Here is a 127,166-nt window from a genome sequence, read left to right on the forward strand (position 1 = left end):
TCCAGGCTGGTCTTGAACTGCTGGGCTTAAGCAGTTCTCCTGCCTTGGACTCCCAAAGTGTCCGAGGGATTACAGTCATGACTACAGGTGTCAGCCACCACACCCGCAAGACACTTTTTACACTCTGGCTCCAAGGGTTTGTTTTTGTTTGTTTGTTGAGATGGAGTCTCACTCTGTTGCCCAGGCTGGAGTGCAGTGGGGTGTTCTCAGCACACTGCAACCTCCACCTCTTGGGTTCAAGCAGTTCTCCTGCCTTAGCCTCCCAAGTAGCCGGGATTACAGGTGCATGCCACCACACCCAGCTAATGTTGTTTTTTTTTGTTTTTTGAGATGGAATTTTGCTCTTGTTGCCCAGGCTGGAGTGCAGTGGCACAATCTCAGTTCACTGCAACCTCTGTCTCCCGGGTTCAAGTGATTCTCCTGCCTCAACCTCCCGAGTAGCTGGGATTACAGGGAAAAATTAGCTGCCACCACGCCTAGCTAATTTTTTGTATTTTTAGTAGAGACGGGGTTTCTCTTTGTTGGCTAGGCTTGTCTGGAACTCTCGACCTCAGGTGATCCGCCTGCCTCGGCCTCCCAAAGTGCTGGGATTGCAGGCATGAGCCACCACGCCTGGCCTGATTTTTGTATTTTTAGTAGAGATGGGGTTTCACCATGTTGCCCAGGCTGGTCTGGAAGTCCTGACCTCAGGTGATCTACCCGCCTTGGCCTCCCAAAATGTTGAGATTACAGGCGTGAGCCACTGTGCCAGGCCTTTTTTTTTTTTTTTTTTTTTTTTGAGATGGAGCCTCACTCTGTCACCCAGGCTGGAATGCCATGGGGCGTTCTCAGCTCACTGCAGCCTCCACCTCTCAGGTTCAAGCAATTCTGCCTCAGCCTCCTGGGTAGCTAGGATTACAGGTGTACACCACCGCGGCCAGCTAATTTATTGTTTTTATTTTCTTTTTTTTTTTTGAGATGGAGTCTGGCTCTGTTGCCCAGGCTGGAGTGCAGTTGCACAATCTCCACTTACTGCAAGCTCCGCCTCCTGGGTTCACGCCATTCTCCTGCCTCAGCCTCCCGAGTAGCTGGGACTACAGGTGTCCGCCACCATGCCCAGCTAATTTTTTGTATTTTTAGTAGAGACGGGGTTTCACCGTGTTAGCCAGGATGGTCTTGATCTCCTGATCTGGTGATCCGCCCACCTCGGCCTCCCAAAGTGCTGGAATTACTGGTGTGAGCCACCATGCCCAGCCTTTTTGTTTGTTCTGAGGCAGAGTCTTGCCCTGTCACTCAGGGTGGATTGCAGTGGTAAGTTCACAGCTCACTGTAGCCTGGACCTCCCAGGCTCAGGTGATCCTGCCACCTCAGCCTCCCGAGTAGCTGAGACTACAGGAGTGAACCACCATGCCCGGCTAATTTTTAAAATTTTTTGTAGATAAGGGGCTTTGTTGCTGAGGCCGGTCTGGAACTCCTGGACTCAAGTGATCCTCCTGCATGGGCCTCCCAAAGTGCTGAGATTACAGATGTGAGCTACCATGCCCAGCCTTGAGCCTGAGGGGTTAAGCCATGTTGGCTATCAGTTTCCCTGTTGGAGGAGTCCTTTCCAGGCTGTGCTTCAGGGCTGTGTTTTTGGCCTCCATGATAGCATGTGTGGAGGATAGCCACGACTGGTACCAACTTTGGGGCCCTCACTGCAGGCCATGCAAATCTGCTGGCATTCCCTGTGGGCTTCAGCAGACACATGAGAATCTTTCTGTGTGCCAGTCTGGAAGGAGTGACATCGTCTTCCCGATCACTCTCCTGCCTCAGGCTAGGATCTCTGTCTGCTCTGTCTGCTTTGCTGAGATGGTAGAACAGGGTTGTGACTTCGAAGGTTTGAGAAAGCTGACATCATCCTCCATGAAAACTCCTGTTGTTTGGACTCTGGGTTTGATGTGGAACTCTTCTGCCTGAGGCCTTTGTTTGGAGGTGGAAGCCCTGGTTCAGGACTGCCTTGCCCCTTTCTGAGAGAGCCAGGCTCAGAGGAGTGCTCTCACTGATGTAGTCTGTTTGTTTTTGTCTCCAGGCCCAAGTTGTCACTAGAAGTCCTGACTCTGGAGAGGCCTCCAAATCTGGTCAGTCCAATTCCACCACCTATCAGCTGCTGACCTAGAGCAAGTTGGAGTTGGCTAACCTTGCTGAATCTCCTTTTGGTCATCTCTAACAAGGGGGTTGACTCACAGGGTGTGGTTACAAACAAGCGCACATAAGCTCTTTGTACATTTCTGTGCCTAATATGCATTAGTGAAAATGAAGTGTTCACAGCCAGACACTGTTATTTTGAGTTTTGTTCTTGGAAACACTTAAAATTGGAAGATAAAAATGGAGTTTTTCTGTTGTCTAATGGGATCTCCTGGGTCAGAGGTTTTAACCTGGGATCTATGGCTGAACAGTTGAAAATTATTCACAAGGCTGGGGCATCTCTACCTCTGTGCAAATGTGTTGGGAGAGGGCCACAGTTGCTGAGACATTCTTAGAGAGTCTTTGCATTCACAGAGACCTAAGGGTCAGTGAAGGCTGGTGTTCAGTGGGTGAGAGGTCATCAGAGTCTTTTCTGCTTCTCAAGGGGCCTGGCCTTAGTCAGCCTGCGGACTGTTGGGGTGAAGCAGGAGATGGTGTGGTCAGCAGCCCTCTCACAAGAGCTGTAGGAGAAGCTGTCATGATGGTCAGTCCCCAGTCTAATGTGAGGCTGCCTCTGAGCCCGGGCTTTTTTGTTTCTTTCCAGCCTGTTACTTGCACAGTGAATGTGTTAGAAACAAGATCAGAGCTTGCTGACTATTCTGGGGAACATCTTCCAGCCTGGCCTGGACCCCTCCCTCATGTTGCATGGGGATAGGATGGGGGCTCTGCACTCTTGCTTCTGTTTTTGGACTCAAGAGTGTTGCCTCCCGTGGGAAGGATGGGGATCGCAGGAGGGGACTTTCCTGTGTACAAAACACGGTGAGCAGGCTCTTAGTAGGTTCTGTTGTGTCTGTATGTAGCTGGATCGAGGTAGGAGGGAATGGCTAGGGAGATGGGGATGAGGGTGGATAGCCACCTGTGGAGCTTAGGGAGTTTGGCCTTTAAGCCAAAAGCAAGGGTGTTGTAGGGGAGGAGCATGGTCAGCTTTGTGGTTTAGAGCTCAGGGATGCAGAGTTAGCAGAAAAAAGAGACGGGCCTTGACCAGAGGACCCAGTGTCAGCACTGAAGTACCAGATGAACTTAGGGCAAGACCCAGCGACATCACTGGATGACAGTGGATTCTGACTATGTGGCTGTTGTGATCGCCACTTGGAAATAAACACAAGACAGTGAAGCAGGCCTCCATCCACATAGTTTTGAAGGTTACTTCTTATTTTCTGGGAGCCCCTGATCTGTCTTATTCCTCAGAGAGCTTACTCTTCCCCACTCTTCTCTGCCCTACCAGGCCAAAGGGTCTTCCTCTTCCTTTATCCCTCCACTCCATTTCCTTCTACCACTACTTTAGTCAAGGAGTTTTTGTATCAGAAAGTTATCACAGGCCGGGTATGGTGGCGCACGCCTGTAATCCCAGCACTTTGGGAGGCCAAACTGGGCGGATCACTTGAGCTCAGGAGTTTGAGACCAGCCTGAGCAATATGGCGAAGCCCGGTCTCTACAGAAAACACAAAAAGCAGCCAGACATGGTGGTGCTTGCCTGGAGTCTCAGCTCCTTGGGAGGTTGAAGTGAGAGGATTGCTTGAGTCCTGGAGGTCGAGGCTACAGGGAGATGAGATGGCATCACTGTACCCTGACCTGAGGGACAGAGTGAGACCCTTTTCATGCCCTGAGACATTTGCTGGTGCTGTTTCTTCTGGTTGGCATACCCTTTCTGAGGACTGCCCAACTTTGCTGTGAGCCAAGGGTAGAAGGAGACATGGCCCTTATCCATTCCTCCAGCTTTTCCCCTACCCTCAGAGCTCTTAGGCACTGGGTATGGCACCTTGGAAGCTGCAGCAGGGTCAGGGCACATTGAGTGACTAAGCATAGCAAGTACCAGGGTGGACGGGACAGAAATGCCAGAGGCGGGAGCTGTGCTCTGCCTTAGGTCCTCTAAGTTTGTGTGTGAGTACAGCCAGCGTCTGACCCCTTGGAAATGTGACCGAGACCACAGCAAAGACTAGATGATGTCCTGTGCTTTCCCCACTTGTTGATTTCTTTCTTGGCAGAGTGTGAACTAGGACACACCTTGCGTTCCTGTGTGGCAGGCATGACTGGATCCAAGCTTTCTCCCCTGCTTGCTTTAGATTTTCCTGGACATTTCTTAGTCATCCCAGCACTGAGCTTCTATTTTTAGTGCCACTACCTCCTAGGGGACCTAAAATAAAGCTGGCTTAGCTTCCTGGTCCCTCATTGGCTTGAGTGTTGGTCACAGAGTGGAGGATTGGCTGCGTTGTCACTCCCTACACGATTCCTCCCCGTTGGCTCCTCTGGCTTTGGGTGAGGTCACAGGGACTGGAGTGAGCTAGCACTTACCATGTTGAGCTGAGGGCTTTATCATTTTCCCTTAGAGAAGCTTCACAACCACCGACACTGTCAGGTTGCCATCCCCATCTTATAGTGGAGGATGCAAGGGCAGTGACTTGCATCAGATCCTACCACTGCGAATGCTTGTCTGCTGAGGTGGAACCCACCTCCTCACTGCTTTCGTTCAGAGTCCTATTATCAGGACAGAGGGGGTGGGCTCCTCTACAGTTGGGGCCATCCACAGAACAACACGTGGGTCTGCAGTCAGGGGATCCGCAGCAAGATGTGGGCTTCCCTATTTGGAAGGGGCCTAGCAAAGCCCAGGCGGCTCTCCCATCTGGGGCTTGGGTTTTCCATCCAGTATCCTTACAGCCATGGTCTCTAGTTGGGAGGGGGCCTCCCCTCCCTCTCAGAGACCCAAGAGAGACAGCTCCTTAGGGTAAAAGCAATGCTGGGATGAGGGGATATGAAGCGATGACACGCTTCCCTTCACAGCCTCCATCCCCGCTTCCCACAACCCTCAGCTTTCCCTCTGATCCTTGAACTCATGTCCCCAGCTCTGAAGTGGGTGAGAGTCATTCCCATCAATGAAGAAATATCCTAGAAAGGGCCAGGTCAGGTATCACCTGGCCTCGGGGAAGTAAACTGCCCCCATGAGACTAAGGGATCACTTGCTGTTTTTGGCAGAAGAGGGGCCTTGGCTGGGCACAGTGGCTCACGCCTGTAACCCCAGAACTTTGGGAGGCCAAGGCGGGTGGATCACCTGCAGTCTGGAGTTCGAGACTAGCCTGGCCAACATGGTGAAATCCCATTTCTACTAAAAATACAAATTAGCTGGGTGTGTTGGCGGGCGCCTGTAATCCCAGCTACTCCGGAGGCTGAGACAAGAGAATCACTTGAGCCTGGGGAGCGGAGGTTGCAGTGAGCCAAGATCACACCATTGCACTCCAGCCTGGGCAACAAGAGTGAAACTCTGTCTCAAAAAAAAAAAAAAGAGAAGAAGAGGGGCCTTGAGAATCTCCCCGCATCTTCACTAGGTCTTCTTCCATCTGTCAGCATAGCCCTGGGACAGTGTTGGGGGCCTGAGGGCTGTAGTACAAAATAGTACACACACACAGGTATCAGTTGTTCTTGGCTGTAAAGTGGGAAGAATAGCAATAACTCTGACCTTATAGGTTGTTGAGAGGATTACATGGAAAGATACTGGAGGAGTGCTTAACTCCTCCCATAAGGCCCCTCCCCTTACTGGGCTTTCAAGGGCCTGCTCTGACCTTTCTTTGTTGTAGGTCCACCCTTAGCACCCCTCCTGTGTGCTCCACGACCCTATCATCTATGTGTCTCATCAACCAAGAACTCAAAGGAAAGGCTGGGTCTGGTCTACCTCTGGGCTCCCAGCACTGGTCTGGCTTCGGAGGGGTCTCCTGCCAGTTCCCCAGGGCCTGTCCGTGTTCTCTGAGAGAACAGATCTCAGCAAAGGACTCTAGGAAGGCCAGTGAGGGGTGGGGGTCAGTGGCTGGTCACCTACTCTCGTGGTACCAATGCTTCCCTCCTGGTCTCATTGGTCTTGCAGGTCTCCGTGAGGCCGGGTGACGCTCCAGAATGGGAGACAAACCAATTTGGGAGCAGATTGGATCCAGCTTCATTCAACATTACTACCAGTTATTTGATAATGATAGAACCCAACTAGGCGCAATTTACGTAAGTTTCCAGCTCTAGGGCCAGAATAGGACCCCAGGGGATCAATTTGGATGTTGGGCCAGTGTGTCCAGTTCATAAGTTCTGGCAGCCCTATCTGGACTGGCTACACCTCTGTATCTGAGCTTTTGTCCATGGGACAGGGGTCTGAGGCTTGGCCCAAGTAATTACCTGGTCTAGACTTTTCCTTTTGGCAACTTCCACAAGAGTGAGAATCCTGCTATTCTGGGCAGGGTGTTCTGGGCTTGCCATTCCATGTGGCCAGCACTTGTCATGGCACATGGTTTTGGATTGGGCAGCAACAGGCAAAGGTTAGGGCTCATGGTGCCCTCTGGAGGCAGCAGCCATGAGCATCCTCAGTGCAAAGCTGAGCTCTCCTGGAGGCCTGGGGTCCAGCTTCCTTTTGGATCCAAAACTCCTGAATGCTCATGGAAAACAAATGAGATTAGCCCAGGGAGGCTGATGGGTCATTTCACAAACCCTTCTATGCAGGCATTGCTGGCTGCTCTTTTTTTTTTTTTTTTTTGAGATGGAGTCTTGCTCTTTCTCCAGGCTGGAGTGCAATGGCTCGATCTCAGCTCACTGCAACCTCCTCCTCCTGGGTTCAAGTGATTCTCCTGCCTCAGCCTCCCGAGTAGCTGGGATTACAGGCGCCTGCCACCATGGCCAGTTAATTTTTTGTATTTTTAGTAGAGATGAGGTTTCACCATGTTGGCCAGGCTGGTCTCGAACTCCTGACCTCGTGATCCACCCACCTTGGCCTCCCAAAGTGCAGGGATTACAGGCGTGAGCCACCGTGCCCGGCGTTTGCTGCTCTTTTAACGATGTTCATATACACCAAGAACTAATTGTACTTGACTCTACCTGAGAGTCAGTCACAAAAATGTGATTGATCAGGCAGGTGAGCCCAGGATGGGGGTGATAGGAGTAATCCAGGCACAGTCTCAGAGCCTGATTGGGCTGACTGTCCACAGTCTTCTGTGTCTGTCTCCAAAAAGCGTCCATTCATAAATTTTGGAAAAAATAAAGAAATCTTAATAGTGGAAGACCAATTCCAGCACAGATATTTGATTGTCATTATCATAGTAGAGTTTTTTTTTTTTTTTTTTTTTTGAGACAGAGTCTCTGTCACCAAAGCTGGTGTGCAGTGGGGTGATCTCAGCTCACTGCAACTTCTGCCTCCTGGGTTCAAGCGATTCCTGTGCCTAGCCTCAGGAGTAGGTGAGGCTACAGGCATGCACCACCAAGCCTGACTAATTTTGTTTTTTTTTCCTCGAGATGCAATCTCACTCTGTCACCCAGGCTGGAGTGCAGTGGCGCAATCTTGGCTCACTGCAATGTCCATCTCCTGGGTTCAAGCTATTCTCCTGTCTCAGCCTCCCAAGTATCTGGGACTATAGACACGTGTCACCACACCTGGCTAATTTTTGTATTTTTTAGTAGAGATGGGGTTTCACCATGTTGGCCAGGCTGGTCTTAAACTCCTGACCTCAGGTGATTCGCCCGCCTCAGCTTCCCAAAGTGCTGGGATTACAGGCATAAGCCACTGCGCCCGGCTACGCCTAATTTTTGTATTTTTAGTGGAGGTGACATTTCACCACGTTGGCTAGGCTGGTCTCCAACTCCTGACCTCAGGTGATCTGCCTGCCTTGGCTTCCCAAAGTGCTGGGATTACAGGTGTGAGTTACCATGCCCAGCATAGAGTTTTTGAAAACTTGAAGTCATCTGACCTGAGATCCTGACACTTGTGCCTCATTATCGCTGTCTCTTTTTTTTTTTTTTTTTTTTTTGAGATGGAGTCTCACTCTGTCACCTAGACTGGAGTGCATTCATGTGATCTTGGCTCACTGCATCCTCTGCCTCCCAGGTTCAAGCAGTTCTCATGCCTCAGCCTCCCAAGTAGCTGGGGTTACAGGTGCGCACCACCATGCCCAGCTAATTTTTGTATTTTTAGAAGAGACGGGGTTTCACCATGTTGGCCAGGCTGGTCTGGAACACCTGACTTCAAGTGATCTACCCACCTTGGCCTCCCAAAGTGCTGGGATTACAGGTGTGAGCCACTGCATCTGGCCTCATTATCTCTTAAAGCAGGCCTGAGCCAGAGAAGAGACTTAGCAAGGTCCTAAAAGAACAATTTATATTTATTATTTCATAATACTCAGCACATTACCCCTTTGAAGGTTAGGAAACCAAGACTCAGAGAAATAACTTACTAATGTCACAGCTAGTAAGCAGCAGAGGCCCTTTTGAGTTCTGCCCTTGAAGGCTGTGGAAGGGAAGATTTGAGGTGAACTAAGCTACGTGGGTTACATGTGAGATTTTGCTTCTTGGTAGTAGGGAGGGTCCCAGACTAGGCCTTGGAAGGCCCTGTCAGCCTCTATCTCTCCCTGACCCCATGGGTATCCAGAAGGCTAGCTAAAAGTCCATAATGGAACTCAGCCTGGGCCCTGGAGGGTGATGAATGTGGAATTTTTCCAAGTTATTTCTGATGACTTTTTTTTTTTGAGATGGAGTCTCACTGTGTCACCCAGGCTGGAGTGCAGTGGTGCGATTTCGGCTCACTACAACCTCCGCCTCCTGGGTTCAAGCAATTCTCCTGCCTCAGCCTCCTAAGTAGCTGGGATTACAGGTGTGCGCCACCATGCCCGGATAATTTTTGTATTTTTAGTAGAGCTGGGGTTTCACCATGTTGGTCAGGCTGGTCTCAATGTCCTGACCTTGTGATCCTCCCGCCTTGGCTTCCCAAAGTTCTGGGATTACAGGCGTGAGCCACCGTGCCTGGCCACATTTCTGATGACCTTTTGGGACGGACACTGACTGACCACACAGCAGGATGGCTGAGCTCAGGCCAATATAGCCCTCCTGGGCCTATGCATATCAGAGGCCATATGACTTCTTAAATACAAATGGGAAGTATATTTTATTAAATAGTCTTTCAGAGCCTGGGCCCATGGGTCAATGGGGTATAATTGAAGATGTTGGTAGTGTAATGTTTGGGGGCTCTACTCAGTCTCCCTCTTTAGACAGGGAAACTGAAGTGTGGCCACACTTCTCCAAGCAAGGCCCTTTTCAGAGTCTTTCCAGGGCCTTAGAGATACTTGTACTCTGAGGCCCCAACCCTGGGGTTTCCTGTGCCTTTTTCAGATTGACGCATCATGCCTTACGTGGGAAGGACAACAGTTCCAGGGGAAAGCTGCCATTGTGGAGAAGTTGTCTGTAAGTAGGGATGAAAGCCAGGGTGCAGGTGGCTCCTTTCCCAACCCTTCTGGCCTTGCTTCTCCCACCTCCCACTCTCTCTCTTGTAGAGCCTTCCGTTCCAGAAAATCCAGCACAGCATCACCGCGCAGGACCATCAGCCCACTCCAGATAGCTGCATCATCAGCATGGTTGTGGGCCAGCTTAAGGTAATGGTGCTGCCACAGTGGTAGGGAGGGGTGGGCAGGCAGAGGAGAGTCTTGTACCCCTGCTTTCCCTGTGGATGTGACCTGCTTATCTAGGGACACCCAGACAAAGTGACTGTCTGGAGCTGTGTAGTTCAGTATGCTAGCCATTAGCCACATGTAGGTGGCAATTTTTAAGTTACATTAATTAAGATTAAATAAAACGTACTTCTTCGGTTGTACTAGCCATATAGAACATTTTTGTGACTGCAGAAAGTCCTATTGGCAGACACTGGTCTAGAGCCTTTATCTGGAAAAGGGAGAAGTATAGGAGCAGGATGGGACTGGGGTGCCAAGCCACTAGGCTCCCACTCTGCCCTATGGTCAAGGTGGACAGGCCAGCCGGGTGTGGAGGGGCAGTCCACTACTGCAGCCCTTGCTACCACTCCTCAGGCTGGCTGCTGGCTCCTCACCTGCTGAGCAACGCAGATTCCTGGAACTCCTATTTCTTTTTTTTTTTTTTGAGACGGAGTCTCGCTCTTGTTGCTTAGGCTGGAATGCGGTGGCACAATCTCAGCTCACTACACTTCTGCCTCCCGAGTTCAAGCAATTCTCCAGCCTCAGCTTCCCAAGTAGCTGGGATTACAGCTGCCCGCCACCACGCCCAGCTAATTTTTTGTATTTTTAGTAGAGACAGGGTTTCACCATGTTGGCCAGGCTGGTCTTGAACTCCTGACCTCAGGTGATCCACCTGCCTTGGCCTCCCAAAGTGCTGGGATTATAGGCGTGAGCCACCTATTTCTCTTTGCATTTTTCTCTCTCCTTTTCAAGACCTGTTATTCTCAGAGACTTCCTGTGGTCCCTCAGACCCCGCAAGAACTCTCCAAGGACCTGTTGTGCTTCAGCATATTAAAGTCAGATTCTGGGCTAGGCGCAGTGGCTCACGCCTGTAATCCCAGCACTTTGGGAGGCCGAGGCAGGTAGATTACCTGAGGCCAGGAGTTTGAGACCAGCCTGACCAACATGGAGAAACCCTGTCTCTACTAAAAATACAAAATCAGCCAGGCATGGTGGCACATGCCTGTAATCCCATCTACTTGGGAGGCTGGAACCCGGGAGGCAGAGGTTGCGGTGAGCTGAGATTGCACCATTGCACTCTAGCCTGGGCAACAAGAGTGAAACTCTGTCTCTAAATAAATAAATAAATAAAGCCAGATTCTGTTTACAAAAACACCCTTCTTCCCAAAAATAGCAGGACAAATTGGCTGCCCCTCGGCCTGGGCTTGTGTCTTACAATAACATGGTCACATACTCTCTCTCTCTAGGCTAGCCAGGACAGGGCTTCCTGAGTCCAGAGTGGGTGTGTAGGTGGTCCTGTGGGCCTCTGCAGTGGACGCAGAGGCACCTGCTTTCTGGCCTGGACTTTCCCGTCAGTTTCTCTTACCTGTCCAGGATATCCCGCTCAGTGCCTGTGCCTGAAGAGGCACAGAATTCAGGAGGTCTCTGTAGGGAGCTCATTGTTCACTTTCTCAGGCAAAGGTAGTAAACACTGCTCCTTCCCACCAGCTTCAGGTTCTTCCTGGTGATTCTGTCCAATTTGGAGCTCCCAAACAACTGATTTGCCTCCTTGATGATGATAATTCCCAGAAAGCAGGTGATGTTAGAGACAGTGCTGGTTAGCTAGGCTCCTATTTCAACTAGGTCTCATCCTAGTTTTCTGCAGTTTGGCTGCAGGTTTCTTGCCTTTTTTTTTTTCATCTCAAATACTGTTTATTACACGACAGGAAACATCATTGGATGGTGAACCTATGTTTTCAAGATTGTTTGCAGTTTTTTTGATACTCTAAGTTACTTGGTAAATACTATGGGATTCGTTTCAAAATTGTGATCACTTGTGTCTAGAGATATGTGCTTGGAGGCAGGTACGTCCTCTGCTCTTTGCTATAGCTAAGGGTGAATTATTGTGCAGTTTAAGCACACATAGCAGTAGGCGTGGCTGATTGTTGGCCTACATGTGCCCAGGGCATTGTTTCATACATTACATCAATTCACATTCACAAGTACCCCTTGGCTACACTGGGATTTGAGTTCAGGACAGTAGAGCCTGATCCTAAAGTCCACATTTTTTTGCCCTGTTCTCCTGCCACTGAATTCCCTTCCTGTTTCTTGATCCCCTTACTGAATCCTCTTTTCTCTCCTCACAGGCGGATGAAGACCCCATCATGGGGTTCCACCAGATGTTCCTATTAAAGAACATCAACGATGCTTGGGTTTGCACCAATGACATGTTCAGGCTCGCCCTGCACAACTTTGGCTGACCTCCTCTCAGCTAGGCACTCACGCTGTTTCCTCCTCCCTCCTCTTCCCAATACTATTCTCACTCCTCCAGATGCTCCAAATATCATGCACAAATGAGCAGGGCCGCGGTGGGAGTGGGCGCAGTGCGCTGCTGCCACCGAGGTGTTGTGCATGATGTTTGGACGCTAGACTAGTTGCATCTGACGGGAGAAGTTTGTGTTGTACCAGCGCATGCCTTGGAAAGACTTAAGTAATGCAAAAGGTTGTCCTTTTTTTTTTTTTTTTTTTTTTAATCTACTGACAAGTTGCTCTAGTAACCCAAAGAAGTGAAGGAGAAAGCAGCTGCCTCACCGCCCAGACATTGATTTGTTCAGATGTTTCAATGCCTCATGATACAATAAAACCACAAAAATTTTCTTAACAGTTTAAATTGTTTTAATTAGTTTACTAGTTGGCTGGGCATCAGAAGCTACCCGGACCCATTATCTCTCTCATGTCTCACCCTCCCACTTCTGCCCCAACTCTGAATACCTGTTGCAGGGAGAAACTGCTGAAGCAGCACTCCCAGCTAGCCTCTCAGAAGCCCTGTAGGGCAGTTCTCTCCCACTCCGCAGGGCGACTGGTCTTTGGAATGCAGGCAGGAAGAGCTCAGGTCTGGCCTGAAGCTTCTCTCACTGAAGCCTGTGCAGTCAGTTCTGATACCTCCTGTGACTTCTGCTCTGGGTAGGTTCAGGGCCCTAGTAGCCGGAGAGATGATCCTGAATCCTGTTGAAGCTGGAGAGGCCTTGGCAAAATGGCCCATCACGTTCAGGCCCTCCAGGCTGAGTTGTCAGCAGTATCAAGGGAGGGGCCTGCTCTATCCCCAGAAGGATCAGGATCATATCCAGGATGCCCCCACATACACCAAGCCAGGCAGAGGGCAGCTCAGCTCCTGCCCCATCTGCTTTGGATATCATTACCCAAAGGCAGGTAACCCGAAGAGCCAGCCTCCACTGCCCACAGAGCCAGGCCCAGTTGGGTTGGAGTATAGGTCAGGAGCTGCAGTCTGTGAGGGACTCATACTTGAGGAGTCCTCACCCCTCAGACTGCTGCAGGACATTGCCAGACCTCTCTCTACTTCCTTCCTCAGCATACAGACTTCATGCTATCTTCAAATTCCAGGGAGTCTTAGCTATTAGGGCAGTTTCTGCTTCTCCATTTTGGGGACAAAGGCCTTGCCCAGTACAAATCTAGCCCCTCGTCCCACAGACTTCTGGATGGTATAAACCTAGTGGCAACGTAGCAACCATAGGCTAGAACCAAACCCAAGATTTGGGTCAGTGCCCTGTTAAGGGTTTTAGGATTGGTAAGGACACCACAGCTAAATCTGACTGTAAAAGGATACCCTTCCCCCGTCCCACTACGGGTGGAGGCTAAGGACCTCCTCAGATCCCACAGATTGCCTGGTGACATTGGGCACAGGGCTGGATGGTGTGTTGTTTGAGAGGACAGCATGCTCAGGAGATTTCAGTGGGAATGATCTCTAGGCTGATGTGTATTTGGGGAAGTGGGGGTGGGGAAGAGGTAGGTGCGTGCTGCCTCAAACCACCTTGTGTAAAATCTGCAATACCGCTTCTTCCATGTACCTGTGCCTGAACTGTCTGCAATAAAGAAGAATTTGTAAACTGTGGTTTCTTTCTTCCAACCTGAGGGTGCCACGTGGGACAAGGGGATGCCGGGGCACAGTAGGGGACAATGACTGATCATTGTAGTGGGATCATCTCCCCTGCTCTTGCAATTCCTGAGTTTTATGACCTCGAGGGAGCTTCAGGCCTTGAGTTATACCGACCCATTCCCAAAGGGAACCTGAGGCACCTGCCAATTCAGCATATTCTGGGGGTCTGAGGGACCTTAGCATGGGCGGCTGAGTTGACCCCGTCCTAGGACCATCGGAGTCCATGTTCTGGGAGTGGGCAGGGACCTGGCGGCTTCTGAGTCGAGTAGGGCTTTGGGTGGCCCAGTGCGTGCACGCTTACTTCAGCCCCGTGGGACTTCCCTGACCTCGCGGGCACAGGGGCGGGGCCGCCGAGGGGGACGGGCTGCGGGAGGGGTTTAGGCTTCCGCCCCCAGCCCGGAACCTTTCTTCTCCGGCCCTGGCAGGTTCCGGGAGCCTCGGCTCGTGGGTGCCGGAAGTGGAGGCGGTTGGTGTGGTTGGCGGGGCTCAGGGACGCTGCGCGGGCGGCGGTTTGCGAACTGCGGGTGGACTGTGTAGTGACCGGCGTCCAGCTGTCTCGCCCCGTGGCGGGTGGGCGAGGGTGCGTGGTGCGCGGCGGCGGCGGAACGAACGCGGTGCGGGCTTGGCGCCCGCCGCTGGGCCCATGGCCTCCTGCGCGAGCATCGACATCGAGGACGCCACGCAGCATCTGCGGGACATCCTCAAGCTGGACCGGCCCGCGGGCGGTGAGCGGGGGTTGCGGGGGTGGGCCCCAGGCGAGCTGACAAAAGGGCGGCGCGCGTCTGAACCGCCCTTGGGGTCCACAGCTCCCTTAGGACTGGCTCTGGATCCTCCCGGCGGGTAAGGGTGGACGGGGATTGACTGTGCCCCTCGAAGGGCGCAGACCCCTGAGTGTGACCCCTCCCTATCCTGTCCTCAGGCTGTTCTGCCTTGTCCTTCAGCGTCTTGGTTGAAGGTGAAGCCCCTTCTCTGAATCCGCTGGAGCCCTCTGGTTTCCTGGCCCCGAGGTCTCTAGTGTTCCTGGGACTGGCCTAGCTCCTCTTCCCTTTTGCCATGGTTCAGAGGCCTGGTCTGGGCTCCGTATGTGGAATTCTGGGCCCAGACTTAAGCGCGATGCTGAAGAGCCGCCGGTCCCCCTCCATAACTTGCCCTTCTCTCTGGAATAAAGACTCCAGGCCTCCCGTTCTGAAACTGATTTCCAGGAGGAAGGTGTCCAGTCCAAATTCCGTGTTCTTTCTGGGATGAAGGCAAATCACAGACCGCACCACCCTGACTGAATTATGCTACAAATATCTGCAAGCCTTAATTTGTTCCCATTCATTCATATTTCGCTTTGGCTCTTAATGATACCTCAGAACTAGTCTTGCCCCCAAAGATTCCCCAAGACACAGCTAACAGGGTTGTAATATACTGTTGTCATTGAAAGAAAGGAGTGTCTCGATACTGTGATGGGCATGGGAAGGGTGGAGGCTGGTGAGTGCAGAGTGCAGGTCTGAGAGGGGAGACTGGGCTAGGTCTTGTAATGTGAACAGGGGCTTGGGTGTCAGGAAAGGCACCCAAGGCACCTATGTAGAAGCCACCTATTAGGAAGAGGAATAGCACGTGTGCAGGCACTAGTTTACTGACAGGTTTAGGGATCTCTGAAGTGGCCGATGATGATGGTGTGGGCGTACAGTGGAGAATTGATGTTTCCTCAGATCTTGTTCTTACACCTGCTGGGAGGCCCAGACTGGCTGCTTCTGGAAGCAGGCACTGGTGCTCACTAGAGGTGGATTCAACTAACCCCTACTTTCAGAAAATCCATCTGCTGCCTGAGACCACTCGGCCCTTTGTCACAGGCCTGGAGTGTGTGCCCTCTTTACTCATGAGTTGGGCGTGGACCTCTCCTGCTGCTCAGCTGCTTTGTAGACTAGACTCCGCAGAGATTTGGTAGAGCCTGGCATGGCCAACCATGTACAGCCTGGGCCTGCTTTTTGGTTGTCCTCATGGTACCCTTCATGGAAGGGAGAGTTGTCAGCTTGTCCCTGAGCAGCTAAAGTGGCTCTGATCCGAATGAAGTGGCCTGGAGGCTCTCCTTATAACTCCTTTGTTTATTGATTGGCACTTGATTCCCTTGTTTGCCAAGCAGCTCTTTCTTGTCTCCTCTCACTGGACGACCAGGTCAGAACTCAGACTATTGAGGACTGGGCGCAGTGGCTCACGCCTGTAATCCCAGCACTTTGGGAGGCTGAGGTGGGTGGATTGCTTGAGGCCAGGTTCGAGACCAGCCTGGCCAACATGGTTTCTTAACATGGTGAAACCTCGTCTCTACTAAAAATATAAAAATTAGGTGAGCTGTAATCCCAGCTACTTGGGAGGCTGATGCAGGAGAATCCCTTGAACCCAGGGGGTAGAGGTTGCAGTGAGCCGAGATTGCACCAAAATAATTCAAAGACTGTTGTGACTGGAAACTTGCTATGTTCTGAATGTGGAGCCCTAGGCTCCTTGCCACCTGGGGATTTTGGAAATGGTGTCTGAGCCTATGAGAGTGTTTGAAACCCAGCCAGTTGCAAAGAACTGAAATGCTGTCTTTCCTTACTCCACACGCTGCCCCATAGTTTTTCTCCTTTTGGTCCAGCTCTTTTATGTCCCTGCCTTCTGTGTTGCCCAAGATAGCTTCTTCTGAGCCATTTCTGTGTGGGGCAGCCCCTTCCACATCTTACCAGTGCCCTTCCATGCCTTAGGAGCCCATCTTCTCTCCAAACTCTGACACTACATTGGTCTAGGCCTTGATCTCTCTCACCCAGATTCTCAACCATTCTGCATGCTATCTTAGAGTAATCATCCCACTGGCTGGAACTGACCACGTCACCTTCCCTTTTGAAACTCTTTATGGTTCTCATGGCCCACAGGGAGAGTCTGAGTGCCACAGCATCATACCTGATGCCTCTGTAGCTTTGTTTTCCCTCCATCCTTCCTGTGTTTGTGTGTTCTGGTCACACTAACTGCTGTATAAAGTCTTTCCTGACCCCTCCTATGCCCTCACTCAGAGTCCACAGAGTTCTTCTGTAGTGACCCAGACCTGAGTATTCACTGCCCTCAAAGGGTCCTTGATGGCTTGTACCCCTCCCCCAGGTAGAAGAGCCTCATGCTCATCCTTGATCCTGCCTACATCAGTGTTTATGGAACGAGAGATGAACACAGGGCCCTCCTCCTCATGGACATGCTTTGCTCAGTTGAATGTTCCTAGAGCACCTCATAGTTCTTGAAGGAAACTCTGAAAGGGGAGAGGCTTGTGGGCAGGTCGAGCAACCTTATCAGAGTGACCCTCTTTGTCCCCAGGCCCCAGTGCAGAAAGCCCACGGCCATCCAGTGCCTACAATGGGGACCTCAATGGACTTCTGGTCCCAGACCCGCTCTGCTCAGGTGATGGTACCTCAACAAACAAGACTGGCCTTCGGACCATGCCACCCATTAACCTGCAAGAGAAGCAGGTCATGTGAGTACCTAGGAGACGACAATAGTGGCGATGGTGTATTTGGGGTGTCTGCTAGCTGAAGGCATGAGCTGGAGAGTGAGCGGGGTCAGCAGCCTCTGCTGCTTCCTCTCTAGATGACCTGGGGTGGAGCTTGAGCTTGCACTAGGATGAGAGGCAAGGACAAGCTCAAGGGTTTGGCCTGGATACCTGGTTTAGAATGAAAGTAGGCTCATTCCCAAGGAAGGAGGTGAGCAAGCGGGCTGTGGGTCTGGGGCCAGTGGACCAGGCAAAGCTGACATTGGACTAGATACCTTCACCAGTCTGGCTATGTCCTCGTTTCCTCCCAACCCTGCCCATTGAGCCTTTGGGTGAACAAGAGACAAAGTTTTTGCACTCTTCCCCACAGCTGTCTCTCAGGAGATGATAGCTCCACCTGCATTGGAATTTTGGCCAAGGAGGTGGAGATTGTGGCCAGCAGTGACTCTAGCATTTCAAGCAAGGCCCGGGGAAGCAACAAGGTAGGTACTAGGATGCTGTGGCATATGTAATATATGGGGGCACACCCAGCCTTTCCAGTCTCCCTCATGCTGCCAGTTCCTATGGGGACCACCTTGACACTTTCCCAGTTTCAGGAAGCCAGGGCTGGGTGCCAAGCCTCTGTGGGAGTCTGGCTCCAGGAGGTAACAGTGGGTAGCTGGACTTGCATCTGTGTCCTCTCCCATCCCCAGGGATGTTGGGGGCCACCTAGGCTCTGGGGAAGTTCCATGACTTTTCTCACCCTGGATTCTCAGGTGAAAATTCAGCCTGTCGCCAAGTATGACTGGGAGCAGAAGTACTACTATGGCAACCTGATTGCTGTGTCTAACTCCTTCTTGGCCTATGCCATTCGGGGTGAGTAAAGACAGTGAGGAGGAAGGAATGTTCTGCTGGATGTCCCACAGAGCCAGTTCCAACATCAGGCCACTCAGGCCTTAGGGGTACAATGGAAGGTTTGTCCATGCTGCCTCTTGGGGAGCTGGGTGGGAAAACCAAGCTTGAGACTATGGTGGTGGCAGGGAGACAGGCAGGGGCAGCGCTTCTCTGTTACTGCCTGAGCCTGGATACGTATTCATGGTCCACTGCTCTCCTGATTCCAGCTGCCAACAATGGCTCTGCCATGGTGCGGGTGATCAGTGTCAGCACTTCGGAGCGGACCTTGCTCAAGGGCTTCACAGGCAGTGTGGCTGATCTGGCTTTCGCGCACCTCAACTCTCCACAGCTGGCCTGCCTGGATGAGGCAGGCAACCTGTTCGTGTGGCGCTTGGCTCTGGTTAATGGCAAAATTCAGTATCCATTCCTTCCTGTGGGTGGTGGGACTGAAGAAGGGTGGGCAGAGCTGGGGTGTCACGCCTCTTCATTCACCTATCTAGCCCTTAACACCCTGCTCAGAGAAGAGATCTTGGTCCATATTCGGCAGCCAGAGGGCACGCCACTGAACCACTTTCGCAGGATCATCTGGTGCCCCTTCATCCCTGAGGAGAGCGAGGACTGCTGTGAAGAGAGCAGCCCTACAGTGGCCCTGCTGCATGAAGACCGGGTGAGGGGGCTGACATGAAGAGGCGCCGGAGAAGCCATAGTATGGGGTTGGGCTGCACACTCACCTCCCTGTGCCTTCCAGGCTGAGGTGTGGGACCTGGACATGCTCCGCTCCAGCCACAGTACCTGGCCTGTGGATGTCAGCCAGATCAAGCAGGGCTTCATTGTGGTAAAAGGTCATAGCACGGTAAGCCTGTGACTGCCTGCCTCCCCTGCCCTCCCCTCTTCCTCATATCCATCGTCTGTTCCCTATATCCACAGCTGCCCGGGCAGCTTTACTAGCATTCTGCCCATGGGGACTCTGAGCTCAAAGTGGCCCTCACCTGTGCAGCTTTCTCCTTACCTAGCAGCACCCTGCAGGTCTGGCCTTCTCTAGGAACCCTGTTCATTTAGTCAGTCACACAAGCATGCCAGTCCCACCGTGAGTCAGCCCAGCTCATTACCATCCTCACTTGGGAGGGGCTCGTTCTCACCTCTAGTCAGCAAAGCTTTTTGGGTTCTTTCTAGTGCCTCAGTGAAGGAGCCCTCTCACCTGATGGGACTGTGCTGGCTACTGCGAGCCATGATGGCTATGTCAAGTTCTGGCAGATCTACATTGAGGGGCAAGATGAGCCAAGGTAAGGTAGGGCCTCAGGGACCAGGATCCTCCCAAGGTAGCCCACCCGACCACTCACTCAGGCCCCTCATCTGCCTACCTGCAGGTGTCTGCACGAGTGGAAGCCTCATGATGGGCGGCCCCTCTCCTGCCTCCTGTTCTGTGACAACCATAAGAAACAAGACCCTGAGTGAGTGAGTGGGCAGCCTAGTGGGTGGTGGGCTGGACCATGGCTCCCAGCAGGGGGCCCAGCCAGTCACTCAGTGCCTTGTTGCCTTGCAGTGTCCCTTTCTGGAGGTTCCTTATTACTGGTGCTGACCAGAACCGAGAGTTAAAGATGTGGTGTACAGTATCCTGGACCTGCCTGCAGACTATTCGGTAAGCAGTGTCTGGAAGGCTGGGGGACTGGGCAGGGGTGGCAGGGTTGGGAATGTGGCTTCCTTCAGTTCTCAGGCTCATTCACTCTGCTTTGTGGCTCTCTAGCTTCTCCCCAGATATCTTCAGCTCAGTGAGTGTGCCCCCTAGCCTCAAGGTTTGCTTGGACCTCTCAGCAGAATACCTGATTCTCAGCGATGTGCAACGGAAGGTAGGCTGCCATGGGGTACCCTGGGCAGAGTTGGGATTATAGAGGAAGGCCGGGGAGCAGGTGGCGCATCACAGCCCTTAGCCTCTGAGCTTAGCTAGGAACGTTCTGCCTGTGCAGGTCCTCTATGTGATGGAGCTGCTGCAAAACCAGGAGGAGGGCCATGCCTGCTTCAGCTCCATCTCGGAGTTCCTGCTCACCCACCCTGTGCTGAGCTTCGGTATCCAGGTTGTGAGTCGCTGCCGGCTACGGCACACTGAGGTGCTGCCTGCCGAAGAGGAAAATGACAGCCTGGGTGCTGGTGAGCTGCCTCAGGGTCAGAGCTATGTGTCCATATATCTAGGGGGTTGTGGAGGCACAGAGAGGGCCAGGGGCTTCATCATCCACGCTGTCCTTTCAGATGGTACCCATGGAGCCGGTGCCATGGAGTCTGCGGCCGGTGTGCTCATCAAGCTCTTTTGTGTGCATACTAAGTGAGTGAGTGGGGAGGCCCACCAGTGTCCTGTCTGTGTCTATCTCCACTCTACTGACCCTCGCCCTTGGAGCACTTTATTCTCCCCCTTCTTTTCCTGCAGGGCACTGCAAGATGTGCAGATCCGCTTCCAGCCACAGCTGAACCCTGATGTGGTGGCCCCACTGCCCACCCACACTGCTCACGAGGACTTTAGTGAGTAGGGCGTGAGAGGGAGGTAGGGTAAGTTGGACTGACCAGGGTCTGAGATCTAACTCAAATGGCAACTTGCCCTGCAGCATTTGGAGAGTCTCGGCCCGAACTGGGCTCCGAGGGCCTGGGGTCAGCTGCTCACGGCTCCCAGCCTGACCTCCGACGAATCGTGGAGCTGCCTGCACCCGCCGACTTCCTCAGTCTGAGCAGTGAGACCAAGCCCAAGTTGATGACACCTGACGCCTTCATGACACCTAGCGCCTCCTTGCAGCAGGTACTCTCCCAGGGTAGGGGGACCTGGGAATGCCTCAGCCACAGGCCACAGGTCTTATTTCCTGCATCTCCCCAGATCACTGCCTCTCCCAGCAGCAGCAGCAGCGGTAGCAGCAGCAGCAGCAGCAGTAGCAGCAGCTCCCTTACAGCTGTGTCTGCCATGAGCAGCACCTCAGCTGTGGACCCCTCCTTGACCAGGTGAGGCAAGGGTCAGAGATGGAGGATGGCAGGGGCTGGTACCAGATGATACCAAGCTCTGGCTGCTGACACCTCAGCCTTCCCCGACCAGGCCACCTGAGGAGCTGACCTTGAGCCCCAAGCTGCAGCTGGATGGCAGCCTGACAATGAGCAGCAGTGGCAGCCTTCAGGCAAGCCCGCGCGGCCTCCTTCCTGGCCTGCTCCCAGCCCCAGCTGACAAACTGACTCCCAAGGGGCCGGGCCAGGTGTGTGAATGGGTGTGTGTGTGAAGTGTGGGGAGCAGGTGGGCGGCAGCAGGGAAGGTGGGTGGTGGGCTCCTCCCGGCTCCCTGCTGCTGATCCTGCTCTACTCGACGTGGTCCATGTTTCCCTGAGGTCATTTCACCCTCCTGTGTTTCCTGGTGGGTGTCTCCTCAGCCTCCCTGTCCCCACCTCCTCTTCTTGGCTGTGGCCTCATTTTTGACCTGTATCCCCACTTCCCTGCTGCCCCGTCTCTCATTACTACTAATACTAATGCCTCGTCTCTGTGCCCCCATCTCTGCCTCACTTCCTGTCACTTAAGCCCCCATCTTTGGCCCACCTCAGGTGCCTACTGCCGCCTCTGCACTGTCCCTGGAACTGCAGGAAGTGGAGCCCCTGGGGCTACCCCAAGCCTCCCCTAGCCGCACCCGTTCCCCTGATGTCATCTCCTCAGCTTCTACTGCCCTGTCCCAGGACATCCCTGAGATTGCGTCTGAGGCCCTGTCCCGTGGTTTTGGCTCCTCTGCACCAGAGGGCCTTGAGCCAGACAGTATGGCTTCAGCTGCCTCGGCACTGCACCTGCTGTCCCCACGGCCCCGGCCAGGGCCTGAGCTCGGCCCCCAGCTTGGCCTTGATGGAGGTCCTGGGGATGGAGATCGGCATAGTACCCCCTCCCTCCTGGAGGCAGCCTTGACCCAGGAGGCCTCAACTCCTGATAGTCAGGTTTGGCCCACAGCACCTGACATTACTCGTGAGACCTGCAGCACCCTGGCAGAAAGGTGAGGAGCTTGGGAGGGGAAAAGTGTGCTAGCAGCGGGGGGCTTCAGATAGATTCATCCATTGCTGATTTGGCCTGTCCTCCCAGCCCCAGGAATGGCCTTCAGGAAAAGCACAAGAGCCTAGCCTTCCACCGACCACCATATCACCTGCTGCAGCAACGTGACAGCCAGGATGCCAGTGCTGAGCAAAGGTGGGAGCCACTCTACACCATTGCCCTCATGGGGGGATGGGCAGCAAGTGGGCAGGGGCTTACTCCTCTTTCCCCTTCCCACAGTGACCATGATGATGAGGTGGCCAGCCTTGCCTCTGCTTCAGGAGGCTTTGGCACCAAAGTTCCTGCTCCACGGCTGCCTGCCAAGGACTGGAAGACCAAGGGATCCCCTCGAACCTCACCCAAGCTCAGGAGGAAAAGCAAGAAGGATGATGGGTAGGGAGGAATCCTAGGGAGGGAGAGGGTGGTCTCCAGGCTGCCTGACGTAGCCTGAGGTGCTTCTCGCCTATGGCAGGGATGCAGCCATGGGATCCCGGCTCACAGAGCACCAGGTAAGTGAATGAGCCCACTTTGTACTTGTGGAACTTCACCCTGCAGGGGTGGAGAAGGGCTCTGGGCCATTCCCTGGTCTGGTGTGTGGGGATGGGTGGGGCAGGCATCATGTGACTGTCAGTGCTACTGACAGGTGGCAGAGCCCCCTGAGGACTGGCCAGCACTAATTTGGCAACAGCAGAGAGAGCTGGCAGAGCTGCGGCACAGCCAAGAAGAGCTGCTGCAGCGTCTGTGTACCCAACTCGAAGGCCTGCAGAGCACAGTCACAGGCCACGTAGAACGTGCCCTTGAGACCCGGCACGAGCAGGAACGTATCCTTGAGGCTGGTAGCACAACATGGCATAGGGACAGGGGCAGCATTCTTGGCCTGGGAAGGAGTACACGACCTGCTCCAGGCCTGTTCCTTAGCTACGGCTCAGAGCGGCGGCTGGAGCGAGCACTGGCTGAGGGGCAGCAGCGGGGAGGGCAGCTGCAGGAGCAGCTGACACAACAGTTGTCCCAAGCACTGTCTTCAGCTGTAGCTGGGCGTCTAGAGCGCAGCATACGGGATGAGATCAAGAAGACAGTCCCTCCATGTGAGTTTTGCATGCCGACTCCCTTTGGGTGGTTCAGGTGGGAGTGGGGTACCTGTCAAGCTTCTTCTCATGGCTCCACCTCACCCTCTTCCCCTCTCCCAGGTGTCTCAAGGAGTCTGGAGCCTATGGCAGGCCAACTGAGCAACTCAGTGGCTACCAAGCTCACAGCTGTGGAGGGCAGCATGAAAGAGAACATCTCCAAGCTGCTCAAGTCCAAGGTGCTATAGGGCCCAAGATGTGGGTGGAGGTGGTGGTTCCTGGGCCTAGTCAGGCCAGGCTGGGCTCAGGCTTTCAACTTGGCCCCTCCCTCTAACCCCAGAACTTGACTGATGCCATCGCCCGAGCAGCTGCAGACACATTACAGGGGCCGATGCAGGCTGCCTACCGGGAAGCCTTCCAGAGTGTGGTGCTGCCGGCCTTTGAGAAGAGCTGCCAGGCCATGTTCCAGCAAATCAATGATAGCTTCCGGCTGGGGACACAGGAATGTGAGTGGGGTCATATGGTCCAAGGTGGGAGGGGTTATCCTTTTTCCTACTGTTCCTCTTACAGTCCCTGTGGACACCCCTCAGACTTGCAGCAGCTAGAAAGCCACATGAAGAGCCGGAAGGCACGGGAACAGGAGGCCAGGGAGCCTGTGCTAGCCCAGCTGCGGGGCCTGGTCAGCACACTGCAGAGTGCCACTGAGCAGATGGCAGCCACCGTGGCCAGCAGTGTTCGGGCTGAGGTGCAGCACCAGCTGCATGTGGCTGTGGGCAGGTGTGTGGGCAGAGTACTGGGGAAGGTGGTGGGCTTGAGAAAGGCCAGACTAGGCTCCCTGTCCACTTCACCTCACTCACTTCCCTTTGCAGCCTGCAGGAGTCCATTTTAGCACAGGTACAGCGCATCGTTAAGGGTGAGGTGAGTGTGGCGCTCAAGGAGCAGCAGGCCGCCGTCACCTCCAGCATCATGCAGGCCATGCGCTCAGCTGCTGGCACACCTGTCCCTTCTGCCCACCTTGACTGCCAGGCCCAGCAAGCCCATATCCTGCAGCTGCTGCAGCAAGGCCACCTCAATCAGGCCTTCCAGCAGGTACGATAGGCATAAGGCCCTGGTAAGGGTCATGTGTCTCTTGACAAGGCCCACACACCATACATTCTACTCCACCCACCACCTTTGCACCTTCTGGCCCCAGCAGAGTGTTCTTGGTTCCCTTTGGCCTCCAGGCCATTGTCCCTGCTGCTTCCTCTTCCTGGACCCCTTTCTTCCCACCTAGCCCACTTGCTTTACAACTACCCTTCTCAGGAACGATTTCCTAATCCCCTAGGATAACTACACAGCCCTACGGGGCTCTCTCTCAGTCCCTCTGGAGCTCTCACTAGCCCACCCTGTGGTCATCCTCCCCCAGGCCACACAGTTCAGACAAGCAGACATTCCATCCTGATATTTGCTATAAACACTGCTGTTTTTTTCTCCTCCAGGCGCTGACAGCTGCTGACCTGAACCTGGTGCTGTATGTATGTGAAACTGTGGACCCAGCCCAGGTTTTTGGGCAGCCACCCTGCCCACTCTCCCAGCCTGTGCTCCTTTCCCTCATCCAGCAGCTGGCATCTGACCTTGGCACTCGAACTGACCTCAAGCTCAGGTAAGTGGGGGCAGCCAGGGATGGGGAGATGAGCTGGGGAGTGGGGCAGTGGGAGGGAGCAGTTTGAAGCTGACACCCACTTCTGCCTGAATCCTCTCCCTAATTTTCTCCACCAATCCTTTCTGCCTTCACCCAGAAGGTTCCCTCTGGGCCTCGGTGCCACCAGGGGGCGCTCCCATCTGCTGGCACCCACCTGTAGCCTGTCCTTTCCCCCCCATCCCCAGCTACCTGGAAGAGGCCGTGATGCACCTGGACCACAGTGACCCCATCACTCGGGACCACATGGGCTCCGTTATGGCCCAGGTGCGCCAAAAGCTTTTTCAGTTCCTGCAGGCTGAGCCACACAACTCACTTGGCAAAGCAGCCCGGCGTCTCAGCCTCATGCTGCATGGCCTCGTGACCCCCAGCCTCCCTTAGCTGCTAAGCCTGCCTTGCCCAGGGGTGAGATGGCACTGAAGGCCAGCAGACAGGCCTAGGCCGAGGCAGGGTCATGGCTGGCCTTTACCTGCTCAGGCCCCCATCTCTGGGGTGTTTGGGGGTCAGGGAGCAGGGAGCACTGGCCGTGGTCTACAGGGTGTGGTAGTCAGAAGGTTTAGGCTGGGCCCAGGGCAGGTATTGTGCCTGCTTGGGTTCTGCCATGCCTGGAGCATGACCCTGAGATCGTGACACCACTTGAGTGGAATTTTCCATGTTCCTTTTTACCTCTAATTTGGATCTTTTTGTTTTTGAAAAACATTGAGAAATTCAATTAAATGCTTTTGGAATAAAATGGAGTATGTGTGTGCTTTTGGTTCGTCTTTGATGTGACTCTCCTAACTGCCGTCTGGTCGTTCTCTGCCCATCTCTTCCCCGTGGAGCTCTGTCGAGGCCAACCCAGCCAAGGGGCCGGGTTACCCACTCATCTGCTCCAACTGCCTTCCCAGATCTCCCTTCTCCCTCCTTCTATGGGGGTGAGGGTCCAGGAACCTGCCCAGCACCAGCCTGTGCTCCTGGGAATTTCTGCTCTCTGAGGTCTTCTCGCTCTTTTTCCCATCTCGGTGTTGGAGGCGGAGCCGCCGGGTGGGTTCGGAGCCCCACCCCCAGCTCCCATCCAATCACCGTCCCTCCCTCCGGGGGCTGGGCGGACGGGCTGCACTCCAAGCAGCTAGCTCCCGCACTAGGCTCGCAGCCAGGGATGATGTGCTGCTGCCGCCACCGCTGCTGCTGCCGGCAACCACCCCATGCCCTGAGGCCGTTGCTGTTGCTGCCCCTCGGTGAGTGCGGGCGTCCCGGGCCCGGGCCACACCCCCTTCTCGTCCAGCCAGGCCAGGCTGGGCATAGGATGTGTGGGAACGCTGGGTGCCAGGGTGGAGAAGAGTTGTAAGGGCTCCAGGAAGGTGTGCTGGTGACTTCAGGACAGAAAGTGAGAGGCACAAACAGCCCCAGTTACGGGGGAAGGACTCCAAAATTTGCATCCCCTCTTATGATAAAGGGAGACATGCCAATGGCAGGACTTACAGACCAGTCATAGGATCCCTAAGTCCTTTCTGAGGGTCTGGCCTGGATCCCAATACCTCTGCATCCTGCCTCGTCTCTCCAAAAATATCTATCTTTAGAGAGAGTTCGGAGGGCCAAGCAAAGCTTGTCTAAACCGCAGAGAGATGCACCTGTTCCTGGTCTGGGGCTTCTGGACCTCCCTCCCCTCCACCCTGTCCTGACTCCTTACGTGGACCCTTCTCACCTGCGGCCCCAGAAGCTCAGAGGAAGAGCTGACTTGGGGGACACAATACCCCCTCCCCCTGTACAAATCCCAGTCTGGGTCCTACCTTGAAGGGGGCCTGGGTAGGTAATCCCCAGACTTGCCCTTTAGTTCCCTGGGGCACCCTTTTTCCGCTGAGTCACATCCCCAGAGTGCTCCCAGGTAAACAAGCCCCTGGGGGCTGGGGGATGGGCCTGGCTCATCCTATCTACCATTCCTCCCCCACCCCACCCCTGCCCCACTTCTAGTCCTTTTACCTCCCCTGGCAGCAGCTGCAGCGGGCCCAAACCGATGTGACACCATATACCAGGGCTTCGCCGAGTGTCTCATCCGCTTGGGGGACGGCATGGGCCGCGGAGGCGAGCTGGAGACCATCTGCAGGTACCGGCGGGTGTGAGGCAGTGGCCCAACCTGTGCCACCATTGGGGACTGAACCTTTTATTTCCCAAGCTAAAGTCTCCTTGCCTCACCTAATCCCCCTAATCCCACTCCCTTAACAGGTCTTGGAATGACTTCCATGCCTGTGTCTCTCGGGTCCTGTCGGGCTGTCCGGAGGAGGCAGCTGCAGTGTGGGAATCACTACAGCAAGAAGCTCGTCAGGCCCCCCATCCGAATAACTTGCACACTCTGTGCGGTGCCCCAGTGCATGTTCAGGAGCGCGGCACAGGCTCCGAAACCAACCAGGAGACGCTGCGGGCTACAGCGCCTGGACTCCCCATGGCCCCCGTGCCCCCACTGCTGGCGGCTGCTCTGGCTCTGGCCTACCTCCTGAGGCCTCTGACCTAGCCTATTGGGTCAGGTAGCAGCGCCTGTACCTCCAGCCCTGCTCTGGCAGTGATTGTCCAGGCTCTGCAGAGCGCAGCAGGGCTTTTCATTAAAGGTATTTATATTTGTAGTAAGCTCCTTCCTTTTTCCTGGCTGTGGCCTTGCTTGCGGCTGGGGCCAGGGACTCCTAGAAACTGATCCTTTGCTTGGATGGAATGGGCGGGGCTGAGGGCCACCACAGGGGACTCAATCTTCTTCCTTACAAACACTCATTTCCCAGTGGCAGCGCAAAGCTTTCCATTTCATGCAGGTCCCAAGAGCTCCTCCAGTGGAGACTGGAGATCTGCCAGAATGCACAGTCTTCCTCTGTCTTCCTGTGCTGGCTGAGGTCGGGAGGGTGGGGTCTCAGCCCTGCACTCTTAGCACTGCCTGCCCCTTCTATCCTGGCCCCTGGGGGCCAGGTGAGCTGGTAAAGTGCCCTTGATCTCAGCTCCACCCCCTCCCCAGCCTCTGGGCTCCTGACCATTTCACCTCCTCCTCTCTCTGCCTGTCACCTCAGCCTTCAAGGCACAGCACAGACTATGTGCTCAGTCCCTTCCTTTGGGTTTCTGGTCTATCTGAGGGAGGCCTGTTCTAGAAGGTGGGGAGCCTCTGTTGAAGTCCACATTCAGTCCCCTGATGTGACCTGAAGTGGCAAAAACTGGAGTCACCATAAGGGTTCCTCTGGCCTCTGCTCTCCACAAGCTTGTTCTTTGAGAAGAGGTAGGCAGTGTGTAGTCAAAACAATTGCAGAAGGCTTTCTGGAAGCCGTGGAACGAGAGCATGTGGTGTGCGAGGAGCCCCTCTTCATACCGGTGAAAAGGAAGAGCAAAATCAGCTAGGCAGGAGGAATCTGAGGAAGGAGGAAGCCTTCTGGGGGTAGGACCCTCTTCTGGTCAGCCTTCTTCTACCACCGCCAGGATCCTATTCCAAGCCATTACCCCATGGTTTACAAAAGCACTGCCATAGTCTCCTCATTGACTTCTATTAGCACTCCCTCCACTTTATTCTTTACTTTCTTTTTTTTTTTTTTTTCTTGTCACCCAGGCTGGAATGCAGTGGTACAATCTCGGCTCACTGCAACCTCTGCCTCCTGGGTTCAAGCAATTCTCCTGCCTCAGCCTCCCTAGTAGCTGGGATTACAGGTGCCCGCCACCATGCCCGACTAATTTTATATTTTTAGTAGAGATGGGTTTTGCCATGTTGGCCAGGCTGGTCTCAAACTCCTGACCTCAGGTGATCCGACCCCTGTGGCCTTCCAAAGTGCTGGGATTGCAGGTGTGAGCCACCATGTTTGGCCTTATTCTTTACTTTCTTTTTTTTTTTTTTTTTTTTTGAGATGGAGTCTCACTCAGTCGCCCAGGCTAGAGAGAGTGCAATGGCGCGATCTCCGCTCACTGCAAGCTCCGCCTCCCGGGTTCACACCATTCTCCTGCCTCAGCCTTCCAAGTAGCTGGGACTACAGGTGCCCGCCACCACGCCTGGCTAATTTTTTTTGTATTTTTAGTAGAGACGGGGTTTCACTGTGTTAGCAAGGATGGTCTCGATCCCCTGACCTCGTGATCCACCCGCCTCGGCCTCCCAAAGTGTTGGGATTACAGGCGTGAGCCATTGTTCCCGGCCTATTCTTACTTTCTAAATTGAAAAACTCAGCCGGGCACAGTGGCTCACTCTTTCTGTATCACCTCCTCTAGGAACTATTCCCTAACCCTGATTACAAGCTGAATCAGAAGGCTCCTCTAGGTCCACACAACTCCTGGATTCCCTTCTGCCTCAGTACTGATAGCACTAGCTTGTTATTGTCTAGGTACAGGTCAGAATTCCCCATTGTGGATTCCCCAAGGGCAGGAAGTCCTTTTTGTCAGAATCCTCGTTGTGTCTCTAGCATCCAACCTAGGGCTGGATATAAAGGGTGCACTTGTGGGAGGGTGTGGAATGAAAGATAGAACTCTTAAGTCCAGCATGGGTAGTGCTACAGTAAGCAAGAGCTTGGACTGAGAATGACCCCACTGTGGAGGTGTGTCATCTTGGGGTGGCACCTTTACCCTGGGCATACTGCCGGGAAGGATAGTGCTGGGGCTGTATACCCCAGAAGTCTTCCAGAGCTGGTCTTGGATGGCTAGGAGCAGAGGCCTGGCTGTTCTGGCCAGCCGTCAGGGAGATTACCATCCTCCTGCTGTGACCTACTTTTCCCCTGGTTTTTGCTCTCTAAGTCCCTACTCTTCCATGGAATAGAGTGGGGCTTGGGGATGGGGGAAAGAATCTGCTCTCTGGCTAGGGGCTTAAGGGCTTTGTGTGTTTTATCCTAGAGCTGGAGGAGAGGGGTGGGCTGATAGCCAAGCTGGCTGGGCCCTGGGCACGGCTGCCCAGGCCAGAGCATCATGGTGATGGTGTTTCTCACATTTGCAGCACTGTGGACAAGGAGTACCTTATTGTTCTGAGAGAGCCTGGGGGATAGATGTCCTGAGCCCAGTCCCCTCTGCATTAATATATCTCTTCACCTAAGGACCTCCCTCCTGCTCTTCTCCAGAGCCCAGACCAGCACATAGTAAGGGTTCAATAAATATTTGTTAATTAATGCGCTGAATGTCTGTAAAACAGGAGTGTTGTGTAGATTTCTGAGTGCCATCAACCCAGGAATTCATATTACTTTTAACCCTCACAACAATTCTGTAAGATCAGGATTATGACCCCCCCTTATATTTTATTTTATTTTTTGAGACAAGGTCTCATTCTGTCACTCAGGCTAGAGTGCAGTAACCCAGTCCTGGCTCACTGCAGCCTTGACCTCCTGGGCTCAAGCGATTCTCCAGCCTCAGCCTCTTGTGTAGCTAGGACTATAGGTCTGTGCTACTAAACCCAGCTAATTTTATATTTTTGCAGAGACAGGATCTCATTATGTCACCCAGGCTGGTTTCGAACTCTTGACCTCAAATGATCCTCCTCCCTCAGCCACCCAAAGTGTTGAGATTACAAGCACAGAGCTATCCTCATTATATAGCTAAGAAAAATGAGGCTTATGGGCCGGGCATGGTGGCTCATGCCTGTAACCCCTGCACTTTGGGAGGCCGAGGCAGGTGGATCACCTGAGGTCGGGAGTTTGAGACCAGCCTGACCAACATGGAGAAACCCTGTCTGTACTAAAAATACAAAAAATTAGAATTAGCCGGGTGTGGTGGTGCATGCCTGTAATCTCAGCTACTTAGGAGGCTGAGGCAGGAGAATTGCTTGAACCCAGAAGGCAGAGGTTGCGGTGAGCTGAGATCATGCCATTGCACTCTAGCCTGGGCAACAAGAGTGAAACTCCATCTCAAAAAAAAAAAAAAAAAGGAAAAGGAAAATGAGTCTTATGGCCCAGCACAGTGGTCCATGCCTGTAATCCCAGCACCTTGGAAGGCTGAGGTGGGAGGATAACTTAAGGCCCTGTCTAAATAAATAGGCCAGCCATGGTGGCTCAGGCCTGTAATCCCAGTACTTTGGGAGGTCGAGGCTGGCGGATCACCTGAGGTTGAGAGTTTGAGACCAGCCTGACCAACATGAAGAAACCCTATCTCTACTAAAAATACAAAATTAGGCCGGGCACAATAGCTCACGCCTATAATCCCAGCACTTTGGGAGGCTGAGGCAGGAGAATCACTTGAACCCAGGAGGCAGAGGTTGCAGTGAGCCGAGATCGTGCAATTGCACTCCAGCCTGGAAAACAAGAGCAAAACTCCGTCTCAAAATACATAAATAAATAAGCAAGTCAGGCATGGTGGTGCATGCCTGTAGACTCAGCTATTTGGGAGGCCGAGGTGTAGTAGGATTTTAAGGAATCAGAGAGACCAATGGGGTTCAGGAGGATATTTATTAATTATTTAGGTGCATCGTCCCAGTCAGATTAACATCCAAAGGACTGAGCCCTGAACAAAGAGTTAAGTTACCTTTTAAGCATTTTGTGGGGCGGGGGGAGATCTGGGCAGGGGGAGATCTGTGCAGGGGGAAGCATATTACAGAAGCAAGAAACAAAAAGTCATTAAATTAATTGAGACATGCATTACATGATTTCTTTTTTTTCTTTTTTTTTTTTTGAGAAAGAGTTTCACTCTTGTTGCCCAGGCTGGAGTGCAATGGCGTGATCTCAGCTCACTGCAACCTCCGCCTCCTGGGTCCTGGTTCAAGCAGTTCTCCTGCCTCAGCCTCCTGGGTAGCTGGGATTACAGGCACGTGCCACCACACCCAGCTAATTTTTGTATTTTTAGTAGAGACGGGGTTTCACCATGTTGGCCAGGCTGGTCTCGAACTCCTGACCTCGTGATCCGCCCGCCTCGGCCTCCCAAAGTGCTGGGATTACAGGCGTGAGCCACCGCGCCCGGCCGCATTACATCATTTCTTACTTTTCAAGGAGAAAGCATGTTTTACAACTTGAGTTTATCTGTCTAGTGACCTTGCAACTGCACAGCTAGTGAAACAGGGTCTTCACAATGCCTGGGAAAGGAGGAGAGATAAGGCTTCCTAGCCACAGGAAAACAGGCAGTTAATTTTTAAAGGACTCCAGCTCTTTCTCTTTCTCGGGGGAATTGGGTTTTCTTACATACAACTGAGTTTCTACTTACACATTCTTTAATTTCTTTTAATTCCTGTTCCAGAGGCAGGAGGATCCCTTGAGCCTAGGAGTTCAAGGTTAGTGAACTTTGATTGCTGCCACGCACTCCAGCCTGGATGACAAAGCAAGACCCTGTCTCTATTAAAAAAATTAAAAAGGCCAGGCGCAGTGGCTCACGCCTGTAATCCCAACACTTTGGGAGGCTGAGGCCAGTGGATCACCTGAGGTCAGGAATTCAAGACCAACCTGGCCAAAATTTAAAACATAAAATGAGGCTGATGAGGCAGATGTCTTGCTTAAAATCAAACAGCTCTGGAAGTGTCAGAGCTGGGATTTGATCCCAGGTATGTTTGGCCCCAAAGTCTATACCCTTAATTATTGCACTAGACTTTTGGAAACAATTTTTTAACTTTTTTTTTTTGAGACGGAGTTTTACTCTTCTCGCCCAGGCTGGAGTGCAATGGCATGATCTCGGCTCACTGCAACCTCTGCCTCCCAGGTTCAAGCAATTCTCCTGCCTCAGCCTCCCAAGTAGCTGAGATTACAGGTGCCCGCCACCATGCCTAGCTAATTTTTGTATTTTTGGTAGCAATGGGGTTTCACCATGTTGGCCAGGCTGGTCTCCAACTCCTGACCTCAGGTGATCCACTCACCTGGGCCTCCCAAAGTGCTGGGATTACAGGCACGTGAGGCACCGCGCTGGGCCACCATTGTACTTTTTAAACGAAATCTTGTAAGAAACCTTACTACGGCTGGGTGTGGTGACTCACGCCTGTAATCCCAGCACTTTGGGAGGCCAAGGCAGGCGGATCACGAGGTCAGGAGATCGAGACCATCCTGACTAACATGGTGAAACCCCGTCTCTACTAAAAATACAAAAAATTAGCTGGGCGCGGTGGTGGGCGCCTGTAGTCCCAGCTACTCGGGAGGCTGAGGCAGGAGAATGGCGTGAACCCAGGAGGCGGAGCTTGCAGTGAGCCGAGATTGCACCACTGCACTCTAGCCTGGGTGACAGAGCGAGACTCTGTCTCAAACAAACAAACAAAAATTAAAAAAAGAAAAAGAAAAAATATTAACCGGGCATGGTGGCAGGCGCCTGTAATCCCAGCTACTCGGGGAGGCTGAGGCAGGAGAATTGCTTGAACTCGTGAGGCAGAGGTTGCAGTGAGCCGAGATTGTGCCATTGCACTCCAGCCTGACAACAAGAGTGAAACTCCATCTCAGGAAAAAAGAAAAGAAAGAAACCTTACTACATAAAATAGACAATTTTTTTTTTTTTGAGACAGAGTCTCACTCCGTCACCCAGGCTGGAGCGCAGTGGTGCAAGCTCAGATCATTGCAACCTCTGCCTCCCAGGTTCAAGCTATTCTCCTGTCTCAGCCTCCCGAGTAGCTGGGACTACAGGAGCCTGCCACCACGCCTGGCTAATTTTTGTATTTTTAGTAGAGACAGGGTTTCACCTTGTTGGTCAGACTGGTCTCGAACTCCTGACTTCAGGTGATCCACCTGCCTTGGCCTCCCAAGGTGCTGGGATTACAAGTGTGAGCAACGGCGCCCAGCCAACGACAATGTTTTATTGGTGTTAATTTATTTTTAGGTTTAAAGTATAACATTAGCTTATACAGTCAATCAAAGACAGTTCCATGTGCAAAGTACATACTCAATAAAGACTTGAATATATGAGCTACTGAAATGGGGAAGATGGATGGAGGTTACAATGCACTTACCATCTGCAGCACCTATTTTTCCCCCTCCAAATTGGGTTGACTGTAAAGTGAACCAGTTCTGATCCTATAGAGCAGTCATTGTGAATGGTAACAATTTTTTAAAAATCCGCCTGTTTTTCAGACTCGGCATGTAAATTAAATTAACAACAACAAATAACCATGAGTCCAGAAGTTGGCCCAAGATTGACTTCACCTATCTACAAGTTAACCCTCTGCATCTCTTCTTTGATGGAGGCCAAATTCAACACATGGAGTGTTGAAATTATTCTAAGTGCAGTTTTAAAAAATAGATTTTGTTAATGAAAATTAAGTCTATCCTTTGCGGAGTTCCAGAGGCACTTCCAGAAACCTCTGTTGGAAAGCATTGTTTACCCAAGCTCGCATTACAGAGTCCCCTTTCCCCTAACCAGAAACTTGAAACTTTCTCCCTGTTTCCCGCGATCCTTCCTTTTTCTATCACCGATCCGTCTTGCAGGCAGCGGTCAAGTTACTTTGAGCGACAAATAGACCCACCCCCTCAGGAGAGTGCCCGTCCCCGCCCCGAAGAGGTTGATTGGCAGGCCACGCTCGGAGATCCGCCTGCCGCGTAGCCCAGCTTCGGGAGAGTCCGCCCCCGTCCCGCCCCGTAGGTTTGTTTTGCCGTCAGCTGCGCGCTGTGATGACGCCACGGCGCTAACGCCCGAGAATGGCGGTGGCGGCGGCGGAGGCGGTGGCCGCTGCCACTGCCCGGAGATGGCCGGCAGAGCCGCCGAGACGCCGAAGAGCCCGCCGCCCGCGCGAGGTGAGGCGGCCCGGCCCAGGACGACGGCCCAACGGGCGGGAGGGGCAGCCGAACTGTGGTCGTGGTCGCTTTCTGGCGCTCCGGGGCCTGCCCCTGGTCAACCTGCAGCGTCGGCCCGTGCCCCGTGCACCAAGGCCTACAGGGTTGGAGAGCAGGCCGGGCGATGGCTGCTCGGGTTCCTGGCGTCCGAGTCTGGACTGGCCTCGGAACGTGCTGTCGTGCTGGATAGCCTGTCTCCAGGCCCGCGTGGGCCTAGTGGACGTGGTCGGTTGCCCTGTCTGCTTGCTGTTCAGCCGCACCGCGTCCAGAGCGGGTCAGGTTGATCCAACCTGGTTGTCCTTGTCCTTACTGCCTTCTTGCGCCCGGCGCCTACTCTGCACTCCTCCTTTGCGTCTGCCAGGGGCCGGCGGGGCAGCTGATCGCTTCCTTGTGCAGGCTGGGAAATAGCAGGTCTGAGTCCAGCTGGGTTGCCTGCTTGGCAAGCTTGTCATTCCTCTACCTGCAAGGCGAAGCCTAGCCCCCAACACTGAGTCCCCCTCCATAAAGCGGCTGAAGTGATAATTCCCACCTGAAAATCTGAATAAGTCCTTCACTGCCTGAAACTAGTTCCTTAGTGCCTTCAGGACAAAGGCCACACTTCTTAGCAAGGCATTCAGGGCTCTTCGTAATCTGGTGAAGGTTTAACCAGCCAATCAACACCGGAGCACTTCTGTGCTCACTTTACGTAGTTTATTGTTAAAGCGTGTGGCGCTCCTGTTAGCTCTGGTTTCATACCTTTGTGTTTTAGTATTACTAATTTTGAGAAAAGGCCTCTATTGCCCAAGCTGGAGTGCAATGGCTCATTCATAGCTCACTGCAGCCTTGAACTCCTGGACTCAAATGATCCCCCCGCCTCAACCTCCCGAGTAGCTGAGACAACAGGCGCTCCCCTCCACGCCTGGCTAGGTTTTAAAATTTTTTGTAGAGCCTGGGAGTCTGGTTTTGTTGCCAGAGCTGGCTTCAAGAGACCCTCCCGCCTAGGCTCCTAACATATTGAGATTATTAATACAAGTGTGAGCCACTGTGCTTGGTCCCCTTGTGCTTTAGATAACGCAGTTTTCTCAGTTTGCTATATACACTGCCTTCCACCCCACCAACCACCTACCACTGTTGGAAACTTAATCTGTCCTATAAAATCCACCTGAGATGTCACTTCCTAGGAAAAAAATCTCCCTTGCTTGGCATGTAACCATTAACTCTTTTATATCCATGCTGCTACTATTGAGTACATCCTGTTGTGTCACATGGTGCTCTTCTGTCTGCATATGTCTGGCTCTGTGCCTGGCATAAAATAAGGGCTAGCCTCCAGTAGCATTTGCTGAATGCTGACTTATGAATGGATAGATTCAACTGTATTTTTGAGCATCTATCAGGGCTAGGATCTGAGATGAGCACAGCAAATGCCAGCGTATGCGTATGGTAGGTGGTACAGCCTCTTAATCCTGGATAGTCCAAAATCTCCTGGGATAATTTTATGATACAAATTCAAGAGCCTCACTGTCTGAGTTGGGTTTTTTTTTTTTTTTTTGAGACGGAGTTTTGGTCTTTTCGCCCAGGCTGGAGTGCAATGGCACGATCTTGGCTCACTGCAACCTCTACCCACCAGGTTTAAGTGATTCTCCTGCCTCAGCCCCCTGAGTAGCTGGGATTACAGGCAAGCACCACTATGCCCAGCTAATTTTTGTATTTTTAGTAGAGATGATGTTTCACCGTGTTGGCCAGGCTGGTCTCGGTCTTGAACTCCTGACCTCAGGTGATCCACCTGCCTCGACCTCCCAAAGTGCTAGGATTACAGGCATGAGCCACTATGCCCGGCTGAGATTTTTTTTTTTTTTTTTTTTTTTTTTAAACAGAGATGAGGGCTTGCCATGTTGCCGAGGCTGGTGTCGAACTCCTGGGCTCAAGCAATCCTCCCACCTTGGCCTCCCAAAGTTTTAGGGTTATAGGCAAGAGCCACCACACCTGGCCCACTCTTTGAGATTTTGATGAAGATCTGGGGTAGGAATCTGTATTATTATTTTTTTTTTTCCGAGATGGAGTCTTGCTCTGACACCCAGGCTGCAGTGCAGTGGTGCGATCTCGGCTCACTGCAACCTCCGCCTCCCAGGTTCAAGCGATTCTCCTGCCTCAGCCTCCCGAGTAGCTGGGATTACAATCACGCACCACCACACCTGGCTAATTTTTGTATTCTTAGTAGAGACGGGGTTTCATCCTGTCGGCCAGGCTGGTCTCGAACTCTTGACCTCGTGATCCACCCGTCTCAGCCTCCCAAAGTGCCGGGATTACAGGCGTGAGCCACCGCGTCTGGTGAGGTATCCGTATTTTGAGAAAACTTCCCAGGTAACTTTACTGTTTTTCCTCATTGAAGATCTTTGTCATTGCCTTAAAAAACTGTTGTCTCCTTTGTCCAGTGAGAAGGGCTTGCCTTGTGGACTCCTGTTGTGGTCTCATGCCTAGAAGCATGGGCTTTGGTGTCAGAAAGACCTGGATTCAGTTTATGGCTTTTCTGAAATCTTGAGGTTCTCTAAGTCCTAATTTCCTTATTCCAGAATAGGAATAATCGTGCCTACTACATGTGCTTGTAGAGAGGAGTGAGATGGTACATATAAGATCCTTAGCAAAGTTGGCACTCAGTTAATGGAAGCCACTTTTATTACTAATGGCTCTTCTTCCCAGAGTTTCCCTTGTCAAAAGAAGGTCTTGTCTTCTTTTTTTTTTTCTTTTCTTTTCTTTTCTTTTTTTTTTTTGAGACGATGTCTCGCTCTGTCACCAGGCTGGAGTGCAATGGCGTGAGCTCGGCTCACTACAACCTCCGCCTCCCAGGTTCAAGCAATTCTCCTGTCTCAGCCTCCTGAGTAGCTGGGACTACAGATGCCTGCCTCCGCCTCCCAGGTTCAAGCAATTCTCCTGTCTCAGCCTCCTGAGTAGCTGGGACTACAGATGCCTGCCACCACACCCGGCTAATTTTTGTATTTTTAGTAGAGACGAGGTTTCACCGTATTGCTCAGGCTGGTCTCAAACTCCTGACCTCAGGTGATCCACTCACCTCGGACTCCCAAAGTGCTGGGATTACAAGCATGAGCCACCACAACCGGCTAGAAGGTCTTGTCTTAATAAGCGTGTTTGTTCTTCAGGCTTAGTTGTGTGTAGGAAGCTGCTTTGTATTATATGATTTCCTCAAGGTCATTTCTGGTCATCGGGGAAAACTGACAATAGTGTGCTTCTTTTTTTTTTTTTTTTTTTTGAGATGGAGTTTTGCGCTTGTTGCCCAGGCTGGAGTGCAATGGCTCAATCTTGGCTCACCACAACCTCTGCCTCCCGGTTTCAAGCAATTCTCTTGCCTCAGCCTCCCGCAATATGGTGCCTCTAAATCAGGGTTGATTCAGTTGGCCATACCCCTAGAAGAGATTTGGAATGCTGCTTTACTAGAGGGTGGGTTTGCTGAATAAGCACATTGTCTAGGTCTAATTGTAGTTTTGTTCTTGTTAAGTTGTATAAATGAGCTAGAAAAAGCTCAGCCTTCAGGAAACCTGTTTGCATCTGACACTGAGCTCCAGTTGCACTTCACCTCAGGCATCTGGTTGGCATCTAGAACAGAATGCCCCTACAGAAGTAGGTGCTGGAATTCTCTATCATAATCACAAGTTCATAGTTAAATGAGTGAGACTTTGGTTTGGCCTTCTGTTTTACGTTGGAAGTGTGAGTGTGTAATATGGGCAACTTAGGTCCTCTTCACAGCTTCTCAGCTGTATGATGTGAATGGGCTATAGGTGTGCCAAAGTATCGACCCTTAAGCTTCAGGATAGCTGAGAACAGCTGTCTCCACTGACTCCCGGGTGTTATACAATAGTATCATTCTATCATTCTCTCTGTGTATCTTGGCATGGGGAAAAATTTTTGAGAAAAAGAAGTACAGCCCTGGAGGAAGGGAAGCAGTTCTGCTTGTTGAGAGCTGGAGAGAGACTTATTTATTTGAACTCCCTTTCCTTCCAGGAATCTTACTCAAGGAGCATTAAGCTGGTTTGTGTTGGCTAGGTCATCACTGAGCTAATTCTTGGTACAGCCCTCTGTTGCCATGGTGTCTGATGTGATGCTAAGGTGGAAACATGTGATGTTTTCATTTGCTGGGAGAAAGTTTTTCTTTCCAAGCTGCCAGCCTTGAAATGGCGTCTCAGGGTATCCTAAGAGTCATGGATCCAGGGACTGTTGGTGTGGAGCCATCCAGGCTGTAAGTTCCTTGAGAGCAGAGACTATGGCTGCCTTCTTTTTGTTTGTCGCAACCTCTGGCAGAGTTCCTGACCCACAGCAGGAATTCAGTAAATATTTCTGGGTTGAGCATTGGGATTTTGGAAGGAGAACCCCAGGTGCATTATCAGGGTCTGTATTTCTGATGATGGCAAGGTCTCAGTCTGTTGCCCAGGCTGGAGTGCAGTGGCATAATCATAGCTCACTGCAACCTTGCCTTCCCGTGCTCAAGTGATTCTCCCACCTCAGCCTCCTGAGTGGCTGGGACTATAGGCACACAGCATCACACCCAGCTAATTTTGTTTTTTTTGAGACGGAGTCTTGCTCTGTCTCCCAGGCTGGAGTGCAGTGGCACCATCTCGGCTCATTGCAAGCTCTGCCTCCCGGGTTCACGCCATTCTCCTGCCTCAGCCTCCCGAGTAGCTGGGACTACAGGCGCATGCCACCATGCCCGGCTAATTTTTTTTGTATTTTTAGTAGAGATGGGGTTTCACTGTGTTGGCCAGGCTGGTCTTGAACTCTTGACCTCATGATCCACCTGGCTTAGCCTCCCAAAGTGCTGGGATTACAGGTGTAAGCCACTGCGCCCAGCCACACCCAGCTAATTTTTTAAACATTTTTTTGTAGAGAGGCTAAGACAGGCAGATCACTTGGGCTCAAGAGTTCGAGAACAGCCTGGGCAACATGGTGAAACCCTTTCTCTACTGAAAATACAAAGATTAGCCAGGCATCCTAGGTACTCGGGGGCTGAGGCACGAGAACCGCTTGAACCTGGGAGGAGGAGGCTGCAGCGAGCTGAGATTGCGCCACTGCACTCCAGCCTGGGTGACAGAGTGAGACCCTGTCTCAACAAAAAAGAAAAAACTTTTTTTTGTAGAGACAAAGTCTTGTTATGTTGCCCAGCCTGGTTTCAAGCTCTTGGCCTCAAGTGATCCTCCTGCCCTGGCCCCCAGAGTGTTGGGATTATAGTCGTGTGCCACTGTGTCCAGCCTTATTTCTGGAATTATTGAGAAATTATTACCTACTTCATTTTGGTAGACAGTTTTTCTTTTTTTCTTTTTTTTGTTTTTTTTTGTTTTTGGAGATGGAGTCTTGCTCTGTTGCCCAGGCTGGAGTGCGGTGGTGCAATCTCGGCTCACTGCAACCTCCACCTTCCGGGTTCAAGCAATTCTCTGCCTCAGCCTCCCGAGTAGCTGGGATTATAGGCATGTGCCACCACACCCAGCTAATTTTTGTATTTTGAGTAGAGACGGGGTTTCACCATCTTGGCCAGGCTGGTCTTGAACTCCTGACCTCGTGATCCGCCTGCCTCGGCCTCCCAAAGTGCTGGGATTACAGGTGTGAGCTGCTGCGCCCGACCGGTAGACAGTTTTTCAAAACATGTCAGTAGAATATAGAGATATTTGCAGGTGACAGGTTATAAAGCTTTGCTTGGAGAGGGCAAGGTTCCTATGGTTCCTTGCCTAGAAGACATTCACAGACCCTGTCTCTATGGCCAGGAAATTGTTTCAGGATTCATCCTTGCTCCCTGCCCTGGGACCCCTAGCTTTCCCCAGAAATGGGGCTAGGTTTGGCAGCTTGTGAACAAACTTGCTTTGGCATTCAGATAAGAATCTGTAAAACTCAAACAGACTTCCTTCATTGTTGAGGATATTTACAGGGTGTCCAAAGAGTGTGGCTATGGTTTAACCACTGATCTCGCCTCTTCAACATTTCTAAGGTTCTAGAATTGTTGACTTGCAGCAAATAGAAATCCAAGAGCCAGACCACATTTCTTTTTTTTTTTTTTTGTGGAGACGAGTCCAGCCCAGGCTGGAGTGCAGTGGCGCGATCTCGGCTCACTGCAAGCTCCTTCTCCTGGGTTCACACCATTCTCCTGCCTCAACCTCCCGAGTAGCTGGGACTGCAGGCGCCCGCCACCACATCCGGCTAATTTTTTGTATTTTTAGTAGAGACGGGGTTTCACCATGTTAGCCAGGATGGTCTCGATCTCCTGACCTCGTGATCCGCCCGCCTTGGCCTCTCAAAATGCTGGGATTACAGGCGTGAGCCACTGCGCCGGCCCACATTTCTTTTATTTATTTATTTATTTTTTTGAGATGGAGTCTTGCTCTGTTGCCCAGGCTGGAGTGCAGTGGCATGATCTCGGCTCACTGCAACCTCTGCCTCCCAGGTTCAAGCGATTTTCCAGCCTCAGCCTCCCAAGTAGCTGGGATTCCAGGTGTCCACCACCACACTTGGCTAATTTTTTTGTATTTTTAGTAGAGGTGGGGTTTCACCATGTTGGATGGGTGGTTTCAAACTCTTGACCTCAAGTGATCCACCAGCCTTGGCCTCCCAAAGTGCTAGGGTTCCAGGCATGAGCCACTGTGCCCGGCCTGTTTTTCTTTTTCTTTTTTTTTTCTTTTCTTGAGACGGAGTGCTGCCCTGTAGCTTAGGCTGGAGTGCAGTGGCATGATCTCAGCCTACTGCAACCTCTGCTTCCCAGGGTCGAACGATTCTCCTGCCTCAGCTTCTGAATAGCTGGGATTACAGGCACCCACCACCATGCCCGGGAAATTTTTTTGTATTTTTAGTAGAGACGGGTTTCACCATGTTGGCCAGGCTGATCTTGTACTCCTGACCTCAGGTGATCCACCCGCCTTGGCCTCCGAAAATGCTGGGATTATAGGCGTGAGCCACTGCGCCCGGCCAGACCACATTTCATTTGCTCTGAGTTCAGCAATTTGATAAGTACCAAGGGAGTTCTGGAAACCTGAGAATGGCCCCATCCATCAAGGGTCTGACAGCTGTAGTGATCAAAGGCAGTCTGGAGTAGAGCAGTGAGCAGTGTGACTCAGATTATAGTTGGAATGGCGGTTTCTAAAGCAGACGCTTCAGGAAAGATCCTCAGGAAAGCTTTGTGGGTTCACCAACTCAGTGGCATGGGGAAGGATCGAGGCCTTGACTGGATGAGGCCCAGCACTGCTAGAGTCTTTCCTGAGTGATAGAAGGAGCCCCAGATGGGGAACTAGAATATTTGGGTCCAAGATGTTTGGTCACCACCGTCTGAGTGGCTTTGGACGAGTCTCTTTACCCCTCCTGGACTGTCATTTCTGTAGATTGTCAGTGAGGACGATAATGCTGAATGCTCACACCCATTGCCACACTCTGTCCAATGCGCATGCCTTCTTTGAAGAGTGCTTTGGACCAGGCTGGGAGTTGAAGGTTTGGAGGCAGACTCTAGAGAGTTGGGTACTTTCTGCAAGATGACGTAGTGTGACTCTCCTGGGAAGTCTCTTCCTGAAGCTTCCTTACTCATCCTTGCCCATCCCTACACCCACCGTGATCTCTGGGCTAGAGGCACACACAAGAGATACTGGGAACAGGAAAAGGCCTGCTCTTCTTCCTAGGAGCTTTACCAGCCACCTCCCATGTCATAGAGTCTGCATTTTCACCTGACCACAGTGTGGAGAGGGAGTTTAACAGATGTGATGGGACTGTGGAGCAGCTGTGATCACCTGGGGGCTGTTGCCCATTGTCCCCACCTCTCAGCCAGCACCCTCTCTTCTCTACTTTCTTTTTTTTTCCCCCTCTCTTGGCCAATTTAGTCTAATATCCTCCAGTTTCAATCTGTAGTTGGGATGGTGGAGTACCCGCATCAGCCTACTTTACAGAGTTTCTGATTGGAATCAATGGGAGAGAAACTATGTCTCAGGAAGAGAGAAGGAAGGTCAGAGGGAAAATCATTGACTCTCTTATTGCCGACTGACTTTATTTTTTCTTTCTTTCTTTCTTTCTTTCTCTTTCTTTCCTTCTTTCCTTCTTTCCTTCCTTCTTTCTTTCTTTCTTTCTGAGACAGAGTATCGCTCTATCACCCAGGCTGGAGTGCAGTGGCGCGATCTCAGCTCACTGCAACCTCCACCTCCTGGGTTCAAGCAATTCTCCTGCCTCAGCCTCCCGAGTAGCTGCGACTGCAGGCGCATGCCACCACGCCTGGCTAATTTTTTTTTGTATTTTAGTAGAGACAGGGTTTCACCGTGTTGCCCAGGCTGGCTCAAACTCCTGAGCTCAGGCAATCCACCTGCCTCGGTCTCCCAAAGTGCTAGGATTACAGGCGTGAGCCACCGTGCCCGGCCTATTTTTTTTTTTTTGGAGACAGGGTCTTGCTCTGTTGCCCAGGCTGGAGTGCCGTAGCACAAACACAGCGCACTGCAGCCTCGACTTCCCTGGCTCAAGCGATCCTCCACCTCAGCCTCCTGAGTATCTGGGACTACAGGTGCATGCCACCACGCCTGACTAATTTTTTGTAGAGATGGAGGTGTCACTACATGGCCCTGGCTGGTCTCAGACTCCAGGGCTCAAGCAATCCTCCCACCTTGGCCTCCCAGAGTGCTAGGATCCCAGAGTGTGCTGTGATGCTGACTTACTTTTGATCCCTGTGCAGGTTTTATTTGTTTAAAGTGAAAAGTGAGGCCTGGTGCAGTGGCTCGCACCTGTAATTCCAACACTTTAGGAGGCGGAGGTGGGCGGATCACTTGAGGCCAGGAGTTTAAGACCAGTCTGGCCAATGTGTTGTAACCCTGTCTCTACTAAAAATACAAAAATTAACCAGGCATGGTGGCGCATGCCTGTAGTCCCAGCTACTTGGGAGGCTGAGGCACGAGGATTGTTTGCACCTGGGAAGCGGAGGTTGCAGTGAGCTGAGATTGTGCCACTGCACTCCAACTTAGGAGATAAAGCGAGACTCTATCTCAAAAAAAAATAAAAAATGAATCGAAAAGTTAGGCCTTTTGTTTTTTGTTTTTTTGAGACAGTCTCGATCTCTCGCCCAGGCTGGAGTGCAGTGGTGCGATCTCGGCTCACTGCAACCTGTCTCCCTGGTTCAAGCGATTCTCCTGCCTCAGCCTCCTGAGTAGCTGGGTTTACAGGCGCGTGCCATCACGTCCGCGGCTAATTTTTGTATTTTTAGTAGAGACGGGGTTTCACCTATGTTGGTCAGGCTGGTCTCAAACTGTTGACCTTGTGATCCGCCCACCTCAGCCTCCCAAAGTGCTGGGATTACAGGCGTGAACCACTGCGCCCAGCCAGGCCTTTTCTTTTATAAACCTTAGTTTTTTCCCTGAGGACCAGACTAGGTCCTCATTTAAACAAAAATTTAAACAAAAATACCCAGTACATGTGCCTGTAGATGACTGTTTATTTTGTGAATCTAGGGTTCTGCTTCTTCACCAAGAAGAAGTGACATCCAGATGGCTGTGCTGGGTTACTCATGCAGTTTGTCTTGCCTCCGAATGGTGGTAGATGTTGCTCACTGAGTGGTCGTGGGCATCGGGGCGAGGGACCTGTGTTCTGCCTCAGGAATACCAGCCCAAGAGGAGCTTCAGTCCTTCACTGCATGAGGTGTTGTGTTTTCCCTGAAAGAAGAAATAAATCTGCAAAATTCCACAGTCCATAGTTCTCTCCTGTCGCCTCTGTGAAAAGGAATCTCGGTTCTAAATGCCTTTGTTTAACATTATTTCCTAGTTGCCATGTGGAACTTCCTGTGCATTTGGGTGAGAACAGCAGCAAATCCTGAAGAGCCTTGTGGAGGAATCTTTTCCTCTTATGTGAAGAAAAATAAACAATATTTTTGTTTTGTTTTGTTTTGCTTTGTTTTTCAGACAGGATTTCTCTCTGTCTTCCAGCTGGAATATAGTGGTACCATCACCGCTCACTGCAGCCTCAACCTCTTGGACTGAAGCAGATCCTCCCACCCTAGCCTCCTAAGTAGCTGGGATCACAGGCACATGCCACCATGCCTGACTCAATTTAAAAAATGTTTGGTAGAGACAGGGTCTTTCTGTGTTGCCCAGGCTGGTCTCGAACTCCTGGACTCAAGGAGTCCTCCCGCCTTGGCCTCCCAAAGTGTTGGGATTACAGGCATGAGCCACTATGCCCCATAGATAAACCTCATTTTTTCCTCTCTCTTTTTGAGATGGAGTCTCGCTCTTTTGCCGAGGCTGGAGTGCAGTGGCACAGTCTCAGCTCACTGCAGCCTCCGCCTCCCAGGTTCAAGCGATTCTCCTGTCTCAGCCTCCCAAGTCTTTTCGGACATCAGATTCTGTATCCAGTAACCCACAGTAAATGTCACATGGATGGTCTACATGCACCCCACACATCCAAAACTGAACTCTCTCCACTGCTTCCCAAATCTGTGCTTCCTGCTACACTCCTGACCACTTGCCCCTGAGCTGTGCAAGGGACTGGGTGCTATCCTCATTCTTCCTTCCACCTAACGTGGAAGTTCTGCTGCTGATATCTCTCGATTCCACTCCACTGTTTGGGGCACTACACTCTTTTTTTTTCCTTTTTGAAACAGGGTCTTTCTCTGTCACCCAGGCTGGAGTGTAGTGGTGTGATTATAGCTCACTGCAGCCTTGATCTCTTGGGCTCAAGCAGTCCTCCTGCCTTGGCCTCCAAAGTAACTGGGACTACAGGTGCATACCATCATACCCAGCTGATTTTTTTTTTTTTTTTTTTGAGACAGAGTCTTGCCCTGTTGCCCAGGCTGGAATGCAGTGGCATGATCTTGGCTCACTGCAACCTATGCCTCCCAGGTTCAAGCAGTTCTCCTGCCTCAGCCTCCAGATTAGCTGGGATTACAGGCGCCTGCCACAATGCCTGGCTAATTTTTGTATTTGTATTTGTATTTTTTATATATTTTTTGAGACGGAGTCTCACTCTGTTGCCCAGGCTGGAGTGCAGTGGCGCAATCTCGGCTTGCTGCAACCTCCGCCTCCTGGGTTCAAGTAATTCTGCCTCAGCCTCCTGAGTAGCTGGGATTACAGGCATGTGCCACCACGCCTGACCAATATTTTTGTATTTTTTTGGTAGAGATGGGGTTTCACCATATTGGCCAGACTGGTCTCGAACTCCTGACCTTGTGATCCGCCCACCTCGACCTCCCAAAGTGCTGGGATTACAGGCATGAGCCACCGTGCCCAACCTAATTTTTGTATTTTTAGTAGAGACAGGGTTTCTCCATGTTGGTCAGGCTGGTCTCAAACTCCCTACCTCAGGTGATTCGCCTGCCTCAGCCTCCCAAAGTGCTAGGATTACAGGCGTGAGCTGCCGTGCCCTGCCTACCCAGCTAATTTTTAAATCTTTTGGAAGGACAGGGTCTCACTGTATTGTCCAGGCTAGTCTCAAACTCCTGCACTCAAGCTATCCCCCCACCTCAGCCTCCCAAAGAGCTGGGATTACTCCCGGTGCTGGGATGGCCACACCTGGCCAATGGAACACCACACTCTTACTGGTCCTTTTTTAATTTTTTTTTTTTTTTTTTTTTTGAGACAGAGTCTCACTCTGTCACCCGGGCTGGAGTGCAGTGACGTGATGTCTGCTCACTGCAACCTCTGCCTCCTGCATTCACGCCATTCTCCTGCCTCAGCCTCCCGAGTAGCTGGGACTACAGGTGCCCCCCACCACGTCCGGCTAATTTTTTGTATTTTTAGTGGAGACGGGGTTTCACCGTGTTAGCCAGGATGGTCTCGATCTCCTGACATCGTGATCCGCCCGCCTCGGCCTCCCAAAGTGCTGGGATTACAGCCATGAGCCACCGCACCCGGCTCTTACTGGCCCTTTTAATCCACTTTGACCCTCCTCCAGGTCAACCACATCCTTCTCTCTAAACACAGATCTGAATGCCTCTTTTCTTGTAAACCCTTTCGTAGCTCTCCTTCACTTCCCAGGAAGGTCTGGGTCCTCACTTGTGTTGCTCTCCATAACCAGCTTCTGCTGACCTTGTATAACTTCATCTCCACATCCCTGCCTTTGTACCACCAAACTGCCCATTCCTAGATGCAGGATGTTACTCTGGGTTTCTGAGCCTTTGCAGTGTGTTATTCTCTCTCCCTGAAATACCATTCCCACCTTTCCTCATCTGACTCATTCTTGCTTCAAAATTCAGCGTGGAGGTTACCTCCTTCAGGAAGGTTTTCCTAACCCCGGCTTTACTCTACATTATCTACTATTGGTTCTTAAGCGTAACACTTACCATGTTATATTAAAATTATATTTTTGGCTGGGCACAGTGGCTTACACCTGTTATCCCAGCACTTTGGATGGCCAAAGCCGGCGGATCACTTGAGGTCAGGAGTTGGAGACCAGCCTGGCCAACATGAAACCCTTTCTCTCTACTAAAAATACAAAAATTACCCAGGCGAGGTGGCAGGTGCCTAATCCCAGCTACTTGGGAGGCTGAGGCATGAGAATCGCTTGAACCCGGGAGGCAGAGGCTGCAGTTAGCTGAGGTCGTGCCACTGCACTACAGCCTGGGTGAAGGAGACTCTGTCTCAAAGAAAAACAAAATTATCTGTTTTTATGCTTTTCTCTTTATTTAGATTGTGAGTTTATTGACCGTGTTCTACTTGTTCTTGTGTGTGTGTTAAAATATAATCTACATTGGACCATGTTTTATTTATTCCTGTGCCCCCGGTATCTACTAGATATTTAATAAATATTTTATCTGAATTGATCATTTCTCTTCCAGTTCTATTTGTCATAAATTTTTTTTTTTTTTCTTTTTGAGACAGAATTTCGCTCTTGTTGCTCAGGCTGCAGTGCAATGGCACGATCTCGGCTGACTCTAACCTCCGCCCCCTGGGTTCAAACAATTCTTCTGCCTCAGCCTCCCAAGTAGCTGGGATTACAGGCATGTGCCCCCAAGCCCGGCTAATTTTGTATTTTTAGTAGAGACGGGGTTTCACCATGTTGGCCAGGCTGGTCTCGAACTCCCGACCTCTGGTGATCCACCCACCTTGGCCTCCCAAAGTGCTGGGATTACAGGCATGAGCCATCGTGCTCAGCCTTTTTTTTTTTCTCTTTTAAGACAGATCTTGCTCTGTTGCCCAGGCTGGAGTGCAGTGGCACAATCTTGGCTCACTGCAACCTCTACCGGGTTCAAGTGATTCTTCTGCCTCAGCCTCCCAAGTAGCTGGGGTTACAGGTGTGCATCACCATGCCCGGCTAATGTTTTTGTATTTTTAGTAGAGATGGAGTTTCACCATGTTGGCCAGGCTGGACTTGAACTCCTGACCTCAAGTGATCCGCCCACCTCGGCCTCAAAGTGCTGGGATTACAGGCCTGAGCCACCGCGCCTGGCCCACTCTTTTTTTTTTTTTGAGATGGAGTCTCACTCTTTTGTCCAGGCTGGAGTGGGGTGGTGCAGTGTCAGCTCACTGCAACCTCTGTCTCCCGGGTTCAAGCAATTCTCCTGGTAATCCCAGGTGGCTGGGATTACAGGTGCCCACCACCACACCTGGCTAATTTTTGTACTTTTAGTAGAAATGGGGTTTCACCATATTGGCCAGGCTGATCTCAAACTCCTGACCTCAGGTGATCTGCCCGCCTCCGCCTTCCAAAGTGATGGGATTACAGGAATGAGCCACCGTGCCCGGCCCCGCCTCAGACTCTTGAATGAAGACCAGGCGAGTTTTGCAGTCACTTAGTGGCAGTGTGCTGAGGCTTGTGGTCCCAAGTTCACTGGGATTGATTGCAGTAGCTCTGGGCCTTGTGTGGGATTTCAGCCATCCATGTAGTGTGTTGGGGAAGTGAGAGACCCTGGAATAGGGAGTTAAACTGCCAGGGTGGAGACAGTGCATTAGCAAAGGAGTGGAAGCCTTCCAGGAAAATGAGGGAGAGCCCCAGGGAAGTGGTTTGTTGTTTGTTGCAGAGGGACCAACACCTGTAGGAAGCGTAAAGGGCTGGGAAAGATATCCATGAAGGAGGCCTTGGAGAAGCAGCTTTCTGAGCCCTGGTGGGTGATGGTGTTAGAGAGCAGGCCTCCAACACTTCACACCCCCATTTCAGAAAAGATGAGTCAAGAGTAATAAGAGGAATGATTTTAACATTTTAGAAACATGGGACTTCGGCAGGATAAGGGGCCCAGGCAGAGGAGTGAGGAGGGTGGGCGCCCTGACAACTCAGGCTGTGCGTGTTCCTGCCCCCTCTCAGGGTTGAAGAGCACCATGAGACTGAGGCCCAGGGAGATATGAGTCAAAGCCGTGGAGCTCGGGCCATCTTTTCAGCTAGACCCTGTGTTGAGTCTGGGCTCTTGAACAGCAAAGCCATACTCCCGACCAGGGAAATAAATGAGAGCCAGGACTTCAGTTTTTTGTCTGAGACAGAGTCTTACTCTGTCACCCAGGCTGGAGTGCAGTGGTGCAATCTCAGCTCACTGCAGCCTCCGCCTCCTGGGTTCAATGGATTCTTGTGCCTCAGCCTCCTGAGTAGGTGGGATTACAGATGTGTGCCACCATGCCCGGCTAATTTTTGTATTTTTAGTAGACATGGGTTTTCACCATGTTAGCCAGGCTGGTCTTGAACTCCTGACCTCATGTAATCCACCTGCCTCAGCTTCCCAAGGTGTTAGGATTACAGGTGTGAGCTATCACGCCTGGCCAGGAGTTTGGTTTTAATGAGACTGAGTTTCTGGAGAGGGAGGGCTGAGGAGGATGGCTGGTTTCCTTAGAGTTGTCCTGGCTGTGCTGACTTGTTCTCTCTTTGTGTGTAGGTGTAGACGGGGCACTGCCTTCAGAGCAGGTCCTGCCAGCCTCGCTGGAGAGGATGCCCTCGTGTCCGTGATGGGCTGTGGGACAAGCAAGGTCCTTCCCGAGCCACCCAAGGATGTCCAGCTGGATCTGGTCAAGAAGGTGGAGCCCTTCAGTGGCACTAAGAGTGATGTGTACAAGCACTTCATCACAGAGGTGGACAATGTTGGCCCTGTCAAAGCCGGGTTCCCAGCAGCAAGTCAATATGCACACCCCTGCCCGGGTCCCCCAACTGCTGGCCACACGGAGCCTCCCTCAGAACCACCACGCAGGGCCAGGGTAGCTAAGTACAGGGCCAAGTTTGACCCACGTGTTACAGCTAAGTATGACATCAAGGCCCTAATTGGCCGAGGCAGCTTCAGCCGAGTGGTACGTGTAGAGCACCGGGCAACCCGGCAGCCGTATGCCATCAAGATGATTGAGACCAAGTACCGGGAGGGGCGGGAGGTATGTGAGTCGGAGCTGCGTGTGCTGCGTCGAGTGCGTCATGCCAACATCATCCAGCTGGTGGAGGTGTTCGAGACGCAGGAGCGGGTGTACATGGTGATGGAGCTGGCCACTGGTGGAGAGCTCTTCGACCGCATCATTGCCAAGGGCTCCTTCACCGAGCGTGACGCCACGCGGGTGCTGCAGATGGTGCTGGATGGCGTCCGGTATCTGCATGCACTGGGCATCACACACCGAGACCTCAAACCTGAGAATCTGCTCTACTACCATCCAGGCACTGACTCCAAGATCATCATCACCGACTTTGGCCTGGCCAGTGCTCGCAAGAAGGGTGATGACTGCTTGATGAAGACCACCTGTGGCACGCCTGAGTACATTGCCCCAGAAGTCCTAGTCCGCAAGCCCTACACCAACTCAGTGGACATGTGGGCGCTGGGCGTTATTGCCTACATCCTACTCAGTGGCACCATGCCATTTGAGGATGACAACCGTACCCGGCTGTACCGGCAGATCCTCAGGGGCAAGTACAGTTACTCTGGGGAGGTGAGTCTGTCCTGCCCCTGTCCTGGGATGTTGGGGAGGCACCTGTGGGGGCGGGTATATCCTGCAGCTCTCCGTCAGAGGTATGTCCTCAGGGCCATGCTCGTGAGGGCCAGGCAGGTCATGTAAAAGGGACAAAGTGAGACTATCAGAATGTAGTTTGGGTTCCCTCAAGGTGAGCCCTGAGACAAGGACTTGGGAGCAGATAGTTTATTTGGGATGTGATTTGAGTAACTACAAGTGAAGGAGTGGGGAAAGTGAAGCAGGAAGGGAGAAAGTCAGTAGAGTATATTGAGAAATGGACTGCCACTGTGGGCCCCTGGGAACCTTGGTAATAACCATGTGGAACATGCCTCACAGTTGTATCACCAAAGAGCAGGAACGTGAGCTTTTTTTTTTTTTTTTTTAATCCACTGACTCTTGTACTTCATGGGTTGAGAATTTCTTTGAGGACACTAAATCCCTGGTGCTTCTGGGCTGTCCTGATACCAACTAGTGCTAGAGAAAGTCTTCAGGCAGAGAAGCAGAGAGATGCAGGCACTGGCAGTGGGAAGCTGTTGCCAGGCACCAAGCACTGTGCCGCAGCTGCAGATGAGCTCAGGGAGTGGGCTGAGAGGATGTGGGAAGGGCCTTCCCAGCATCTGCTCTGTGGGGTCCCAGCCAAGCTAGACTGAACATGCCCATCTCAGAGAGCAGCTTCTCATCTCTGTTCAGTTTCACCACACAATGAGGACCTCGTGTGTCCAGATCGGATTTTTTTTTAGAAGAGAAACCAGAAAATCTGATCTTTTATTTTTTGAGATGGAGTCTTGCTCTGTTGCCCAGGCTGGAGTGCAGTGGCACAATCTTGGCTCATTGCAGTCTCCACCTCATGGGTCCAAGCGATTCTCCTGCCTCAGCCTCCCAAGTGGCTGGGATTACAGACCTGGGATTACAGGCCCGCACCACCTCGCCCAGCTAATTTTTGTATTTTTAGTAGAGATGAGGTTTCGCCATGTAGGCCAGCCTGGTCTCAAACTCCAGACCTCAGGTGATCCTCCGGCCTTGGCCTCCCAAAGTGCTGGGATTGCAGGTGTGAGCCACTGCACCTGGCCAGAAAATCTAATCTTAAAATGTTAGAATATTCTGATTCACATATTTAAGCAGCTTCTTGTGCGCCAACAAACACTAACCTGCAGGTCACATTCAACCGCCAGGCCGTCAGTTTGTGTCTTTGGATCCATTGATAGTCCTGATGCCTCCGAAAATGTGTGAGGTTTCAGCACTGTTGGGAGCTGAAGGAAGGTACAGAAAAAGTGAGGGCTGGTTGGTCCTTAGGAAGGATGCTGACTAGGTAGAAGACAAGGCTGACTGCAGGAAGCAGCAAGCATGGCAGCTGGAGCCTAGTGGTGTGCTGGGAAGTCTGTGAAGAAGAGAGTATGTGTCGGCTTTATGTGGGAGGGAGGTGAGCTTGGCAGGATGACAAGATTTTGCCAAGGCAGTGAGAACCCCTTCTTCTAGGGGGCTCCCCATAGGGTGTTTCCCTCAGACATGGACCTGCTGAGGTGCTATCCATGCCTCTTGTACATCTTCTGTGGAGGGGAAGGAGCTCTGGAAGCAGCTCCCTTCTGTGGCCCAGCTTTCCTCCCAGGGGTTTGGGCTGGGCCCTTTCTGGCCCCAGCCAGCATTTCAGGAGTCACCCAACAGCTGGCCAGGTGTGGTGGCTCACGCCTGTAATCCCAGCACTTTGGGAGGCTGAGACAGGTGGATTACTGGAAGTTAGGAGTTCAAGACCAGCCTGGTCAACATGGTGAAACCTCCTCTTTACTAAAAACACAAAATTAGCTGGGCGTGGCAGCGGGCACCTATAATCCCAGCCACTCTGGAGGCTGAGGCAAGAGAATCACTTGAACCCAGGAGACAGAGGTTGCAGTAAGCCGAGATTGTGCCATTGCACTCCAGCCTGGGCAAAAAGAGTGAAACTCTGTCTCAAAAAAAAAAAGTCACCCATCAGCCTCACACCACTTACTTTGCCTTTAGCACTTGAGGTCATGTGCTGTATCACCTTCCCTGACAGCTTCTGGATGTGGCTATGGGGTCCATCGAGGACTTCCTCCTACTGGGGAGGGGGCTGTCATTCTCTAGGGGCATCCCCATGTCATGCCTCTCAAAGGTGGCACAAGGAAGGGAGGGAAGCTTTCCTCCTGAGGCTGGCTCTGTCACAGGCACAAGGGAGGGTATCTGTTTGTACCACTCTTAGGAGATTGTTGAGTAGGAGTCAGGCAGGTGGTGAAGATTGATACCAGTAACTGGGATCTGTGGGCCTAGGGGTGAAGGGGCCACTGTAGACCACTAGGTGCTTACTGCAGAGTGGTCAGCCTTGTGGAGAACTCAGTCCTGGCCCACTGTCATTCTCAGATTTTATGTGGACAGGTGGGTTCTGCAGAAAATCTGGCTGTCACATGCTTATAGCACTTGGCAGTAAATGGGACCATACTGGTACTGAATGAGAGCCTGGGAAGCCAGAGAATAGTCCCCAGTACTCAGTTAAAAGTCAGGAGTGCCCAACAGTGAATTAACTGTCACACTCGGGACCATTCCAGTCTAATTAGATTTGATTCAAGGCTCAGATAAAGCTTTGGGTTTGGTTCCCAGCATCATCATGGCAAGTGTGAGATTTTGGTGTCTATGGAAGTCACTGGGAAGAGTGAGAGGAGCAGGCACAGGTGGTGACAGAGGGAACAATTTAAAGATAAGCCCCTTTATCCTGATGATGATCCCCTCAGTAACATTGGGGTAATGCCCTGATGTTTACTTGGTTCTCAGATATGGATTGGCCATCAGGTTGGCACAGTCTGTGGCTATAAACTGGCGATAAGAAATCCTCTCCCAGCCGGGTGCGGTGGCTCACGCCTGTAATCCCAGCACTCTGGGAGGCCAAGGCGGGTGTATCACCTGAGGTCGGGAGTTCGAGACCAGCCTGACCAACATGGTGAAACCCATCTCTACTAAAAATGCAAAATTAGCCAGGTGTGGTGGCACATGCCTGTAATCCCAGCTACTCGGGAGGCTGAGGCAGGAGAATCACTTGAACCCATGAGGCAGAGGTTGCAGTGAGCCGAGATTGTGCCATTGCACTTCAGCCTGGGCAACAAGAGTGAAACTCTGTCTCAAAAAAAGAAACAAAAAGAAATCCTCTCCCAGGCTGGGCATGGTGGCTCACATTTGTAATCTCAGCACAGTTTGGGAGGCTGAGGCAGGAGGATCTCCTGAAGCGAGGAGTTTGAGACCAGCCTGGGCAACATAGCGAGACCCCATCTCTTAAAAAAAAAATGTAGCCAGGTGTGGGCACATGCCTGTAGTCCCAGCTACTCAGGAGGCTGAGGTGGGAGGATCACTTGAGCCCAGGAGTTCAAGGTTGCAGGGAGCTGTGAATGTGCCACTGCACTCCAGCCTGTGTGAAGATGGAGTCTTGCCCTGTTACCCAGGCTGGAGTGCAGGGGTGCGATCTTGGCTCACTGCAGCTTCCGCCTCCCAGGTTCAAGTGATTCTCCTGCCTCAGCCTCCCGAGTAGCTGGGACTACAGGCACGCGCCACCACGCATGGCTAATTTTTTGTATTTTTAGTAGAGATGGGGTTTCACCATGTTGGCCAGGCTGGTCTCAAACTCCTGACCTCAGGTGATCCGCCTGCCTCGGCCTCCCAAAGTGCTGGGATTACAGGTGTGAGCCACCACACCTGGCCAAGACCCTGTCTTAAAAATTTTTTTTTTTTTTAAAGCCTGTCCTGGTGTTCTGGGATAGAGCTATAAAAGCATGCCAGGTTGCTGGCAGGAACTTGAAGGAGGTGCTGCCTCTGCTTACCAGGAGACCATCTATCTGTGAAGTGAGTGGCTGGAAGGAGTGATTGCTGGGTCCCATTCTAGTGATGCCTGTCCTCACCTCCATGCAGAAAAGTAAAGAGAAACCAGGGCCCTGCCAGGGAGTGGCAGAGGCTGGTACTTCTCAGACTCCTGATGTTCACGCACATCTCCTGGAATCTCGTTAAAATGTAGATTCTGATTTAATAGGTCTAGGTAGGGCCTGAGGGTCTGCATTTCTAATAAACACCAGGTGGTGTTGATAACACTGACCTATAAGAACATGCTTTAGGAGCAGGTTTTTAGGCAAGTGCCTTAAAAGTGGGCTGGGGTAGTCAGGGACAGTCTTAGAGAAGAGGGAACCTGGAATTTGGAGCATGGCTGTGAGGAGTCAGACCAAGAAAAAGAGAATGATACCCACAGAAGTATAGGAGGGAGAAAGCAGGAGGCAGGCCTGGGGGCAGTGGCCTGAGGGACAGGTTCATATATAGCTGAGGTCCGTCAGAGGACCCTGCAGGTACTTGGGAAGTTCAGTTGTCCTGATAGCAGGCTCTGGAGAACCACGTGAAGTTGTAGCTGAAACTGAATTTTTTTTTTTTTTGAGATGGAGTTTCGCTCTTGTTGCCCAGGCTGGATGCAATGGTGTGATCTTGGCTCACCGCAACCTACGCCTCCTGGATTCAAGCGATTCTCCTGCCTCAGCCTCCCAAGTAGCTGGGATTACAGGCATGCGCCACCATGCCCAGATATCTAATTTTGTATTTTTAGTAGAGACGGGGTTTCTGCATGTTGGTCAGGCTGGTCTCGAGCTCCTGACCTCAGGTGATCTGCCTGCCTCAGCCTCCCAAAGTGCTGGGATTACAGGCGTGAGCCACTGTGTCCAGCCTGAATTTTTTTTTTTTTTCTTTGAGACGGAATCTCGCTCTGTCACCCAGGCTGGAGTGCAGTGGCACAATCTCAGCTCACTGCAGCCTCCACCTCTCAGGTTCCAGCGATTCTCCTGCCTCAGCCTCCCGAGTAGCTGGGATTACAGGAGTGTGCCACCATGCCCGGCTAATTTTTGTATTTTAGTAGAGACGGGGTTTCGGCATATTGGCTAGGCTGATCTTAAACGCCTGACCTCAGGTGATCTGCCCGCCTCGGCTTCCCAAAGTGCTAGGATTACAGGCGTGAGCCACCGCGCCCGATGAAACTGAAATTTTAAAATAGATCTGGGAATGTCTGAAGCTTGAGAAGCTGATTGTGTTCTGGGAGCTCTACATGGTGCCAGGCTGTTGAGGGTCCAGCTGACAGAGGGGGCATTGAACTTAGCCCAGGAGGGAGGGAGAGAGATTTCCCAAGATATGCTGACAGAGGAAAGACTGCTACAAGCCTGTAGGTTTGCCCGAGTTCCTGATTCTGGCAGTCGTTGACCTGGCAGTTTATCTAATTGGAGCTTGCACAGTCTTGCTAACTGGCTATTGATTACCTGAGGATTGGAAAATGATGAATGGGGTGGGGAGTGGGTTCCTGCCCGCTCCTATTGTAGCCGGAAGACTGGGTCCTTAGATTCTGTTGTTGTTCTGCTGGAATCACAGGGCAGGACTCTGCAGCTCACAGTGAGTGAGTGAGTGAATGAGTGGGTGAGAGAGAGAGAGAGAGAGAGTGTGTGTGTGTGTGTGTTTGTGTCGGAGAGGCACTGCTCAGCCTTTGCTCCCACTACCCTTTACCTGGAGCTGAAAAGCATCAGTTCCCAGCTTCAGAGGCAAATCCTGGCAGGTTCTGGTGGCCCTTATCTGTGACCAGGAGCTTGCCTGACCCCAAAAATCAGATTCTACCACCCCCTGTGGAGAGCTCTGGGTTGGGAGGGATCTGTCTGGGACATTTCCTGGGGGAGGGGTCCTTATCATGAGATCAGGCTCTCTCAGCTGGAGACTAGTCCAGCAGACCCTCAGGCCCCACAAAACCTGTTGAATCAGAATCTACATTTTAACGAGATTCCAGGGGATGTGCATGAACATCACGAGTCTGAGAAGTACCAGCCTCTGCTACTCCCTGACAGAGCCCTGGTTTCTCTTTACTTTTCTGCATGGAGGTGAGGACAGACATCCCTAGAATAGGACCCAGCAATCACTCCTTCCAGCCACTCACTTCACAGCTAGACGGTCTCCTGATAAGCAGAGGCAGCACCTCCTTCAAGTTCCTGCCAGGAACTTTTATAGCTCTATCCCAGGACACTAGGACAGGCATTTGTTGTTGTTGTTGTTCTCCTGGCCACTGCCCACCCACAAGCACACCTACTCATACCTGGGGAAAATGCAAGAGATGTGAAGGCCTGTTCTTCCTATCCATAGAGGTTGAGATTGCCTGGGGAGAAGGAACTAGAATAGGGAATGGCGATAGGATGAACCCGCATTGGCAGACACATGTGAACACAGGCCTTGGCATAGAGCCACTGGGCCTGGGCAGTCTGGAACATGGACTGTGGTGCTCAGGTCAGGTGGTTGGGCCCTGACCCCACCCACTCCAGCCATCTGTCCTGTATGTGTAATAGGTGTTTGCCCTTAGGAAGGCCATGTAAGTGAGCAAGGCTCTGCCAGGATAACCTGTGAGAGAGAGAGTGTTCCATGGTGAGGGGGTTGTTGCTGTGTGAATGAAGGACCTCTGATGCAGCAGCGTTTAGAGGTATGCATTCCTCACCAGCGAGTGTCTCTTGGTGCTTGGTGCCTTTCTAGGGGCACCTTTCCTGTTCCCTGACCCCATAGAGTGCTCTCCCCTGTACACCAGCCTGGGTCTGGTGTGCCTGTTTCCTGCGAGCTCTGTCCATGCAGCCCCAGTCCTCTGTCAGGCTCAGTGGCATCCATGGACTTGAATAGAAAGCTTCCTGCAGAAGATGAGTTTTGAGAAGGAGGAGGCCCAGAGAAGGGAGCATTGCTGAGTGCTCCAGAATAAACAGGAGATTGGGAGTGACAGAGCAGAGGTTGAAGAGGCTGGGGCAGGTCTGGTGTTTGTTGTTGGGAGCCCTCTGCACTGTGGGAACAGCCCTCTGGGTTCTGGGTAGTGGAGGAGGAAGGCAGCAGAAAGTGGGAATGGAGCCTGGCAGGAGGAAGGCTAACTGGAGGCTATTGGAATAATTCCATCCTGTCCTCCTGGGATTGTTTGGGGCAGATCAGGGATCCCAGGGAGTGGGATCCACATGGCATATGTAAGCCACAGTATAGGAGGTGAAGGAGTATGGAGCAGAATCCTGGCTCTGCAGGAGGGACATCAGCTTGTATGGGCAGACTTGGAGAGGATTCCGGGCTACCCTCTGACCTGGAGAGCATGTGGGGTCCTGCCTACCATCCTGGCACTCCAGATCCCACAGCCTGAAGCCCATGCCCTAGACCCCACCCCACTCCCCGCACACCACAGGCCTGAGCCATTGCCCCCGTTCACTCTCCACATCAAGCTTCTGCCTCAACTGTTCACGCTGCTCCCAGTATCGGTCTTAGTTGTTTCCTTTAGAAATAATGCTGTCTACTGCCATTGTGTGGTGCCTACTGAGTAGCAGACCCAGGGCTGAATGTTCTACACCCCCCATCTCCAATCTATGACAACTCTGCCAGGTGGTACGTAATCCCCCACCTTACAGATGAGGAAACTGAGGATGATGAGGTTACATAACTTGGCCATGGTCTCCCAACCGGAGGGTGGCACATCTGGGATTTGATTCCAGGCTGTCTTGGCTTCAGAGTTCTTGGCCTGTCTAGCGCTGCAGTCTGCTCTTCCTGGTATGTGTGCCTCAGCACGTTGCTGGTTTCTTGTTTCAGTGCTTTCTGGCTGCTGATCAGTGGACACATCTCTCCTGTCTAGCCTGTAGGGTCCTTGAGGACAGCACATACATCAGTACATATGCTGTCCACTGTCGTGTCCAGGCTTAGTGCACAGTGGTACCTGTATGCTGGGTTGAACTGGAGTATTTATAAGTGATAACTGGTAGGGGAACTTTCTCTTGGCTTCTCCTGAGGGAAGCACCAGTGGCTATTGGTGACGCCCTGGGAAGCGTCCCAAATGTGACTGCTGGCAGGCAGACAGGCTGTGCAGCCAGTGGAGTGCTCCCCTCAAGGGGCCAGACTCCAGGAGGAAGCCCGGAGCCTGCTGGCGATGTGCTTAGGAGGCTGCTGGCCACAGCTGCCTGTGGGCACAGGCAGGGGGAGGATTTAAAGGCCCAGGGCTGGTGTGTGCTTGTCAACTTTTAGGGCAAATACAAGACTCTTGGAAGAGGAGTAAATGTTGAAGAGGAGATGACTGGAAAGGAGAAATCTGAATGTTTACCCAGCACCCAGAGGCACTGGCGTGGAGAGGGCACGCTGGAGTGGAGAGGGCATGCTGGAAGTGGTGGGGAGACAAAGGTTGGGAGAGGTAGGGAAGGCCTGTGTGAATGTGAGAGCAGTCTGAGGACAGTCACCTTGAGAGGCGGCTTCCTATCACAGGAGGCCTGGAGGAGCTGTTTCTAAAGGATGGCACAGAAGGTGAGTCATCAGCTGCAGACTCATGCTAGAGAACTGTCAGGGTCCTCCAATGCGGAGAGTGTGTGATTCACTTGACATGAAATGTGACATCCTTGATGTCAGTGCTTTTGTCAAGAGTTCTATTCCTAGAGGCAGGACGACGGATGAAGGTGCTCTTGTAGGACTGATATTAGAGTGATGCCATTAGGAGCTTTGTTGTCTGCTGCATTCAGCATCCTGAATTATCACCCTCCTCTGCTTGGCCAGTCTCTGAGCTGTGGGTGAGCCCAGGTGACTGTACCAGGAGCAGGTGGGCTTGGGTAGAAGTTCTCACAGAGCCTTGTGAGTGCTGCTGGGCAGGGGACAGAGTACTGTTGGGAGAGGAAGCCCACCTTCATAGCCACTCTGCTGCTACCTGGGTGACAAGGGCTGGTGGGAGGTGGCCTCCCAGGGGTGGGTGTCTGGTCTGCAGGTTGACCATACATTGATCTGGGGCTAAGTATACCTGAAGGGGCAATAAGCTTGACCACCTGTAGTTCTTCTTCTTCTTTTTTTTTTTTTTTGAGATGGAGTCTTACTCTGTCACCCAGGCTGGAGTGCAGTGGTGTGATCTCGGCTCACCAAAGCCTCCACCTTTTGGGTTCAAGCGATTCTCCTGCCTCAGCCTCCCAAGTAGCTGGGATTATAGGTGCCAGCCACCACACCTGGCTAATTTTTGTATTTTTAGTAGAGATGGGGTTTTACCACATTGGCCAGGCTGGTCTGGAACTCCTGACCTCAGGTGATCTGCCTGCCTCGGCCTCCCACAGTGCTGGGATTACAGGTGTGAGCCACCACGCTCGGCCTCCCCACTTCTCAAAGTGACTCTAACATGCCTTGGGATGTAGAAGATAAAATGAGATGCAGAGAATGTGGCATGTCTCAGTGCTCTCTAGGTGGCGGGGCTTGGTTATGCTCTGACTTTCTGTCGTCCTCCCTGCCCGTCATCTCCCCTCATATGTCACAAGGAACAGCCATGTGAGCAGGGATAGGACCTCATCCCAGAGTCATGGGGAGTGCTGTCCGGGTGTCTGGAGAGCAGGAGACCAAATGTATATGCTGGTGGCAGAGTGGAGGCAGGGAAGCGGGGAGCGTGTTTCCTGGCTTATGCTTGGATTCTCCTGGATGCTTTAATTGCCTGACTTTTCTCACCTTCAGTGTGGGTGGGGACTGTGATGGACCCATCAGCTCACCTCTCTTCTCACTGACCCCTGCTCCCAGAGTCAGAGGATGGCTTTCCCACGACTGTCTCAATAGCTGACAGCATGAGCAAACACAAATCAGTTTAGAATTCTTTGCTATGAGGCATCTGTCCCTAAGCCCTTCTTCCCTGCCGGCGTGCTGGGGCTGCTACATGTCAAGTGCCGGATGCTTGTGCTGTCTGTGTGTGAGGATCCCATGAGGATGATCAGATGCCCCCATACCTGGCCAGGAAGGTTCCCTTGGGAAAAGCCATCCCCACTTCAAAACACGAAGTGTTGAACAGATTAAGTGTCCCTCCTTCACTGCAGGAGCCAGTGCCCTCAGGCAGGATTCCTGACTGGTCACTGGGAGGTGGCATGGTTTGGGCCACTGGATGGAGGCAGTGAACCCTCAGTTGGTCACTGTGGCTGGGGACCTGCCCTTGGTTGGAGACCTCTGGCAGGAAGGCAGAGGAAGCTCTCTCCATGTGAGGCCGGAGGAAGCTCTGAGTGGAGAAGAGCAGCAGCCCCATCTTGTGTCACCTCTGTGCCACCACTGGGCTCCCCAGAGCCCTGTCCTCTAGGTTTCCCTTTGTCACTGCTGCCCTGGTTGCATACACCCCAGAAAGCAGCAACTTCCCTGTAGTGGCAGGAGCAGACCCACCCGCCACGCTGCTGCATTCAGCCGTTCCTGCTGACCATCCATAGCATCACGTCAGCCTGGATCACAGCTGCCTTTCATCACTTTTTCCACCTCCAGCCCTTGAGGCCTGGCCAACAAAGAGCAGGGTGTGGTGGCTTGCATTCAGAGCCATCCCTGGTGCGTCAGCCATCCCCTCCCTCTCCTGTCTTTTCATTGTCTGTCTCCACCTGGAGAGCACTGCCTTTCACAGGCTGTCTGTCGCTTCTGGGCCCTCAAGTTCCTCTGGGAGCTGCTGGACTGTCATCTCTCCCACATTCTGACCTCTTTATTTATTTATTATTATTTTTTTAATAGAGACAAGGTCTTGTTGTAGAGGAACCAGAGTTGGAGTGCAGTAGTGTGATTATAGTTCATTGTAACCTTAAACTCCCGGGCCCAAGCCATCTTCCTGCCTCAGCCTCCCGAGTAGCTGGGATTACAGGTGTGGGCCACCACACCTGTAGTGGTGTTTAGGTTTCTTGTAGAGATAGGGTCTTACTATGTTGCCTAGCCTGGTCTTGAACTCCTGGCCTCAAGTGATCCTCCTGCCTCGGCCTCCCAAAGTGCTGGGATTAAAGGTATGAGCCACTGTGCCCAGCCCTGACCTCTTTAGATCCACTCATAGCCTCCCATGCTCATCTTCCTCCCGCACCTACTGAGGTGGAGGCTGGCTCTCAGTTGCATGGCATAGCTGATGGTGACCTGGGCCAGACATCCTCACTGGCTGTGCCCCTCCAAGCTCACCTTCCCTGGTCAGTCCTCCCATCACACAAGGTTACCCTTCTCCATCATGCCTGACGTCCCTCAGTAGATGTGTGGTGCCCAGAGAGCTCTGCTCCCTTGTGGCCCAGCCAGCTTGGAGCAGAAGGCTTAGTCACATTCATCTCTTCATTCTTCCTGCCATCCCATGTTGACCTACCAGTGGCCCTAAGCCAAGTCCTATATGCTTGGGGTTCCAGGGACAGAGACTACAGTGTGGATGAGATGGTCACAGTCACTGAGCCTCCAAACTGCCATAGAAATTAGGATGGGAGGAAGTTTAAAAAAAAAAAAAAAGGCTGGGCACGGTGGCTCACACCTGTAATCTCAGCCCTTTGGGAGGCCAAGGTGGGTGGCATCTGAGGTCAGGAGTTCAAGACCAACCTGACCAACATGGTGAAACCTCATCTCTACTAAAAATACAAAATTAGCTGGGCATTGTGGTGCATGCCTGTAATCCCAGCTACTTGGGAGGCTGAGGCAGGAGAATTGCTTGAACCCAGGAGGCAGAGTTTGCAGTGAGCTGGTTCCATTGCACTCCAGCCTGGGCAACAAGAGCAAAACTCCGTCTCAAAAAAAGAAAAAAAATAATAATGCCAGGTGCTGTGGCTCACGCCTGTATCCCAGCACTTTGGGAGGCAGAGGCGGGCAGATCTTGAGGGCAGGAGATCGAGACTATCCTGGCTAACACGGTGAAACATCGTCTCTACTAAAAATACAAAAAATTAACCAGGCATGGTGGCATGCGCCTGTAGTCCCATCTACTCGGGAGGCCGAGGCAGGAAAATCGGCCTCCCGAATCTGGGAGGCGGAGGTTGCAGTTAGCTGAGATTGCACATCGCGCCACTGCACTCCAGCCTGGGTGACAGAGCGAGACTCTGTCTCTCTCAAAAAAAAAAAAAAAAAACAAAAATCAAAAAACCAGCCTGGGCCCTGGGAACCACTTGGCCTCAGCTGAACCCTTGATGAGTGTAGATAAAAGAGATCACGCTGCAGCAGGCTTCTAAATGTGGAACCTTCCAGGGCTACTCCAGGGCATTGTTAAAAGCAGACATCGCTATGTTGGTGGCACAGGCCTATTGCAAAGCGAGCAAATAGCATCCTTCTCGATCTTGAGTTGTGCCTTGTCTCCCTCCTCTCCTTCCCCGCCACTCTGGCTCTGGGCAGGGACAGGTGGGGGCACACGATTTCATTTTGTTATCCATTTCAAGTTTCAGAACACAGCTTTACTAACCTTTAAGTTGTCACACCTTTTCTCATTTTAATCTTTATTCTCTGCTTTTTTTTTTTTTTTTTTTTTTTTAATTATCTACTTGTTTTTAAAACTGCATTCTTTTCCCTCTATTTCTCTCCTCAGGCTCTCTCCCCCACACCCTTCCCTTTTCTGTTTCTCGCCCCTCACCCACCCTCTGCCAGGTCCCGGGGTGGTAGATTCTGTCTGGTCTGGAAGCCCAGGCACCCGGATGATGGGTTTTTGACCAGAGGAGGGGATGCTGGCTCTGTTGCCACACAGTGTCTAATTCTGCTGATGCTCTTCGTTGTGGGCAGCATCACAGGGTGCTGTTCTTGTTGTCATGCTGCTTTCCTGAGTAAACTCAAAGCTCTGTTTCCAGAATTTCCTCTGTGCCCTTTTCTCTGCTCTCATTCGGGCCCACGTAAGTACAGAAAGGAGGCCTTTGAAGGTGGGAATAGTGGGTCTGAAAATACATCTTGAAATAGAGCTGAGGGAAGAACTGAGTCATGGTAGCAAAGCCCAGGCTTCTTCCTCCCTTCCCATCCCTTCTCTAGCAGCACTGTGGTGGGGCCACCTTTTCTGTCAGCCAGCCTGCCCCAGAATCATCATCAGTTAGATAAGGAACCCAGGGCTCAAGAGGTCAGCTTAAATGCTAGACTCTGTGCTTCTTATGTGGCCACGTGAAGGAAAAGGTGGAGAAAAAGGAATCCAGGAGTTTAGAAACTGGAAGGGACTTAGAGTTCATGACATTCAGCCCCTTCCTCGTGTTAAAAGTGAAGGTGGTGTGATTTCTCTAAGGCCGACAGAGAAGGTAGAACTAGAACTCAGGTTGCTGGGCTTGCAATCTAACCCTTTAACCTATCCCAGATGCCACTCAGAAGACACACCAAGGGGCCTTTCTCTCCCAGCCTCACTTGCCAATAGGCAGCCCTGCCTGCCAGAGGAAGTCTAGGGCCGCCCTGTAAGCTGTGTTTGCTGCCAGAAAGCAGCAGCTTCCTCCTCTGTCTGCAGCCTCTGCTAGAGAGCTGGCACTGTTCTTTGTTTCCTTAGCCCTTCGGCTCAAGGTGAGACCGCTGGCAGTGGCTTGGGTAGTGTTCATGCCAGGCCCTTGTGCCAGACATTAGAGCTAGAGCAAACGAAAAGGGTTGGTGCGGGGGATCCTCGGGCGGGAGCGGAAAGCCCTTCCTGCTCTGCTGCCTCTCCCTCTCCAGGGGGAGTAGGCCTCCACTACCTGGGAGTGGCTTTGGCCCAGCATGGGTAGGGGGATGAGGAAGGCTAGTTGGTAAGGAGGTGCTCATGGAAGAGGTCGCTCCCCATACCCACTATTGGCATCTTTGCTGTTCCAACGTCAGGAGCAGGTACCCTAACTGCAAGGGGAAAAGGACTCTTTGAGGGCCATGGACTCAGGAGAAAGGCAGCCAGCTTGATGGTCGGAATCAGAGTAGAGGTGATGCCCTCCTCCCACAGCCCTTGCTTGTCTTCCTCTTGAAGCAGGGCCCAGCCCTCACTCATGCAACAGCGTCTCAAAGTGCTGGGATTAGAGGTGTGAGCCACTGACTTGCCCAGAGACTGTGGAAAGGAGAGAGTGGAGGCTGTCACCCTGGGTATGGAAGCTGTTCTCTGATCCCAGAGCAAGGGAAGACCTGAGAGTCTGGGCGTAGAGCCAGCTGACATCTTAGTGTTTCCCTCTGTGCCTCGTGCTCCACGTCGGCCCAGAAGCAGGTGGAAGCCTCAGAGACTGCCCAGGTGGGTCTTGGCCCCTGTGCCATCTGTCAGCCAACTGAGGCCATGTGTGTCCCTGGTGTGGCTCAAATAAGTATACTGAGGCACAAGTTCCGTTCTTCACCCAGAACAAACAGAGTTGTGGAGACTGAAGGGCATGACTATTCATCATTTTTCCTTTTCTCCTGCTTAGAATGCTTCCCAGCCAGTCAGCCCTTGGCTGACACACATACTTACGTGGCTCCAGGGGAAGCAGGTGGGTTGGGCTGCTGGTGTTGAGTGCTTTCTTAGGAGGTGCTGAGTTGATGTGAGGCCTGAAGCCTGGCTGTGGGCGAGTGTGGAAAGCCTTACTTTTCTGAGCCCTGTGGGAGGCCTCAGCAGGGGCTTCCAGAGGCTGCTATTCTGAAGGTCACCCTAAGCCCCTGCCTCACTGTCAGCTGGATGAGGACCACCTTGTGTTCAGCCTGACTTTCCTCTGTGTACAAGGGTTAGGCTGTGGGCCAGGTCAGGACGACTTGAGTCACTTTGGCTTGAGGGACCCACCTGGCCCAGCTGCTCACAGCTCTTCAAAGATGGGGAGAGCTGGGACCTGCCAGAGAGGCCAGGCCAGCTCTCAGACAAATGAGTCCATCTGCATTCTGCACACAGCCACACGCCCACAGTAATTGGTGAGGCGAGAATCTTGGGGAGCAGGGGGAGAGGGATCGATCTGGCTCGCTTTGGCACTAACAGGCCGGCCGCTCCATGAGCAGCAGGGGTTGATGCCTGCTGGTGTGAGCCTGTGCCACTCTGAAGATGGAGACACTTAAGGCCATGGGGCTGGTCTGGGGAGAGGCCCCTCCAAGACTGCACTGGTGACTGGTTTGGAGTTTCAGGTCCACGGTTTGGCTGGGTGTGGATGTGAAGTGGTGAAACCTCCAGTCCATCCATGTTCAGGCTCCTGGCCTCTGTAGGGGAGTTGCCCCTCTTTTTTCTTGGCTGGACCAAGGGGCAGGGGCAGAATCCATGTCCCAGCCCTGTTGGGACACCCTGGGCTGTCAGCCCTGTCTTGGGGCTGTTCCAGCAACAGGCCAGACTGAGCTGCAGCGTGCTTCCTAGTGAGTCCTCCTCTTCCTGGAGACTGTAGAAAGCCAGCAGGCAGCAGAGGTGTCCCCTGACCCACTGTGTTCAGCTGTGTGTGTGCTGTCTCCATCAAGCTTCTTTCTGTCTCTTCAGTGGGTGGTGGGGGCTACAGTGAATGTCTGTGGTCTGGACTGGCTGCCCCCAGTAGTGGTTCCTTGTGTTCAGGGGGCAACCATGGAGCTTTCTTTTTTAAAAAAATTTTATTAATTTTTTTTCTTTGTGACGGAGTCTTACCATCTTGCCCAGGGTGATCTTGAACTCCTGGGCTCAAGCAATCCTCCTGCCTCAGACTCCCAAAGTGTTGGGATTACAGGCGGAAGCCACTGCTCCTGGTTTTTGGGGTTTTCTTGAGCTGTGATCCAAAAGCTATTGTGGCAGCTGTCTAGTCTAATTGCCCTGCATATCGGCCTTAATACCTCAATATGAATCTGTTTTTTTTTTTTTTTTTTTGAGACGGAGTCTCGCTCTGTTGCCAGGCTGGAGTGCAGTGATGCGATCTCTGCTCACTGCAACCTCCGCCTCTCAGGTTCAAGCAATTCTCCTGCCTCAGCTTCCTGAGCAGCTGGGACTACAGGCACGCCACCACGCCCGGCTAATTTTTGTATTTTTAGTAGAGACGGGGTTTCACCATGTTGGCCAGGATGGTCTTGATCTCATGACCTTGTGATCCACCTGCCTCAGCCTCCCAAAGTGCTGAGATTACAGGCATGAGCCACCACGCCTGGCCCTCAATATGAATCTTGAACTACACAAGCCCCCAGGAGACTTACCTGCCTGTCGGGGAGGGCTGTTGCTGTCTGCGCCCACCCACAGCCCTTGGATAGTAAGGCATCTATGGGCCTCCATTGGCTGCATGCTCCTGGACCCTGACTTTCCTCCTCCTGAGGGCCAGCATCTCCCCAGGAGTCACTGGGTGCTGCTGGCCCACTGATGAGGATGACCCTGTTAGGTGTGTTTGGGAATATGGTTCTCCTGTTGCTCCCACTTCAGCTCAGTAAAACTTGGAATAACCTTCCAAAGAGTGGGTGAAGACAGCAGCTGCAGGTAGCCCCAGCCCTTCCTCAGGACAGTGGAAGCGTGTTCTCCCTGCCTCACCCCTCTGTGGCAGTGGGGAAGGGGGTAGGGGAAGAGTTGGAGGTCAGGCGAGCCAGACTGGGAGTAGCAGTAGTCAGTGAGTGTGTGTGTCTGCTAGATATCTGGCTGTGCACCTGCCCTGAAGGTGGGCTCTCAGATCCTCCTGAACCCCCTGGAGGGCATGTTCAGGGGTTCCTCAAGGTGAAGGGTACCATGGGTGGAACAGGCAGACCTCAGCTGGCAGGAGGGAAAGTGACGGGATTGTTAGCATCCCTGTTGAGTCATCTGCAGCAGGCTCAGGAAAGGTCGTAGCTGCCTATCCTTGGGGGAGCGTCAGAGCCCATGCCAAAAATGCTCCTAGGAGATGCAGGGATGCAAGGACTCACCTGGCTGAGCCCCAAGGCCTGGAAGCAGCTCCAGGAAAGGGCACCCATCCGGCAGCACCGTGGGTTGTTTACTGTCTGAGCCTGTGCCTACTGAGTGCTTCCTGTATGCGCAGCACCAGGCACGGGCTCATCCAGCTCAGCGTGATCTCATGGGAATAATAAACGAACATGAAATTGCAGTCTCAAGTTACAGCTGGAATAATTGCTGGAAGCACTGGGGGCTAAGAGGGAGTCTGAGCAAGTGTCCTTTACCCTGAGAACCTGAGGACCCAGTCAGGCGAAGACAGCCGTGCAGCCTGAGGCCCTGAGACAGACAGCTGCTGGGTTTGGGGCTGAGATGAGGCAGTCTGGGGTGCATGTGGCAGAGTGGGCTTTATGGAGTTCCTCCCAGGGGACAGAATGTACTAAAATGAGGCTGGTGCACAGCACTGCCAGGAGCCCTTTGTGGCTTAGAGAAGTAATGCGGGCTGGAGGGTGCCACTGAGAAGGGTCCTGGTTCCTTCCTGGTTCCGGGAGCGCCTGCCCTCAGCCGACTGGGAAATCTAGTTGCCTTTGAATTGTTTCCTTTCCTCCCCATGCTGGGAGGCGGAGGCAGGGAGCAGTGGTCTCCTACCACTGCTTCGGCAGTTGGCGAGAGGTTGGATCTTCTCTGTAAGGACTAGGAAGTTCCCCTTTAAGTAGCCTGATCCTGGTCATCCAGAGATTGGAGCTTCAATCTGACTTAGGATGTGGTGGGAAAGTTTGAGTTATTCTCTTACAGTCCCCTGAGTTATGATACTCCTGGGACAAGTTGGGGGGTCTTGGCAGAGGCCATCTCCCTGAGCCAGGCTTTGGGTCCAGTGCACCATATAATTTGCTCCCTGGGAGAGTGGACAGGTCCTTTCCTGACTCCATCACCTGGAGAGCAGCCCCTGTTCAGCCTGGGCCAGCGTTGGGCGGGGAGGCCCCAAGCGCTACATGAGAGGAGGGGCAGCACCTCTCTTGGGAAAGTGGAGGGATGCTGAGTAGTGGCCTCATCCAGATGGGGTGGGCAGTGTCAGATGCTCTCACTCTAATGCTTGTCCTTGGTCTCTAGCCCTGGCCTAGTGTGTCCAACCTGGCCAAGGACTTCATTGACCGCCTGCTGACAGTGGACCCTGGAGCCCGTATGACTGCACTGCAGGCCCTGAGGCACCCGTGGGTGGTGAGCATGGCTGCCTCTTCATCCATGAAGAACCTGCACCGCTCCATATCCCAGAACCTCCTTAAACGTGCCTCCTCGCGCTGCCAGAGCACCAAATCTGCCCAGTCCACGCGTTCCAGCCGCTCCACACGCTCCAACAAGTCACGCCGTGTGCGGGAGCGGGAGCTGCGGGAGCTCAACCTGCGCTACCAGCAGCAGTACAATGGCTGAGCCGCCTGGCTGTGCACACATGCGGCACGGCCCAGCCTGGCCACACACTGCGGTGCCATCTGGGCCCGATGCCCTCTCTGGAGATAGGCCTATGTGGCCCGCAGTGGGTGAAGAATGTCTGACTCCAGCCCTTTCTCTGTGCCTTCAGCAGCCCCTGTCCTCACCATGGGCCTGGGCCAGGTTTGACAGAGTGGAGGTAGCACAGGGGGCTGTGACTCCCCCTGAACTGGGAGCCTGGCGTGGCACTGATACCCCTCTTGGTGGGCAGCTGCTCTGGTGGAGTTGGGAAGGGATAGGACCTGGCCTTCACTGTCTCCCTTGCCCTTTGACTTTTCCCAAATCAAAGGGACCTGCAGTGCTGGGTGGAGTGTCCTGTGGCCTCAGGACCCTTTGGGACAGTTACTTCTGGGACCCCCTTTCCTCCACAGAGCCCTTCTCCCTGGCTCCACACATTCCCATGCATCCTGATCCTTAAGATTATGCTCCAGTGGGAGACCCTGGTAGGCACAAAGCTTGTGCCTTGACTGGACCCGTAGCCTCTGGCTAGATCGAAACAGCCCTCCACCTCCCAGCCAAGATCAGTCTTCCTTCATGGTGCCCCCGGGAAGCCTTCCTGGTCCCAGGACCTCTGGTGGAGGGCCATGGCGTGGACCTTCACCCTTCTGGACTGTGTGGCCATGCTGGTCGTCGGCTTGCCCAGGCTCCAGCATCCCCAGATTCTGAGGGGTCTCAGCCCACCGCCCTTGGTGCCTTCTTTGTAGAGCCCACTGCTACCTCCCTCTCCCCGTTGGATGTCCATTCCATTCCCCAGGTGCCTCCTTCCCAACTGGGGGTGGTTAAAGGGAGCCCCACTGCTGCTACCTGGGGGATGGGGCACCTGGGGGCTAAGGCAGAGGGGGGAAGGGGGGTCCTCCCAATTAGGGTCCAGTGTCAGCCTGGGTTCTATCCTTTGGTGCAGCCCATTGCCTTTTCCCTTCAGGCTCTGTTGCTCCCTCCTCTGCAGCTGCACGAAGGCGCCATCTGGTGTCTGCATGGGTGTTGGCAGCCTGGGAGTGATCACTGCACGCCCATCGTGCACACCCGCCCATTGTGCACACCTGTAGTCCTCCACGAGGACATGGGAAGGTAGGAGTTGCCGCCCTGGGGGAGGGTCCCGGGCTGCTCACCTCTCCTCTTCTGCTGAGCTTCTGCGCACCCCTCCCTGGAACTTAGCCATACTGTGTGACCTGCCTCTGAAACCTGGGTGCCTGGGGCACTGCCTTCTCACAGCTGGTCTTGCCCCGTCCACCCTGTGCTGCTTCCCTTCACAGCATTAACCTTCCAGTCTGGGTCCCGCTGAGCCTCAAGCTGGAAGGAGCCCCTGCGGGAGGTGGGTGGGTTTGGGTGGCTGCTTTCCCAGAGGCCTGAGCCAGAACCATCCCCATTTCTTTTGTGGTATCTCCCCCTACCACAAACCAGGCTGGAACCCAAGCCCCTTCCTCCACAGCTGCCTTCAGTGGGTAGAATGGGGCCAGGGCCCAGCTTTGGCCTTAGCTCGACGGCAGGGCCCCTGCCATTGGGGGAAGGTTTGGTTCCTACTCAGCTTCTGCCGGTCGGCAGCCTGGGCCAGGCCCTCTTCCTGCATGTGCCACCTCCAGTGGGAAACAAAACTAAAGAGACCACTCTGTGCCAAGTCGACTATGCCTTAGACACATCCTCCTGCCGTCCCCACTGCCCCCTGGGCAGGAGGCAGTGGAGAACCAAGCCCCGTGGCCTCAGAATTTCCCCCCCGTTCCCCAAGTGTCTCTGGGGACCTGAAGCCCTGGGGATTATGTTCTCTCTTGCCCAGGGTGGGCCTGGTCCTGAGGGCAGGACAGGGTTTTGGAGATGTGGGCCTTTGATAGACCCACTTGGGCCTTCATGCCGTGGACTGTGGATGGAGAATGTGCAGTTATTTATTATGCGTATTCAGTTTGTAAACGTATCCTCTGTATTCAGTAAACAGGCTGCCTCTCCAGGGAGGGCTGCCATTCATTCCAGCAGTTCTGGCTTCTTGCTGTAGGACCAAGGGGTTGCCCTGGAGGAGGGGTGGGGGCCCCGGCCTGGGCATGGCTACTCTAGGAAGAGCCACTGCTACTCACGGAGTCACTCAGCCCCTTCTATGGCAGAAGTCCAAGTAGGGAGTTGGACCCTCAACAGCCTCTCCTTTCTCCTGAGCCAGGAAGACAGACGTGAATGCATGATGGGACAGGGCCTGGGTCTTTAATGGGTTGAGCTGGGGAGGGGCCTGTGGTGGGCTCAGTTGTAGGCTATGACCTGGTTGATCCAGGCGCTGAACTTGCTAACTCGAGTATACACAGCAGGTGCGCGCACATTGCAGTTTTTGGTGCCCCAGGAGACAATACCAATAAGCACCCATGTGTTTCCCTTCTGGCAGACAAGAGGGCCTCCGGAGTCACCCTGAGAGGGAATAGGGAGGGAGAAGTGAGTAGGGGGGGTTGGGGAGGTGTACCACAGGACAGCGCAGAGGAGCGGGTGCTGGGGCTTACCTGGCACGAGGAGGCACCTGCGCCACCTGCACAGATCATGGAGTCAGTGATACTTGAGCCCCAGTACTGCCGGCACTGATTCACAGTGACTAGGGGCAAAGCCACCTGCTGCAGACGTGCTGGTGTCACATTGCCTGTGGGCCAGGAGGGGTGGTCACGCGGGGCCCAGAACACTGGTCCCCACCCCAGTCTTCCCACCCTGAGCTTTGGCCTGAGTCCCTACCCACACCACTGAGGCGACCCCAGCCGGTGGTGACACACGTGAGGCCTTCAGTCAGAGCCTCGTTTGAGGATGCCAGGCAAACTGGCGAGATGCGTGTTGTGTACTGGGCTGGCGAGGCGAGCTTCAGCAGCGTCACGTCATTGTTCATGGTGGTAGAGTTCCAGCTAGGGTGTGTAATGGCCTGTGGGGTCAGAAACAGTCCATGTTGTTCTGATGGGTGCTGAGCAGGGTAGGTCAGGGCATGTCCTGAATTCCTCGTTCCCAGCACCCACCCACCTGCACTGCCCACTTTTCCTCCATGTCTGCAGCCCAGGCACTCACCTGAGAGATGGACAGAACCTGCAAGGGTTCTGTGTTCGATGATCGGTCATACTCGCCCAGGACAACAAAATGGCGGCCAGGGCTGCAGGGGCGTGGGATTAGGCAGCTGCAGGGAGGCCAGCGCGAGAGGGGGGACAGCCAGGGGAGGAGGCAGGAAGAGGCGAGGGGCGGGGCAGGTGGAGTGCAGGCACTCACCTGGCGTTGCAGTGGGCAGCAGTGACCACCCAGGACTGGCTGATGAGAGAACACCGCAGAAGTGGAAGCCGCTTCTGTCCTGTGGTCAGGGCTCAGAGGTCAGAGTGCGAGTGGGCTGCTGAGGCTGCCCCTAGGCATGACGTACCCAGGACCCTGCCCACTCCTCCGGTGGTGTACCTGCAGGGACACCTGCCAGGGCCAGGAGCCCGACACTGCATTCTCCCCGTTGACAATCCTCTGGCTGAAGCTCAGTGCCGGTTTGATGGCAGGAACGCCGCAGCCTGGCCATTGGGCTAATGAGGACCTGCTTCCCATGCCTCAGCCCACCTTTCTCCACCTCATCTTGGGTGCCCCAGGCTGTTCACCCCAGAGAGGTCTGTCGAGAGGATACAGCACTACCCCTTCCCCAACCGGGTACATGCAAGCACCTTCGGGCCCCACAGCTATCTTGGTTATCCCCATCCAACCAGTCCCCCAGCCCTGCTGTTCTCCTACATCTTTCTCCAGCCTAGTCCCCGCTGTTCCCCATCTCTACCCCTGATCTCTCTGCCCCTCCCGACCTGAACAGTTCATACCCTTCATGCAGCCAGAAGGTTCTTTCTAAAAGACATGGACAGGTCTTCCTGTCTCAGCTTCCTAAACCCTCCCGGGCTCCAGGGCCTGGCTCAATCTCTGGTCCTATTCGTGAGACCACCCCACCTCTTGCCCCCTCCCAGCCCTGCAGGCCTGTTCCTGCTCCCCTGCCCTGGCATATCCTGTTTCTTTTGCCTACTCTGTCCACCTTCGTCCCTTCCAGCCAGCCTAGCTCCTTCCCTGGGCTGGTGCTGGGAGCTGAGTTGCTCCCAGGGCTGAATCAGGGCTGGTCCTGACCCACTCACCCCAGGAGGAGCCAAGGAGAACCAGGCTTAGGGTCAGGCTGAGCAGCAACATCGTGGCAGATGTGAGGTTGGGAGCTGGGTCTGGCTTTATGGGTCTTCTCGTCCTTGAGCTAAAGCTCCAGGCCTGAGGCCAGGCCAGCTGTGTAGACTCAGCCCCCTCCCACGCTCCGGGCAAGACAGGCCCTTTAGGCCAAGGTCCCCTGACCCAGGCCTAGACTTATCAGACAGAGCCCAGGTGTGAGGTTCTCACCTCTGCCACCTCCCAAAGCCTGGCCTCTAATTGGCTCCCAGAACCACCTCCCGTTCCAAATGTTGAGCCCTGCATACTGAGGACAGATGGTTAAATTAGGTCTATAGTGACAACCTGGTGGCTGGGATCAGAGGAGTCACCCAGGGCTATGAAAGGCACCAGGCTCTCAGAGAAGGCCGCTCAGCGTCCAGGGTGTTCTGACTGGTGGAGGGAATGCTCACTGTGGTCGACTTTGCTGTGAAGGGCCAGGGGCTGTGAGGTTCTGGCAGGCTGGGAGTCCTAACACATCATCTCAGTGGTTCCTCGTCCGTTTGGAACAGGAGTCACAGGTCTGCTCAGAGATGGTGACTCTCCCACCAGCACGTGGTTGAGTTGTACATAAACCCGCATTTGTCTGGCGCTGAAGCCCCCACTCTTAACAATGAGATGATACTTATGAAGGGCCTGGCATTTAGGAGGGCAAAGTGTGAGCTCTTGGTGCCTGGCCGACCGTGGACTGAGGCTGCAGGTGGAGAATGACAGACATCAAATCTCTGCCACCCTCTTTAGGCCTTGGGGCTCCCATGGGCAAGCCCCTGGTGTCTGCAGCCCATTTGTTACTGAGCTGCAGGCCAAGGTTGAAGGGAGAAGCCACCCTGTGTGCAAAGTTCCAACAGGTGCATTGGCTGGCGGCCTTCCGGGAGTGTGAGGGCTTTAACTGATTCAAGAACAGATCAGGGCTGGGTGTGGTGGCTCACACCTGTAATCCCAAAACTTTGGGAGGCAGAGGTAGGAGGCTTGATTCCAGGAGTTCGAGACCAGCCTGAGCAACATGATGAAACCCTGTCTCTACTAAAAAAAAATTTTTTTAATTAAGAAATGAGCTGGGCATGATGGTACACACCTGTAGTCCCAGCAACTCAGAAGGCTGAGGCAGGAGGGATCACTTGAGCCCTTAAGTTCAAGGCTGCAGTGAGCCATGCGTGCACCACTGCATTCCAGCCTGGGCGATGGAGCTAGACCCCATCTCAAAGAAACTGCATCGGTCAAAAAGTGAGATGAATTGGCTGGGCGCGGTGGCTCACGCCTGTAATCCCAGCACTTTGGGAGGCTGAGGTGGGCAGATCACGAGGTCAGGAGATCAAGACCATCCTGGCTAACACAGTGAAACCTCGTCTCTACTAAAAATACAAAAAAAAAATTAGCCAAGCGTGGTGGTGGGCACCTGTAGTCCCAGCTACTTGGGAGGCTGAGGCAGGAGAATGGTGTGAACCTGGGAGGCGGAGCTTGCAGTGAGCTGAGATTGCACCACTGCACTCCAGAGCCTGGGTGACAGAGCGAGACTCTGTCTCAAAAAAAAAAAAAAAAAAGATGAATTAATGGATAGAGGGATGGATAGATGATAAAGCAAATATAACAAAATACGGTCAGGTCTGTGGTGCCCTGACAGTATAAGGGTATTCAATATACAACTCTTTCTACTTTTCTGTTACATTTACAAATATTCATAATAGAATGTTGGGGTGCAGGGAGCACACTCAGCGGCCCAGAGATGTCCAGCCCGGTATAGACCCTCCCTGGGCCCTGGGCAGACTCTCCCTGACATTTCTGAAGCTCCAGCGGAGTTCAGCCGTTCTTGCTGAGGGCAGGATGCTTTTGCTGGCACCCAGCAGCCAGGCCTGAGACTCAGTAGGGGCCCAGCAAAGGTTGGTTGGAGAAACGTGTCATCTCTCCCCATGTGAGTCCTGTGACCCTTATTAGCCTGGAAAACTTGGAGTCACAAGCCCAGCATGTGCAGACAGAAGCTGAGCTTCATGTGAGCAGTGCAGGCATGCCTCGTCACCTGAGGGGTGTCACGGGTAAGGATGTTGCGAGGTTGAGGAGTGCTTGGTGAGAACTTGCCTTGGAGTCAGGGAGCGGCTCCTCTTGTCAGCACTTTAGCCCTCAGTGGGGCCTGTGGGGGCCTGATTGAAAGGTACGAGCTTTGTCCTGGGCCACTGAGGAGCCATGGAAAGTCTCTAGGAGGGTGTAATACATGGGGTATTTCATGTTTTACAAGTGTCCAGTGGACTAGAGGGCAAGAGCAAGGCAGTGGAGTGGTGGGGGAGCCTCCAAGGTGTGGAGTCAGAAGGAAGGTTTGGGTGGAGACCAAGCCTGCAATGCTGGCCAGGGCTGGGGTTCTGGAGTTGTAGGTGCCTAAGGTTATGGGTGAAGGGCATCTCTTAGGCCAGACACTAGAGCTATGGTAGGTAATGGCCCCTGCAGGGACGCCTTAGCTACAGAGCCCTGCTGGCTGCCTGCCCGCCCACCCCATTCAAGAATGACACAGCCATCTGTTTAACTATATTTTCTGGGTTTATTCTCCCTTGTTCCAAGCTCTAAGCCTCAGCTTACTCCACCTCCATAGCCTGCACAGTTTCCTCCACTAGCTCCAGGGTTAGTGGCTTCACGGTCTGGGTCAGGACAGCTGTGGTTCCAGGCACAAAGTGGTAGTGGCCAGACCTGGGAGGGAGGAGGGACAGCCTCTGAACATGGGCCTGTCATGTGGCCCATCCCCTTTTTGCAGCCCCCTACCTCCCCTGCTACAGCCCCACACATCCCTGTGGTCCCCGATCTCCAGCTCTCACCTCTTCACGGGCTCTGTGGGTGAGTTCAGTGTCCGCAGCAGCTTGGCGCCAGTCTTCGTGATCACACATGCGTCCACATTGCCCCCGGAGCCCAGGTCACCCAAGATCCCGGCGGTGATGGCTTCCACCAGCAGCCCCTGAGCAGCCTCCAGCTGCGGTGATGGGTGTGTGAGACTTAACGGGCTCTCTGCTGTTAACTTAGGCTACAGCCTGGGGACTTGCCTGTCCACTTACCCCATCTGGTCTTGCCCCCCAAAGCCCCACTGTGTTTCTCCCTCTGAGCCTTAGCCACCTCTGAGGCAACATCACCTGCTTCCATCCCACCCCAAACAAAATCTAGGCTCCAGACGTTGATGTAAGTAGGACCCTACTGGTCCTTCCCTCCGCCCTCGGCTCCTAAAGATCCTCTGTGAGCTTCGACTTCTCCCAGCCGTCCAGGCTTTGGTATTGGACGGTGTTGTGTCGGGACCGCACTTCTCTGCCCTTACTCCACTCGCCCTTCAGTGGTCACCTCCTCCGACAAGCCTTACCCACCCTCACTGGGCCAGGGTCCTGTGCTCCCCCAGCTCCCGGGTGCACATCCACCAGCGACCACAAAGTCGGGGACAGAGGCCGCTCACCGTCATATTCGGCTGGAACCGGTCTTCTAGCACCGCCAGGGCCGCGTCCTGACCAGAGCCTGAAGGCAGGAGAAGCATCTGAAGTCAACCGCTGCCACGCCGTTTGGAGTGAGGCCAAGGTCACGGGGCAGAGTTCGAGGAGAAGGGACAGAAGCGCTCACCCAGGGCTGTGAAGGGCAGACGGCTGTAGGAGCCATGGGGATGCACGCTGTAGAGCTGCGGTCCAGTCAGGTCTACGCCGCCCACGATCAGCGATGCACCCACGTGGCCCTGGTACCTGCTCGAGGATGGGCGGGGTCGGCCCCAAGCGGGGGCCTAGGCCCCACCCTTCTATGCCCCGCGCCTAGGTGCTATTCCCGCCCCTTCCTGTGGTCTGGCGCCTGATGACTGACATCGCCTTTTCCTGTAGCTCAGCTTCTCTTGGGCCGGCCTCTTCCGGTCACCTGGCCCGTCGCGGCCCCGCCCTTCTTTCTGTCCTGCCTTCCATTGGCCCCAACGCCGTAACTACACCTGCCGGAGTCCTGTTAGCCCCGCCCCCGCACCTGAAGAGCGTCTGGCGCAGGATGCGAGTGACCGTGGCCACGCGGGGCTCGCGACCCGTGGATAGTGCGTGTAGCTCCATCTTGGACGCCACCATCCGTGTGGTCATCTCGGCGTCCGCGGCTACTCCAGCCCCACAGCAGCTGAGGGAAAAGGGAGGATCGGTGTGGGCAGGGCTGGGACGTGCAGTTACCGGAGTGGGAACGAGGGGGCCATTTTTTTGCGTGCGGGAACTGGGCTGGGGAGTCTCACTAGATTTTGGGGGCGATGAAGTGGATCTTCTCGCAGCTCTTGTCTGCCACGACCGAATCGTTAGTGGCTCGCGTGTCGGCGCCCAGAATGACCCCGTCCTGAGGAGAGGGAGGGACCGCAGCTTCATTGCCTGCTCGGTACTCCCGGCTCCCCTCCAGCTCCCCGTCCCTCCCCGCTGCTCACTTGGAACACCAGGCCCGCGATGGTGGTCCCGGTCTTGCGTGCATGAGGGACCCTGAGCCCCGGGAGGACGCGTTCCAATGATGCATTTCTGGAAACGGAGGAGGGCGCCCAGGTTTCGGCTCTGCTTTCAAGACCCCTGTTGCTTCCCCTAACCTGGTCCCCGTCTCCCTCATCTTCCGAGGTAAGCCTGGAACCCAAGTCGACCAACACACCCTCCCCCACCCTCAGCCAGGAAAAAAGGCCACGACCTAGCAGAGGCGGCTCAGGAGTGACCGCCCCCCGCGCCCCCGCTTCACCTTTGGCAGTTCTCGAAGGAGAAGCCCCCTCGGGGCTCCAGGGCTGGCTTCAGCATCTTGGGGCAGGCAGAGCAGATTAGGGGTCGCGGGCGGATGGGTCGGTCAGACAAGCGGGGCCAGTGAGGAGCTAAAAAGTCCTCTGCTAGGCTTCACGTCTGTACTTCCTGCTTTCGCTTTCGCGTTTACCCTTCCTCAAAGGCCAGTGGCGGTTTTCTGCATCTTGTCTTTCACTTTCGGCTTCACTTGTGGCTCTGAGCATTTGGGGAACCGGGTGATGTCCCTTGCTGTGCCCTCTGTGCTGCTCACTGGGTCCTCTGTTGGATAGAGGGACAAATCTCTTCCCTTCTGGACTTGTTCAGGTCCTCCTCCCCCTCCATCTGAGCCCCTTGCTCTTACCCTAGCCTCAACTCTGACCTCCAGTCCCAGCATAGTAAAGCTCTCAGAGCCTTGGCCAAGTCTGCATTGTTGCTGGCCACCCAGTAGCATCAGGCATAGCTGACTTTTGTTCCTTGTCACCTTTCTTCCAACTCTTGCCTCTTTTGTTGCCTTTACTCCTCCGCGAAACCTACAGAGGCTCAGTCCTCAGTCACAGGGACCCTGGTCTTTCCATCTTCCATCTCAGGTGCCATCTTCCCTCTCTCAAGAGGGGCACCCATGGGTGCTGGGTTCCACTCACGGCCAAGCCTTGTTATTTCACCTCCCCAGTGACCTCTTGTCTGCACACATCTTTTTCCTAGCACTTCTAGTCTCAGCTAGCATCCTCTCCCACCTGGACATTGCACTGGCCTCCCTGGTTACCTTGCAATTCTTGCCCCCCACCTCAGGCTACTCCTTACTCTGCAGAGAGTGGGTCTTTCTAAATTGGCATCTGGTCACACTCTTTCTCTGGTTTAAACCCTTCAGCAGTCTGGGCTTGGTGGCTCACACCTGTAATCCCAGCACTTTGGAAGCCCAGGATTTCGAGGCTGCAATGAGTATGGATCATACCATTGCACTCCAGCCTGGGCAATAGACCCCGTCTCAAAGGGGGAAAAAAAAAGACTTGGGTTTGAGGCTAAGAGCAGCACGCAGCTGCCAAAGGGTTTATCTTAATTTTTTTTTTTTTTTTTTTTTTTGAGATGGAGTCTTACTCTGTTGCCCAGGCTGGAGTACAGTCGTGTGATCTCAGTTCACTGGAACCTCTGCCTCCCAGGCACAAGCACTCTTCCACCTCAGCCTTCTGAGTAGCTGGGACCACAGGCACACACCACCATGCCTGGCTTTTTTTGTTTTTTTGTTTTTTTTGGTAGAGATGGGATTTCACCATGTTGCCCAGGCTGGTCTTGAACTCCTGAGCTCAGGCGATCCACCCTCCTCAGCCTTCCAAAGTGCTAGGCTTACAACCATGAACCACTGTGCCTGGCCTATTTTACGTTTTTTTTTTTTTTTTTTTTTTTGACACGGTCTTGCTGTTGCTCAGGCTGGAATGCGGTGGCACCATCTTGGCTCACTGCAACCTCTGCCTCCCAGGTTCAAGCAATCCTCCCACCTCAGCCTGCCTAGTAGATTTGACTCCAGCTGTGGCCACTCCTGGCTAATTAAAAAAAAATTTTTTTTTTTGAGATGGAGTTTTGCTCTTGTTGCCCAGGCTGGAGTGCAATAGTGTGATCTCGGCTTACCGCAACCTCCACCTCCCAGGTTCAAACGATTCTCCTGCCTCAGCCTCCCGAGTAGCTGGGATTACAGGCATGCGCCACCATGCCCGGCTAATTTTGTGTTTTTAGTAGAGACGAGGTTTCTCCATGTTGGTCAGGGTGGTCTCAAACTTCCGACCTCAAGTGATCCACCCACCTCGGCCTCCCAAAGTGCCGGGATTACAGGCGTGAGTCACCGCGCCAGCCTAATTTTTAAAATTTTTGTAGAGATGAGGTCTCACTATATTGCCCAGGCTTGTCTCGAACTCCTGGGCTCAATCAAGTCAAACCCAAGTCTTTACAGTGGTCCATTACTCTTCTTGTCCCTCTGACTTCAGTGTAGGCACTGCCTCCTCTGGGAAGCCTTGCTGACCCAAAAGGCTCAGCCTCTTGTGCTTCCTAGGCTTTCCTCAGAGCATTTAGCTTCATTAGTAATTAAACTTTCATTAGTGAAATGATCTGATTAATGGTTGTCACTCCCAGATTTTAATTCTAAACTTTTTTTTTTGAGACCCAGTCTCTTTTTTTTTTGAGACAGTCTCATTCTGCCGCCCAGTCTGGAGCACAATGATGTGATCTCGGCTCACAGTGACCTCCACCTCCCAGGTTCAAATGATTCTCGTGCCTCAGCCTCCTGAGTAGCTGGGACGACAGGTGCATGCCACCACGCCTGGCAAATATTTTGTATTTTAGTAGAGACAGGAGTTTCTGCCATGTTGGCCTGGCTGGTCTCAGACTCCTGAGTTCAGGTGATCTGCCTGCCTCGGTCTCCCAAAGTGCCGGGATTACAGGCGTGAGCCACCGTGCCCGGCCTCTAAACTCTTGTGGCCCTGTCATTCACCCAGCACTCAAAAGGTCATCTCACTGCCCTTTTGGGAGCTGGGAGAGACAGCTCAAATTGTGCCCCCCCCCCCCACCGCCCTGTGCTCCTCTGACAGAGCTGTGGGTGGAGCCAGCTCCAGTCCCCACGCCCAGCACAGAGGCAGGCATGGTGCGCACTGCCTCAACAGTTCGACCAGGAGAGTGGGCAGCTGCACATCTAGGGTGCCCAGCTCAGTCCCAGGCCTCAGCAGAGCCCATCTTGCCTCACTGCGCACAGCACTGAGCCTGTGGCTGGTGAGGAGTGAAACCTGGTGTGGGACTGTAGTGCCTCCCTTCAACCTGCAACATAGACATCAGGGCTTACGGTAGCAAAGGAAGGTCTTTATTCAGGAGGCGGGGGCTCTGGGCTGGCAGTCGGGGACGCAGGGGGACCCTGGCGGTAGGCACCCAGAAGGATGGCATTGATGTGCTCCAGGGTCAGGTTGCTGAAGACCATGTTGAGATGCTGTATCCCGTGCAAGGGCAGCAGGTGCACAGGCTGTGGCTGGCGGCCCTGCCACAGGCCACAGAGCTCGGTGCTGCGCGTCGCCACCGTGTCGTCACCATCCTCATAGAGCACACCCACAGGGTCCGTGTAGGGGAAGCCGTGGTCGTAGATGTAGGTGCGGGGCGTGGGCAGGCCCACGCCATAAAGACAGTATACTTCCACACCAGGTGCTGGGAGTCCTGCCAGGAGGTCACGTGACTGCAACCACATGTACCAGCCTTCCTCAAAGTGCAGGTCTGCAAAGAAGCGCTGGAAGTCACGGCCTGTGTAGTTGAAGCTGGGTGTGGAAATGAACACGTGGTCCTCAGGCCACGCCATGCGAGAGGGAAACATCCAGGGGGAGGTGGTGGTTATGCGCTGCTCCTCCTTCAGCTTGATGCTGGACATGATGGGGATGCCCTGGTTGTCACCTGTGGATATGGAGCAAGGTGGGACAGGGAGCCAGGCCTGGTTACCCCTGGCCCACAACCTGCTGAGTGTAGGCTCAGCTAGATGCTCAGTCTTGTCCCTGCCCAATCTAGACACAGACTCTAAGCCACAGGCTTGAGCAGGCCTGATATTCAATGATGCTCAGTGTCAGCTTACTCAATGAGAAGCCCTGATAAGACTTCTGTTGGGTGGAGCTGTAGGGCTTCAAAAGGAGGGCAGGGGTAGGTGCCATGGCTCACCCCTGTAATCCCAACACTTTGGGAGGCTGAGGCAGGATGATTGCTCGAGGCCAGGAGTCCGAGACCAGCCTAGGCAACGCAGTGAGACCCTGTCTCTACAAAAAAAAAAAAAAAAAAAAATCAGCTGGGCATAGTGGAATGCACCTCTAGTCCTAGCTACTCAGGAGGCAAAGGCAGGAAGATTGCTTGAGCCTAGGAATTTGAGGTTACAGTAAACTATGATCACACCACTGCACTGTAGCCTGGGTGACACAGCGAGATCCCAGCTTAAAAAATAAATAAGTAGGGCCGGGTACGGTGGCTCACGCCTGTAATCCCAGCACTTTGGGAGGCCGAGGCAGGCAGATGACTTAAGGTCAGGAGTTCGAGACCAGCCTGGCCAACATGGGGAAACCTCATCTTTACTAAAAATACAAAAATTAGCCAGGCATGGTGGCACATGCCTGTGATCCTACCTACTAGGGAGGCTGAGGCAGAAGAATCACTTGAACTGGGGAGGCGGAGGTTGCAGTGAGCAGAGATTGCACTAATGCACTCCAGCCTGGGAAACAGAGCGAGACTCCATCTCAAAATAAATAAATAAACAAATAAATATTTTTTAAAGGTCCCAGCACAGTAGCTCACGCCTGTAATCCCAGCACTTTGGGAGGCTGAGGCAGGAAGATCACTTAAGCTGAGGAGTTTGAGACCAGCCTGGGCAACATAGCAAGACCTTGTCTCTACTAGAAGACAAAAATAAATTAGGTGTGGTGGTGCGTGCCTATAGTCTCAGCTAACCAGGAGGCTGAGGCAGGAGGATTGCTTGGGCCAGGGAGATTGAGGCTGCGGCTATGATCGCACCACTGCACTCCAGCCTGGGCGACAGAGTGACCCTATCTGGAAAAAAAGAAAAAAAAAATGTAGGCAGGGCTTCCTGAGGACCAGGGTGTGTGGGGATGGTGGGGGCGGTGCTGGCTGTCCTCCCTCAGGCATGTGTCTTTCTGCTCCTTGTGTGGCTTATGCAGCAATGGCGGCCACAGAGTTGTGCTCCAGAAAGGGGGAAACAAGATGGTGTCTGTTTGATGTTTATTGGTGGTGTCTGATGAGTGTTTCTCTTGTCCAGACTGTGTTTCTCTCTCCAGACCAGCTCCCAGGGTACAGGGGGTGGGGAGTAGGTGGTAGCTGTGTCAGTGCTGAGCCCTGGTGCCACTCCCTAGGGAAGGGCAGGCGGGGCCTCGGGGGGTCTGGCCCTAGCTCTGGCAGATCCATCCTCAGTAAAGCACATCCCTGGGCAAAGGTGCTCCTGCGAGCAAGCGGAAGGCAGGCAAGGGCTGGGTAGGCAGGCTCTGGGGCTACAAGGAACAAACCCTGGGGGCAGATAGCTGGGATTCACTTTCTGTGTTCACTGCCCCTTTGCCATCACTGCCACAGACTCTGGAAGGAGCCACCCTAATTGCTCAGGCCAGGGTCACTGCTCTGGGGGCCAGTGACAGTGAGCATGCCAGCCCAGGAGTGGTAGATAGCACCCCTAGAGGCCACTGTGAGCAGGAGCTGCAATGAAGGCAGGCCCAGGATCAGCCTGGTCTCACCCATCGCTGGGCCTAAGTGTTCGAGGCCTTCTCACCTGAGGCCAAGACCAGCATGGGCTTGATGGAGCCACCCCAGGGAGCCCCAAGAGAGATGAAGCCATCGATGAAGCGGTCCTTCCAGGCCTGGGGCTGGCGCAGCAGGAAATAGAGCAAGTGTAGACAGCCGAGGCTGTGGCCAATGAGGAAGACAGGCTTCCCATAGGCAGCGTGCATCTCCTCCACCAGCCCTGCGAGCTTGCGGTAGTACTCCTCCTGCTGGCCTGCAGCGGGTGGAAGGGGTCAGGGCAGCTGGGGTCTGGGTCACCTGCCCCACCCCAAGCCGGTCATCCACAGAGACACTCACCGGGCTCCAGCCGCCAGTCATAGGGGGCGGCGCGCACAGTCTCGTCCCGCACGTAGCCGTTGTTGACCAGGTTCTGCACCAGCGTGTGCAAGTACCCTGTGGGGGGAGCAGCAGCACCGGGGGCTTGGGCCATGCCTGCTGCGGGCCAGCACCCCAGCCTGGAGCCCCAGCCCTGCTCTCTGACACAAACCTGCCAGCTTGCTGCTGTCCAGGTACTCCACAGAGTAGGTCTTGCCAAAGCCAGGGACGCGGATCTGGACACCAGGGGCATTGGACACGAGCCCAGAGCTCCGGTTGTAGACAACTCTGCGGGGTGGGGGTGCCACTCAGCAGCCAGTAGCCAAGGGGCAGCGTGTCGGGGCTGGGGTGGAGCGCATGGCTGTACCTGGTGTTATCAATCCAGCAGTCTACCCCAAGGGGTAGGAACATGTTGAGATCCAGCCAGATGGTGAAGAAGTCCTCTGTCTTGCGGTAGCACATCCAGTTCACCACATCTGGTTTGTCCAGCTTGGCTTCTAGCTGATTCCCCAGGCAGCCGGGCACTGTGAGCAGCGGCCCTCACTCTGGACTCTGGATTCCCCCCGTGACCCTTACCCCAGTCACCCCAGATGCTGCAGTGACCAGACCCACCCCCACCTCCCACACCCTCAACCCCCAGGTACAAAGCACACTTACCCTCCCCTGCTCACATCCCCTCTCCCCGCTGTCCCCCCAGTAGCCAAAGCCCAGGCTTCCCTGAGGAAGGGAAGGCACTGAGGTGCTGAGGCCAAGGCCGCTGACCCCTGCCTCTGCAGAGCAAACACCCAGCCTGGCGATCCTTTATTGCCAAAGTCCAAGGTGGGAACAGATAGGTCTGGGGGCATGGGGGCTGGGCCTAATAGGGGCTGGGCATGGATGGGCCTCTCCTGCTCACCGGTCCTGGGCTGGGCATCTTGTCCTTGGTGGGTGGGGGCCAAGGAAGGAGTGGTGGGGCTTGGCCCAGAGTCTGGTGTGGCTGTGACTGACCACAGCTTGTGATGCCCCAACCAAGACCTCAGGCACACCCCGTCCCCCACTCTGCCCCCCTGGGTTAGACAACTGAGAGACACAGTGTGGTGGGAGAAGGGAGGTCATTCCTCTATGGGACAATCTTTTGGCCCCTCCCCACACCAGGGCAGGTACTTATGTCGGGGCTTATACAGGGCAGAAGGGCTTTGGCCGGGTCAGCTGCCAGGGGCTGGGACCCAGGCTCCCCAGGGTCTGGCGTGGTACACCAGGGGCCTGGTGGGGGCTTACCGAGGATGACGGGCCGTGTGTGGTTACTGAGCTCAGCCTTGGGCGTGGTTTGCGGGGGGAAGAGCACATTGAGGAGCCAGAAGGGGGCGGCAGGAGGGAGCAGCAGCCCCAGCAGCAGCGGCACCCACTGCCATGGGGAGCCGGGCGGCCCCATTCCAGCCCCGGTGCCTACTGCCAGAGGAAGCGGCACTGGGCTGGCCTTATCTGGTGTGGGAGTGGGAGGGGCCCTAGGGCCAGTGGGAGGGACGGCCTGGCCAGTGGGGGTTGTGGCCAGAGATTGCCGGAAAGGGGCACAGCCTCAGGGAGCCGGCTCTGGGCCTGGGTTCAGTTCCGCCTTCTTCTCTTGGCGCCAGGGGAAACAGAGCCGGGGCAGCAGGAGGCCCAGAAGTACACAATGTTTTATTGAAAAAGTCAGGCCTCAGCTCAGCTGTCTCCATTCGGCTCAGCTTGGTGGGGGGCCCTGCCCATAGTAGACTGAGCCAGATCTTCCTGCAGGCAGCTGGGCTGGACTCCCTCCCTGGCTACCCTTCCCTTCGTCTCTGATGGTGACATCCAAATAATAAATATGCAATAAATAGCGCTCCTGGGCTGGGCTGGGCTGGGCCGGCTGCCTTCAAACCCCACTTGGCCCCTACCAGTCTTCTCTGGCCAGGACAGGCCTACTGGGGTGCTAGACAGTAAAGTCCCCAAACATCCCAGGGTCCCACAAGACCTGGGATCCATCTCCATTTTGAGGCCCAGGCCTGGTTTCCAAGGAGACCTAGCAAAGCTGGGTCCAGGACAGGGCCAGGCAAGCAGGGCTGGCAGGTGGGTGCTGGGAAGAGGCTGTTACCCCAGACCACAGCTTGTGATGTCCTGGCCAAGACCTCGACTCCAGGCCACAAGATGACACTGGGCTCAGGAGTAGATGGTGATGACTTCACGGCCACCACCGCGCACCAACAGCACCCGCTCAAGGCCCTCGGTCAGCACCTCGAGGAACTCCATGTCTGCAGGGCCTCAAGTCAAGGAGGCAATGACAGAATCAACGGGCAACCCGGACCATGCCCACCCAGGGGTGCCCGGGAGAGGAGCTGCTGGCCTGACCTCCCATGCTATCCACCTCCCAACTGCCTGCCTCTCCACAAAGGGATACAGTTCTCGTCGCCCTCACTGTTCCTGGGTGGGCCAGGCATGTTTAAGAGAACCAGGCGGGCGTCGTGGGAGCGCGTGACAATGACTTCATTGAGCTTCACAGCAGTGTGCATGCGCCGCACATTGGATTGGTCCCTACACATAGTGTAGCCAGTCACAGGTCACCATGAGCCATCCTGCAAGGAGGGTTCCCACCCGTGGCCCATCTAACACTACTCGTCTGCCCCACCCCACCTCCACCCCTAGATTCCAGTGCCGCTGGGGCTGTTTTTGCTGCACTCACGGCTTAATATGCACCAGCTCCCGGAAATTGTCAGGGGCATGGCTGGGGTCCCAGGTCTCAGTTATGTACTTGTCCCTGGTCCACGTCATCTGGATCTTGTCAGCCCCCACTGCAGACTCATCTTCCTCGTCCGAGTACAGGCTCTCCAGCCGCAGGGCCGAGTGCCGATCCTTGACCAGCTGGGCCTGGGGACAATTGCAGGAGATAGCCTTGGTCCCATAGGAAAAGGGGGACGGGGCCTGTCTGGCCCAATGTGACCACCTTGCCTCCGGGAAATGAGCACTAGCTTGGGTAGGGCTGCAGTGAGTCATTCTGATTCCTCCGCACCCACCCATGCGGTCTCCAAAGGCCTGACCCTGCTACCCGCCCTGGCCTGAACCACAAAGGGCACTGACTTCTCGCTCCCGCTCAGTCTTGGTCAGTCTCATCTGCCGCAGCATCTGCGACCGCTGCTCCATCATCAGCGTCCGCTCGTAGGTGTATGCAGAGATGTCACTGTTATGCTGGGGACAGGGTTGGCCGTGAGGACTCAGCTGGACGGGACATGATATCCACGGGGCCAGGACAGGGCAGGGGGCTCACCATCTCCACCACCTCCACCTCGGCCTCAAGGCGCAGATGGTACAGGAAGACAGCCAGGTCCTTCTTCATCTGGATGCTGTTGTCATCCATCTGGGCCACTGTGAAGATGCGCATCCGGCACTTCCTCCAGACCTGAGACAAGGGACCAGGTGGGCGGTTTGGTCACAGCCGCTCCTCCGAGGGCCTAGCCCCTCTCACCCGCACCCACCCCCCCGCCTACCTTATGCTGGCGCAGCAGGAAGGGCAGAAGCATGAGCATGCCGCCGTCGTGCACGATCCACCACACGTCTATGTGGCCCTCCAGGTAGCGCTCGTGGTTGCTGGGGTAGAAGGCGATGTTCTTGGGCACGAGCAGGGCCAGGTGGGCGGCCGTAGTGCAGCGCACAGTGTCTGAGGAGGAAGAGCATGGCTGATCACCAGCCTGTGGCCCTCCGGACACTGCCACCTCACTTCACCCCTGCCCACCGGGCCCAGCCCAGGCCCCAGGCCTTCACACACCAATGAAGGTCTTCCAGGCACGGGGGTCCTCGCTCTGTCGCCAGCCGTAGGGCCAGCCCAGCACCACGGAGTTATGCCGCATGCCGCCCAGGCCGCAGGACTGGATGAGGTGGGCCAGCCCCTCCCGCACCTTGCTGGCCACCACCACCTGGCAGAAGCCCTTCACCTTCTCAATTTCCATCATGTTCTTGATGGTCTGTGGGGAACACACCCAGGGCCAACGGGAGGCCATCAGCTTCCTGCCTCTGGGCTCCCTCCCAAGGCCCCTTGGGAACAAAATGACTTTTGGGTGGAGGAGGGCCTGGGGGCAACAAGCTGCCTACCCAGAGGCCAAGTTTTCAAGATGGGACTGCTGGCTCCCCCTTGTGCCAGCTCTCAGGTGGCAGCAGTGCTGGCTGCCTGGCTGGCCACCCTGGCCAAGACTGGGCCCTCCCCTCCGTGCCAGCTGCAGTCCAGACCCCTGTAGTCTGGCTCAGCTCTCACTCCCCAAAGCAGGTACCTGCTCGGCGGCCTGAGCCTCGCCATAGCTCTCCAAGAAGCTCCCCTGGATGACAGAACCAACAATGGTCAGGCCCTTGCCGGCCTTGAGCTGGGAGGCGAAGGTGAGGAGCCGCGGGTACTTCACGTGCAGGTCCTCGTCCAGCTTCAGGAGCACCAGCAGCTGCGGCCTGCAGTGGCCAGGTGGGGGAGCCTGAGACCAGGGCCAGCCGTTCCAGGGAGCCCCTCCTCTTCTTCCCTTCTCATGTCGTGGTCCCTGCAGGTTTGGGTAGCATGGCCCAGGAGGGTGCCCCTGGCAGCCCCAGGATGGGGAGCCAGCACCTCTCGACCCTCTGACCCCGACAGCGACCCCTAAGAACCTCTGCACCCTGGCCAGGGTCTGGCGGGAACTCACCGCCAGTTCTTGGTGTGAGGAGGCCCCTCCTCCAGCCGCAACAGCGCGTAGCGGGCGGCGCTCAGGGACAGGCCTCGGATCCCGTCACCCCACTCCTTCTCAGCCCTGCAGATTCCACCACAGCGGGTGAGCCCCTGGTGCCACCCAGGGGGTTCTGTCTTATGTGGATGCGAGGTGGAGGGGTTCTGCCCCTCAAGACCACCCAGGGGTCCTGAGTTATAGTCCCCAGTCCTGGCACCCACGGTGGCCCAGCTCCCTGCCCACCCCAACGTCAGACCACCCTGCCTGCTCGGCTGGGCCCCCTCAGGGCTGTGCAGGCTGCTGGCAGAGGCCAGGTGGCAGTGCTCACTCACCCTTGGTACTCGATGTATTTGTAGATCATGCCGGCGATGAGCATGGCCACCAGGGCATAGTACCAGGAGGAGACAAACATAAGGGCCAGGCAGAGACTCATGCCCAGGAAGGACAGCGCCCTGGACAAGAGGGGAGGGCAGAGTCAGGGCAGGACCAGGAAGGGCCCTGGCCACAGCCTGGCCCATACCCTGGTAGCCCTGTCAGGTCCCGGGTGGGAGGTCCCAGGTGGGTGGTCAGGTCACTGGGTGCAAGACCTAGGTCTAGTCCCCCTCAGCCCCATAATCTCCTTCCCCACAGTGTTTCATCAAGAGCTCCCTACCCAGGAAGCCCAAACCTCACCCAGAATGAGGCTCCTGGCCTCCCCAGGGCCTCCCGTGTCAGAGGCGTGGCTCACCAGTGATAGTACTTGAACCGGGGCCGCCAGTTGGGGGTCCTCAGGAGTGTCTGCACCGCACAGGCCAGGTTCACGAACAGGTAGCACATCAGAAAGAACCTGTGGCACAGGGGGCGGTTGGCGAAGAGCAGCCTCCTCGGCAGCCGGGGACCTGATGTCAGGCTGGGCCTGGCCCAGAAATGGGGCGTGGCCCTGCCCTGCATGGCTCATCCAGGTCTTCTCAACCTCATTGCTGCTACTTCCGTGGCCTGAGGCGATAAAACTACTGTGGAGGAGTCCTCGGAGCCAGATCGCAGAGGATGGGCAAAGGTTCACCGTTGGAGGAGGTGGGAAGGGGAGTAACGGGGCAGAGCTGAAGAGGGTGGTGCAGGGGCGGCAGGAAGAGCTCAGTGCCTGGAGACTCTAGGCCATATTCAGGCCTCTGGCCTGGGTGACCAGCGGGATGAAGGGCTGCCATGCATGAAGAGGAGGATGGAGGATAAGCCGGACCATTTGAATGCAACCAGTCAGAGACACTTAAGAGTCACTGCAGTGGGTGTGGGAGTCCCACGCATGGGCAGGCCCAGTTGCGTGAGCCCTCCAGGAAGGCAGCCAAGGACGGGTGTGCAGGAAGGCAGGAGGACCCACACAGGACATGCCAGGGGGCAGGGGCTCCCAGCAGGAGGCCCGAGATAAAGGCTGAGATGTAGCCTCTGATTTGGGCACAAGGGGTCACCACCCAAGATGGCTGTGGCAAAACAGTTTCAGGTGTGCTCTTAGGTGAGAGGGAGGGGTGTGCGGGGGTGGACAAGAGGGCGCTGGCTCCAGCAGGCCTGGCTGTAGCTGGGATGGTGCCTGCTCAGGGGGATAGGGCCCCTGTTAAGTCTGCAGGCTGAGAGGGCAGGGAAGGGGAGGCCTTTCATAACTGCACAAGCAAGAAGGAGCATCAGCCACAGAGCAGGGTGGGCGAGGACCCCAGCCTGGACAGAGTCAACCAAACAAGCGCTGCCTCGGGGTCCGTGGGAGTCACCACGTGCTGGCCACTCCCTGCAAGACACTGGCACGCAGATTTGCCTGGCTAATTCCAGAATGTTAAAAGCAAATGACTTTGAAAATGGATGGGCTGGGCATGGTGGCTCACGCCTGTAATCCCAGCACTTTAGGAGGCCGAGGCAGGTGGATCATCTGACGTCAGGAGTTCGACACCAGCCTGGCCAAGATGGTAAAACGCCATCTCTACTAAAAATACAAAAGATTAGCTGGGCGTGATGGTGCATGTCTGTAATCACAGCTACTCAGGAGGCTGAAGCAGGAGAATTGCTTGAACCCAGGAGGCAGAGGTTGCAGTGAGCCAAGATCACGCCATTGCACTCCAGCCTGGGTGACAGAGCGAGACTCTGTCTCAAAAAAAAAAAAAAAAAACCAACAGATGGAAGGGGCAGCAGTGGCTTCATGGAGGCATGAGGGATGTGGTGGTTGCCCTGTCCAGTGGGAAGGTCTGCCGGCCACCTGCTCTGGGGGCTCTCTCAGGGAGGTATGGACCTATTGGTCACTTTATAGCTTTGGCATAGGTGCCAGGCTTGCTCCTAAATGCAGGGGTGGGCTGAGCCCTGCCAGGCCACATATCCCCATGCAGCCTGCCACATCTCCCAGCTGAGCCCCCAACACCAGACACAGCCACGGGGAGGTGCTGGGGTTCAGGGAGCCTTTCCCAGACCATCCCCCTGCCCTGCCTGGCCCCAGCTCACATGGATAGGATGGGGGCCACCATGTCGAGGGAGGCGATGAGGATGCCCAGCTCGGCGATGAGCGCCGTCAGGAGGAGTGCCCATGTGGGTTCACCATTCACCTTCCCGTGGCCAAACACCTGTGTGCACCAGGAAGGCAGCCAGGTCCTGTCACCCCCATTCCACACCTTGGGCCCCAGACCCCAGCCTGGCCTCCCTCACCCCCAGGGCCCGCCTAGGGGGCTCAGGCCGCCCCTGTGTCTATCTCTATGGGTGTCACCAGTCTCCCTGATTCCACCTCGCCAGGCCCTCTCCTTTGGATGAGCCCTAAACAGGCCATGAAGATTCTGGGTCCAGGCAGATCCACGCCCAGGGGAGTGCCAGGCCCAGGGCACTTCTCAGTAGCTCCTCATGGATGGCTGCCTGGCCCCAGGGGCCAATGAGGGCAGAACGTGCTGCATCTGTGTTCCCTATCTCTCTCCCCAGCCGGGCGAGGGCCTGGGAGCAGCCAGGCCATGGGGGAGTGCAGAGGGGCTCACCCGGAGGAAGGGGATGATGTTGTCCTTGGCAATGGCCTGCAATAGGCGTGGTGCGCCTGTGAGGCTCTGGAGGCCAGCACCACACGTTGAAAAGAAGGAGCCGATGACGATGACCCAGGGTGAAGGCCAGGCCAGTGTGCCCACCACCAAGTTCCTGCTGACACCATCGCCATACCTGAAGGGGCCACCAGAGTGAGGGATGTCAGGGGTCCGGAAGGATGGCACAGACCACCAAAGGCAGCCAACAGGCTGAGGACCACCCACGGGGTTGGGAGCTGGTGTGAGGGCAGGCCAAAGCCCAGCCGCTGCTACAGAGGGGGGCCCAGCTCACTCACTTGTCCCGGAGAACCACACCCTCGATGCAGGCGCCAAAGAGAACCACACTGCTGAAGTCTGCGGCGGCGTCAAGGAAAACTCGGCCTCTGCCACCCCACTGTCCCTGAACAGTACCACGTGCCCCCACCCCAGCCAGACTGCCAGGACACCTACAGCTGGGAGTCTCGTGGTGTGTATGTGCATGTGTGCATGAGAAGGGGAGCTATATATGAGTGTGTGGGGTGTCTGTGCATGTGACCTGGTGACGTACACAGGCCAAGCGCTTCCCGTCCTCTGCCCCACCTGCCCCAGGCCTGGGAAAGGATACACACGAGGGAAGTTGTAATGATGGCCAGAATGGTCCCCACAGGGATGGACTTCTGGGCGTCACGGAGGTCCCCAGAGCGGTTTGAGCCAGCCATGATGCCTCCAAAAACAGATGAGACTCCCTCAGGGGCTCCCCGGGATCAGGGACAGGGCTGGGTGGGTAGGCAAGCGGGGCTCACCTGTTACGGAAGGGAAGAAGATGCCGACCAGCACGGTGAAGGATGTGGCGATGTCGGCAACCACGTACAGGGGCAGGCTCTCCTTCAGGCTCGGGGCATCTGCGGAGGGCAGCCCATGCTTCTCCACGATGTCACCCTTCTCCAGGTAGGCGCTCCACAGGTTTTCTGCAGGTGTAGCTGTGTCACCACCACAGCCGCCCCCCACTACCCCAGGCAGTTTGGGGCAGCCTAGCCAGAGGCGCAGATGCAGGGCAACTTTGGGGACTCAGGGGACAGCTTCAGCCCAATGACTGCAGCATCAGCCACAGGGCTACCCTGACCACAGAGAAGGAGCTGCCCAGCTAGAAGTCGACAGACAAAGGTGGCTGAACCACCATCACCCAGAGCCCCCCACTGCCCCCCTCCCACAGAGGCCTTTATGGATCCTGTGGGAACATCCCCAGGCAATGTCAGGGGCTGGTGGCTGGGGAAGACAGGCTGCTGCAGGCCTTGGATGCTGGCCAGACAGGCTCTACTCACTCCAAACTCGGCTGCCAGGAGCCAGGCTGGGAGGACACTGGGGGGCTGGGAAGGCGGCCAGTCCTGCCCCCGTTCCCAAGCTGGCCACACAAGGACAGCTCTGTGCTCTGTGCCCCTGCTCAGCCTGTGGGCTCAAGAGCAGGACGACGGGAGGGAGGACTCACCCTGGAGCACACCAGCAGCTGCCCCGGGGATGCCAGGGATCTCGGTCACATTGTTGAGCACGAAGTAGGGGTCACAGGAGTCGGTGGTAAGGTTGGGGCTATGGCAGAAGAAACTCCATAGCCGGGTGGCCACTGTCTCATTGTCCACTACAGCTGTCTTGGCACAGATGTCAAACTGGTCCCGGGACAGGGTTCTGTTGCCCAGCATGCATACCCTGTGAGGGACAGAAGCACCGGCACTTGCTCAGGTCGAAGCCCCTGCCTGTGCCCACCCTGCAGTCTCTGGGATCTGGGGCATCAAAGGCTGGCTACATGGGAGGGATGTCCATGCAATGCCCAGATAAATTCCTGGGTTACTTACGGAAACACGGGAGGGTCAAATATAGACTTTATGCCCCCAGCATAGATGGAGAGGATGGAGATGATCACACAGGCCAGGAAGAGCGAGGCGAATTTGTTCACATACTTGACCCCCACAAACACCACCAGGGTCATGAAGGTCAGGAAAATGGTCCCATACACACGCATATTGTTCAAAGTGGCATTCGACGTGTCATGAGCACCCAGTGGGTAAAAAATGGCAGCTGGTGGGGCAATGTAGGTCTGAAACAAGAAGATGGATAAGGAGGGTTTTATTTCTTATTTGGAAAGTGAAACTTGTCGTTTTGGTTTTCTTTTTAAGAGTACCTAAAAGAGGCCGGGCGCAGTGGCTCACGCCTGTAATCCCAGCATTTGGGAGGATGAGGTAGGGGGATCACTTGAGGTCAGGAGATCATGACTAGCCTGGCCAACATGGGGAAACGCCATCTCTACTAAAAATACAAAAATCAGCCGGGCTTGGTGGCACGTGCCTGTAATCCCAGCAACTGGAGGCTGAGGCAGGAGAATCGTTTGAATCCAGGAAGCGGAGGTTGCAGTGAGCAGAGATCACACCACTGCACTCCAGCCTGGGTGACAGAGGGGGACTCCGTCTCAAAAAAAAAAAAAAAAAAAAAATAGGCCAATGCCGTTGCTCACGCCTGTAATCCCAGCACTTTGGGAGGCTGAGGCGGTGGATCACTTGAGGTCAGGAGTTTGAGACCAGCCTGGCCAACATGGCGAAACCTCGTCTCTAATAAAAATACAAAAATTAGTGGTGCAAAAACTGGTGGTAGTGGTACATGCCTGTAATTCCAGCTACTCGGGAGGCTGAGGCAGGAGAATCACTTCAGTCTCGGAGGTGGTGGTTGCAGTGAGTAGAGATCACGCCACGGCACTCCAGTCTGGATGACAGAGTGAGACCTTGTCTCAAAAAAATAAATGAATAGGCTGGGCGCAATGGCTCATGCCTGTAATCCCAGCACTCTGGGAGACCGATTGCCTGAACTCAAGAGTTCGAGACAACTCCAGGCAACTTGGTGAAACCTCATCTCTACTAAAATACAAAAAATTAGCTGGGTGTGGTGGTGTGAGACTGTAATCCCAGCTACTCGGGAGGCTGAGGCAGGAGAATCGCTTGAACCCAGGAGGCGGAAATTGCAGTGAGCTGTGATCATGCCACTGCACTCCAGCTTGGGTGACAGAGTGAGACTCCATCTCAAAATAAATAAATAAATAAAAATAAGAGTACGTAAAAGAAGCCAGTCGCAAAAGGCCACATATTGTATGATTCTGTTTATATGAAATGCCCAGAATAGGCAAATCCCGAGGCAGAAAGCAGATTCCTGGTTGCCAGGGCTGGCGGGGAATGGAGAGTGACTGCTAATGGGGGTTCTTGGAATGATGAAAATGTTCTAGAATTGACTGTGCAACTCTGTGAATATACTATAAAACACTGAATTGTACACTTTCAATGGTATATAAATTGGTATGGGAATTGCATGGTATGTAAATTATATGTTAATAAAGCTGTTACTTAAAAACAAGCAAACAAAAAGGATCCAAACATAGATGCCAACCTGAATCGTTAAATAGCCAAAGTGGAACACTTTGAGCAAGAAAATAAATAATGATACTATTGGATTACAACCCAAAGAATAAAGTAAATATCCAGAAGTCCATACAGATATAATGACATGGCTGAATAGATAAACAGGAGAAGGGACAAATCCCACATAACGAATGTGGAAGCGATAGGAGAAATGAAAACAAACCTAAGCCCCCCAAAATCAGAAGATTCAGGTACAGGGTCCGTGCTGCAGGTAGAGGACCTGGAGGCAAGAACAGCCAGGCAGTCCTTCTAGGTAGCTCCCACCCTCTGGATCCCCAGGGGCGGGCACCTGTCACCCCGTGCCTCCCGCAGCTCCTTGCCTCTTCTCCCACTGGTACGGCAGTTCACTGGGGAATGAGAAGCTGAGGCTGACAGAGCTCCCATGGGGCTCATGGAGGGAGCACTGACCTCCAGCAGGGTTCTGTGGCTGCTTACCCTGATTGAAGGACAAGGAGAAGGTGGATCTGAAGTGCCCTGGCACAGAGCCCCGGAGGACACAGAGCTGGCCAGAGCCCACACAAGCCCAGAAGGAAGCCTGCATCACCACCAAGATCTGTCACTGAGCTAAATACAACAGTTCCTGGAACCCTTGCCATGGCTGCAATGGTGTCCAGGTGGACGAACATCCAGGGCTGAGGTGAAGGCAGCCAGGCCTCTTCCTTGCCTAGCCCAAACTGGCATGGAGGTGAAAGGAAGACCAGCCTGAGCAAAGGTCTTTGTCTCTCGAAGAGGCTTCCTACTTTATAATGCCCAGGCCTTGGCCAGACGTGTGGGGATGAACAGCCTGAGCCTTCTGTTTAGAGTCCAAAGGGACTGTTTGGACATGGCCAGAGTTGGCCAGGGCTCAGCCTGACTCACCAGCAAGATCTCGATGGCCCCCAGGATGTACATGGCTGCTGCGAATGTTGTTCCCAGGTAGAAGCACAGGCCCACAGCACCTCCAAATTCTGGCCCCAGTGAACGAGAGATCATGAAATAGGAGCCCCCAGCTACAGCAGAGAAATGAAAGTGTGCACAGGTCAAGGCTGGTTCTTCTTTAAGGGGTCTCCCTGTGACAAGCCTGCACAACCGCCCAGAGGGACAGGGACTGCTTTTCCTGTTTATGGATGAGTAGAGGGGCTGGGAGACCTACCCAGGGTTGCACGGTGGGTAAGCATCTAGGCTGACATACGATCCCATCCCCATCTGACTCGAATGTCCAGCATGGCCCGTGGAAATGACTGCTTTGCAGGAGCAGCTCTGGTCTGCAGCAGTGGCTGACTGGCCACCGTCCTCCAATGTCCTGTGCACAGCCCACAGCCTCCTCTGGCTGGGTGTGTCCCATCTCAGCCCACCTCACCCTCCTGAGGCCTGTGCCTTTGTTAGTCTGACTCCTCCAGACCAGAGCAGGGACTGTCTCATCCAGCCTTTTGGCCCTAAGGCCCAGCACAGGGCCTGCCACCAGGTGAGTGTCCACAGCTCCTGCCCTGAATCTGTGCTTCTATCAAAGTCTAACACCCTTAAAAGACTCAGAGAGTCATGACTAGGCCCCAGGGTGACAAGCACAGGGGGACAAGAGTCATCTCATATTGCTGGTTGTATCTGCTGCTGAGACAATGTCTCTGGTGAAAATCTGGGAACAGGGATCAAGAAATTCTTTCAAAGAGTCAATCTTGGCTGGGCGCGGTGGCTCATGCCTGTAATCCCAGCATTTTGGGAGGCTGGGGTGAGTGGATTGCTTGAGCTCAGGAGTTCCAGACCAGTCTGGGCAACATGGCGAGACCCCGTCTCTACTAAAAAAGGGAAATGATAAAAATATACATTTTTAAAAAAAGGCCAGGTGCAGTGGCCCACACCTGTAATCCCAGCATTTTGGGAGGCTGAGATGGGCGGGTTGCCTGAGCTCAGGAGTTCGCGACTGGGGCAACATGATGAAACCCCGTCTCTACTAAAATACAAAAAATTAGCCAGGCATGGCGGTGTGCGCCTGTAGTCCCAGCTACTCAGGAGGCTGAGGCAGGAGAATCGTTTGAACCTGGGAGGCGGAGGGTGCAGTGAGCCGACATCGTGCCACTTCACTCCAGCCTGGGCAACAGAGTGAGACTCCGTCTCAAAAAAAAAAAAATGTCAGCTGGGCACAGTGGCTCACGCCTGTAATCCCAGCACTTTGGGAGGCTGAGGCAGGCAGATGACTTGAGGTCAGGAATTCGAGACCAGCCTGGCCAACATGGTGAAACCCCATCTCTACTAAAAATACAAAAATTAGCTGAGCATAGTGGCGCATGTCTGTAATCCCAGCTACTCGGGAGGCTGAGGCAGGAGAATCGCTTGAACCTGGGAGGTGGAGATTGCAGTGAGCTGAGATCGTGCTACTGCACTCCAGCCTGGGCGACAGACTCCATCTCAAAATAAATAAATAAATAAATAAATAAATGAAAAGTCAATCTTTTTCATGCCGTAATCCACCTCCAGGACCCTCTCCTAAGGGAACTGCTGGGGCATGAACAAAGATTCATGTTCAAGGATGTTCATGACAACGATGTATACAATGGTGAAAAAGTGGAACCCACAGGCAGGAGAATAATCACATTAATTAGGTTATGGTGTACCATGGAGAATCCTGTTTTCAAAAAACCATTTTCGGCAGGGTGCAGTGGCTCACACCTGTAATCCCAGCACTTTGAGAGGCAGAGGTGGGTAGATCAGTCAAGGTCAGGAGATCGAAACCATCCTGGCCAACATGGTGAAACCTTGTCTCTACTAAAAATACAAAAATGTGGTGGTCGCCTGTAATCCCAGCTACTCAGGAGGCTGAGGCATGAGAATCACTTAGAATTGCTTAAACCTGGGAAGTGGAGGTTGCAGTGAGCTGAGATCATGCCACTGCACTCCAGCCTGGTGATAAAGCGAGACTCTGTCTCAAAAAAAACCAAAAAACCAAAATCAAAAAACCGTTTTCAACACTTGGGAAACATACACACATACGTACACACGTAAACATATACACATAAATGCATATGTATATACACACACATATACTTTTGGGAAATACATATATATATACATATATATATATATAATTTATATAGAGTGTGCGTGTGCAATACTTCATAAGACCCTAAGACTCATATATACCAAAAGGTGAATAGTAATGATTTCAGGATGGTGGGATTATGGGTGCTTTTAATTTTCCATTCTACACTTTTCTGCACTTTTTTATTATTTATTTATTTATTTTTGAGATGGAGTCTTGCTCTGTCACCCAAGCTGGAGTACAGTGGCATGATCTTGGCTCACTGCAACCTCTGCCTCCTGGGTTCAAGCTATTCTCTGCCTCAGCCTCCCAAGTAGCTGGGATTACAAGTGCCCACCACCATGCCTGGCTAATTTTTTTTTTTTTTTTTTTTTTTTTTGAGATGGAGTCTCGCTCTGTCACCCAGGCTGGAGTGCAGTGGTGCAATCTCGGCTCACCACAAGCTCTGCCTCCCGGGTTCACGCCATTCTCTCGCCTCAGCCTCCCGAGTAGCTGGGACTACAGGCACCCGCCACCATGCCCGGCTAATTTTTTGTATTTCTAGTAGAGATGGGGTTTCACCGTGTTGGCCAGGATGGTCTCGATCTCCTGACCTCATGATCCACCTGCCTCAGCCTCCCAAAGTGCTGGGATTACAGGCATGAGCCACCGCGCCCAGCGTTTTTTGCACTTTCAAACCCTCTGACAGTAAACATACATTGCCTTTTTTTTTTTTTTTTTTTTTTGGTATTGCTTTTATATTAACAAAAACCACAATGGCACTCTCCAACTCTGTCAAGCAGGAAAGCTCCTACGTGGGCACTGTCCTGGCATCAGGGATTGGGAGCACACTACAGAACTGCTTGGGGCAGGGGTGTGCTATGGGGGTTCCCAGGTAGGTTAAGGCAGATACTGGGTCCTTTTCTCTTCCACCAGGCCTTGGGTGGCGCTCACTGACCTGGAACCACACCGTTGGTGGCGATGGCACTCATGGAGATGGCCGTCAGCAGGGTCTGTGGGAAGGAGGGCCTGGGTGAGCGGCTCAGCTGGGTGGGCTCTGTGGGGGCAGCCGTGGCCCACGCCCAGCCCAACCCTCCCATGCCAGGACACTCACACAACAGCAGCAGATGAGCACAATGAGGAGGGCCTGTAGCACACCTGCCGTGCCCACCATCCAGGTCAGCCGCAGAAAGAGGATAACCCCAAAGATATTCTGCAGGCAGGGCAAGTACACCCCCATGAGGGTGCCCATGCTGGGTGCCTATGCGAACACAAAGGGAGGGGGTGAGTAGAGCATCAGAGGCATGCACCATGGAGGGTCAGCCCTAGTCACTCAGCAGGCCCCCTCCCCAGGGGGGCCCCAGGGAACACACAGAGTAGGGGTGACAGCTAGGATGTCTCTATTGACTTTCATATAGGAAGACAGTTGGGTCTGGGAAGGTGTAAAACCTGATTCTTTTTAAAAACCCACGTTGAGCTTTGGAAGCTTAACTCTCTCTCAAGGTACTGCCTCCTTCCCTTCCTCTTTTCTGTTAAACTTCTAGAAAGAGGGGTTTGTCTCAGATCTCCACCTTCTCACCCAGCAGGCCCTAAGTCACCCAAGCCAAAGTCCCAGAAGTCATCCCTGGCCCTCCCTCTCAACCCCCAATTCTAGTTCCGGTAGACACTAACTCCTACCCAGTCTGTCTCCCTGCTGCCCTGAGATCAGCCTGCCTTGTCCCAGACTTAGTCTCTTGAACCTGGGGCACCTGGGTGGTACCCTCCTGAGCCTGTCAACCTCTTCACACTCCAGCCCACTCTGCTGCTAGAGTAGGTCTCTGAAAGCAAGTCTAATCTCATCACCCACGCTGAAAACCCTCTGTGTTGTCTTGTAATCCAGTGTGCTGTCCAACTCCTTGGCTTGGGCCACCAGATGTGTCCCATCACCTCTCTTATTAGCTCCAGCCCCTGACCACATGGGTCCCTCAGATTCTATGAACCTGAGAATGTGCTGGACTCTGCCTGGGAGAGTCGGCCCTGCCTCATGGCCTGGCAAACTCCTCTTCAGTGAAACTGTTACCTCTCCCAGGAAGATGTCTGAAGGTTGCCTCAGGTGGAGTTGGTTCTCCCTCTCACATTGCTTTGGCATCTGATACTCCCTATCACAGTGGTCACTACAGGTCACGGTAACAGAATGTACTTGTATATTTTGTTACTATATTAGGGCAGGTTTGGCTTGTTTATGGTTCTATCACCAGCAGGCCCTGCAGGTACCCAAAAGGTGCTTCTGAAGCCAGTGAGTGGTGCTTTGGAAGCCCCTGGGACATCCTGCTGGGAAAATCCTACAGAGAAAGTGCTCAGGCTGTAGGGCAGGTGAGGAAGATCTAATATGCGAATCTAGGCAGGCTTTCTCAACTCAGGGCAGAGTAGGGGCCAGCCAGGAGGCCCGGGCAGAGGCTGAGAGCACAGAGGCTGGCTGACATCTTTTTGAAGCACTGAGCCCCCAAGAGTGCAGCCTCCGCAGTGTGGCCCTGAGAGCTTCCACTGGAGCCCCAGCAAAGCCTCCTCACTGATCCAAAGGACTAGATTAGTGAAAATCGTTTGGGGAGAGGGGACAGGGAAGCCCCACGAGACAATGTCTGTGCTGCCCTGAAGCTAGGGAGAAGAGAACTCCATGGCCGTGATCTTGTCTAGCTGAGTCACCCTAGACAAGTTCCTTAATGCCCCTCCTGAAAGGTCCTGGCCTGGGGCAAGACCTGTGAGCGACCTAAAGGACTTCAGAAGAGCCTCAGCGAAAACAAATGGCTCCTCAACCTGTCCTGCGTGGAGCAGTGCAGGGGACGGATCCCCCTCATCTGGGCTTTGTCTGAGCCCTTCTCAGAGGATGCCACCCACAGAATAGCGACAGCAAGAGCTCCCAGTCCCACCCCCATCCCAGGCTGAGTCACTCTAAGAAAAGGGCAGTGTGGGAAAGGGCAGGGCGGGCCGGAAATGCTTTCTACATCCCCAAATAACCTCTGGCAGCCTCAGAAGGTCATCAGGCCAATGCTGGAGCTGGAGCAGCTGCTGGGGAGAGGCTGCTTTGGGTCTTGGGATGGTCTGGTCGGAGGCCCACCCTTCCTGCTTCATGCCTTCCTTTTCTGAGGCCCCTGCTTGGGCCTGCCCTGGGTGAGGACCACGGCTCAGCAGCCCCAGATCCCTAACTTCCTACTGACTCCTTAAAGACTTGACCCGGCTCCTCCTTCTTCCATGAAAAAACTACTGCAGCTAGGACACCCAGCCACCCTCTCCCATCCTTACCCTGGGGCCAGGTAAGCTGGATAGCTAAGCTAAGCATCCTCACGGGTTCCCCATTGGGCCAAGGGATGATGGGCCCTCTCCGGTCCAGGCATCCCTCCCACATTCCTGCTGAGATGTGCACTAGCCGTTCTCAGGGGCCTCTTCACTCCCCACTACCAGCTCCCTGGCTTGGCCTGAAGGGACAAGGATGAGGCTCTGACCTAAGGATGCTGTCACCCACTGTGGGCAGAGCACTCTCAGAGGTTGAGACACCCCTGCAGTGCTGGACAGACATGGCCAGACGCAGTTAGGGTTCTCCGCTATCTAGTCACACCTGGCTGCACAGGGTCAGGGTCAGGTCTGTGTGACCTCAAGGTATCAGCTGCCCTCTCTGAAGTGTGGACTGGTTTGCCTCCCTGAAGGGCAAGGTGAGAGACACGCTTCAGTGGGGTCCACCTTCTCTGCTGGCCCCACCCCAGAAATGCCCAAATCTCACGACCAGGTGTGAGGCTGCAGGCCTGGCTTATCCCAGCCAGGAGCACCTTCTGCTTGTGCCAACCTCTGAGAATACTACAGCCAGTGCCAGATGTCAGCTCCTCCTAAAACACCGCTGCTTCCCAAACCTCAGGGAGTCAGTATGTGGAGAGGGAGGGTCCCTAGCCTCCAAATGAAAAATGTAGAAAAATCCCCAGCCCTCAGCTACACTGAGCTGCAGTGACACAGAGGAGCTAGGCAAAGAGGTAACAGTCATCCCAAAGAGAAGAGGGCTGAAGGGCCAGAGAACTGGATCAGTGACCAAAAAGTGGGACAGGGAAGCCCCACAAGGCAGCATCAGGCTCCGATCACATACAAATGTCCCCCAACCCTGGCACTCAAGGAACCCAGGGGGTTGTTGGAGGGTTCTGCCAATGGAGCCTTGGGCCAACACTGCGAGCAGCAGGAGGATTTGTGACTTGCTCTGGATTGCATGACCTCCGAGAGACAACCTGGTTCCTGGCTCCAAGGGCAACACCCTTAGCCACCCTCACACAATGTCATTGATCTGGCATTTTGCATAGTTACATATCCCATAAATCTGTCTCCCATAAAATCTACGAATCCAAATCCCAGCACTACACATTGATCTTGTCTAGCTCAGTCACCTTAGACAAGTTCCTTAATGTCCCTGACACTATTTCCTTATCTGAAAAATGGGGATGATAGTAAGCACCTGCCTCTTGGTTTTGTTGTACAGATGACATGTGAGAACCCAGGCCTGGTGTGGTATCTCACACACAGTAAAGGCTGAGTACAGGCAGCTGTGTCTCCCACTGTCATTCCTGAGGGGCTCCCTGGCCCTTTGCCCTCCTGGGGGATTCTCATTAGCTCACTTCTTAAAGCCTCCTGATCCAAGGCGTTCAGTGCCCATCCTCCCTGCTCACTATGCTTGGCACCCACTTCCCCTGGTGTGCTCACCACCATGTGGGGAAACAGCCAATTCCATGGTGCTGTGTCTGTCTTCCCAGATGTGGCCCCTCTGCTGTCCCAACCAGCTCACCTTGGCTGCCCTCCGGCGGGTGCCCTCCCCACTCTCAGCCTCCTCATGCTCTCTGGCGCCCTGGGTGAGGTTGGTGTAGCTGACGAGCTTTCCCAGAAGAGACGATACCTTTGGGCGGATGTCCAGCTCTTCCTGCAAACAGAGCCACAGGGCAAGATGGCATTGGGCCAGGCGGGTGCCAGCTGTGTAGAGCCAGCTGCCTGGTCCCTGGCCCTGTTCCAAGCCCTGAGACAGGCCTGGGCCTGATCCCAGTTCCTGCCTGGGGAAGTCCAAGCCATCCAACTGGACAGGTGTGGACACTACACCCCAGCATGTGGCACTCAAACGCCCAGCCCCGCAGCTGCTTTTCTCTACCCCACCTTAGCTACAATCACTGCCAGCCCATTTATGAAAACCACCTGCCTCAGGAGAGAGAGGGCAGGGAAGAACACGACTGGCAGGAAGGCAATGGCACACTTCATCCTGCCTGCTCTGCCCAGCCACCTCCTGGCTATGGCTGCACCTCTAGGACTCACGCCTACCCTCCCCACGAAAAAGCCACTCTAGTCACCTCAGGGAACCAAAGAGGGCAAAAGAGTGATGTCTGGGACAAGTAAAGTCTCTCTTGTCTGCCCAAACCCTGATCTCCCTGGATGGTCTTCCCCTGACCCCAGTCCTGCGAGTACCCACATCAATCGCAGAGATGGGATCCTGATCCTCCAGCCCATCCTCAGGCGGGGCTGGGCCAAGGCCTTCAGCGCAGAACCTTGCTGCTTTCCCAGGTCAGGAGGACTCCCAGAGCTCAGGCCCCCCAGACCCACTGGGATCTAGGCGATGATCCCTACTCCTGCAGCCTTCTCAAGGCTGTGCCTCCACCTGCCTCCTGCCCACATTTAGCTTTTCCCTCTGTCAGCTCCCTTCTGACCTACACACAGGGAGAAGTTGCTTTGGTGTGAGAAAGGAAGACGAGGGCCCTTGGGGGCATGTGGAGATTAAGGAGCCTCGGCCAGATGTGGTGGCTCACAGTGGTAATTCCAGCATTTTGAGAGGCCGAGCAGGAGGATCACTAGAAGTCAGGAGTTCAAGACCAGCCTGGCCAACATGGTGAAACCCCGTCTCTAAAAACACAAAAATTAGCCAGGCATGTGGCGGGCACCTGTAATCCCAGCTACTCGGGAGGCTGAGGCAGGAGAATCACTGAGCTTGGGAGGCAGAGGTTGCAATGAGCCGAGATCGCGTCACTGCACTCCAGCCTGGGGCGACAGAGTGAGACTCCATCTCAAAACGAAAAAAGAGAAAAAAAAGAGAGATTAAGGAGTCTCCATTATTTAGCCATGCAGTGGCTGAATGTGTGGGTCAGAGTTTAGGAGCTTAAACTACGTCTTAAATCTAGATCTCACTGCTCAGCTTGAGTCTGAAGAAGATAAAACTCAAGTACAGAGGCAGATATTTGGGAATCTTTCCAGAGAGGTATCCCCTAAAGCTGCAAATGGACCAGGACTCAGGGAACTAGAGAGGGACAGAGCTGGAAGGGCCAACCAAGAAAGACAAGGAAGAATCCACTGGAGAGCGAAGAACCTTGGACTTGGAGAAGAACCAGGAGTGGAGGCAAGAGGAGAAATCCTGAGTTGGGAAATCCTAAGCGGGTGTTTCCTTGCTGAGGGGTTGTAAGGAAGTCAGAGGTGAACTGCCCTGGAGGTAGCAACGGGGGTGGGATTGTGAGTGGCCTCTGGGAAGGCAGTTTCAGTTGAAAGGGCCAAGGGAACTGCAGCTCGGCTGCCATGAGAACCAGGAACACAAGAGGAGATGAGAGGAAGAGCAAGACAGAGGAGGCCCACGTGTCCAGCCTGCCTGCTTAGCTAAAGCCTCTGTGTGCCAAACCTGTGGCCCAAAATGGCTCCTCAGCTACCTCAAACAGTGCCAGGTTCCTGTCATAGTAGTCACTTCCTCTGGAAGCCTCCAAGGGGGAAAGAAAAGGGCTGCTCTCTCTGTGGTTGCCATGTCCTGTGAAGAGAGAGGGACAATCAGGGCCTGCTTCCTGAGCCCCCCAGCCCGGGCCCCTTCCCAGAAAGCCAGTCCCCAAATCATTTCTGTGGAGCACTTCGGAGCTGCAGTGTCACCAGGTTGCAACTCAGTTTTCATATCGCACCGTGCTAATGCCCTTGAAGGGCCAGAGATAGCCAGAGAGTGACCAGTGACCAAAACCTGGGACATCATTCCCTCCAGTGAAGGGAATCCAGGTGAGGGCGCAGGCGCCCTAGCACAAGCACGTATGGACACTGAAGGACGGGGCCTGCAGAGGGGCGGGGCCAGCCTTTGACCCGCCCCCAGATCACCTCCACGCCCCAGTCCCTTTCCTGGTCTTTCCGGAGTACCCAATGTGCAGGATGCCAAGGGTTCGGTGTCCTCAGGGACCGCCCAGGCAGTGCCCTCCAGATAGACGAAGCCGCACAGAGCACCTTCGGCTGCCATGGCCCAAAGGTGGCCGGCTGGCTACCCCACCATGCACTGCGCGGGGGGCGTCCCGCAGGGCAGTCCGGGGCATGCCGGGAGGTGGGGCAAACCCCAGGCCGTGGAGAGCGGAAGTGGATGCCAGGAGCCTTTGAGGGTCGCCTTAGAAAGTCGGACGGGTGGGTGTCGGACTGAGCAGGGAGAAAAATGGGAGCAGGGACTGCTGGCAGGAGCAGCACAATGGCCCCCTTGCCTGCAGATCCCGCCGCTTGCCCCAGACTAACCTCCGCCTACACCCCTAGGCTGGTGAGCCAGTGCCCCAGCTCCAAGAAATCTCGCCAAAAGGAGTGAAATGCTCTTTTTATAAGCCTGCCTCAACTCCCAAAGCTTGACTGTTTTTTCTGGCCTCCCAGCATTCACTCTTCCCTGTTTTCCAACTCTCGTCCCTTATGAGCCTCGGTGGGTGCCATTCCCAGCTTCCCACCTAGCAGGACGCCAAGCACTCGTTTTCTAGGTGCTGAGTGTTCCCTCCACCCCAGCTACCCTCGCAGCCCCGGCCCTGGCTCAAGGCCTCACAGCAAATGGAAAGCACACATCTTGGTGTTGGATGGCAGCAGTATGCAGTTCTGACATGAGAAGGACTGGCATGGTGTCCAGTGATGGAGGTGGCAGCAGAACTGTCACCACCAGCCCAGGCTAGTGGTGTGATTGGGCCATGCACTGGCCATGCCCGCCAACCTTTTCTGTTTACATAGGCCACAATTCATTTTTCTTGACTGTAGCTGAGAATGCTGATTGAGGCATCCTCCTGCATCTGATACATCTCTTGCTATCAGCATGAGGCTTCAATTGCTTTCTCTGAGCCAACAACCACTCAGCGGGTGCTGTGCTGTGGATTCTTTATCCCTCAAGGAAACTAACAAATCAAGTATGCCCATGACAGTTTCTGGGGCAAAGTCAGTTCTTCCTTCCCACAGCATGTGAAAGTGGCACACCTGCTACACCCAGCAACCTGGACTAGCTAAGTGAGCCAAGCAGCTCAGTCCCACATTCACATAGGTCAATGCCAATGGCACAGTGGACAAAGGCAGCCAGAGGTCAAGACAGTCCACCGTGTCATGTTAAAGCCAGGTGGGGTCATGTCGGACACTCTATGATATCTGCTGTACCCTCCATGCTTGTTCAGGATCAGAAAGAGTCCCAAGAAAAATCTGAAAACCCAGTAACACTCTGCCTCTTACATTAATGATATTAATGGCTCTTCAGTGAAAAGCCTTTGAAAATTACTCTTGGATTCCTGTGACAAAAAAAGTGTCTCCCTTTGATAAATCAGGTGCTTCATTTTGTCAGAAAATGCCAGCTATACAGCTTGTCTTACTTCTCTTTCTGCTTTGGCTGCCAGGAATCTCCAAGCTAAATTTACTCTTTAGATAAAGTCACCATCTGTCTCATCTCAGAGTCCTTGCTCCCTTCCTCTGCATGGTTTTCAATCTTCCTGAGAGTAACAATCACTTGGGGAGACACTTTTGTTGGCTATTTCTTCTGATTCTTTTGTGGAAGTAGGCTGGAAATCAATTATAATTTATTCTAAATTCATGTACTGCAGCCTGCCCCATCACTGTTGCCTAGTCTTTCTGGGGAGACTGTATTGCTATTCAGAAAACATACAGCTGAGCACACAGCAGCCTCCCCACAAATGCCTGTAAATGGTCCTCTAAGACGTAGCCTATCCCTTGTCCCTTCAGCCATCACTCTAGGATGGCTCGGGGCCTTTCCAAAAGTTGTCTCTAGTTCTCACAGCAACATTCCAGTAGAGAGCATTTACTACCTTTTAGGGACAAGGAGAGTGAAGCTCAAAGATGTTCAGAGGCAAGGCCACCCAGGGAGGAGGCCACATCTGGGTCCCAGGGTCCATCAGAGCCCTGTAGGGGCTGAGCTGCAGGTTCCGTTCCTACTACAGACTCCAGTCCATCTATGCAGCACAATCTTTAAAAATAGAGAAGAGTGCTGCAATTTGGCCAGGGTAAGCATACCTAGGCCTCTGGGCATTCAGACTGCGGCAGACTGGCTTGGATTCCCAGCCCTTCCCCCGTGTGACCCAGGGAGACATGCTTACTCCCTGTGCGGCCTTGGTTTCCTCTTCTTTGAAGTGGAGATCATAACACTTGTTTTTCCAACTGCCCAGATGCACTAGAAAAGGGACAGTTAGTGCCAGACACCCAGTGGGCACTCCTCGGAGTTCCCCCAAAGCTCCCAAGGGCTTGTGGGAATGTAAGGGTCTAAGCAGTACCTGGATGTCTGTACTGCCCTCGGCTTCAGACCTCCCGTTCTGGCCTTAGCCATTCCAAAAATTCCAGGGCAGGTCTGGACATGCCTGCCAGGCTGAAGCTGCTCAGACATCACCTGAGATCCCCAGTAAATCTGAACATGGCCTAGGCCTAGGGACTGCCTGTGAGCTACACAACTGTGTTCCCACTAGCAACTGTGACTGCACCAGTGGCAGGTGGGGATCCAGGTGACCCTCCTGATCCCTGTGTACATGGACATCTGCCTAAGGTGCCCCCTCCGGGACCTCCCTACCCCCTGCCCACAGGCCAAGGTGGGCTGGATGAGCAAGCCCATCTAGGCCTCCCAGAGCAGAGGTGTGGGCACTGAGCTGGGGAAGGGGCAGGAGATGGATCTGAGACTCACTGTGCTTTGTGCCCTCTGACCCTTTGCAGTCCCCACCAAGGATCAAAATCACTCACCGGGGCTCAGGGTGTCCCCCATCCTGTAGACAGCCAAGGTCTGGCTGAAAAGGAGTAAGAGGAGAAAGAGGAAGGGAGGCAGTGGGAGGAGCTGGCCTAGCTTGCAGGGATCTAGCAGGACTCAGCCAATATAGCTCCAGGTCCCTCCAGTCACCCTGTAGGGCCAAGGCGTGGCCAAGGTGGGGCCAGCAGCTAGGATCAGCTCTGCCTGCCCACTGGTCCAGGCTGATCCTGGGGATGCAGCCCAGTCTACCCTCTGGGGAGAGAGGTCCTCCCAGGGGTTGGGGAAGCAGGGATGCTGGCTTTTGCTTTGACCACCTGAATCAAGCTAGGGGCAGACAAGGGCATAGAGGCTGGGGCACTCACATGGCTGTCAAGCCTGTAAAACCTCTGCAATGTCCAGCAGCCCATGCCACTGTCCTGTGTTACCTCTGCACATGGCAGTCAAGTGATACACACACATAGCCATCATTCACATCAGGCATGGATCACCTCAGTCGTGTCACCATCACAGATGGATCAGAGGTCCAGACAATGTCACCTGGCACGTGTCAACCACACACTTCCTACATATCTCCATCATGATGGGTCACAGATATCACAGGCACTTGTCATCAGTCAAATCACCATCCTCATCACTGTCAACCCTGCAGGAAACAGGGACTGTGAGAATGCTCTGACCTGAACCAGCCTTCACCCTGTGATACCCACAGCTACACACTTGTACAAGCACAATTACACATGCATATGCCACTATATACACAGACACATGTCCTCAGCCGTGTTTGCACTCCAAGGGTGGGCCTTAACAAGAACAGCCCCCTGGGGGGCCTCCTAGGGTAGGAGATAGAGAAAGGGCTGTGGAGAGAGGCAGGCACCTGGGAGGAAGGAGGAAGGAGATGGGGCTTACCTCCCGGCCCTGGCACCTAGGTTAAAGAGTTAAGGTGCTGGAATCTCAAACCCAGGGTTGACTGCCCCTGGGCAAGTTACATAACCGCCACCCCTCCCTTCACTGCTTCCTAATGGGAGTAACAGTACTTATCCCAAGGGTGATGCTGGAGGATTAAACGAGTTAACTCACTTCAAGTGCCTAGACACGTCCGGCTCCGTGTGAGTGCTTCACTGAGGCCCACTGTCCCTACAGATCTACACCGGCGCACTCACGGGCAGTTACCCATAGACCCCTCCCAGTAGGCACACTCTGGCAGGAGTGCAGGTTGGCGCAGAGGCACACGGAGGGGTTTGGGCAGTTGGGGAGAAGGTCGTCTCAAAGGCAAAGACGCTGAATCTCAAACGGGGAACCGAGGCGAGAAGAGGATGTGGGATTCACCGAAGGTGGAGGGCTGGGAAGGGCCTGAGATGGGGTCTCGGCCCTGTCCCCAAGCCGGGCGGCCCGGCCGGCTGGCCTCCCTGGGCGGCCACGTCTGCAGCCCCCGCCCGCGGCCCACAGGGGAGGAGCTGGGGTGGAAAAAGCGGCCGGGCGCGGGCGCGGGCGCCAGGGGCCGAGGAAAATCGTGTCTGCGCGCGCAGGGCGGGGAGCCAGTGGCTGCGGCGCGGACCAAAAAAAGTTGAGTCCGCACCGACGTGTGCGCGCAAGGTCCCGGGATAGGTGCGGGCGCGGGCCCGGGATGGCGGCCCCGGGTGGCAGGCCCCGCTGCCCCGCCACGGCCCCTCAGAACGCGCCCTCACCGTCCGAGTCTTCCCGCTCGGCGCGCTCCCCGTAGTCCACCCAACTGAGCCCCTCGAGGTTGTCATAGTCGCCGCGCCGCGGCCCGTCCACCGGCACCACGGTGAAGTGAGGCATCGTGCGCGCTCGGCCCCGCCGCACCCGCCGTCCCAGCCGCCCGCCGCTGTCCCCGCCGCCCCGGGCCGACACGCCCCGCCCGCTCGCATTCCTCCCCGCTGCGCTCACTTCCTCCGCCCGCCCCCCGGGCCGCCCCTCGGGGGCGGAGAGCGGGAGGGGCTCGTACCGGCTCCTCCCAGAGCGGGGGCCCCGGTGGCGGGAAGACCCCTGGGCGGGAGCACTCCTAGTGGCTTCACGGCCTGGGGGCGGGTCCGATTCCTGTGTGACCTCGGGTGAGAGGCCGCCCTCTCTGAGCCACCGATGCAATATTTGTAAAATGGGGGAAACACACTTCCACCTCGGGGTTATTTTAGGGCTCCGTGAGATGGGTCGCGGAGTGTCCTGGCTCTGCGCCCTGGGCTTACGAAGCGCTCTGTTACTTAGGGACGGGGCAGGGTAGGCCGGACCGGCCCAGGACTGCAGAAGCCACCTGCCCAGGGCCTCCCACCAACCCCGGATACCTCCTTCCCATTTCCAGCGTCTGCATCCCATTTCTCCGCGACCCTGGGAACCGGAACCCAGCGAAGGTCCCGTCCCAGCCCTGGGCCCTCTAGCCGCAGTCTCTCCTGTTGGAGGCAGCTGGGGATTCTCGGTCCCTCCCTAGGGGCTGCTGCGTCCTCGGCAGGAAGAACACCCACACCCACCCTCCCCCGCCCCGCTTGCCTCGCTTGCCTTTTTGGGACAGTGCACTGTGTGCTTTAGCCAAGTCCCTTCATTTTAACTTTCTCTATCTTGCCTCCTGGGTGTTCCTCTATCCAAGCCGTTTACTTATTTGCTTTTAACGTTTCTTTCACTTTCTTCTCCACTGCTTCAGATTACTTATCTAGCTGGCTTTACTATTTTTTTCTCTATCAGAAAACCCCAGAGCCCGTCTTACTTGTCTATCTTCCCTCTTCTCCCTCGCGAGGCTCGGGTGGCGTCCTCCGACTACGCCTACTGCCAGCCTCCAGCCCTTGGGGTGGGGGGGTACGGAATCAGAGCCGCTGAGCCCCGCAAGACGACCCCCGAGCTTACCACCCTCTGACCCCTCCCCCAGGGCCCCCGCAGCGGGCCCGCCGACCTGACTCCCCCGCCCCTCACGCCACCTTCGGCCGCCCACAGTAGAGGTCTTCCTACTGGACTCCCTGCCCTCGCCCCTGCTCACGTAGAGCCGCCTCTTCTGAAGGAAAATCCTACTAGCTCCTGGCCCATGAGGCCCTACCCAATGCGGCCGTTCCCGACCTCTGCAGGCGCATCCCTCGGCACCCACCTCGCAGCCTCAGACCTTCAAATCTCAATCTCTCACCTGAGACCTATAGTTTCTGGGCATCACCCACTGTTCACTCTGGGGGACATCTACCTAGCCTCTGTCCCTACCCTCACTTATCAAACTCCTGATCCAGGCCTGGCGCGGTGGCTCACGCCGATAATCCCAACACTTTGGAAGGCTGAGGCGGGAGGATCACCTGAGGTCAGGAGTTTGAGACCAACCTGGTCAAATGGTGAAACCCCGTCTCTACTAAAAGTACAAAAAAATTAGCTGGGCGTGGTGGCGGGTGCCTGTAATCCCAGCTAGTTGGGAGGCTGAGGCAGGAGAATCACTTGAACCCGGGAGGCAGAGGTTTCAGTGAACGGAGATGGCGCCATTGCACTCCAGCAAGAGCGAAACACTGTCTCAGACAAACAAACAAAAAACCTCCAAGGCCGGCCTGGTGGCTCACGCCTGTAATCCCAGCACTTTGGGAGGCCAAGGCGGGTGGATCGCCTGAGGCTGGGAGTTCGAGACCAGCCTGGCCAGCATGGTGAAACCCCGTCTCTAATAAAAATACAAAAATTAGTCGGGTGTGGTGGCAGGTGCCTGTAATCCCAGCTACTCAGGAGGCTGAGGCAGGAGAATCACTTGAACCACGGAGGCAGAGGTTGCAGTGAGCCGAGATAGTGCCATTGCACTCCAGCCTGGGCAACAGAGCAAGACTCCATCTCAAAAACAAACAAACAAAAAACCTCCTGATCCAGGAGGTCTTGGTGGGGAGCACCACCTCCCCCCAGATTTCTCAGACACATGCCCTGCCTCCCCACCCCACCCTTCACCTGGACTGGGCTGCCCTGAGCCTTTTCCTTCATAGTTCCCATTGCAGGCAGAAATGGGTTGGTGGAAATCACTGATTAAGATTCTATCTATACTGTGGACTTTGCAAGGGCAGGACCTTGTCGGTCTTGTCACTCTGGTATCCTCAAAACCTGGCTGGCCTCAACACATTTTTTTTTAAACATCTTAGAGGTGTTTGTTTGTTTTAATTTAGAGAGAGGGTCTTGCTCTGTCACTTCGGGCTGGAGTGCAGTGGTGCAATCATAGCTCACTGCAGCCTCAAACTCCTCAAATGATCCTCTCCCCTCAGCCTCCCAAGTAGCTAAGATGCCACCATGCCCAGCTAATTTTATTTATTCATTTCTCATAGAGACAGGGTCTCACTATGCCGCACAGGCTGGTCTCAAACTCCCGGGCTCAGCGATCCTCCCACCTTGGCCTCTCCTAAAGTGCTAGGATTACAGTCGTGAGCCACTGCTCCCGGTCCCAACACATTTTTCAAATAAAGAATGAACAGGTGCCCTCTTAGTCTACCTCTTTGCTCTGCAAAGTTTCTGTATAGCTCCCATCCTGGCACTGCACACGCTGCAGCCTCAGGGGTAGGGTGGGGTGTTGTGCCAGGGAGATAGGCCACTACAGCCCAAATGACAAACACAGAGGGGACGATGGGGAACTCTGAAGCCAGTACACATCTTCTCCAATATCACAGCCGTCACAGGAAAAATAACCTCACAGGCCAAACTCAAAAGACATTTGAGGAGCATAGACATTAAGAAAAAAAAAAAAAAAAGGCCAGGCACGGTGGCTCACGCCTGTAATCCCAGCACTTTGGAAGGCTGAGGCAGGCGGATCAGGAGGTCAGGAGATTGAGACCGTCCTGGCTAACACGGTGAAACCCCGTCTCTACTAAAAATATAAAAAAATTAGCTGGGCGTGGTGGCAGGCGCCTGTAGTCCCAGCTACGCGGGAGGCTGAGGCAGGAGAATGGCGTGTACCCAGGAGGTGGAGCTTGTGGTGAGCGGAGATGGCACCACTGCACTCCAGCCTGGGCAACAGAGCGAGACTCCGTCTCAAAAAAAAAAAAATAAATAAAAATAAAAATAAATCAGGAAAATTGTTAGAATATCTAGATCGAAAATTCAAAATTCAGTCAGGCGTGGTGGCTCCCACCTGTAATCCCAGCACTTTGGAAGGCCGAGGCAGGCAGATCACCTGAGGTCAGGAGTTCGAGATCAGCCTGGTCAACATGATAAAACCCCATCTCTACTAAAAATACAAAAATTAGATGGGTGTGGTGGCAAGCACCTGTAATCCCAGCTACTCGGGAGGCTCAGGTGGGAGAATCGCTTAAACCCGGGAGGTGGAGGTTGCAGTGAGCTGAGATGGCACCACTGCACTCCAGCCTGGGCAACAGTGCAAGTTGCCTGGGCAACTGCACTCCAGCCTGGGTGACAGAACAAGACTCCATCTCAAAATAATAATAATAAAAATAAATAAATAAAAATAAAACAATTAGCCTGGCATGGTGGCATGTGCCTATAGTCCCAGCTATCTGGGAGGCTGAGGCAGGATAATCACTTGAACCCAGGAGACGGAGGTTGCAGTGAGCCAAGATCGGGCCACTGCATTCCAGCCTGGGAGACAGAGCGAGACTCTGTCTGAAAAAGAAAAATTAGCCAGGTGTGGTGGCATATGTCTGTAATCCCAGCTACTCCGGAGGCTGTGGCACAAGAATTGCTTAAACCTGGGAGGCGGAGGTTGCAGTGAGCTGAGATCATGCCACTGTACTCCAGCCTGGGCGACAGAGCAGGACTCCATATCAAAAAAAAAAAAAAAAAAAAAAAAAAAAGCAGGCCAGGCACCATGGCTCATGCCTGTAATCCTAGCACTTTGGGAGGTCAAGGTGGTTGGATCGCCTGAGGTCAGGAGTCCAAGACCAGCCTGACCAACATGGTGAAACCTCGTTTCTACTAAAAATACAAAAATTAGTTGGGCGTGATGGCAGGCACCTGTAATCCCAGCTACTTGGGAGGCTGAGGCAGGAGAATTGCTTGAACCTAGGAGGCGGAGGTTGCAGTGAGTCAAGATCGCACCATTGCACTCCAGCCTGGGCAACAAGAGCAAAACTCCATCTCAAAAAACAGAAAAAAGCATATGGTGGTTAACTGCTTAATGGGTATAGGGTGGGTGCCTGGGACTACAGGCACACACTACCATGCCTGGGTCTTACATTTCTGCTTGTTCTTTTTCTTTCTTTCTTTTTTAAAGACAGGGTCTCTGCGGGGTGGAGTGGCTCATGCCTGTAATCCCAGCACTTTGGGAGGCCAAGGGGGGAGGATCACCTGGGGTCAGGAGTTTGAGACCAGCCTGGCCAACATGGTGAAACCCCATCTCTACTAAAAATACAAAAATTAGCTGGGTGTGGTGGCGTGTGCCTGTAATCCCAGCTACTTGGGAGACTGAGACAGGAGAATCACTTGAACCTGGGAGGTGGAGGTTGCAGTGAGCTGAGATCTGGCCATTGCACTCCAGCCTGGGTGACAAGAGCAAGACTCCATCTCAAAAAAAAAAAAAGCATAAGGGGGTTCACTGCTTCTTGGGTATAGGGTGGGTGTAGAGTTTCCTGTTAAGATGAAAATGTTTTGGAACCAGATAGAAGTGGTGGCTGCACAACATTGTGAATGTGCTAAAGCCACTGAGTTGCTTACTTTAAAATGGTTAATTTTAGCCAGGCGTGGTGGCTCACACCTGTAATCCCAGCGCTTTGGGAGGCTGAGGCGGGCGGATCACAAGGTCAGGAGATTGAGACCATCCTGGCTAATACAGTGAAACCCCCGTCTCTACTAAAAATACAAAAAATTAGCCGGGCGTGGTGGCAGGTGCCTGTAGTCCCAGCTACTCAGGAGGCTGAGGCAGGAGAATGGTGTGAACCTGGGAGGCGGAGTTTGCAGCGAGCTGAGATTGCGCCACTGCACTCCAGCCTGGGTGACAGAGCCAGACTCCGTCTCAAATAAATAAATAAATAAATAAATAAAATGGTTAATTTTATGGTATATGAATTACACTTCAATAAAAACAAATTGCTGAAATTATAAGGATAAACTGATACTGCTAAGTACAGCATCATATATGAAAGATTACTTTGCTTTTTTTTTTTTGAGACAGGGTCTCACTCTGTTGCCCAGGCTGGAGTGTAGCAGCAGGATCTCAGCTCACTACAACTTCTGCTTCCCAGGCTCAAGTGATCCTCCCACCTCAGCCTCCCAAGTAGCTGGGACCAAAGGCACGGGCCACCACACTTGGCTAATTGATTTTTTTTTTTCAGAGATGAGGTCTCACTAAATTGCTCAGGTTGGTCTCGAAATGCTGGGTTCAAGCAATCCTCCTGCCTCAGTCTCCCAAAGTGCTGGGATTTCAGGCATGAGCCGCTCTGTGCCCAATTCAAAACTATTTATTTTATTTATTTTTGAGACGGAGTCTCACTCTGTCGCCCAGGCTTGAATGCAGTGGCGCAATCTCGGCTCACTGCAAGCTCCGCCTCCCAGGTTCAGGAAATTCTCCTGCCTCAGCCTCCTGAATAGCTGGGACTACAGGCGCTCGCCACCACGCTGGGCTAATTTTTTGTGTTTTTAGTAGAGACGTGGTTTCACCATGTTAGTCAGGATGGTCTCAATCTCCTGACCTCGTGATCCACCCGCCTCGGCCTCCCAAAGTGCTGGGATTACAGGTGTGAGCCACTGCGCCTGGCCATTTATTTTATATTTTGTGAGACACAGTTTCACTCTGTTGCCCAAGCTGGAGTGCAGTGGTGTGATCTCGGTTCACTGAAACCTCCTCCTCCTAAGTTCAAGCAATTCTCGCGTCTCAACCTCCTGAGTTGGCCAAGCTGGTCTCAAACTCCTGACCTGAAGTGATCCGCCTGCCTTGGCCTCCCAAAGTGCTGGGATTACAGGCATGAGCCACTGTGCCCGGCCTCAAAACTTATTTTAAAGTTGCCATAATTAAGACAGTATGGTATTGATATGATAAACAAATAGTCCAAATAAATAGAATAGACCCAGACATATATAGATCCTTGTTTATAACATAGGTGGCACTGGAGTCATTCTTTCTCCCAATTCCAAGTTCCCATGGAAGGAACTTAGATCTGGCTCTGGCTCAACTGCACAGGAAAGCAGCCAAAGACAGAGGCCGCTCGAGTGAGCCATACAGACCCCATGAGTTTCCTTTTATTTCTTTTCAATTTTTTTTTTAAAGATTTGGTGATTCTGTACCCCCCATTTAAAAATTAGTTTTTTAAAAAAATCAGAGGACCTAATCTGAGAAATCTTTTACAAAGGTACTCTCCAGATAATTCCAAACAAGTTATTCTTTTTTTGGGGGGCGGAGAAGAACGAAGTCTCGCTCTTTCGCCCAGGTTGGAGTGCAGTGGCGCGAGCTCTGCTCACTGCAACCTCTACCTCCTGAGTTCAAGCTATTCTCCTGCCTCAGCCTCCCGAGTAGCTGGGACTACAGGCATGTGTCACCACGCCCGGCTAATTTTTTGTATTTTTAGTAGAGACGGGGTTTCACCATGTTAGCCAGAATGGTCTCGATCTCCTGACCTCGTGATCTACCTGCCTCACCCTCCCAAAGTTCTGGGATTACAGGTATGAGCCACCACACCCAGCCGAGTTATTATTTACTCTATAAATAGTATCAGCTTCTAAAAAAAAAAATTTAACCTTTCGGAGAGAAACTGGGAAGTACCCCACTGTCACATTCCACGAAGCGACTGAAACTGAACGTTTTTGTGTACTTCTGTGGGCTCAAGCTTTTAGCTTAAGAATTTCATAAGATACCTCTGGCCTTGCTGAGACAGCCAAAGCTGGAGGTGAGTGGGAACCACCCACCTTGAGCAGCTGTGGCTAGACCACAAGACCCCTCACTGACCAAGAGGCCACCTGCCCCCACTCCCGCTAGGGAGAAGGAAGGACACGTGCACCTGGCTCCATGTGTAAAATGTTTATTCTCAGCATATGCTTGTGAATGAACTAGGAGGGGGGGCTTTGTGAGGCTTTGCCACAGTGACCTCTGTGGGGACCGACTGTGTCAGCAGAGCCACTGGGTGAAGGTTGGGAAGGTGGCAGCAGCCACAAGGCCTGGAACAAGGTATGGGGAGGCATTTGAGGACCTCCAGGGGACCCGATTGGTTGGCTGCTTGGTCACCTCCAGATGCGTAGCCTGATGTCCATTCTGAGGCACGAGGTGGGAGTGGCAGGATGTGCTCAGTTGCCCATATGGAAACTCAGCCTCCACGGGGCTCTGCGCTCTGCTCTCCTCTCTCACCTGGGGGAGGAAATCCGCAGTCAGAGGTTCCCACAGCAATCCCCTCCCCTTCTCAAACCACTGAACCATCCTGTCCACCAGCCCAGCTTACCTTTTCCACTTGTCTGAAGACCCGCAGCAGGTTTCCACGAAGGACACCTTGAAGCTCTTCCTCACTCCAGCTACGACTCAGCAACTCCTCTATCAGGACTGGGTATGTGGACACGTCCTCCAGCCCCTGAGGGAACCTGTGTGGCCACCCACCAGCCAGCTGTGGGACCTTAGCCCTGATCCTGGGTTAGGGCCCGCTGCCCACCAGCCCTAGTCACACAGGGGAAACTGAAGGCCAAATTCTTCAGGCTAGTGAATGTAACCTTGGAGGCTCCTGGAGGACTGGGCTTCTGTAGCCGCCACCTGCTGAGCAGATGGTCAGCCCACAGCAGGTCTGCTAGGCTGGGAGTGGAGCATATCTTGGACAGATGAGCCCTGCCTGGGGAGGGGAGTATTTAGCAAGTATGACAACTTGGAGTGGGGCCACTGGGCCACTGAAGGGACAGGGAGAAACTAGGAAACAGGCCCTGAGAGTGGGGAGTGTCAGGTGGGCTAGGAGACCAGAGCCTGTGGCTGAGGCCTGGATGGGAGGACGTCAGGATGGGAATGAAGACTAAAGGACTCCCTGCTGCACCCCAGCCTAAGAGAAACCTCAGGGAAGCACTCACCGGCCAGTCCCGTCATAATTTCCACCAATCCCGATGAACTCAGATCCAATGACTGCCCTGATGTGGTCAAAGTGATCTAGGGTGGAGGTGAGGGTGGGCAATACTAGGCTGGAGTTAGACCCTGGCACCAGCCCTGTCCCCAGCACTCCAGGCTATGGCAGTTGGCTCCACAGAGTTAGCTCATGGCCAGTCATGAGTCCTGAAGTGGCTACAGGCTGGTCACTGGACCTAGAGTGGACCTTGGAGCCACCCCTTTGGGACTTTTCCTGCCCAGGAGCCACCCTGCCTCTGGGTTCCTTGAGAGCCTGGTGCGGGCTGAGCCTGTCCTGCCCAGAGATGTGGGGAATGAGAGAATTTCAAGGATTGGGAGCAAAACCAGGAGGCATCAAACACATCAGCACCGACTCTGTGGCTCCAGATCTGGGTGGCACTGAAGAGCTGTGTCTGCTGCCTCTGGGTCATTGGGAGTTCTGCCCATTGCCCAACAGGTGCACTAGACTGCTAGAGTCGTCCTGAGGGCCCTGGCAGCCACAGCCCAAGCCAGCACTGCACAAAGCTGAGGTAGGACTCACCTGCCACAGTGGACACGTTAGCAAGCAGGTTGCACTGCAGCACCCCCATGGACAGTGTCACCATCACGATGCCACCATTCTTCTTCTAGAGGGATAAAGGGACACTCGTCTCAGCCCTTCTGGCCTGAGAGCATGCCTCCTGTGCTGTGGGGTCCCTCGTAGGACTGTGCTCCGTCCTGGCTTCAGGGGTTGGAAGAGGTTTCACCTCTCTGGGTTTGTGGGTCCCTGGGTGGAAATGACTTGGCCTTGAGTTTCAGGGATGGAGGAGGATTAACCAGCCTTTGGTCCAAGGGTCTGTGAAACCCGGGCTGGTGGCTTTGTGCTCAGGGTCAAGAACCTTTGGATAACACATGCCTAGCCCTGGGTTTGAGAGCTGGGATGGCCACTCACCAGAAGCTGCAGGATGTCATCGGGAACATTCAACAAATTGTCGCACACAGCTCTGGCAGCTGAGTGGGAGAAGATCACAGGAGCCTGAGACACTTCCAGGACCCTTCTCATCAAGGTGTCCGATGCATAGGACAAATCTATCATCATGCCCAGGCGGTTCAACTCTTCTACTACTTTCTGCAGAAACAATTAGGTTTTTTTGTGGGGGAGGGTGTTGGGGTGCAAAGGTGTACACACATATCCGTAGGGAGCAGGTGGGTTGGGGTACAAAACAGGAGTCCTCACCTCACCAAAGCTTGTCAATCCACTGACGTTGGTGTACATGTGGTGTCTGAACTTGGTGGAACTCTCTGCCCTGCAGGACAGGCATGGAAGGGCAATTTAGCTGATCACACCTTGGGCCATCAGAGCCTGGGGGCCCTGGCTCTATCCATCCATCCCGCTTCCAGAACAGGTGCAGAACCAGCAGCTTTCTGGGATTGTGAGGGACCTGCTGGGTGTCCAGCCTCCCTCTGGGGACCCCTTCATCCTCAACGGCTTGGTCACACCCATGCCAGGAATGGGGCAGTTTCCACACCATGCCATCTAGCATTCTGGCCAGGTGCTATGCTCACCATGGTGTATTGCAGGTGAAGGTGAGTGTCAGGTAGCGCACCCCCAGCACATAGAAACTGCGCAGCACAGAGAGGCTGTTGTCCAGTGAGTGACCACCCTCCACGCCAATGAGGCAGGCCAGCTTTTGAGAGCTGTTCAGACCTAGAAGGAGATAGAGAGTCAAGTGGTTAGATCCCAGGAACAGAACCTCCAGAGTGACATCCTGACTACCTCTCATCTGCTGGCTCACCTTCAGCTGAAGTCACAAGCTCGAGTTCAGAGTAGGAGGCACACATGCGGCGAATAAGGTCAATCTGCTCCAGGGCTAGGCGCACGGCAGTCTGGTCCTGGGACTGGCATGAGGCGGAGGCTGACCAGAACTGAGGGTAGGTCAAGGGGTCCAGAATGAGGCCAGGGCGGTCTTCAACCCCCTAGGCCTGCCACTCCTGCCTCAGACCCCATAACACCCATTTGGGTCAGTGGCCCCAAGTGAGGCACTACATGACTCCATGGTACCTTGACGACTTTTTTTTAAAATTATTTTTTATTTTTTATTTTTATTTAAAAATTTGAGACAGGGTCTTGCTCTGTCACCCAGGCTAGAGTGCAGTGGGGTGATCATGGCTCACTGCAGCCTTGACCCCCCAGGCTCAAACGATCCTCCTGCCTCAGCCTCCCAAAGTATTGGCATTACAGATGTGAACCACCGAGCCTGGTTCCTTGATGACTGTTGGCTGCCAGCCGTCAAATGATGGACTCACGACATATCATAAATTACTGTTATGGCCAGGCCAAGTGGCTCATGCCTGTAATCCCCACACTGTGGGAGGCCGAGGAGGGTGGATTACGTGAGGTCAGGAGTTCGAGACCAGCCTGGCCAACATGGTAAAACCCTGTCTCTACTAAAACTACAAAAATTAGCAGGGCGTGGTGGCGAGTGCCCGTAATCCCAGCTACTCAGGAGGCTGAGGCACAGGGAATTGCTTGAACCCAGGAGGCGGAGGTTGCAGTGAACTGAAATCGTGCAACTGTACTCCAGCCTGGGCGACAGAAGCAGACACTGTCTCAAAAATGCAAACAAACAAACAAACAAACAGGCAAAAAACTGCTGTTAGTCCACGTGCTATGTGAATGCCCCAAGGCCAATCCACTATGTCCTTTGTGGTTATGGCAGACCCCACACTCACCAGGGATTTTCTGGTCATTTTCTGCGTGTTTCTACAGAACCTGGGCATACATGCAGCTAGCCTGTCTTGGCCTCCAAGGCCCCACTCTCCTTAAAAGCCACATGATGGTACACTGCATGCCCCGTTGTATTTACTCACCCAGAGGTTGGCCGACCCAGGTTTCTGCGACCCCAACATCCCCCAGCAGCCATGCTGTGGCACCCTGTGTGTCCCTGTGGTACCTGGGCACCCACGAGGCCGTCTCTAAGCCTGTCCAGGCTGGTCTGACCGTGGCTGAAATTTCGCAGGTTAACATCCTGAAGCACATTCTTGTAACGCTGTCTCAGGAGCTGGGGCAGGTCATTGTGGCTGGGGTGTGAAGGTCAGATGGAAACATGGCCTCCAGATCAGTCAGGATATATCAGGTGCTTGGGTCTACCCTCCTCCACCCCACCAGGCACCTCCTCACACAGACCATATAGAGACCTCCTGAGGTCGGGTTGGAGGGAGGGGGTTAGGTTCCACCAGGAATGGAGTAATGCGGGGAAGGGCACCCATGGGTGATGGAGAAGAGAGGGCATCCAGGGGTGGTGTGAGGAAGCCTCCTTGATAGCCCTGCATGCTCAGAACCTCCTCTGTTGCCCAAGGGTGTGCTCACCCAGAGTTGCCCAAACGCTGCACCTACATACCCGTCCACGAGCGGGAAATTCCGCATCAGGGCCTGCGCGCGGCCCCGAAGGTCCAGGGTTTTGGGGGTGCCTGGCGTAGTGAGGCCTGGGATAGTGAGGGCGCTGGGGACGCCCGGTGTGGTGAAGAGGCTGGGGGAGCCCAGCGTGGAGAGGGCTCTGGGGGCGCCCGGCGTGGTCTCCGCGCGGGTTACGGGCTGCCGCAGCAGCAGCAGCAGTAGCAGGAGGAGCAGACGCCGCAGATACCGCCGGCTGAGCGCGCGGGAACCCTCGCGGCCCGTGGGCTGCATGTTGCGCGGGGGTCGGCCGCGGGAGCCTGGGAGGAGCAGGCGACGGGCAGAGGCCCACAATGGGGTCCGGACCATGACGACCCAGCCTCGCGAAGAGGGGGTTGAAGTCACGCGACTCTGCGACCGACGCGCCACCAAAGGGGGCGCCACGGCTTTTCCGCCCCCAAGTAGGAGAGCGCCCCCATGGGCCGGAACCGCCGCTGCAGCGTCGAGGACTCCTCGCCCTTCCACCCCCAGCGCTGGCTCCGTAGACTCCCAGACGAGTGGGGGAGGAGGCCAGGCAGGGAACTAGTAGAGGCCCAGGGATCTTCCTGATCTCACCTCCTACCCAGGCCCACGTGGGGGTTAGCTGTCGGCTTGTGCCCAGCTCCTAGGCAGGTCAAATATTCTAAGCTGCGACTCAGAATTCTGAGTTAATTCGGTCTGTCTGGTTTGATGGACAGAAAAAGATTCCCTATAGATATTTCATTTCATGTATTTCATTCATTTCATTTCATTTCATCTCATTTCAGTTTTGAGACGGAGTTTGGGTCTTGTTGCCCAGGCTGGAGTGCAATGGTGCAGTCTCCGCTCACTGCAACCTCCACCTCCCGGGTTCAAGCCATTTTCCTGCCTCAGCCTCCCGAGTAGCTGGGATTACAGGCGCCCACCACCATGCCCAGCTAATTTTTGTATTTTCAGTAGAGATGGGGTTTCACCATGTTGGCCAGGCTGGTCTTGAACTCCTGACCTCAAGTGATCCACCTGCCTCGACCTCCCAAAGTGCTGGGATTACAGGCATGAGCCACCGTGCCCGGCCCCGAAAATGAAATTTAAGAACAATTTTTGTTGGGGATCATTATTTTAGCTTTTTTTCCTTCTCCAAGAGACCTGTCACCCAGGCTGGAGTTGCAGTGGGGTGATCATAGTTTGCTGCAGCCTTGAACTTCTGAGCTCAAGCGATCCTCCTTCCTCCACCTCCCAAGTAGCTGAGACTATAGGTGCAGTGCCACCATGCATGGCTAATTGTTATTTTTTATTAAAAAAAAATTTTTTTTGAGACAGGGTCTCACTGGAGTGCAGTGGCACCATCTCAGCTCACTGTAGCCTCGACCTCCCAGGTAAAAGTGATCCTCCTGCCTCAGCTCCCTAAGTAGCTGGGAGGGACTACAGTCATGCACCACCATGCCCAGCTAATTTTTGTATATTTGCATTTTTTTTTAGAGACAGGGTTTTACCATGTTGCCCAGACTGGTCTTGAACTCCTGAGCTCAAGCGATCTGCCCACTTAGGTCTCCCAAAGTGCTAGGATTATAGGCATGAGCCACCACGTCCGGCCTTATTTCTTTTTTAGAGACGTGGTCTTTTTTTTTTTTTTTTTTTTTTGAGACGGAGTCTCGCTGTGTCGCCCAGGCTGGAGTACAGTGGCTCCATCTCAGCTCACTGCAAGCTCCCCGTCCCGGGTTCATGCCATTCTCCTGCCTCAGCCTCCTGAGTAGCTGGGACTACAGGCGCCCACCACCACGCCCGGCTAATTTTTTGTATTTTTAGTAGAGACCGGGTTTCACCGTGTTAGCCAGGATGATCTCGATCTCCTGACCTCGTGATCCTCCCGTCTTGGCCTCCCAAAGTTCTGGGATTACAGGCGTGAGCCACCGCGACCTGCCAAATATTTTTTTCTATATGTATGTTAGTATACAGACACAAAAATGAGAGGTGACAGCCTGCTGGCAGCCCTCACAGCCCTCGCTGCTCTCGGCGCCTCCTCAGCCTTGGCACCCACTCTGGCCGCACTTGAGGAGCCCTTCAGCCCGCCGCTGCACTGTGGGAGCCTCTTTCTGGGCTGGCCAAGGCCGGAGCCGGCTCCCTCAGCTAGCGGGCAGGTGTGGAGAGAGAGGCGCGGGCGGGAACCGTGGCTGCACGTGGCGCTCGCGGGCCAGCGCGAGTTCCGGGTGGGCGTGGGCTCGGCAGGCCCGGCACTTGGAGCGGCCAGCCGGTCCCGGGCAGTGAGGGGCTTAGCACCTGGGCCAGCAGCTGCTGTGCTCGACTTCTCGCTGGGCCTTAGTTGCCTCCCTGCGGGGCAGGGCTCGGGACCTGCAGCCCGCCATGCCTGAGCCTCCCCCCGGGCCGTGGGCTCCTGTGCGGCCCGAGCCTCCCCGACAAGTGCCAACCCCTGCTCCACGGCGCCCAGTCCCATCGACCGCCCAAGGGCTAAGGAGCGCGGGCACACAGCGCCGGACTGGCAGGCAGCTCCACCGGCAGCCCCGGTGCGGGATCGATCCACTGGGTGAAGCCAGCTGGGCTCCTGAGTCTGGTGGGGACTTGGAGAATCTTTATGTCTAGCTAAGGGATTGTAAATACACCAGTCAGCACTCTGTATCTAGCTCGAGGTTTGTAAACACACCAATTAGCACCCTGTGTCTAGCTCAGGGTTTGTGAATGCACCAATTGGCACTCAGTATCTAGTTAATCTGGTGGGGACTTGGAGAACCTTTATGTCTAGCTAAGGGATTGTAAATACACCAATCAGCACTCTGTATCTAGCTCAAGGTTTGTAAACACACCAATCAGCACCCTGTGTCTAGCTCCCCATTTGTGAATGCACCAATCGACACTCTGTGTCTAGCTAATCTAGTGGGGAGGTGGAGAACTTTTGTGTCTAGCTCAGGGATTGTAAATGCACCAATCAGCACCCTGTCAAAACGGGCCAATCAGCTCTCTGTAAAACAGACCAATCGACTCTCTGTAAAATGGACCAATCAGCAGGATGGGGGGGGGGGGCACATAAGACAATAAAAGCAGGCTGCCCGATCGTTCAGTGACAACCTTCTGGGATTTTCTTCCAGACTGTGGGTGTTTTGTTCTTGCGTTGTTTGCAATGACTTGTTGCTGTTCACTTTTTGGGTCTATACTGTTTTTATGAGCTGTAATACTCCCTGCTAAGGTCTGCAGCTTCACTCCCGAAACCAGCGAGGCCACGAACCCACGGGGAGAAACGAAAAACTGCAGACTCGCTGCCTTAAGACCTGTAACACTCATCGCGAAGGTTTGCAGTTTCACTTCTGAGCCAGGGAGACCACGGACCCACCAGAAGGAAGAAACTCTGAACAGATTCCAACATCAGAAGGAACAAATTCTGGACACGCCACCTTTAAGAATTGTAACACTCACTGCGAGGGTCCACGGCCTCATTCTTGAAGTCAGTGAGACCAAGAACACACCCATTCTGGACACAAGAAGACCCTAGAAGAGTCTACGTATCAAATGTTATTAGTGGTCCTCTTGGGAAGAGAACTGCCTGCACCCTGATGGGTTTGCATCTCATTTTTTTCTGTATTATGGTGATACTGGCTAAGGGAAATCATGGGTAGTGTTGGTGAGGCTAAGCAGGGTCATGGGGGTCGGTGGAGGCACCACAGCAGTAGCTGAACCTTGCTTCAAAGGTCTGGATCAGGCATGGAGGAGTGGAGAGGGGATCCAGGGTTGGCTAACAGCCCAGCAGGGGTCTAGTTTGGGCATTACAACAACTGTTGTGGAGGAGGCACAGCTGGATCCTCTCAGGCATGGAGTTGTGGGATAAGATCAGGCTAGGTCTCTTGGTCCTGAGAGCACGTTGGGGCTTGGTTTGACACATTATTTCACCTGGGGCAGAAATCCTCCTTAAAGACAATACAAGGTAGCTTCCAGCAGCTCCTTATCATTTCCTGTTAAAATCCTGGTGCAGGGGAAATAGATCTCAAAACTGCATCTGGGGCCGGGTGCGGTGGCTTATGCCTGTAATCCTAAGACTTTGGGAGGCTGAGGCGGGCAGATTGCTTGAGTCTAGGAGTTTGAGACCAGCTTGGCCAACACAGTGAAACCCCATCTCTAGTAAAAATACAAAAATTAGCTGGGCAGGGTGGTGTGTGCCTGTAATCCCAGCTACTGAAGAGGCTGAGGCAGGAGAATCACTTGAACCTTGGAGGTGGAGGTTGCAGTGAGCCAAGATAGCGCCATTGCACTCCAGCCTGGGAAACAGAGCGAGACTCCGTCTCAAAACAAAAGCTGCATCTGGGTCAGCGCAGTGGCTCACGTCTGTAATCCCAGCACTTTGGGAAGCCAAGGCAGGCAGATTGCTTGAGTCCAGGAGTTTGAGACCAGCCTAGGCAACATGGTGAAATCCTGTCTTTACTAAAAATACAAAATATTAGCCAGGCGTGGTGGTGCGCACTAGAGGTCCCAGCTACTCCAGAGGCTGAGGTAGGAGAATCACTTGAGGCCAGGAAGTTGAGGCTGCAGTGAGCTGAGATCATGTCACTGCACTCCAGCCTGGGCAATGGGAGTGAGACCCTGTCTTTATTAAAAAAAAAAAAACAAAAAAATGCTGGGGGTGGTGACTCACGCCTGTAATCCCCGCACTTTGGGAGGCCAAGTTGGGTGGATCGCCTGAGGTCAGGAGTTCGAGACCAGCCTGGCCAACATAGTGAAACCCCGTCTCTACTAAAAATACAAAAAAAATTAGCCGGTCCTGGTGGCAGGTGCCTGTAATCCCAGCTACTCGGGAGGCTGAGGCAGGAGAATCACTTGAATCTGGGAGGCAGAGGTTGCAGTGAGCCAAGATCGCGCCATTGCACGCCAGCCTGGGCAACAAGAGGAAATTCCATCTCAAAACAAACAAAAAAACCTGAATCTTGAGTAGCATCTGAACCTCCTGGGCCAGATGCTGCTGAGAAAGGCCAATGACACAGACCGAAACTAAATTATCTTCCCTCTGCATCTGTTTCTGTCTCTTGTTTTTCCACCTGGGCTTCCTGATAAGTGGGCATCCCCTTCTGGGCACCTCAAGAAGGGCCTTGGCCTCTGGCGACCACTTCCCTTTGTTGGTTGCTATCTGCTCCTCCTCATGCCTGGGGGTTAATGGCCAAGTGTGACCCAGCTGCTTCTAGCTTTGGTTCTCTCAGGAAGGGCAGAGAAAGGTCATGTTTATTTTGGTCTTCCATAAACCTCCCTGGCCTGCCCTGAAGGTCTTTATTTAAGTGACTTGGAACAACATGAAGAATGGCAACTTTGCTAATAGTTTAAGAAAAGTGCAGAAGCATTGCATATGCACCTGTTTCCTATATTATTATTGTAGCTTAGTTTTGTTGTTTTTGGGGTTTTTTTGTTTTGTGTTTTTTGAGACGGAGTCTCACTGTCACCCAGGCTGGAGTGCAGTGGCCTGATCTCGGCTTACTGCAACCTTTGCTTCCTGGGTTCAAGCAATTCTCCTGCCCCAGTCTCCCAAGTAGCTGGGACCACAGGTGCGTGACACCATGGCCGGCTAATTTTTTGCGTCTTTAGTAGAGATGGGGTTTCACCGTGCTAGCCAGGATGGTCTCGATCTTCTGACCTTGTGATCCGCCCGCCTTGGCCTCCCAAAGTGCTGGGATTACAGATGTGAACCACCGCTCTCAGCCTATTATTTTAAATTGTTTTGCCGGGCATAGTGGTGCACGCCTGTAATCCCAGCACTTTGGGAGGGCAAGGTGGGTGGATCACTTGAGTCTGGCAGTTTGAGACCAGCCTGGGCAACATGGTGAAACCTCGTATCTACAAAAAATACAAAAATTAGCTGGACGTGGTGGTGCGCGCCTATGGTCCCAGCTACTCAGGAAACAGAGTGGGGAGGATCACTTGAGCCCAGGAGGTTGAGGCTGCAGTGAGGCATGATTGTGCCACTGCACTCCAGCAGTGACAGAGACCCTGTCTCAGGGAAAAAAAAAAAAAAAGTATTATTTTAATGGGCAGCCCCCAGAACTGGAAGAGGTTCAAAGGACTCCCTATTTCCTACATTAGACATGTGAGAGGGCATGAAGTTACAATTAATTTTTTAAATGTTATCAAAATAATACATAAGCACAGTTTAAAATGTTTGCTTATGGTTGGCTAGGGAAATCAAAGTTACCCTACTCCATCTGGGCACAGTTGGCTTACTCCTGTAATCCTAGCACTTTGGGAGGCCGAGGTGGGAGGATTGCTTGAGTCCAGGAGTTCGAGACCAGCCTGGGCAACATAGGGAGATCCCTGTCTCTATAAAAAAATTAAAAAATCTTCCTTCTAGGTGAAGTAATGAAAAAAAGAAAGGTGGCTGGATGCGGTGGCTCATGCCTGTAATCCCAACACTTTGGGAGGCCGAGGAGGGTGGATCATGAGGTCAGGAGTTCGAGACCAGCCTGGCCAATATGGTGAAACTCCTTCTCTACTGAAAAAAGAAAAATTAGCTGGGCATGGTGGTGCATGCCTGTAGTCCCAGCTGTTCAGGATGCTGAGGCTGGAGAATCGCTTGAAATCGGGAGGCTGAGGTTGCAGTGAGCCGAGATCACGCCACTGCATTCCCGCCTGGACAGAGTGAGACTCCATCTCAAAAAAAAAAAAAAAAAAAAGCCAGGCCCGGTGGCTCACACCTATAATCCCCCAGCACTTTGGGAGGCCAAGGCGGGTGAATCACCTGAGGTCAGGAGTTCGAGAGCAGCCTCACCAACAAGGTAAAACCCCATCTCTACTAAAAATACAAAAATTAGCTGGGCATGGTGGCAGGCGCCTCTAGTCCCAGCTGCTCGGGAGGCTGATACAGGAGAATTGCTTGAACCCGGGAGGCGGAGCTTGCAGTGAGCCGAGATTTTGCCACTGCACTCCAGCCTGGGTGACAGGCCGAGACTCCGTCTCAAAAAAAAAAAAAAAAAAAAAAAATCCAGAAAGTGAAAATAAAATAAATTAGCTGAGTATGGTGGTGCACGCCTATAGTCCCAGCTACTTGAGAGGCTGAAGCAGAAGGATCATTTGAGCCCAAGAGTTCAAAGCTGCAGTGAGCTATGACTGTGCCACTGTACTCCAGCCTGGGTGACAAAGTGAGACTCTGCCTCAAAAGTAAA

The 127,166-nt window shown here is 53.8% G+C and overlaps 9 protein-coding genes across 38 annotated transcripts in view; 4 read left to right on the plus strand and 5 right to left on the minus strand.

The window, feature by feature from the left end:
- The window catches only part of NUTF2 (nuclear transport factor 2), a 28,200-nt gene extending 15,919 nt beyond the window's left edge, over positions 1-12,281 (plus strand). For 2 of the 5 annotated variants that reach the window (XM_054453999.2, XM_054453997.2), the window contains exons 2-6: positions 2,048-2,096; positions 6,056-6,183; positions 9,325-9,396; positions 9,486-9,584; positions 11,765-12,281. In XM_054453999.2, coding sequence (XP_054309974.1) covers positions 6,085-6,183; positions 9,325-9,396; positions 9,486-9,584; positions 11,765-11,878 — 384 coding nt within the window. In that variant the 5' untranslated portion in view covers positions 2,048-2,096; positions 6,056-6,084 and the 3' untranslated portion in view covers positions 11,879-12,281. The remainder of the gene's footprint in view (positions 1-2,047; positions 2,097-6,055; positions 6,184-9,324; positions 9,397-9,485; positions 9,585-11,764) is intronic. The other 3 variants (XM_054453995.2, XM_054453996.2, XM_063654396.1) reach the window with 2 other exon arrangements.
- A 1,727-nt stretch (positions 12,282-14,008) lies between these two features.
- On the plus strand, positions 14,009-25,445 carry EDC4 (enhancer of mRNA decapping 4). 4 transcript variants are annotated; one of them, XM_054453976.2, is made up of 29 exons: positions 14,009-14,297; positions 16,894-17,050; positions 17,436-17,547; positions 17,821-17,920; positions 18,166-18,355; positions 18,458-18,605; positions 18,687-18,791; positions 19,112-19,221; positions 19,306-19,389; positions 19,482-19,577; positions 19,683-19,785; positions 19,903-20,083; positions 20,183-20,255; positions 20,358-20,449; positions 20,533-20,720; positions 20,796-20,917; positions 21,009-21,162; positions 21,502-21,935; positions 22,022-22,126; positions 22,211-22,363; positions 22,443-22,479; positions 22,614-22,791; positions 22,900-23,055; positions 23,158-23,273; positions 23,375-23,540; positions 23,625-23,811; positions 23,904-24,123; positions 24,513-24,676; positions 24,901-25,445. In XM_054453976.2, exons 1-29 carry the CDS (start codon positions 14,216-14,218, stop codon positions 25,091-25,093), a joined length of 4,206 nt encoding a protein of 1,401 aa, XP_054309951.1. In that variant the 5' UTR covers positions 14,009-14,215; the 3' UTR covers positions 25,094-25,445. The 4 variants fall into 4 exon arrangements, with proteins under 4 accessions (XP_054309951.1, XP_054309952.1, XP_054309949.1 ...); XM_054453977.2 differs by having other exon boundaries at positions 14,166-14,297; positions 21,009-21,087; XM_054453974.2 differs by having other exon boundaries at positions 14,166-14,297; positions 22,614-23,055.
- A 56-nt stretch (positions 25,446-25,501) lies between these two features.
- NRN1L (neuritin 1 like) lies at positions 25,502-27,309 on the plus strand. Of its 2 annotated transcripts, none has more exons than XM_054453993.2 (3): positions 25,502-25,929; positions 26,663-26,795; positions 26,915-27,309. In XM_054453993.2, exons 1-3 carry the CDS (start codon positions 25,851-25,853, stop codon positions 27,198-27,200), a joined length of 498 nt encoding a protein of 165 aa, XP_054309968.1. In that variant the 5' UTR covers positions 25,502-25,850; the 3' UTR covers positions 27,201-27,309. The 2 variants fall into 2 exon arrangements, with proteins under 2 accessions (XP_054309968.1, XP_054309969.1); XM_054453994.2 differs by having other exon boundaries at positions 25,577-25,929; positions 26,684-26,795.
- Positions 27,310-34,085: 6,776 nt separating this feature from the next.
- PSKH1 (protein serine kinase H1) lies at positions 34,086-70,076 on the plus strand. Of its 2 annotated transcripts, XM_063654397.1 has the most exons (4): positions 34,158-34,311; positions 49,130-50,156; positions 67,738-67,845; positions 69,035-70,076. In XM_063654397.1, exons 2-4 carry the CDS (start codon positions 49,200-49,202, stop codon positions 69,182-69,184), a joined length of 1,215 nt encoding a protein of 404 aa, XP_063510467.1. In that variant the 5' UTR covers positions 34,158-34,311; positions 49,130-49,199; the 3' UTR covers positions 69,185-70,076. The 2 variants fall into 2 exon arrangements, with proteins under 2 accessions (XP_054309975.1, XP_063510467.1); XM_054454000.2 differs by having other exon boundaries at positions 34,086-34,311; positions 67,738-70,076.
- Positions 70,077-70,146: 70 nt separating this feature from the next.
- Positions 70,147-74,773, minus strand: CTRL (chymotrypsin like). Its single transcript, XM_063654398.1, is given in 7 exon segments — positions 70,147-70,494; positions 70,584-70,717; positions 70,807-70,987; positions 71,128-71,209; positions 71,323-71,374; positions 71,377-71,401; positions 71,500-74,773. Coding segments are annotated over 7 exon segments (774 nt in total). The 5' UTR covers positions 71,638-74,773; the 3' UTR covers positions 70,147-70,332.
- PSMB10 (proteasome 20S subunit beta 10) lies at positions 74,766-77,374 on the minus strand. Of its 2 annotated transcripts, none has more exons than XM_054454001.2 (8): positions 76,948-77,374; positions 76,652-76,739; positions 76,469-76,566; positions 76,219-76,359; positions 75,838-75,953; positions 75,677-75,735; positions 75,057-75,208; positions 74,766-74,931 (listed from the first exon to the last, which is right to left on the minus strand). In XM_054454001.2, exons 1-8 carry the CDS (start codon positions 77,001-77,003, stop codon positions 74,820-74,822), a joined length of 822 nt encoding a protein of 273 aa, XP_054309976.1. In that variant the 5' UTR covers positions 77,004-77,374; the 3' UTR covers positions 74,766-74,819. The 2 variants fall into 2 exon arrangements, with proteins under 2 accessions (XP_054309976.1, XP_054309977.1); XM_054454002.2 differs by having other exon boundaries at positions 75,838-75,860; positions 76,948-77,141.
- Positions 77,375-79,802: 2,428 nt separating this feature from the next.
- Positions 79,803-84,069, minus strand: LCAT (lecithin-cholesterol acyltransferase). Its single transcript, XM_054454020.2, has 6 exons — positions 83,844-84,069; positions 82,954-83,110; positions 82,759-82,874; positions 82,569-82,664; positions 82,261-82,485; positions 79,803-80,399 (listed from the first exon to the last, which is right to left on the minus strand). Exons 1-6 carry the CDS (start codon positions 83,995-83,997, stop codon positions 79,825-79,827), a joined length of 1,323 nt encoding a protein of 440 aa, XP_054309995.1. The 5' UTR covers positions 83,998-84,069; the 3' UTR covers positions 79,803-79,824.
- Positions 84,070-84,222: 153 nt separating this feature from the next.
- Positions 84,223-109,101, minus strand: SLC12A4 (solute carrier family 12 member 4). Of its 20 annotated transcripts, XM_054454013.2 has the most exons (25): positions 107,744-108,272; positions 107,155-107,309; positions 103,374-103,468; positions 101,486-101,617; positions 97,805-97,951; positions 97,649-97,703; positions 94,557-94,687; positions 92,091-92,332; positions 91,730-91,944; positions 91,047-91,211; positions 90,869-90,967; positions 90,561-90,618; positions 90,226-90,400; positions 89,708-89,826; positions 87,981-88,079; positions 87,586-87,705; positions 87,233-87,337; positions 86,840-87,008; positions 86,341-86,536; positions 86,063-86,232; positions 85,843-85,974; positions 85,656-85,763; positions 85,261-85,445; positions 84,979-85,112; positions 84,223-84,832 (listed from the first exon to the last, which is right to left on the minus strand). In XM_054454013.2, the coding sequence occupies exons 5-25, from the start codon at positions 97,940-97,942 to the stop codon at positions 84,741-84,743; spliced, it is 2,907 nt and encodes a 968-aa protein (XP_054309988.1). In that variant the 5' UTR covers positions 97,943-97,951; positions 101,486-101,617; positions 103,374-103,468; positions 107,155-107,309; positions 107,744-108,272; the 3' UTR covers positions 84,223-84,740. The 20 variants fall into 20 exon arrangements, with proteins under 20 accessions (XP_054309988.1, XP_054309981.1, XP_054309979.1 ...); XM_054454006.2 differs by lacking the exons at positions 107,155-107,309; positions 107,744-108,272 and adding an exon at positions 108,967-109,101; XM_054454004.2 differs by lacking the exons at positions 107,155-107,309; positions 107,744-108,272 and adding an exon at positions 108,352-108,538.
- A 6,461-nt stretch (positions 109,102-115,562) lies between these two features.
- Positions 115,563-120,556, minus strand: DPEP3 (dipeptidase 3). Its single transcript, XM_054454021.2, has 10 exons — positions 120,011-120,556; positions 119,564-119,690; positions 118,406-118,535; positions 118,176-118,317; positions 117,847-117,916; positions 117,562-117,738; positions 117,172-117,256; positions 116,600-116,675; positions 115,993-116,128; positions 115,563-115,901 (listed from the first exon to the last, which is right to left on the minus strand). The coding sequence occupies exons 1-10, from the start codon at positions 120,370-120,372 to the stop codon at positions 115,665-115,667; spliced, it is 1,542 nt and encodes a 513-aa protein (XP_054309996.1). The 5' UTR covers positions 120,373-120,556; the 3' UTR covers positions 115,563-115,664.
- Between the last annotated feature and the right edge of the window lie 6,610 nt (positions 120,557-127,166).

Source organism: Pongo pygmaeus, chromosome 18 (assembly GCF_028885625.2).
Source record: "Pongo pygmaeus isolate AG05252 chromosome 18, NHGRI_mPonPyg2-v2.0_pri, whole genome shotgun sequence".
In the NCBI taxonomy this organism is placed as follows: Eukaryota; Metazoa; Chordata; class Mammalia; order Primates; family Hominidae; genus Pongo; species Pongo pygmaeus.

Bases quoted from the DNA above. Each gene is read 5' to 3' on its own strand.
- PSMB10 (XM_054454001.2), bottom strand. From the start codon at position 77,003: ATGCTGAAGCCAGCCCTGGAGCCCCGAGGGGGCTTCTCCTTCGAGAAC. The intron at 76,567-76,651 runs GTGAGCAGCGGG...CCCTCTCCTCAG, and splicing joins TCGCGGGCCTGGTGTTCCAA to GACGGGGTCATTCTGGGCGC. The intron at 75,209-75,676 runs GTGAGCGGCCTC...CCATCACCGCAG, and splicing joins GGTTCCAGCCGAATATGACG to CTGGAGGCTGCTCAGGGGCT.
- LCAT (XM_054454020.2), bottom strand. From the start codon at position 83,997: ATGGGGCCGCCCGGCTCCCCATGGCAGTGGGTGCCGCTGCTGCTGGGG. The intron at 82,875-82,953 runs GTACAGCCATGC...CCCACCCCGCAG, and splicing joins TGCTGGATTGATAACACCAG to AGTTGTCTACAACCGGAGCT. The intron at 82,665-82,758 runs GTTTGTGTCAGA...CTCCCCCCACAG, and splicing joins GGACAGCAGCAAGCTGGCAG to GGTACTTGCACACGCTGGTG.
- PSKH1 (XM_054454000.2), top strand. From the start codon at position 49,200: ATGGGCTGTGGGACAAGCAAGGTCCTTCCCGAGCCACCCAAGGATGTC. The intron at 50,157-67,737 runs GTGAGTCTGTCC...CTTGGTCTCTAG, and splicing joins AGTACAGTTACTCTGGGGAG to CCCTGGCCTAGTGTGTCCAA.
- EDC4 (XM_054453974.2), top strand. From the start codon at position 14,216: ATGGCCTCCTGCGCGAGCATCGACATCGAGGACGCCACGCAGCATCTG. The intron at 19,222-19,305 runs GTAAGGTAGGGC...GCCTACCTGCAG, and splicing joins GAGGGGCAAGATGAGCCAAG to GTGTCTGCACGAGTGGAAGC. The intron at 20,256-20,357 runs GTGAGTGAGTGG...CTTTTCCTGCAG, and splicing joins CTCTTTTGTGTGCATACTAA to GGCACTGCAAGATGTGCAGA.
- SLC12A4 (XM_054454004.2), bottom strand. From the start codon at position 108,466: ATGCCTCACTTCACCGTGGTGCCGGTGGACGGGCCGCGGCGCGGCGAC. The intron at 90,619-90,868 runs GTATCCTTTCCC...ACGCCGCCGCAG, and splicing joins CATTACAACTTCCCTCGTGT to ACTTCAGCAGTGTGGTTCTC. The intron at 85,975-86,062 runs GTAGGCGGGGGG...CCCTTGTCTCAG, and splicing joins TCCTGCTGCGCCAGCATAAG to GTCTGGAGGAAGTGCCGGAT.
- DPEP3 (XM_054454021.2), bottom strand. From the start codon at position 120,372: ATGGTCCGGACCCCATTGTGGGCCTCTGCCCGTCGCCTGCTCCTCCCA. The intron at 118,536-119,563 runs GTACCACAGGGA...ACCTACCCTCAG, and splicing joins ACGGCCTCGTGGGTGCCCAG to TTCTGGTCAGCCTCCGCCTC. The intron at 116,676-117,171 runs GTGAGTCCTACC...CCTCCACCCTAG, and splicing joins TAACGTGTCCACTGTGGCAG to ATCACTTTGACCACATCAGG.
- NRN1L (XM_054453993.2), top strand. From the start codon at position 25,851: ATGATGTGCTGCTGCCGCCACCGCTGCTGCTGCCGGCAACCACCCCAT. The intron at 25,930-26,662 runs GTGAGTGCGGGC...CCCCACTTCTAG, and splicing joins GTTGCTGTTGCTGCCCCTCG to TCCTTTTACCTCCCCTGGCA. The intron at 26,796-26,914 runs GTACCGGCGGGT...CTCCCTTAACAG, and splicing joins GAGCTGGAGACCATCTGCAG to GTCTTGGAATGACTTCCATG.